We start from the raw sequence: 144,179 nt of genomic DNA, 5'->3' as shown, positions 1-144,179 counted from the left end.
CAGGCGCCCGCCTGTCGATATTCAATATGAAATATCAACGCCAGATTTATGGGGCTGCGCCTGACGGAGGTCACGCGCCTCGCGGGCCATTACTCCTCGTTTATCCGTTCACTGCAGTGTTCGGGGTTTGGCGCAATGTTTACGCTTTGTGACCCTCTGCAATGCAGCCACTTACTAGCACACACCGCAGAGTTTTATCCCCCACAGTCATGGGCATCCACAGGGGAGGGCAAAGGGGGGGATTTAAAATCCAACACCTTCCATGCAGTTGCACAGACTGGAGTTAGAATAGTAAATTATACTAATCCAACATCCAGCGCCCCCTACAGCAAGTCGTTGGTACGACTTGCGTTGTAATGGTATGCGAAGTAACAACGCGGTTGTTGTAACAACTGCGTTGTAATGGCATGGTATGTATCGTAGGCATTGTAACGTGGCCTATTCGTACTGTAGTGCTGCCTTCTGCACCACCCGCTGGTACCCCCTGCACCGCGGCATACCGTGCACACCCTCCCAGCACTAGAGCTTATCCGAAAAAAGCTCTTCAACTTCTCGCCAGGGGTCATAAGCGCTCAATATGTACAGTTCCAAACCCGGCTCTTTGACTGGCTCTCCCACCTTCCAATCAACAGCCAGAATACACATGATGGGTCCTCGGGACCCCGCCACACCCAGTGCTCTGGCCGCCGCCCCCATCCGCTGCAGGGTAGCTGGGGCGGCCTTCTCTTGACCAGGCCACAGACTACTACTGAGTCAGAGAAACCTGCCAGTCCCACTGGCCTCCCCAGGCACAGAAACCTGTTAGCCCCACCGACCTCCCAGGGCACAGAAACCTGCCAGCCCCACAGACCTCCCCAAGCACAGGAACCTGCCAGCCCCTTAGACCTCCCCCAGGCAGAGAAACCTGCCAGTCCCACAGACCTCCCAAAGCAGAGAAACCTGCCAGCCCCACAGACCTCCTCAGGCACAGAAACTAGCCAGTCCCACAGACCTCCCCGGGCACTGAAACATGCCAGTCTCACAGACCTCTCCGGGCACAGAAACCTGCCAGTCCCACAGACCTCCACATGCACAGAATCTGCCATCTCCCCAGACCTCTCCTGGCAGAGAATCTTGCCAGCCCCACAGAACTCCCAGGGTACAGAAACCTGCCAGTCCCACAGACCTCCCAAAGCACAGAAACCTGCCAGTCCCACAGACCTCCCCGGGCACAGAAACCTGCCAGTCCCACAGACCTCCCCAAGCACAGAAACCTGCCAGCCCCACAGACCTCCCCAGGCACAGAAACCTGTTAGCCCCACAGACCTCCCAGGGTACAGAAACCTGCCAGTCCCACAGACCTCCCCAGGCACAGAAACCTGCCAGTTCCACAGACCTCCCCAAGCACAGAAACCTGCCAGTCCCACAGACCTCCCCAGGCACAGAAACCTGCCAGTCCCACAGACCTCCCCAAGCACAGAAACCTGCCAGCCGCACATACCTCTCCAAGCACAGAAACCTGCCAGTCCCACAGACCTCCACAGTCACAGAAACCTGCCAGTCCCACAGACCTCCATAGGTACACAAACCTGCCAGACACACAGACCGCCCCAGGCACAGAATCCTGCCAATCCCACAGACCTCCCCCAGGCAGAGAAACCTGCCAGCCCCACAGACCTCACCGGGCACTGAAGTCTGCCAGCCCTACAGACCTCCCTAAGCACAGAAACCTGCCAGTTCCATTGACCTCCCCGGGCACAGAAACCTGCCAGCCCCACAGACATCCCCAAGCACAGAATCCTGCCAGTCCCACAGACCTCCACAGGCAGAGAAACCTGCCAGCCCCTACAAACCTCCCCAGGCACAGAACTCAGCCAGTCCCACAGACCTCCCCGGGCACAGAAACATGCCAGTCCCACAGGGCTACACAGGCACAGAATCTGCCATCCCCACAGACCTCTCCAAGAAGAGAAACCTGCCAATGCCACAGACCTCCCCAAGCACATAATCCTGCCATCCCCACAGACCTCCCCAGACTGAGAAACCTGCCAGTCCCACAGACCTCCCTGGGCACAAAAACCTGCCAGTCCCACAGACCTCACCGCCGGGGCACATGAGAAAGTTTTTCTACTTTTGTGCCGTAGCCAAAATAGAATAAGCTTACTATGGGCTAATTATTGTTGCTATGTCAGTGCAAAATGAATTTGTTCTGTTTTTTACCTGGTGTTAAAGTGGACTTATGGCGCGAAGTTGTAGGTCTGTTGTTTTTCTAATGAGATCGCTCCATAACTGAAATAAGAGGCATTTCTGGCATCTTCACAGTGGAGTAAGATAAGTCCCCGCAGACCCTTCGTTGTGGGGTGGGCCCTCAAGCTCCAGGGGGCCTCCTCTGCAAAAGTGGTAGGTGGTGGCTCTCGACGGGGCCCCCTCCATGTACTTTGCAGGGGGACCCCTCAACTTTCGTTACGCCACTGACCATTGGGAGGAGTCAGGGGTGTGGCTAGAAATAGCAAAACATACCAATTTTTTGTACGTTCAGCATTTCACTGACCAGTTACAGCTTATAACGTTATTTAATTAAAACAATGGATAAACATGTTTATTTGAGGTTTAATTCAGGAAAAAGCAAACACTCATAGGGAATACAGGTTTATGTGAAGCGTGTGAAATATAAGCAGGAACAACATGTTACCTTAATGCTTTTACTCTCATTATTCAGAAATCCATGATCATTTTTTGTCTCAAACATTGAGGTCATGAATACAGGGCTCCTCATGTACACATGTGTTAAGCAGGGCTCAGAAGAGAAAGGGACTCTTCAGGAGAATTTAGACTCACGGAAACCCCCAAAGGCTCCTTCATATTCATGTCAGCCAGCTAGCTGCTCATTCATACCATAGCAAAAAGAACAACTGGTGGACAGAATGCAGAACAATATTATACATTCACCCCAGTACAGAGATCAGGACCTAAATCCATTGTTTCTTTGCTCACCACGCCAAAACAGTTTGGACCCAACCATATGCAAAACAGTCTTGACCCTGTGCCCCATGGGAACAGTCCAGCCCGAACTGCCAGGCCAGGTCCTCCCTGGACTGGAAACAAGCATCCTAGGACCGGTTTCAGGCGTTCAGCCCTCATGAGCCAGGATAGCTTAACTCCAGTGGCATGGAAAGCACGGGACTCACCTCTGAGCATACCCGTCCCACTTGGGGTGACAAATGAAAAAAGAACAATTGATGGACAGAATGCAGAACAATGTCATACATTCACCCCAGTTCAGAGATCTGGGCTTAAATCCATCGTGTTTTGCTCACCATGCCATTCCAGTTTGGACCCAGCCATATGCAAATCAGCCTTGACCCTATGCCTCATGGGATCAGTCCAGCCCGAGCTGCCAAGCCAGGTCCTCCCTGGACTGGAAACAAGCATCCAAGACTGGTTTCGGGCTTTCAGCCCTCATCAGCCAGGATAGCTTGATTCCAGTGGCATGGACAGCACGGGACTCACGTCTGAGCATACCCCCGTCCCACTCGGGGTGACAGATGCAAAAAGAACAATTGTTGGACAGAATACAGAACAATGCCATACATTCACCCCAGTTCAGAGATCTGGGCTTAAATCCATAATTTTTTGCTCCCCATGCCATTCCAGTTTGGACCCAGCCATATGCAAATCAGTCTTGATCCTGCTCCCAATGTGAACAGTCCAGCCCGAACTGCCAGGCCATTTGTATTCAAGTGTCCTTTCATTCAGGAAGTAAACACAAAACAATACCCACTGAATTATGCACATAACATATTGCTCTTTGATATGCATGGTACATGTTCTTTGCAGCAGGCATATTACCCCTCTGCACTACCTTAGATGAGTAAAACGGTCACTAGACAAAACATGCTCCTATCTCTCTCCAGCTGGTACATTGATCACCAAAGTTATCTTGGCACCTGTATTGTTGACCGAAACCTGCTGAATATACAAAGAACTTTGCAGAAAACTCCTGCACTTGTACAAAACTGGTCCCCCCAAACTAAACTCACCCCCTACCCTTCCAGTCGCCCTGGGAATCGCCTGCTCCTGCCCTATCACTGCTCCTGTCCAGTCAGTACTCCTGCTCATGCTCCATCAACACTCCTGTTTCGTCGATTCCCCTGCCCCCTCCCTTCTCCTGGCCCGTCACTTCTCCTGGCCCGTCACTTCTCCTGCCCGTCACTTCTCCTGCCCTGTTGACTGCTCCTGCCCTGTTGACTGCTCCTGCCCTGTTCACTACTCCTGCCCTGTCCACCACTCCTGCCCTGTTCACCGCTCCTGCCCTGTTCACTGCTCCTGTTCATTCCCCGCTCCTGCACGGTCACTGCTCCTGCTCATGCATAGTCACCTCTCCTGCCCCATCACCTCTCCTGCCCCATCACCTCTCCAGCCCCATCACCTCTCCTTCCCCATCACCACTCCAGCCAATCACTTCTCCTGCCCATCACTTCTCCTGCCCATCAATTCTACTGCCCATCACTTCTCCTGCCCGGTCACCTCTCCTTCACTGGCACCTCTCCTGCCCTGTCGCCTCTCCTGCCCTGTCCCTGTTCCTGTCCCGTCACTTCTCATGTCCTGTCACTTCTCCTGCCCCGTCACTTCTGCCCCATTCACTGCTCCTGCCCCGCCACTTCTGCCCCGTTCACTGCTTCTGCCCCGTTCTCCACTCCTGCCCCGTTCACTACTCCTGCCCCGTTCCCTACTCCTACCCCGTTCCCTACTCCTGCCCCGTTCCCTACTCCTGTCCATTCACCGCTCCTGCCGGGTTACCGCTCTTGCTCATGCCTAATCACCGCTCCTGCCCCATCACTTCTCCTGCTTCGTAATTTCTCCTGCCCCGTCACCTCTCCTGCCCCGTCACCTCTCCTGCCACATCACCTCTCCTGCCCCGTCACTTCTCCAGCCCCGTCACCTCTCCTGCCCCGTCACCTCTCCTGCCCCGTCACCTCTCCTGCTCCGTCACCTCTCCTGCCCCGTCACATCACCTGCCGTCACTTCTCCTGCCCAGTCACCTCTCCTCTCCTGCCCTGTCACGTCACCTGCCCGTCATGTTTCCTGCCCGTCACGTCACCTGCCCATCACTTCTTCTGCCCGTCACTTCTTCTGCCGGTTCACGGCTCCTTCCCCGTTCACTGCTCCTTCCCCGTTCACTGCTCCTTCCCCGTTCACTGCTCCTTCCCCGTTCACTGCTCCTGCCCTGTTCACTGCTCCTGTCCTGTTTACTGCTCCTGTCCTGTTCACTGCTCCTGCCCTGTTCACTGCTCCTGCCCCATTCACTGCTCCTGCCCCGTTCACTGCTCCTGTCCCGTTTACTGCTCCTTCCCCGTTCACTGCTCCTGCCCTGTTCACTACTCCTGCCCTGTTCACTGCTCCTGTCCTGTTCACCGCTCCAGTCCTGTTCACCGCTCCTGTCCTGTTCACCGCTCCTGTCCTTTCACCGCTCCCGCCCGGTTACCGCTCTAGCTCATGCCGCTTCACCTCTCCTGCCCTGTCACCTCCCCTGCCCCATCACCTCTCCTGCCCCGTCATCTCTCCTGCACGCCACGAGGCTTAGTGGGGCTACGCCCCTACGCCCCAATGGATGCACCGGGCCTGCAAAGCAGCCAGCACTGCAGTCAGTCAGTAAGGACATTGCTGTTCTCACCTCACGCCGAGTCCCGACACAATATCAGAGTGTGTGGCTCCAGGGGGTGGGGCTGGGCTGGGCTGCTGCAGCTTGAGTGACAGTTCACACTCAGCGTCAGCAGTAGTGCGCAAACTGCGCATGTGTATTTTTGGGATTTATTCAGCCCGCACATGCACTTACTTCTTCCCCTTTAGAGAGGGACCCAAGGGGTGCTGTTTCATACAGCACCCCCAGGGCCGCAGCCCCCGGGGTTGAAAAAGGGCGAATGGCATCTGTGCCGCCCTAGCCAATCCTGGCGCTGCATGCAGCACCAGGATTGGTTGGTCCCAATGGTCCACCGCATAGCAATCCATTATTGGGTGCCACGCTTGTGTGGTACCACTGGTGGCACACTGCCGCATCCGCACTTTCTATGGCCAATCACTGTGTGACTTCATGTGAAGCCATGCAGTGATTGGCCATTTCGGGCTGCACGCTGTCTGGCTGGCTGCTCGCTCCCTAGTCTGTCTGGAGTCCTGACTCATCGGACAGTCTGCTGCCTGTGCCTGCTGCTCATCATCGGCGTTCCTTGTGGACTTCACTTGGAGTTGGACTTGTTGTCTGTAGTCACCAGTGCTTTAAATGGGCCGGTACTCACCGGTACTGAGTACCGGCACTTCTGAATTTTCAGGTCCTCAGTACCGGCACTTCTCATTATGAATGAATGAGGTAGGTTTTATCATGCGCAAACTTTGCCCAATAGGCGTCAAGGCGCCTAAATCAAATAATTCAGCTCGCAAATCAAAACCAGCATTCTCTCATTGGTAGGCTTTGGTAAAATACCACGTCTTAAGGGCCTTTTTGAACAAATCAATTGAGGGTAGGGTTTTGACCTCAATTGGAAGAGAATTACAGAGCTTGGGAGCGGCGACAGAAAAAGCTCTCACTCCCCATCTGGCTAGCCTTGTACGGGGCACTACCAGTTGAAATAGCCCTGCAGATCGAAGAGATCTGGTTGGAATATAGCGGGTAAGCAGAGACCCAAGTGCATCATCCGTGCCAGCCGCAAGAGCTCTATATGTAAGACATAGAATCTTAAAAGAGACTCTATGCTGAACAGGGAGCCAATAAAGATCTCTCCTAGCAGTCGTGGCTGAAGATGCTAAGGGAAGGGCCAGAACAAAACGCGCTGCAGCATTCTGCACGATTTGCAGTCGATGGATAAGGCCCTTGTTGGACTCCACATACATGGAGTTGCAATAGTCGAGCCTGGAGCCGACAAGGGCGACTGCAATCTGCTTGCGAGCCTGGAGGGAAAGATAGTTACGGATCCTATTTAGAATCCTTATAACACCCCAGCATGTGGCCACGGTCCTATTTACTTGGAGCGTCATAGAGAGTGAGGTGTCAAAGACCACGCCGAGATTTCTGGCTGATTGGGAGGGAGTGGGGCAGATGCCAAGAGATGAAGGCCACCACTCGCTCGACCAAACATCTTGGTCTTTCCCAAAGACCAAGACCTCCGTCTTGTCCCCGTTTAGCTTTAGGGAGTTGATGATCATCCATTCTGCCACATGCTGCATGCATGACCTAAAGCTAATGGCGGATGTATGGACAGAGGTATGAGCCAGTGACACCATAATCTGGGTGTCGTCGGCGTAGGACACCACCTCCATCCCCTGCGATCTTACTAGTCTAGCAAGGGGGGCCACATAGATGTTAAACAGGGTCGGACTGAGGGCCGACCCCTGTGGCACCCCACATTGCAATGACTTGGCAGGGGAGAGGAAATTTCCAAGCTTTACTCTCTGTTCTCTACCATGGAGAAAGGAGTTAAGAAGATTCAAAGCCGGTCCAGTGACCCCTGCCTCCCTAAGCCGAGATGTTAAAATGGCGGGAGACAGGGTATCGAACGCGGCTGTGAGATCTAATAGGACCAGTATCGTAGTTTGGCCACTATCCACTTTGCGTCGGATGTTGTCTGCTACAACAGTGAGTGCGGATTCGGTACTGTGGTACTTTCTGAATCCGTGCTGTGTGTTATCAAGATACTCACTGGTCTCAAGAAAAGTGGAGAGGTGAAAGTTGAGGTGTGCCTCCAATATTTTTGCAGGGGCCGGGAGCAGAAAGATTGGTCTGAAGTTTTTAAGAAGGCCAGGATCCAATGATGGGTTTTTTAGAAGAGGCTTCACAATAGCCTTCTTCCACACTGATGGAAAAGAACCCAGGACAATAGCCCTATTCATGACTTCCAGCATGGGCGGAAGAATGCTGTTTCTGCACTCCTTCAGTGTTTTTAGAGGTAAAGGATCCATTGGGGAGGAAGATTTAGTCCTATCAAGTAGTAGGTTCAATCCTTCCAAAGACAGTAAGGGAAATTGCATAAATAGTTGGGAAGGGCCCTCACCCAAGGTGTCTAAACTGGCTATAACAGGAGGGATATCCTTATCCAAGGAGTGGCATTGGGCTTCTAAGGTGATGTGAATGTCCGAGATTTTGCTATGAAATAAGTCAGAGATGTTATTACAAAGATCCTGAGAACTAACTACAGGATCAGGGAGTTGGAGAGAGCATAGTGAATCAGCAATTTAAAAAAGTTCCCTAGATGAAGTTAGGGAACCTGTAAGATTAGCCAAGGGAGAGCACCGGTACCCTAATAAACGGGACTGCAGGCTCCGGTTATGTCTCTCATATTGCACAGGGTAGATGCGCTCTGTAAGCGCGCCAAGGCTTTCCCTGCTGGAGATTGCAGCAGCGCCCATGTGAATGCCTGAGACCGCAGGGGTCTAAGAGGGCTTGCTTTGCTTCACGCTGTGATTAACAGGACAGGGTCTAGACAGACCCTTCCCTGTCGATCACAAACGCAGCGACTATTCATCTGAAAGTGCTTCAGCTTCACCCCCGCCCATCTCAATCAGGTGTGTAAATGGGTTAAGAAAGAGACAGTCAGTAATCCAGTTGTATTTAGGATATTGATGGCACTGACTGTACTAAAGCGAGTGGCAGCCCAACAAAATCCTCTGCCTTCGCCAAAGCTGGTTTACTTTGCATCTTTTTGTTGAGGACAGGAGGCAGTGCTTAATTTGTGCCAGTGTTTAGCACCAGCACTTATTTTCCAGGGCCGGCACTATAGCTCTCTTTTACGCGGACAGCTGTGGTGCAGATCATTTTTCAAAGAGGAATAAATGCACGCAGCAGGGCTGCTGTATTTTTCTTATACCATCTTCGAGCTGCTTTCACTTCTTTTACCCACTTCATCATAAGGCCTGCACCCTGCATGCGCCTCTCATTAGATAATTATTGGTAGGGGCTGGCTCCTAACTGCTGGGGCGAGGCAAGCTTGGAAACGCAGGCCTAGGACGATGAAGGAACGTGGCGAGCAAATAAAAATATGCGTACATTACACTAGCCTGAATGCTCAGCCTAGCGTCTCGTAATAAAATATTTCACAGAGGTCTACGACGGGGGCTCCCCAGCTGAGCCAGCAGTAGGGTGGAGCCCACGGTTCTTCGCACCCCTTAGACATTGCCTGTGTCATGAGTGCTTCGAATGGACGAATACATGTCACGGTGCCTTCTTTTTTTTCCAATTAGGAATAATGCCTTCACTTTGGATCTCTTGTTTCCCTCGCCCAGTCATGTGAAGTGGTGACCTGACCTTGCATGCATCTCTCTTCCTGGGACAGCCTCTTGGGCTCATAGTTGCCGGACCTGAGCTGGATGGGACTGCTATGATCAGGGCCGGACTGGAGAACCAAAACCGGCCCTGGCAAAGTGCTCGGCCGGCCCCCCTCCCCCCCCTCCGGGAGGAGAGGGGAGGGGGGAGAGGTGCGACCGCGCTCTGTGACAGGGCCGGTTTTCGGCCGTTTTTGTTACAGGGCCGTTTTTACAGCATAACGGCCCTGTAACAAAAAAACGGCCCCAGGGGCCCAAACCGGCCCCCAACCATGCGGCCCACCGGGGGATTGCCCGGTGCCCGCAACGGCCAGTCCGGGCCTGGCTATGATCGACTTCACTGTGAATCTGCAGGTGAATGCCTCTTTCTGCCTCTTCCTAGACTGGGCCTTGGCGAACATGCTCGGTTACTCAGAAAGGGAGAAGCCTTTCAATAACTAACTAATGTCAACTTAGCTGCGATAACAATTATGTGCGTGCTTTCTCATGATGGAGGGCTGCTTACTTTAAAATATCAAGTAAGGCCCAGAGAGCCAAAGACTAGGCCAACACTACCATCACGAATACTATTTCCAGTGCATCATTTGAGCTTGTGATTGCAGGTGGTGGCCAGCAGCAGCACTTATTTTTTGGGACCAGAAGGCACGGGAGAGAAAGGTAAAAAAAAAGGGAAGATGCAAGAAGGCAACAACTGGAAAATAGAGACAACAGGAAAAAGTAAGAGTGAAAAGTACCTGCAAAACGGAGATAAAGAGGGGGAGAGTGTCTGGTGGTAGATGAAACAAATGTTAACATCGCTGGTAATGAGGTTCTGAAATAAAACTTTGAGCCCCGGCACTTATTTTTTTACAAATTAAGTACTGAAGCTTCTCCTCTTTGTCAGCCCCTCCAACACTAATCACTGTATTTACAAGACACCAGTGACTGACCTGAGTACTGGCTCTGTGGGTGTGAAGGTAGCCCTGCTCATGGGGCAATGAATAGCAGGGAACACTGCAGGGCTCTAGGAATTAGCTACATGACAACTGGCAATGGCTTTGGTTGGGGATAAAGATGAGGTGAACATAGCAGGAAATAGGTGGCATGGATGTAAAAAAGTGAGGTGCCAGGTGAAGTTAGGATGGCCTTTTATTTTCTGATAAAAATACCAGATATTTGTTGAGTTCTGTATTCATGAATGATCTTATAAATGGAATTTATTTTAAACACACATTTCTGTATAGTCATAACTCTAGTACATTTCTTATAATTCACACACCCACACACATACACACTGACACACGCACACACTTAGGAGATGAGTACAACATGGAGGGGAGAACAGGAGACAAGTTTTTTTTTTGTGAGGTCTTATATAGCGCTCGACTTACCCTTGGGGATCTCGGCGCTTGCATTGGGAACCCGTCCTGGCCTTTCCCAGTGAGATAACCCGTACTGGGCATCCCCAAGGTGAAGGCCAGGCATCCCACTGCAGGGGGCCGTTGTGGAGATTAAGCAAGTTTAATGCCCAGAGTTGCAGAGTGTGAACCCATGATTAGAGTGGGCACCGAAGCGAGAATTATCGAGTCCGTGGACAATTGGGCTCAAGACCCTGCCGCGTCGGGAAATGAACCCTGGTCCCGGGTCTGACCTCTGCTTCAGGGTATGCCTCCTCTAACCAGTGAGCCACACTTCTCCACTACACAAGTAGGGAAAAAAGCTGTGAGGAAATTGAAGACTTGTGGCGAGAGTAAGCAAAAAGGCAGGAGGAAGAGGAGCAGAACTAGCGAGATAAGCTTAGAGGCTGAGTAAAGATGAGAGGTGAATGGAGAGGACATGCCTATGTAAAGGCATGGAACCAGGAAGAGCCTGTGGAATTGTTTTAAATGGACTAGTACTCACAGGTACTGTGTACCAGCACTACTTATTATTTTTATTCCTGTTAGTACCGGCACTTCTCTCCTGCTGAGGAGAGTACCAATACTCGTGAAAGGTAGGCTGACTGGCTATGTATTATTATATGTTGCTCTTTGCCCCGCCCCTAGCCCTGCCCACTTGCCACACCTCTAGTTCATTTTAATGAGCACTTGCACTTATTTTTTCCCATTTAAAGCACTGGTAGTCACTCACTACACTAGTCAGTGTAGAGTAGACTCTGTAGAGAGATTAGAGAGTTCAGAGATCCACCATTTCCTGTGAAAAAAATTAAAAGTAAGCCTCGCGCTCTCTCTGTGTTGTTAGCACACTGTGTGAAAATACCTGGTCTGTCAGTTTTTGGGAAGTGGCGCTGGATATGCAAAAGTGCTGGAACCATTTGGGGTGTCTACAACGTTATGCTATCCCCTTGACACTCCCGGCCTCGTCACAAACTATGAAAAAGTGTGTTTACGTTGTATTTCCCAAACCCAATGGCTTTTCTAATGATTTTCTCCCTCCATTCGTGTATGAGAGGTTACACTCTTCTACAATACACACGGCATTACACAGTAATGGGCCACATTATTTTAACACGATTGGACCAGGGGCACATGTGCTTCCAGGTTTTCTATATGATCTGAGAGCACTCGGTACATGTAATGTAGCCCGAGTGGGGCAGGAAACCTCTTTGTGCCTACAAGCAAAGCTCATTTACGCCTGTGACGCAGCACTAAATGAATGATGCGCCGCTTTGCTCGTGAAGTTTGGTGAGCTTAGCTGAAATGTGACTGCCAGATGTCTCACAGATATTCAATGATCTATGGCCAATCTTTGAGGGGAGGGGCTGTAAAGGCAGGAGAGTGATACACCCAAAGGACAGGGTCATGTTACCAGTGTCACCACTGCACGCAGGGGTACCAAATTGAATGACCTGGCTGACCACAAAATGACAGCGTTACCTAGCTTACCTAGCTGTTCACTGTGTTCCGTCATAAGTAACTTTCACTTTTGGAGAAACAGGTTAAAAAACAAGCAATCCAGATGTATGTTTAATTCTTTTTTAAGTAAATATAGCATCACACAATTTACAAGTCCCGCCCGTTTAATGACGAGCATATTTTTGTCACTAGCTTTTAGGTCGACGCCATTCCCTTTATCAGGTGGAAAGGCCCGCCCGTCTGTGGGCCCGTAAATTGCTGAAAGCCAGAAAGAAAAACATGCTTTTAAAATCAACTGGTGATTTTTGTAAATTATTTTAATAAACATTACTGGAGAAGAGTGTCAGGGTAAATGTACCTCGAGCAGTGCTTCACTAAAATGTGAGCCAACTTCCTCATTAGAAATCGATGACTATACGGAAAGGCTGCAATTGCAAAGCACGTTCTGTAGGGGGCAGTGTAAATCACCCCAGAATTTTATTTATGCAGCGCTTACTAACCCTTACGAGGCGTTGAACACCAACATGAGAACACGGGAACCTGCTGAGTGTGCCTGGGCCGCCCATTTCACGCTTTCAGTATATCCAATGACTACACAGGCCACAATCAGATGAATTGTATGTACATTAATCTAAGGCACAAAGGAACGACAACGCCATAGTTGAGCACAGACGTTACTTTTTACCGATTTCATTCAGCCTGCAAACAAGGTCGAAAAGGCACTTTGTACTTCAACTCTCACAGGAACGCACTTTGCACCCAGGGAGTACTGAACACAGTTTCGATCTCACTGGCACTTGATATGCTAAAGGCAGAGGGCGGGCGCATTGTCATTCCAAAGGGGGTAATCAGCCTAAATCGGAATGACAATGGGCTTGCCCTCAGCCTGTGTGAGCTCAGGGAGGGGCTGCTGCAGCCTTTGAAGTTCAACAGAGAAGTGCGAGCAGCCCTTGGAAGCTGAATGAAAAAGTTATCGTTTGCCGTCCCGGGACGATATTTTGAAAGAAAGAAGTAGGGGAATGGACTGAAATAATTATTAAAAGTAGGGGCACGCCGTGCCCTTCCGGTCCTGCCCACTTCTACCACTGCTCCTACCGGCCTAACTCCAAACAATGGATCTTTCTACCGAACGAGCTCCGTGGCCTTGCACCTGCAACTGAAATACGTGAGGAGCAACCTTGTGCACATCAAAAGTTACAATTCAATATTCACTGAGAACAGCACCCTTCCCAACAGGCAGCTATTTCACAAGAATAACCAATGCTAACTAAAGAAATTACAGTTAGGTCTCTACTGGCTTTTCTTCATGTCCCAGGCCTTTACGCGTTTAAATGCATTTCTAAATTATTCTACATTATAAGCAATGCACTCTATTCCATTACAAAGACAACATTACATTTCATCTTTAAACGTAAGTTCTTTTCCACATTAAAGCGTCACATCCTATCTCCTACACGTGCAATGGCACATTTATTAATCCTATAATACACACACACGTATAGTAGCATTTCTACATCATATAAAGCATTACACTCCTGTTAAGGCTCTACATTATTCTGCAACGTTATGAATACATCGTTTACACATTGCACTAATTCCCAACCTACTATTATATCTCTAAAAGCACACGTTAGTATACCCTCTAAATATGTGGGTGCTGACTACGGGAGATATGGTGCACCCCTACAGTTTTCCAAAACAACATGGCGCTCTCTCAGTTCCCCTCTTTGATGACCTGTGTCATCACACAATACACCCCCCACACGGAAAGAACCGAGTTAAACAGAGCTTGTTGCCTCTTTCCCTCTCTTAAGCAACCCCATGTTCTTGAGATTCCGATATTGACTGTCCTGCAGTCTCTCCATTCATCTTTCTTGCATTCTTAATAATCTCTCCAGTCTGCTTGATCGGTACCATTTATAAGCTTGTCCCAAACACCACAATCCAATCACATATGCCACAAGTATAATAAGGGGTTTCAACACAAAACCAAGGAAACCCTTTCCAAGGTTTGCAAACCAACTCCCGACTTTGCCAAACCCTTTGCCAATTGTTTCCCACACAGTTTCCTCAGTCAGATCCTCAATCTCGCTATGGATCGCAGTAATGTTGCTTATATATTTCTCCAGATCTTTGCTGTTGTCTGGTATATAAGCACAACATTCTTGGATCTTCAAAAGTTTCCAGACTCCTCCCTCTTTTGCTAGAAGGACATCTAAAGCAAGACGATTTTGTAAAACCATAGTCCTTATCGATAACATCTCACCTTCAACCAACACCAACGACTTCGCGGTATTCATTGACAACTCATCTACAACAGTCACCAACCTTCTGATTTTCACATCATTCAAGATCACTCCCAAAGTTGGTATCATTGCTCCAAAAATGTCTCCAAAAATGTCTCCAACCAGGGCTCCTGCACTTTCTCTTCGTTTCATTCTCACATGTTGTCCTTCTTCCAAAATTTCAAAATCTTCCGTAGGGTAGATCTAGGGAAAAATGATTGCTAGATAACACGTTCCATACCATTTCTCAGGCAGTTGCAGATATGCATTCCTCCCACAAACAAAATACACAGTCGGAATAACCTGCACCACATTTTGCAAAAAGTCCTTTGAATAATACTCCAAAGTGAAAGTATGCTCACACGTGGTATGGCCTATGTACACATTCTCATAATATGTCTGTGGGCTATGAAGGCACAACGTCCCTTTCCGCACTTCATCTAAAGCTATTGGACCATAACTTCCTTTTGACTTGTGCAGCTTTTCTCCATCGGTCCAATCTACCTTAACCTTTCCTGAATCTCGCAACTGCTTTTGTCTCTGGTACCTATCTTCCACTTGTTCTATGAATTTCTTCTCTGTGTCTGACAACAAACATATCAGATTATGGCGATGAGCATAAGACGTATCCAACTCTTGAGTCGGAATACAATACGTCCCAAGCCTGTCTTCTGATTTGTAATAATCATACTTGTTCAAATGCTTATAAGCAGGTACTTCAGGGTGTACAGCATCATAATTCGAAAAGAAATACTCAAAATGATTTAGCCATAAAAATTGCTAAGCAGCAAACTACATGAAATTCCATAAATCAATGGAAGATGATGGTATCTAATACCCTCATCTACAGCAGCAGGCAATTGCATGCACACATAACAATCTTTTGCATCCATGGCCTCAATATACTCATACAACAACTTTGCATAGGCATTAAGCTTGAAATTGCCTCTAGACAGATCTGCATGTAACCTACGACTCTCCTCTAGCAGCAAGGCTCTTTTGTCTCCTATTTTGACCTCTTTTTCGCTAGGAGTAGTAGGTGTAGGTGTTCCCTCTACCTCCACTGCCTGCTCATGTGGTACCAAATACGAAACTACAACTACCAAAATAATGAAGAGTATCACTCCTCCTATAAGTGTGCCTACAATGCACCTAGCTCTACAATTCGGATTTTCCAGCCTCCATGGTCTCAGGACAATTTCAGCTTCTCTTGTTCGGCAACAACCTCCACAGTCTCCTCTCTCCAACCTCAGTTACTTGAATCAGTTCGAACCACACCTTGGAAGCTGGAAGTCCCCTTTGAATTTCAGTTCCTTATTTACAGTTTTCAAAGACAACCCTAACCCTTCTCCGTCCTCTATGGGAAGCCCCTAAATTTCTTCTTCTTCCACTCGGACCTAGGTTGTCAAACCAGATTTATTTACAGAAAAGTCTTAGTCATCCATAATAGGATTTGTGCCAACCGCCTCTAGCACATATTCCAAAAGTTCGAGACGAAGTACAATAGATTCATGAGATGATATTTCAGGACAAAATGTAGGAAAAAGCAGTCTACTCAAAATCAGATGATGAATTCTGCTCAAAATCGGTGGATTCGGGACTGTGATGGTCAGTACACCTTCAATTTCAAGTCCTGGTACCAACAACAGTACATACAACTTTATATTAGGACTGGTACTGATCCCTGTCACTGCCCTCACCCTCCTCGATCTCAGAACTCCTGGCATCAGTCACAATGTAAGTCCACTCAGGAGTCGTGTATCTCCGACAAGGCACCCTCGTTCGTCTTGATCTCCTTAGATCTTCACAAGCTTGCCCTTCTTCACCTTCGTCCGATTCAGATTCCTCAGACACAGGAGCAAGATCTCTTTCAGAAACCAGTTTCAAGTTCAGTCGCCTTTGTCTCTCCGGCCACGGTTCCCTGTCTCTGCTGGCTCTCGCACCTTCTGCTTGCTCACCCTGCTCACGACTTTCTTCAGCTGAGTTTGACTCTGGACCACTTTCACAGCAACTTCCCCTTTCGGAGTCAATTTCGAAGTCGCTGCTGTTGTGACCCTCCTCAGTTTGATCTTGTGAGCAACCAGCTGCGTCAGACACCCTTACAGCTTGGCTTGTCCCCTCCTGTGGCCCGCCACATCAGCTGGATTTTCATTCGGGAGAGGAGCTGTTTCTTCCAAGGGTGCTGAAACTCGGCGGGTATGGGAAGCATGTATCCAGTTCGGCAGCCCCCCACACTTCACAGCAGTGTTCGTGACCAGGATGACTTGATAAGGGCCTCTCCACCGAGCATCCAAGCAGCTCTTTCGCACGTGCTTCCGAACCAACACCCAATCTCCCGGACTCAGGTTGTGACAGAGATCACTGGATGCAGGGACCACAGCAGAACGGACAACATCAGTGAGTCCCTTGCAATAATCGAGGATCTGATCATCTGTGATAATAATCTGGGCCACTGCGGGCACCACTGGGAACCTTATAACCCTTCCCATCAACACTTCATGAGAGGAAAGACCCGTTCTCCTGTCTGGGGTACTGTGCATTCTCATCAACACCAAGGGCAAAGCATCTGGCCACTTCAGAGACGTGGATGAACACACTTGTGCCATTCGAGCTTTCAGTGTCACATTGATCTGCTCCACTATTCCAGAAGCCTCTGGGCGATAACTACAATGGAGTCTCTGATCAATATTCAGTGCTGTTCAAAGCATCTTCATGAATTCGCTATAAAAATGCGTTCCTCTGTCTGATTCCAAAGAGGCTGGAATCCCAAATCGAGGGACAAGCTCCCTCAACAACAGCTTAGCTACTGTAAGTGTGTCACACCTGTGGGTCGGATATGCCTCCACCCACCTTGAGAACACACACACCACCACCAAGATGTACCTCAAGTGGTTGCACCTAGGTATCTCAATGAAGTCCAATTGCATTCTATTGAAGGCCCCCCCTGACCTCCCAATGTGACTCACGGTAACTGCAGTCCTCTTTCCGATATTCATTTGTTGACACGTAACACATCTCTGACATACAGCTTCTGCCACTGCACGGAACTGTGGGTTGTACTATGTCTGTCGGAACACTCACACCATCGCATCTCTTCCTGAATGCACTGCACCATGAATCTGTCTTGCCATCAGAATCAGCAACTCATCCGGCAACACTGCTCTTCCATCAACAGACACCAAAATGGATTGATCCACACATTCTTTTTGTGGTCTGACACCTGTTCTTGCAAACACTTGAGCTCATCCCAAGTATCTGCCTTGGCCAGCATCATGTTAAAATTGGTTCCTTCTTCTTCCCCTACAACATGGTTCTCAGTGAAGATATAACCTTGTTCGGCACAGAATCGTGCAACCTCGTCCGCATATCGGTTTCCCAGTGACACGAAATCTGTCCCTTTGCCATGAACCATGCACTTCACAACAGCAATTTCTTTGGGACGTTGCAAGGTCTCTAAAAGTAACCTCACAAACTCCCCATTGCGGATGGGCGATCCTAACGATGTCATGTAACCTCTGTGGGACCATAACTGTCCGAAGTCGTGAACCACATCAAACCCATATTGGCTGTCAGTGTAGATGATAATCCGAATCTGATCTGCTGCTATGCAAGCAGGAGTCAAAGCAATGATCCACCTGAGCAGACTATACTCCTTCCAGGCATCCAGCTTCAACTACTCCTGTAATTGTACATACAGCAAAGGCTGCTCTCAACTGACCAACACTGTCCCTTAAACTTGAACCATCAACGAAGAAAATTTCATCAGGGTCCACCAATGGTTCATCGACAATGTCAGGTCTCGGTTTGGTACAAAGTTCAGTTACATCAATGAAGTAATCACAATGAAGATTGTTTGGATAAAATGGTAAGTTTATTGTAGATAACAGCTTAGACATCCACAGTCCACAGAAGCGACTCTCTCTCAGCCCAACTCCCACATGTGGAATGTAGGCAGACAGAGGAAACATAACAAGACTAGAAAACATTCTAAATGGGAATACTAAACACCTTCCCCCCTTGAAACAAAAAAAACATAAAATAAATTAAAACTAAAATAAACATGAAAAAAAAGCAAAATCAATGAACAAAATCCCGTAATTTAACAGGAGAATGTCTGATGCGAGAACCTTTCCTTAAATTAACTACATTGCCAGAATCAACACAAACATGATTCAAACCCCTGACATCGTCACAAGAATCAACATTCATGGAACCAGAATCCGAAGTAACAAAAGATGAACCACCAGAACCAATGGAAACAGAAGTAGAAGCATCACAACCAAATGTGTCCAGCAAAGCCGCACAGTTATCCTGATCATTATAAGGTTTAGAAGAAACAACTTTGGATATCCAGTTTTACATAAAGAAATGCGTCTGAAATTCCAAATCTTACCTCCTTCAACCCGTACAGCCTTACTAAATACTTCCACCACTTTGCATGGATCAGACCATTTAGCCCACTTATTACCATAAACACCACCAAATTTAACTCGATCCAAATCTCCCACCTTAATTTTGGAACAACTGGCAGAAGACCCTCGGGAAATTCCTCTCATTTTACTCTGATACGCCACCACTTTATTTCTGACTTTTAAGAGTCAAACAAAGAATCAAATGGGATTTTACTTTTAATCCACCAGGGTAACAATTTCGAACCTGGCTTCCTACCACGCAACATCTCAAAAGGAGATAAGCCAGTAACAGAATTGGGAGAAGTGCGATACGACAACAAAGCTAATCCATTGTGCTTTGCACGCGTGGGTTCATATCCCATCCTCGTCGCCAAAAATTGTGAAGTAATCACAATGAAGATTGTTTGGATAAAAAGGTAAGTTTATGGTAGATAACAGCTTAGACATCCACAGTCCACAGAAGCGACTCTCTCTCAGCCCAACTCCCACATGTAGAATGTAGGCAGGCAGAGGAAACATAACAAGACTAGAAAACATTCTAAATGGGAATACTACAATCAAGACAATCGTGGTCCGCACAATCTTCATCAAGGGTGTTTGGCAACGGCATCAAGGTAGCAGGATTCAAAACAGAACACCTCTTAAGGGTCACATTCTCCGCAGCAAGTATAACCTGCTCGTAGCTTGTGAGCCTATTTTTCGTCAGGTGCTGTGTTTTGGTCCTGGTCATCAGCAGTTCAACAGAATGTGGAACATGTACAATCAAAGGGTGCCCCATCACAATACTCTCACACCTTCCAATGCTGACACCTGTTGCAGCAACGGATTTGAGACATCCCAGCAACGCTGAAGCTACTAGATATAAAGTAGCTGAGAAGTAAGCAACTGGTCTACAGACACCTCCATGCTTTTGTACTAGTAGTGCTAAAGCACAGCCCTCTCGTTCACAGCAGAATAGTGAAAAAGGCTTATTGTAATCAGGCATTCCCAGTGCCGGAGCACGACAAAGATCCTCTCGCAAAAGCCTTCATACATTTGTTGTCCCATGGTACCGGATCATTCACATTCTTGTGCGTCAGTCTCCTCAAAGGCTTTGCCTTCAAAGAAAAATTGGCAATCCATTGACAACAGTAGCCAACTATCCCTAGGAACATACTGACCTCTCTTTGAGTAGAAGGTACCATCATACCCATGATCGCCTCTATCCTGTCAGGTGACACCTTCCTCTTGCCTTTCTCTATTCGGTGACCAAAGTACTGCACCTTATTCAAACAGTATTGTAACTTGTTTGGTGACACCTTATATCCGTTCTCTGCCAAATGATTCAGTAAGGCAATGGTATAAATCCTGCATGCATCCTCAGTCTCTGACGCGACAAGGGGGTCGTCAATGTACTGTACGAGAACCAAATTCTGCGGCAGTACAAGACTCTCAAGATTCTTCTTCAAGATCTAATTAAAGATCAATGGACTCTCTGTGTACCCCTGAGGGATACGACAACATGTTAAGGCACGGTTTTCCAGCTTGAAAGCAACAAGAAATTGTCTCTCTTCATGCAAAGGGATTGAGAAGAAAGCCTGACACAGATCAATCACGGTAAACCACTCAGCTTGGCACGGAATCTGAAACAATATCACAGATGGATTAGGTACCACTGGACAACAGGGAACAACTATGTTGTTTACCCAGCGCAGGTCCTGCACAATTTTGAACTTCCCGCTCAGTTTCTGCAATCCCATAATAGGCGAATTACATGGACTGCCCATTACTTCTTTCAGGATCCCTTGCTTAATCATGGACTCAATCACAGGTTTTATCCCTGCAATTGTTTCTGGAGTCCGATTATACTGGGAAATTCAGCAAACAGGACTTGAGTCGCACACCACAAACTGGTGTTTGTCACAAAACGATCCTTTTTTCACAGGAATCGATTCTGTCAAAGGATTCGTCATCTTCCTATTTGCAACACCTACAACTTGGATTGCCTGTCCCGAGAGGGGTAGGTTGGGAACTACTGCAGATCTCATAGTAGAATGGGTAGCACCAGTATCATACTAACTACAAGAAGGGAACTGGTCTGTTTAATGTGATAGATATACCAACAATATAAGAGAAACTGCAGTTCACCAATCATACATAACTCTCAGGCTTGAGTGTGGTTTCCATCAGCCCACCCATTTGGCGGAACTTCGTCATCTGGAAAACCATGAGAGCTGGGTCACCGACAGCCAAAGATGGTACTTAGGCGTAGATACTGGGCCTCCTGCTCTCAAACCAGTCTCAGCCTTTTTATTTGTTCAAGGTACGTGAGGACTGATGGAGTGCAGTGCAAGTGAAAAAGAACGTGTGTGTAATAAAAATGACGAAGTTCCGCCAAATTGGTGGGCTGATGGAAACCACACTCAAGCCTGAGATTGTGCGAGTTATGTATGATTGGTGAACTGCAGTTGCTCTTATATTGTTGGTCTATCTATCACATTAAACAGACCAGTTCCCTTCCTGTAGTTAGTAAGGTATAGTTAGGGGTATGGAGTGAATCTGGTCTTTAAAAATTTGCCCCTCAGACCCTCTCCCACCCTTGTTTGTTGTTAGCACCAGTATCAACCAGAAAGGTGGTGGGGTGAACATCAACCACAAATGGTCCCCTCTGGTCTACCTCTAAGACTGCCCCAAGAGTGCAGTCTTCCTCCCCTCTCAGGCACCGTCATGCCAATGGGTCTAAGTAGCAATCATCACTTTCATCAAAAAGAGGCATCTGCTGGTATGTCCGAGTCCCTGATGGGATCCTCGGTGGCTGGGGAACCTGTACTCGCGGAGCCGAAGTCCCCCCTTTCGCAATTTTGAACTTTGACACAGTTGTTGTCACCTGTGGCACCTGTACCTGTTCTATCTCTTCCTCCTGCTCAACCTGATTTGCAGGATTCAAGGGACACTCGCGTCTCCAGTGTCCAATCTGATGACACTGGTGGCAGGTAGTAGTCTCTTTCAACGTGGCTAGATCTACTCTCGGCTTGGAATCCTCTACATTTCCCTTTATCTTGTTCTAACCATTCTGTTTCCTTCCCAGCGTAGACTGCACCTGACCTTTATCAGCCGCCTGCACCTGGACCAGCATCAGCTTGTCCTTAAACATTTTATTTTTTGAGTCCATCTCATCGCTACAATACCTAGCATACCTCAAAATGTCGTCCAGCGGCTTGTTCTGCCAACAAATCAAATGCTGCTGGATCATAAGGCAGATATCAGGTTTCAATCCCAGGACAAACTTGGAAACAAACTGTCCCATGTCCTTAGGATCCATTATATCCAACCCACGGTACTGCTAAAGACTTGCAACAGTCTTTCGGAATATTCATGCACTGTCTCCTTTGGTTCCTGAACCGTACGATCTATCTCCACCCAGTCAACATCCTGTGGGGATACCTTAGACTTTAGCCATGTGATCGCCTGTTCATATTTCCTCATGACCAAAGGCAATGGCATGTTTGTGACAACATCTCGGTTTGGTTCAGCAGTAGGCCACTCAATTGCAACCTTACATGCAACCCACAAATCTCCTGGAACCACAATGTCGAATAAGATATTCAAGTCGATCCACAACACCTTAGAAATCTTAACAAACCTCTCAACCTGCTTGTACCATTCAACTGGGTTCTTTCTCAACTTGGGAAAATCGTTCGTGAATGCTGCCAAATCTCCTTGACTCCAAGGCACATGCATGTATCCTCCACTGGCCACTTCCCGTAAAGGGTATGTCCCAACTCCTGGCAATTTCTGCTTCTGGATTGGGTGTCTCTACCACACTTCTTCTGACACTCTTTTTCTTTGACCACCGTTCTTACCATTTGTCGAGCCTGCTCCAGGCTCGTTATCCTATGATCAGCTCTTTAATGTGAGTCTTTAAGCCAATTACCCTCTTCTCTTCTAGGTCTTGATCGGTGTATTGCAACCTATGATTTCCCTGCAATATTTTTGTTCTGGACAAGTCCACATCATATTTAATTACCAATTTAGTCAGTTTCTCATGTGTCAACCTCGCTTTCCGGGTTACATCCTTCACTACAAATAGCTACTCATCTGGCTCATAGAGCTCCACTCTCTCTAAGGGTAAATTTCCCTCAACTATCTTGTTTACTTCTGCTTTGAGTCTCATTACGTCCAGCCTTTTCGCTTTCACGGCTGCTGACAGGGTACTTCTGCTAGCTACACCACTCAATTCCCTGCAAGCACTGTCCTGTTCTCGGCACCTATTTTCTTCAGGTTTTTCTCTAAAACTCATCCTGTTCTCCGCACTCCCATGGTCCCAATCCTTTCTTGGCCCCTCTCTTTGACATCCTTCGACAGTCTCCCATGTCCTTAAATCGGGCCTCAGCTCGTTAAGAGATTTTGGCCTCGGCCCCCTCAGATCCATCAATCCTCTAGACGAATCTGCAGTAGCCAGCAACGGAGTACTCGATTCCACAGGCCTTGGCATTTGGCCCAACCCACCTACTACACTGCTCCTTACATCGCTGATGCTCCCTTCCATTCCCATCTGGGATGGAGTTACATTTCTCACCGGCTCTGGATTGTACACTGACACTATAGGACCAATGAAAATCGGATCCTAAGGGCATCCAGCATTCTCTGTGGACTAATACTTCCTACGTTCTGCATCTCCCCTGCTGAGAGCTTTCACACTACTTCCACATTAGGCGGAACTTGTTGTTCTCCAACTCCTTCTATTGGGGCTGACTTCTCCCCTTCTGACTCTGGATTGTATGGAGGTGGTCTCTCTAATAACATCCTTTCTAACAAGTTATCATCCGTGTCACTGTCATCTTCTTCATCATTCCTTTTCTGGCCGTCCCCTGTCTTTACCAACAGCGGATACAACCTGTACCTCTCAATAGTCTGTACTCTCCATGTTTTCGCCAATGCATCCCACCTCGTATCCTGAAATGCTCTCACTGACTGTTTCACTGTCTCCTATCCCTGTTTCTCTCGTGTGCCACCCTAATCCAAGCATTCAATGCCTCAAACTGTGTTGGTCTAGGCAACGGATACAAAGAAGCCATATTCAACTTCAACTGATATAATACTTCCAATCTGAAAGTTCCATTTTTGGGGAAAGTCAACTCTTCATTTCCATCAGTCATTTTAGCTCAATTGTCAAGCCACAAAATAGTATGCGACCCTACATTTGTAGCCATATAATGAGCTGGAGTATCCTCGGTCGGAGCCTCTTCTCCCCCCGGGGTTCTAATCTCTTCTCTTTTTGGAACATCTCTCGCAACACTTTAAAACATTTCATGATGAAAACCAACTTCTCTTTTTTCGCAACTCTCCTCTATTTCCTGATGATAATCCACCAATCCCAGTGCGGCTTCACACCAACTGCCCTATCCCAGCACAGCACCTTCTGACGTCACTCGCCTCAGCTTCGCAGCAGTTCCCCTCCTTTACAATTCAGCTCTCACTCACGCATATGTCCCATTCACACACTGAAATGATCACTTACGACCAAGCAATCACTTCGCTGACTGTACGTCCACAGTCGTGTAATTGTCACTGAACTGGCAACTGTCTGGCCACGAAACAATCGGACAATCACCTCAACTGATAGGTTACAAACACTCAGCAACCCATGACCAGCGTCAGTTACTCACGCACTCACACACTGGTTCCCCCATCTCGGTCCAGCGGGCGATCGATGGTACCTCACGATTCCCTTAACAATGGTCGACAATTACTCTGGGTGTACGGTACACCCGACCCACTTAAGCTACTCCTTGAGCCTAAGATTTTCCCGGGGTGCGCGCGCTCACAGCCTGATCAAGTTTCATACAACAAGCATTCCAACTCCGCAAGACATCACAATACACCTCAAACACCGCAATCTAACAACATAAAACCTTATTCATACTCACTCTTCCCCCCTAATTGCCGCTGCATTTGCCGCACCGTCACTCCCCGTCGCTTTCCATGAAACGCAGTCTGAAACGCAGTCTTCTGCCGACAATCCAAAGGGCAATCATCACCTAATTTCTATGGGCCTTAGAACTCTTATCCTAATCTAGATCTCCCCTCAATCTAGAGACAACCATCCTCTGCTACCAACTGATGGAGCTGGGATTTTTATCTAGATTTCTACCTTATCAATTATCCAGAATCCCAGGTCGACTGGACCTTTTTGCCTGCTAAGAAGTGTAGAGGGGGGTTTTCCAAACTCGTGATTAAACAGCTCTATAAATCTGCAACCAAATCCAATTTAAAGAACCACTAACTATAAATTAAAGGTAAGAGTTTATTACAAAGCCAAAAATAATTGGACATACAACCACCTCAGCAAGCGGTTCAACAAGTAGACTGGCACTAATACAAACATAATCCTACGAAGGAGTCTCAGACGCCTCGAAATAAAAAGCAAAGTCAATTCTAGGAACATCAGGCATCCAATTACCCTCCCCATTTGAAGTCTAGACTGCATTTAGAAAAGAAAAGGTTAATCTGTCCCTACACAACTCTAAGGTGACATCCTTACTTAACAATTCCCTTCAGGCAAGAGTAAAGGTGTCAGCTGCGAAGACACCCTAAGAAGTGCATTCACGCTTCTCAAATGAGTAGTCTAAACTACTGACCTTGTTGTAAGATTGCCTACATCCTGCTCTAGCAACCTCCTAACAAAATCTGCTCTCCACCCTCGGGGTCTGTCCCTAATACAAAACTCCCAAAATCGTAGATACGCCCAAGGCACACCCCTCTGGTCTTCGGATTTTTCCAGCATGGCATCCTTCCATCCAGCGTCCGTTGAGGTGTCCTTGGATCCCAGGCACCTTCTCGCCAAATGTTGCAGATAGACTTTCCTCTGGCACCTTACTCATCTTCACTCCTACCGGCCTAACTTCCAAACAATGGATCTTTCTACCTAACGAGCTCCATGGCCTTGCACCTGCAACTGAAATACGTGAAGCAACATTGTGCACATCCAAAGAACAGCACCCTTCCCAACAGGCAGCTATTTCACAAGAATAACCAATGCTAACTAAAGAAATTACAGTTAGGCCTCTACTGGCTTTTCTTCATGTCCCAGGCCTTTACGCGTTTAAATGCATTTCTAAATGATTCTACATTATAAGCAATGCACTCTATTCCATTACATTACAAAGGCAACATTACATTTCATCTTTAAAGGTAAGTTCTTCTCCACATTAAAGCGTCACATCCTATCTCTTACACGTGCAACTCTTAATATGGCACATTTATTAAACCTATAATACACACGTTTAGTAGCATTTCTACATCATATAAAGCATTACACTCCTGTTAAGGCTCTACATTAATCTGCAACGTTATGAATATATTGTTCACACATTGCACTAATTCCCAACCTACTATTATATCTCTAAAAGCACGCGTTAGTAAACCCTCTAAATAAGCAGGTGCTGACTACGGGAGATATGGTGCACCCCTACAATTTTCCAAAACAACATGGCGCTCTCGCAGTTGCTTTAAGGCAGTAGTGCTTATTTTTAACGCACATTTTTAGGTCCGGCCTCGAGACAGTTCTAGCTGTCTGGTCAGTCTCATGTTTCCTACAAAGTGCATGCATATATGCATGCATAAAGGTACTTCTGGTCAGCCCTCTACATTTTTTGGTCTATTCAAGTGCCATTCACACTTTGCTTTTGCCAACCACAGCATACAGTGGGGGACATTGGGTAAGTCCACCACATCTATTGCTCTGTTCAAGTGCCACTCACATTTTGCTTCTGCCCATCACAACATACGATTCAGAAAAAGGGGGTGGTGATGGACAGAGCATCTGAATTAGGCAGAATACTCGTACCGAGTCAACAGATCAGTGCTTGATCCATCACCGTTTTTTAGCTCACTGCACCATCCCAGCTCAGAACTTGGCTACATGCAAATTAGTCTGTCCCTGGTCCAGTGCCAGAAACCGGTCCCCGGAAGCTTGTTTCGTTTCCAGTGAAAGAATTGGCTTGGTAGTTTGGTCTGCCCTGTTCCCATGATGCACTGGGCCAGGGACAGACTAATTTGCATGTAGCCAGGTTCTGAGCTGGGATGGTGCAGTGAGCTAAAAAACGGTGATGGATCAAGCCCTGATCTGTTGACTGGGTAGGAGCGTTCTTTTTAATTCAGACACTCTGTCCATCACCACCCCCTTTTTCTGAATAGTTTTGTCAACTCTAAGCGTGGAAGGGTATACTCAGATGCGAGTCCCTTGCTCACTGCACCATCAGGATTCAAACAAGCCGGGCCGAAGACGGCTGTATTGCCAGAAACCGGTCCCCAGAAGCTTGTTTCCTTTCCAGTGAAAGAATTGGCTTGGTAGTTTGGTCTGCCCTGTTCCCATGATGCACTGGGCCAGGGACAGACTAATTTGCATGTAGCCAGGTTCTGAGCTGGGATGGTGCAGTGAGCTAAAAAACGGTGATGGATCAAGCCCTGATCTGTTGACTGGGTAGGAGCGTTCTGTTTAATTCAGACACTCTGTCCATCACCACCCCCTTTTTCTGAATCGTTTTGTCCACCCTAAGCGTGGAAGGGTATACTCAGATGTGAGTCCCTTGCTCACTGCACCATCAGGATTCAAGCAAGCCGGGCCGAAGATGGCTGTAATGCCAGAAACCGGTCCCCGGAAGCTTGTTTCCTTTCCAGTGAAAGAATTGGCTTGGTAGTTTGGTCTGCCCTGTTCCCATGATGCACTGGGCCAGGGACAGACTAATTTGCATGTAGCCAGGTTCTGAGCTGGGATGGTGCAGTGAGCTAAAAAACGGTGATGGATCAAGCCCTGATCTGTTGACTGGGTAGGAGAGTTCTGTTTAATTCAGACACTCTGTCCACCACCACCCCCTTTTTCTGAATCATCACAACATACAGCATGGGATAATGGTTCAGCATACTTCAGCCATTGCCGTTCTTCACAATGACTAGCTACATTTTGCTTGTGCACATGTGCACATACTCTTATTTTTTATAAAAAAGAGTCCTTTTGTGTCAGGGCTTGTGGGCCAATCTCTGATCTCATCGCATTTGTTGTTGGCTTTTTGTTTTACAGTTTTCTGACCTAGAATGATATTCCAGAGACGCCAGGTGCTGACATGCTGCACTGGTTATGATCTCTGATGTCTGGATGCTGATACTCGATTTCCACAGGAATTTTTAGCTCTTTTTTTCTATATCCATATATAGATCCTAACACATTGAACATAATTATGTCACCTTTAGGTAACAGTGGGTTTAATTTGTTATTACTTTTAAACTTATAATGCCTAATGCATATATTTGCAAAAGCCAGACCTAGTGGTGTTGCCAATGCTTGTTTCAGTTATTGGCACATGGGCAAGTTCTTCTCAGGTGCCTATAACTTAACCCCTTCGAAGCTAATGACGAGCTGGGCTCGTCATGGCGCTTACCTGCCGTGCGCGGATGACAAGGCCAGCTCGTCATGATTTATGGGATTTATGTTTTTTTAGCGCAGGACGGGAAAACGCCTAGCAGCCATGTGGTTAAAGCATGTTATTTCCAAAGCAAATAGTAATGCCTCAAAGCACCTCCATCACAACCCCTCAACCTCTGTTTCTGCTTCAGGGGTGGGGATGAGGTCGGCTTCGTGCGACCAATGGGCGGTGTGGCTTTGACAAGTCAGGCCTGTGCTGTGATGTAGGGACTGTAACAAAGCTTTTACATAACCTTTTCAAAAACCCTCAGTGAACAAACACTACTTTTGGTCTCCTCGCAGCGCAAGCTGCATTACCTACATGTCCCTCAACCAAATCATAATCACGTCAGGCAAATCCTACTTGACAGAGACAGGCATGCTGAAGGAACTCCTCTGACTGTCAGGGGCGTGGCTTGGTCAGTAAGATTGGAGTGAGGGGTGCTCTTCAGATTTCCCAATACTCACTCTGGCATATCCTGTTAACATCAAACCAAATTAGGGAGGTGCTGATCCTATCAGAAGATAGGAGAGTGAGGCAAGATGGTGGACAAGACCTCAGGAGGAACTAGTAAAAGATGGTTTCTTGTTGCCCCCACACATCCCTGGGACGTCATGCTTCATCATTGGACGTTTTGCTCGCCGTAGGGCTGCACTACAATGCCCTATGGTTCTCCTGAAGGGTCACTTTATTTTAGCTGTATGGTGAAAAGTGCAAGTTTGAGGGCATCCTAGGCGTGTGGGGTAATACTGTGATCAATTTAAAACTGTCTAGGAGATATCAAAAGAATCTTTAACGTGAGAATCCTCCTGACAGGGTTTAAAAAACCATAACCATGGTTGGTGGTACTATGGGAGTATGATGTACCCAAGTAGCTGCAGGATTTTGGGAGTAGTGTCATGAGGTCAACATGTTTCGTGCCCTACGTTCTGACAATGATCCATAGCACTTCTTCAGGACCGAAAAAGGAGGTAGAGAACATACCCCACACCTATGCTATGATGTGTTGTGAAGGTATCTCTGTGACAGGAAAAATGCCTGGTTAAAGTTTAAAAATGGTCTTCCAAACCCTTTAGATCGATTAATCTAGTCCCATAGGTCAAGACAGAGGTTGTGTGTATGTGCTAAGTGGTCCATTTGTGTGTGATGCAAGGGACCCACTCTTCTCTGCTTGGCCAGATCGATTCCCTCATCCTAATCATAACCACAACCACATGAGGCAAATCCTACCTCAGAGACAGGAAAAAAACAGGAATGCTCATGAAACTCACACTGACGGGCAGGGGCGAGATCTAGAGATGGAGAAGAGGATTTTGTTGAGGATAACATCAGAAGGATAGCATTAGATGCTACTGCCACAAGGAAAAGAAGAAACAACCAGAGGACAAAGGCTGGGTGGCACAGGTGAATGTGTAGTCTGCGGTGTCTGACTAAGAGTTCTGTGGTGACTTGGCTCTCCCTATTAACCATTTCAAGAGAGATGTTGGTGCAGTCACTGTCCCATATCAGGCAGAATATGGGATTTTCCCTAGAAGATGCACCAGGATATTTCAAAGGCCGTTTATGAAAGTGACTAATTCTGAATTACACATATCGCAGCTTATCATGGATTCTATTTCAAATGAATGGGGGATTCAGAGAAGACCAATCTTACAAACTGTATGGGCAAACTCTATGCTTTGGAGGAACTGGAGGATAGACCATCTGACTGTGTCAGGGTGTACTCTGTGGTGCAAGCTTGGTTGGAAGATCTTTGATGGCAGGAGAAAACATTCTGGAAGACCAGGCAGAGAAAAGGGTGGAGTCTGCCTCTAGGAAGGTGTATGCGGGGGAACAACTATCCCTGCGAGAAGGGGTGTGTGGGACTTGCACTGTGCAGTCTCTTATATCTGACTTTAAAACTCAGCTCAAAGCATTTCAAGAGGCTCAAGAATGTTTGGGTTGCTGGAAGTTATAGAAAGGTAAGCAGAATGTGTGCCTGATATTTCTTTTGATTTGGACAGGAAATCTGTATTAGCCTGTTGTGCATCGGTTGCAGCTCGATCAAAACCTATACCTTAAAGAGTGCTGCACACATGCTGCCTAAAGGTCAACAGCCCTGAAAATGCTTTTCGCGGGTGGGGTCCGTATTTTAGGAGAAGACTTGGAAGACAAGCTACATTGCATCTTCAATGTGAGAGAGCCTTTTTTCCTGTCACCCATCTGGACAGGAAGTGACATTACTGGTTTGCCCACCAAAACAGTCTTTAAAAGAAGGAGCCAAAAAAGAGGGCTTCATTTCCCATCACCCATCAGCACAGGAAGTGACATCACTGGATCGCTCATCATCCACCTGCAAAGGAAGTGGCATCACTGAATTTCCCATCACCCATCTGCACAGGAAGTAACATTACTTGTTTTCCTGCTTAAACTGACTTTAAAAGAAGAAGCCAAGCAATAAGACTTCCTTTCCCATCACCCATCAGCACAGGAAATTACATCATGGCACAATGCTCTCCTCCCAGGCCCTACTTAATGGTAGCTGCAACACGTATGCTTGCAGCCGGTGCGCCTCTAGTGTTTCGAAGGCACACCAAAGGTAAGCCTGTGTGCAACCTTTGTGCCTCAACAGCGCCCATGGGCAGGAACCATGGTTCGATCCCCGCCAAGCGATACTGCACAGCACTCCATAGGTCACTAGACCCTTGATGCTGTTAACACAACTGCTCCTCCACCTCACACCATGGTAGGAGCTTTCACCTGCACCCACTGCCGGTTCTCCAATAGCCACTCAACCATGCAAATAATAACAACGCCCTCAACATCCCTTTTCAAGATACATGCGACATAAGCATGAACAACACCTACACCCCACCCTACACTACACGCCACAGGAAAACCACACGTCAACATCCACTTGCATGGTTGCTTCTCAACACACAATCAATCAACAAACACACAACCAAAAAGCAAGGAATTATTCAACATCGTCAAAGAATTTACCAACCCCTCAGCCAACTCCAACGACATCACCCCCTCTCAGGCCCTCTGCGACTCCCTAGCTTCGTTCTTCCACAACAAAATCGCAGACATCCACAACAGCTTCGACAACCGACCCGGAGACCAACCCACCCAACCTTCTGCAGGACCTTCACCCCCCTTGAACATCCTTAATGACTGGAACCCAATCTCCACTGAGGACACCATCCGGCTGATGAACTCCATCCACTCAGGATCCCCCACAGACCCCTGCCCTCACCACATCTTCAACAAAGCAGACTCAATCATAGCACCACACCTCCGAGACGTCATCAACTGCTCCCTCAACTCCGCCACCTTCCCGGAAAGCTGGAAACACGCAGAACTTAGCGCCCTTCTGAAAAAACCCACAGCTGACCCCACCGAACTCAAAAACTACCGACCCATCTCGCTCCTTCCATTCCCTGCCAAAGTCATCGAGAAAGCCGTCAACAACCAGCTCGCCGCCTTCCTCGAAACCAACAAATCCCTCGACTCCTCACAGTCCGGCTTCCGAGCCAAACACAGCACGGAGACCGCCCTCATCGCAGCAACAGACGACATTCGAACTCTACTGGACAATGGAGACACAGTCGCCCTCATCCTCCTCGACCTCTCCGCAGCCTTCGACACAGTCTGCCATAGCACCCTTCTACAGCGCCTCAGAAACGTCGGAATCCAAGGAAAAGCACTGGAATGGATCACCTCGTTCCTCACCGGAAGAACCCAGAGAGTCCGCCTCCCACCATTCAACTCAGAGGCCACTGAAGTCATCTGCGGCGTACCCCAAGGGTCCTCACTCAGTCCCACCCTCTTCAACGTATACATGAGCCCCCTCGCGGCCATCGCTCGCCAACACAACCTCAACATCATCTCCTACGCAGATGACACTCAACTGATCCTATCACTCACCAAAGACCCTAACACCGCCAAAACCAACCTACATGAAGGAATGAAAGAAGTAGCCGAGTGGATGAAGCACAGCCGTCTGAAACTGAACTCAGACAAAACAGAAGTCCTTATCTTAGGTACCTCCCCCTCTGCCTGGGACGACTCTTGGTGGCCAGAGGCCCTTGGAAAAGCACCCATCCCGACGGACCACACACGGAACCTGGGCGTCATCCTGGACTCCTCACTCTCTATGAACAGACAAGTCAACGCCGTTTCATCATCTTGCTTCAACATTCTTCGCATGCTCAAAAAAACATTTCGCTGGATCCCCACCGACACCAGAAAAACGGTCACCCATGCTCTGGTTACAAGCCGCCTGGACTACGGAAACACCCTATATGCCGGTATCACCGCAAAACTCCAGAAAAAACTCCAACACATCCAGAACGCATCAGCTAGACTCATACTAGACATCCCGCGTAAAGACCACATCTCTAGTCACCTGAAAAACCTCCACTGGCTCCCCGTCAATAAGAGGATTACTTTCCGCCTCCTAACCCATGCACACAAAGCACTCTACGAACTTGGACCCGAATGCCTCAACACACGACTTTCCTTCTACACCCCCTCCCGCCAGCTACGATCCTCCAACCAAGCCTTTGCTACCGTACCTCGCATCAATAAAACAACCATGGGAGGTAGATCCTTCTCCTACCTCGCAGCTAAAACCTGGAACTCACTCCCCACTCACCTTCGTCTCACTCAGAACCATCTAGCATTCAGAAAGCAACTTAAAACTTGGATATTCGACAATTAACTCCCCACCCTTCTTCAAGCGCCTTGAGACCCTCCGGGTATGTAGCGCGCTATATAAATCTTTTGACTTGACTTGACTTGACTTGACCTGCTGAGCAGCGATGCACCCGACATCCTCTTAATCATAAAGACCTGGCACAACTCCTCATCGGCTCCCGATATTGCCCGGGCAATCAGAGCGGGCTACAAGATAGCTCAATAGGAACGCCTTCACAAGCCATGAGGAGCACTTGCTATCAAGTACAAGGAATTCATCAAATGCTCAACATCCACAGAGAACGCAGTTCCATTCATGGAACACCTGCACTTAGAGGTGTAAATCTTTTAAAACTTTAACCTGAACAGAACCCTCATGTATCAACCGCTTGGACCTCCAGACACCTTTACCAACCTCATCACCGACTTCCTTGCTCCACTCACTGTCGATTCCAGAGCCTACATTCTCCTTTCACCTGAAAGACCAAAGTGACTCCTGCCCACAGCACTCATTCGAAAGCTTGAGCAACATCGGACTCAATCAGCTCTGCTCAGAACCAACACACACCGCAGGACACACACTCAAAACCATCTTCACCACAAGTAACAACATCAAATACAACTCCGCTCACATGGACCGGCCACTAAATCATCCAATTCCAAATCAACATACCTCAAGACAACACTCCTACCAGGTTTTGCATTCCAAGGTGCAGCTGGGGCGAAATTATAGAAACCGACTGTCTCATCGCCCTAGCACAGATCAACCTAGTGCCACAGACAAGTGCCACAGACAAGCTCGACAAAGAAATCAACAACTGGATCAAGACGTGCATGGAGTCCATCACACCCATCAAACCCAACAAGCATAGTAGATCAAGCAAGCAGGCCAGCTGGTACACAGAACACCTCAGAGACACCAAACAACACTATAGATAACTAGAAAGGAAATAGAGATCTAGCCACAACACCACCGACAAAACTATCTACAAGGCTGAACTCAGACACTATTACTAGCAAATAAAACAAATAAGGCAAATAAGCTGATTACGCTTTAGGCGTCCAGGTAGGAGCTCAGTGCCGGAGCTCCGAGGGTTTGGGATCGCCAATACTGGTGAATATCCCTAGTTAACCCTGCCATGCGACCTGCATCAACACCCAACATCATTACGGAGTTCCTATAAAAAACGAGCCCCTACTTTTGGGCTACTCACCGATATCGGGGACAGACGGAGGATGGCGCTGCTTCCGATTCGGACATGGAGACTGCGAGGCTCCCTGAAGCTGCTCATCGGCCCCGCTCGCTGCCTTCGAACCGGGGTGAGCCAGAGCTGCGCTGCTATCAAGGGACCACTCAAATGAGTGCGCCTTGGTCCCATCGCTGCAGGTTGTCGCGCCGACCCCAAATGCGATATGGCATCTGCTGGCCAATACCGCCGCGGCCTGCAAAGGGGGTGGCTGGTGCTGAGCCGGTCTGAGTGATGCTGTGGCTGCGGAGCCGACCAAGAGGGGGCTCCCCTGACCCGGACATGCCCGCCAGTGCCTGGGCTGTCTTTGCCCCTCGACGCTCGCGAGCGCCCAAACCCATCCAGGGCTCAGACTCGGTGCCGCGCACCTATTAGCGCCTCTAAACCCGACCCCATGTGTGTGCTGCCCCTCAATACACCCAGCTCTGGGGCTGCTTCATAACGCCGTGGTCCTCGACCCGCGGGCGCTGGCTACCATCCTGACCACTTCCAATCTTCTTGTCCTGGATCTAATCGATGACAGCAGCTAGCTCTCTGGTTTTCCTTTCGGATGAAGATCAGTTGGTCCAGTTTATTAACAAAATACCCTCTACTATTAGTAGCGTGCTGCCTGGCCCCAACATAGCGGCCTGTGAGCCAGCCCGGATTAGCCATTTTAAAAAAAAAAATCTTTTTATTGTATTAAAAACAAGAAAAAGGAATAGACATATCTGGTGTCATACATTCAAGCATAATAATAGGCAAATCAGTACAAAATCAGGATAAACACGATGCGATAAGGGAGTAGCTAAGACGCCTGCGTTAATAATTACAAAACAGGATTTATGACATTTCAATCTACCCCCTAGCTCAGGCATAAATTCTCAGAATCCACCCACCCATAGAATCAGGATAATAAGAAGCACATTCACCAGATATTAGAATATAGACAAGTACAGGATAATTCCCAATATTATTGAAGAGACTGAAAGAGGGCGTGGAAAAAAAGGGAAAACCATAAGAACTAATGCTAAAACAAAACAAAACAATAGACCCATCCCCCCACCCTGCACCCCTGCATATGGCTATCGCCTAACCCCCACTAGCAGTGTGCCTGTCACCCCAACTAACTAAGTTCTAAAAGGAGAAAAGAAAACGGAGGAGGAGAGTTTCATACAAGCTCCCACTCTCCCTTCCCCCCCCCCGCCAGCAACGAACAACCCCTGTGGAAACCAAAAAGTAGCCAGAAGTTATAGACAGAGCTAAACAGGGGAGACGTTAAACACCGCCCAACCTTCCGCAAACATTATGGTGACAGATACCGTGTCCTCTAAAGCCCCGAAATCAGACCCAGGCAAACAATCTCATCCTTGGCCCTTCCAATCCCTCATGTGAACTCTGTCTGACAACACCATCACAATCCCAGGAGAGTCAAAGTTCGTAAGGAGTTCAATAAATATCAGTCTGGGACAGGTCAAGAACGATGAGTCTTTGCAAACCTCAGCCACACATATGATCTCCCTCACCAACATTAAGCCCAGATGTTGTGTCCTCCGTAAATGTAGGAAAACCGCTAGGGAGGGAAAAGGTGTACTTGCCTTACGATAGTCACTAATGGAAGTCCCCAGGAGTTAAAAACCAAGTAGATCAGTCTCAATCGGCAACTATGGTGATTGCTGCGATACTGTCAAAGAACCAAGTCCGCAAGCACCTCATGGGAAATTCAGGTTGTTGTTGTTCCTGCGGTAAATCAGGGCCCGGACTCGGGCACCCAGTTTCGATGATACCAGCGATCATTTTGTGAACAATGGCTTCCAGATGTGAATGAAGTGCCCCGATGGCGGCCAATGCGGTCTTCAATGACGGTTCACATATCGGCCAACCCATCTCCGCTCTGTCGATTTCAATCATAGGCGTGTTCCCCGGAGAGCCCGGTATCTCAGTGGGAATAAGCAAGAGCGGAGAGGACGGCGTCGGAGGGTGCAACATCGGACAAACAGCCTCAGTGTGTGTCCCGCTACCGTAAGCAAGGGCCCCAACCCAGCAAACCCCGGGGGCGGCAAACCGGGGTGCCGGGACAGGGACTCCCCCCCCACAGAGCCACAGATGAAAATTGACACCACTCCTTCGATTTCAATCAGGCCAAACGACCGCCATCAGAAGCGGGCCAGGATAACCTCCTGCGAGACACTGGACCCTGTCTGAGTTCCACGGCCGATGTTGTTCAACTGTAACCCGGCTGGGCCAGTACTCGAGGCCCCGGCTCACACGCTGGGTTAGGCCGAGATCCAAAACACGACACAACTCCGTCAATCAGGGCGATAAAATTACCGGGATTGCTCCATCACACTCAGCAACGATTCATCTACTCGGAGGTCAGGTGTACGATCAGAATATATGACAGGATTATCTGGCTGAAGACGGAGGTCGGCGAAGCCGGGAGCCTATCTGCTGCCATCTTGGTTGCTAGCGTGGCTCCTCGGTGTATAAGTGCGGGCTAGCCATTTTAATGTATAATGCTACAATGTTGTTCTAATGATTCTGGAGCCTGTTAATGTTGCTGCTTGACCCTCCATATAGAAAGTGAAAGCAGACTGCTCCTAAGCACACATGAAAATAGAAATAGGACTGATCACTCTCGTTGTCCTTTCATATCCACCCTCAGGGAAAGCGAAAGAGGACTGCTCTAAATGTACCTGGGTCTAATAAAGAGGACCTTCGGATCTTTTGTAGCTGCCATCTTCAAATGTTTTTTTCCGGGTCTAATCACCCCCGCGGATATCTGATTACCCTAACCTCACGGACATGTCTCTCTGGTCCTTCACTACATTCTGCACCCTTCAGAGGTGACAACTCCCCCCTGTCATTATGGTGCAGTAGACAAGCATTGCTCGTAGGACATACCTTTTGGGGACCACGACCCACCACTTACTTCACCACTCTCAACTGACCTCCTGGACGAGAGTACTCACACTCTCCCCAACATGGCTTGCCCTGGTCTGACCCCCCACTGGCGACAATGCCTACACCGTTATCAATCCTACCAACCTCTCTAAAACCGCCACTAAATCCTTCAAATACCCCATCCTGAAAAGGCACCCTGAGACACTTGTCTCTGACCATCGATCCTGCGTGGACAAGGGCTCAATAATCAATGACCTTATCTTCTACTCCAGGAGAACGTCTGTCTGGCACAGCGCACTCTCGAACCTCCTCAACGTTCATAATGCTAGGAACATTCCTCACGGCAGAAGGCTCACGATCGTACCATCCGCAAACCTGTGTGCTGACCTCACCATTATCTTATATAAAAGCGGCATCATCCTGATCCAAGCTCCACCAAAAGACCTCAAGAAATTTACGGACCTCTTCCCTCTCCTTAAAAAACATGTACATGATGACCCCCCTACATCCTCGCTCCCCCTGCACCTTCCCCATCAAAACCGCCAAGGGAACCTGCACTCCCACCAGCCACCGACCACAGGGCTCCCAGCACAGGGCATCAGAACCCCCAACTATGCATTCAGCGCCTACCAACTGTGACGAGCCCTCACCCGACCTCCAACCTACATTCCCATCCCTCTCCTACGGATCCTGACACCCCCCTTAGCCCAACCCTCTAGACGTCCTAGCCCGTCTACCAGGCCACCAACTCAGGCCATCAGTAGCCTCCCTAAACCCGCTACCTCAAATCCTCCCTACCAACCTCCCAACCTACATTCCCATCCCTCTCCTATGGATCCTGACACCCCCCTCCTTAGCCCAACCCTCTAGACGTCCAAGCCTGTCTACTAGGCCACCAACACAAGCCATCAGTAGCCTCCCTAAACCCGCTACCTCAAATACTCCCTACCGTGGGGATACTGAAACGCATGACTCTGGTCGTCTTAGCCACTCTACTAAGCCTACTGAACTCTCCACCAGGTCCGTCCCCACACCGTTAGCCCCTGCCCACAAGAGAACCCCTCTCTTAGAGATTTGGATACTCTCCACCGCAAAGCTACTGAATTAACCTTGAGCATCCACAAGTCCTTCACAGACCTCAAAAACCTCCTGCACCTCACGGAGCTCCAGCTCTCGAATATCAGGCTCTCACAGAACTCTTCCCCCCCACTTCCTACTCCGAGCTCCCTCTCCAACCATTCCCGCTATCCCTGAAGCACCTGCGCCCTCACAGGCAGCCCTGCTACCTTGCAGAAGAAGAAGTACAGGCCCTCCTCCTAACCTACAAACGTACCCCTGCTATGACCAGCCCTCTGGAACTCGCGGAGGACGAAATTGCAGACCTCCTCGTTAGCTATAAATCCTCATGCTCCTCTGACCCTAAGACAGAACAACCTATACGCACGGTTGCAATCAATCCCTATAGATCAGCTACTCTCCGCAACAGAGGGATAGTCAACAGTAACCTAGCTCTAGTCCCCACCTCCGCCCCTAGTCACGACACGCATACCGCCCCCCCCCCCCCTCTATCCGGTCTCCTTATCAACTGCCGCTCTGCGGTAAAGCATGCTGCTGATGTCGCCAATCTCATCCCCAACCTAAAAACAGATTTAGCAATCCTGACGGAATCCTGGCTTAATGAATCCTCTTCGCCCTGCCTATCCCTTCTAGTCCCGCCCAACTATCACATCGTAAGGCTGGACAGGCAATCATAAAAAAAAGGGGGTGGCATTGCTTGCATCTACCGCTCCAACCTCCTTATCACTGAACTTCTAGCCGAACCTACGGTTTCCTGCGAATATCTTGCCCTCTCCGTCTGCAACAACATCACCCTTCAGTGCCTTCTGCACATCTTTTACCACCTCCCAGTCAAGAATGACACTTTCACAGACTACCTCATGGAAATCATCACAGCCAAGGCCTCCCATAACTCCAATGACATTTTTCTTGGCGACTTCAACTTGCACTGGGACGACCCCAAGGACCCACAGGTCAACGCCATCAGAGATTTCTTGGCTGACCAAGTCCTTACCCAAGCCTGCTCCCTCCCTACTCACTCGAAAGGTGCCATTCTAGACTGGATCATCTCTAAGGAATCTATGGTCAAACTTACCTCCATAGATCCTTGCGACTGGTCTGACCGTCACGCTATCACCTTCCGTCTGCCTGGCACTCACAAGACGTGGACACCGCAACCGGTGTTCCCCAAAAAATGGATCAGAGACACCAAGTACCTTGACCACGAGAAACAGGCTGCCCGCTGTGCATCCGACCTCCCCCCTCCCCTCATATCACCACGGTCGACAACCTCACTGAACACAATTCCACAACGATATCCAATATAATTGACGACCTTGCTCCGCTAAAGCTGAAATGAACACAGATCAAAGACAGGAACCCTTGGTTCAAAGGATCCCTTAACAATGAGAGGAGGTCCCTCCGGCAATCAGAACGGAACTGGAAAAAGCACCCTTCCGCAGACCATCTTAAGCTTCTCTGGCAACCCATAAACGCCTCTAACAAAAGTATCATCAACTCTAAAAAAGAATTCTTCAGAACAGAACTGGATAACGCTAAGAATAGACCTTGCAAATTACTCGAGTTGGTCAAACACCAATCCAACATACTAGCTAAATCTTCCAAAGAAACCCCTATATCTCCAATCCCATGCGAGCAATTCTCCTCCTTCTTTTGTGATAAAATCTCTGACCTAGGAATGGAACTCATGTCTGCTATCTATTCCCAAACCCCTCCGTTTCTTCCTCCACACTCCGCGCTGCCCTCCCATACCTCCCTCAAAAACCAAGCATTATGGTCCAACTTCAAAGGTTATGATGAACAATCGGTCTCAAAAATCCTTTCTTCTTTAAGCCCCAACAACCACTTCAACGACCCTCTCCCGTCAAACTGCCTTGCCGCTGCCTCTCAGGCTATCATCCCCTCTTGGACGACAATAATCAACTCCTCCCTCCTACAGGATCGATTCCTGACTCTCTCAAAGCCGACCAGGTTGTCCCCATTTAAAAAAAAACCTACACTAGATCCAACTTCTCCTAACAACTACAGACCTATCTCAAACATCCCTCTCCTAATGTGTACAACAACAGCTGAGCCAACACATCACCAACTTCCACCTTCTAGACGACTGGCAATCTGGTTTCAGACCTGGACACAGCACGGAAACCACTCTCCTCCACATTGTGGATGATGCCCTTCAAGCCCTTGACCAAGGTAAAACCTGCCTCTTGATCCTCTTTGACCTATCCTCAGCCTTTGACACGGTTAACCATGAAATTCTCCTGAATCGCCTCAAACTTAGGATGGGCCTGGATGGCACAGTTCTGGCGTGGTTTAGGTTCTTCCTCCAGAAACGCTCACAGAGAGTACTGATCAAGGGCAACCTATCTGCTTCCTCTCTGATCACAGTTGGAGTCCCTCAAGGATCAACCTTGTCCCCTACCCTCTTCAATCTTTACCTCGAACCGCTCTCAGAGGTGCTGAGTACTGCCAATGTCTCCTACCACATGTATGCCGACGACACACAGCTCTACATCAAAATCTCTTCTCTGGAGGACATCCGCTCCCTGAATGAGGCCCTGAAGCTGACGGTTCACTGGCTCACATAAACCAGCTTAAACTCAATGGCAAAAAAACGGAGTTCCTCTTAATCTCACCACCTAACGCCAATACAGACATTCAAGTTTGGATCAAGGCTATCACAGAGCTTAACTGCTCTCCTACCATTGTGGACTCTGCTAAATTCCTAGGAATTACCTTATACGGCAATCTGAACATGCGGGGCCATATCAACACGATGGCCAAACCTGCCAGATTTCATTTGAACTACCTAAGAAACCCGAAACCTTTCCGTTCCCCCCAGATCTAAAATCGGCAATGCAGGCTCTGGTCATCTCGATCGATAAAGATTTCACCTCGCCCATAGCCACTGTAAACAACATCTCTACCTTCCAACTATGCGACTATATATCCAAATTTCTTCCACAGCAAAATTGCAAACATCTACAGCAACTTCATACATCAACTCAACCCCAGAGAACTCATTGCTAATTTACTCACCCACAACCAAGACAGCCACTTGACCGAGTGGACACCCCTAACTTGAAATTACACAGTGGTAATCATGCAAATCATCCACCCAGGAGACCCAACACACCCAAGCCCAACCACATCTACATTCTGGGAACATCACTAAGCAGGGCCACCCTGACCCACATCATCAACACCTCCATCGCACCTGCCACTTTCTTGGATGAATGTAAACTTGCAGAAATTAAAACCCCCTCAAGAAGTACACAGCTGACATGAATCAACTCAGCAAAGTCCGAGCCATCTTCCTGTTCCCCTATCAAACCAAAGTGATTGAGAAAGCCATCAACATGCAACTCACAACCCACATCTTCTAGACAACACTAAATCAGGATTCAGAAAGAACTACAGCACTGGAACGTCAATCATCAAGGCCACCAGTGACATTCAAATCATCCTGGACTGAGGAGAAACAGTGGCACCCATCCTAATAAACCTCTCCATGGCCTTTGACACGGTCTGCCATAACTCCCTCATCAGAAGACTTCGCAAGATTGGAATACAAGGATTTACTCTCAAATGAATCTGTCCCTGCCTCAAAGGAATAATTCAAAGGTTCTGGCTGCCACTCTTCACATCAGAAACCAAGAAACTGATATGCAGACTCTGGCAGGGATTGGCCCTCGCCCCCAGCCTTTTACATTATACTGTTTGCCAACATCATCCAATCGCAATTCATCACCATCATCTCCTATGCCGATGACACACAACTTATCTCCTCCCTGACGGACAAGACAACCACCACCAGAACCAGCTTCACCAAATGCATGACCATGGTAGCAGACTGCATGCAAACCAACTGCCTTACGCTCAACTCTGACAAGATGGAAGTACTGGTCTTCTGCAGAAAGACCTCCAGATGGGACTCTACGTCGTGGCTGTTGAAGCTAGGACCAACACCCACACTCACAAACCCCACAAGAAATCTAGGGATGATTTTAGATGACAAGCTCCGAATGAGGGCTCAAGTCAATGCAGTGTGCACCTTTGGCTTTCACATTGTATGCATGCTGCGAAGGATCTTCAAATGGTTGCCTCAGAATACCAGACAAACTGTCACAGAAGCACTCATCACCATCAGACTGGATTACAGCAACACTATCTACGCCGGAATCTCCAAACAACTCCTACACAGACTCCAGATCATACAGAACACCGCATCAAGACTCAGACTCTACCTACCACGCTGCTCCTACATCACACCGCACCTAAGAAAGCATCCTGGCTCCCCATTCTCAAGTGCAGCCAATTCGAACTTCTTATGTTCACATACAAAGGCCCACACAACAAAGGACCAGAATACCTAAACAGCCGCGTACACTCACCAACCCTCAGTCACCTAACCCTGTGCCTCGATCTCACACATTCCTCGCATCGTAAAAGAAAAACGTGGAGGTTGCTCATTCTCCTACATCGCATACAAGACATGGAAAGACCTCCATGAACACATCCGAGCCCTCTTCTCACTTCTTGAGTTTCAAAAGAAGCGGAAGACATGGCTCTTTGTATAAACACTTTGGGGAACACACAACTACACACCTGTTCATGCACCTGGATACCCTCTTGGGTGATTAGTGCGCTATACAAGTCAACAATACATGGCATAACATAACATTTAGACAGCAATATAACAAGGATTCTAGTTAATCAAGACAGAGAGTCTTTTCGCCAACCCTCAAGAAGGCAGCAGGCAAGAGAATATCCATCTAGATTTCATGCAACGCTTTCTCGTGGAAGTTTCAGAAAAAAAGCAGAAGCAAGATCAAAGGCCAAAAGAACAGTATTCCTGACTATGCCAGAAGATGGGAGATAAATGACCAAGGGTTTCTGGTTGGAGGAATTATCCATATCTTCCTGGAAGAATGTACTAAATACATTTCAGACAAATTGGTAATGAGCTTCCTCCAGAACCGCTCACAGAGAGTACTGATCAAGGGCAACCTATCCGCTTCCTCTCTGATCACAGTTGGAGTCCCTCAAGGATCAACCTTGTCCCCTACCCTCTTCAATCTTTACCTCGAACCGCTCTCAGAGGTGCTGAGTACTGCCAATGTCTCCTACCACATGTATGCCGACGACACACAGCTCTACATCAAAATCTCTTCTCCGGAGGACATCCGCTCCCTGAATGAGGCCCTGAAGCTGACGGTTCACTGGCTTACATAAACCAGCTTAAACTCAATGGCAAAAAAACGGAGTTCCTCTTAATCTCACCACCTAACGCCAATACATACATTCAAGTTTGGATCAAGGCTATCACAGCGCTTAACTGCTCTCCTACCATTGTGGACGCTGCTAAATTCCTAGGAATTACCTTAGACGGCAATCTGAACATGTGGGGCCATATCAACAAGATGGCCAAACCTGCCAGATTTCATTTGAACTACCTAAGAAACCCGAAACCTTTCCGTTCCCCCCCAGATCTAAAATCGGCAATGCAGGCTCTGGTCATCTCGATCGATAAAGATTTCACCTCGCCCATAGCCACTGTAAACAACATCTCTACCTTCCAACTATGCGACTATATATCCAAATTTCTTCCACAGCAAAATTGCAAACATCTACAGCAACTTCATACATCAACTCAACCCCAGAGAACTCATTGCTAATTTACTCACCCACAACCAAGACAGCCACTTGACCGAGTGGATACCCCTAACTTGAAATTACACAGTGGTAATCATGCAAATCATCCACCCAGGAGCCCCAACACACCCAAGCCCAACCACATCTACATTCTGGGAACATCACTAATCAGGGCCACCCTGACCCACATCATCAACACCTCCATCGCACCTGCCACTTTCTTGGATGAATGTAAACTTGCAGAAATTAAAACCCCCTCAAGAAGTACACAGCTGACATGAATCAACTCAGCAAAGTCCGAGCCATCTTCCAGTTCCCCTATCAAACCAAAGTGATTGAGAAAGCCATCAACATGCAACTCACAACCCACATCTTCTAGACAACACTAAATCAGGATTCAGAAAGAACTACAGCACTGGAACGTCAATCATCAAGGCCACCAGTGACATTCAAATCATCCTGGACTGAGGAGAAACAGTGGCACCCATCCTAATAAACCTCTCCATGGCCTTTGACACGGTTTGCCATAACACCCTCATCAGAAGACTCCGCAAGATTGGAATACAAGGATTTACTCTCAAATGAATCTGTCCCTGCCTCACAGGAAGAATTCAAAGGTTCTGGCTGCCATTCTTCACATCAGAAACCAAGAAACTGATATGCAGAGTCTGGCAGGGATTGGCCCTCGCCCCCAGCCTTTTACATTACACTGTTTGCCAACATCATCCAATCGCAATTTATCACCATCATCTCCTATGCCGATGACACACAACTTATCTCCTCCCTGACGGACAAGACAACCACCACCAGAACCAGCTTCACCAAATGCATGACCATGGTAGCAGACTGCATGCAAACCAACTGCCTTACGCTCAACTCTGACAAGATGGAAGTACTGGTCTTCTGCAGAAAGACCTCCAGATGGGACTCTACGTCGTGGCCGTTGAAGCTAGGACCAACACCCACACTCACAAACCCCACAAGAAACCTAGGGATGATTTTAGATGACAAGCTCCGAATGAGGGCTCAAGTCAATGCAGTGTGCTCCTTTGGCTTTCACATTGTATGCATGCTGCGAAAGATCTTCAAATGGTTGCCTCAGAATACCAGACAAACTGTCACAGAAGCACTCATCACCATCAGACTGGATTACAGCAACACTATCTACGCCCTCTTGGGTGATTAGTGCGCTATACAAGTCAACAATACATAGCATAACATAACATTTAGACAGCAATATAACAAGGATTCTAGTTAATCAAGACAGAGAGTCTTTTCGCCAACCCTCAAGAAGGCAGCAGGCAAGAGAATATCCATCTAGATTTCATGCAACGCTTTCTCGTGGAAGTTTCAGAAAAAAATCAGAAGCAAGATCAAAGGCCAAAAGAACAGTATTCCTGACTATGCCAGAAGATGGGAGATAAATGACCAAGGGTTTCTGGTTGGAGGAATTATCCATCTCTTCCTGGCAGAATGTACTAAATACATTTGAGACAAATTGGTAATGAGCATTGTAATGAATGGATATTTAATAAAATCCTGTTCCTTCAGGGATTATGCATATACCTTAACCAAAGGATCCAGCAAAGAGAAATGCTCTGGAGATGAGGATGGAGGCACTCTTGACCAAAAAGGTGATTTTCTGGTACCCGGAATGGACAGAGAGGTTGTATACTCCATTGTGTTTCTGGTCCAAAAAATAAATGGAGGGTCTCAGGTTGTGATCACCATAAAAAAGTGAACGTACTTTTCAAGAGGATTCCTTTCAAACAAATTTGACAAAATCTGCAGGACAGCTGGTAGAAAACCGGGACTGTCCTGGCAAATCCAGGATGCCTGGTCACCCTATGTACAGGGAAGCTCAGCAAGAGATGTAACTCCTAATCCACATGGCCCTCGTCCCAGTCACCACCACAATTTGCGCATTTGGCGGGGTTTGGAATTCAGGGAGTGCTGGAGATACTCAAATTCTATAGCGCTCAGCTGAGGGTAAACAGGGTGCCTTCAGCAATCCTGTTTTTTACCTTGTGCTAGGATTTACCTTATGTGGTTATGACTGCGACAAAGATGGGTCAGGCTAGGAGTAATGTAAGAATTCGGGCTATTCATAACAATCACGTGACCCCTTGTCTCAGTGCTGCGGTGCCTTGAAAAGAGCCGCAGCATGTCCCTGCGTGTACTAAATGCCTCAGCACTATTTTGGTTGGTTTTTGCACACACAGAAGCTACATTTCTCCATGCATCACTGTGCAGTCTGGCAACAGTCTGGCCTTTGAGGCCTGGTACGAAAATGGCCACTCTGATTTACTGAGAGCGAGTATTGGTTTGCGCATGTGCATCCAAGGCCTACCAGCGCGAGTGAGCTGACTGTGCTTGGATGGGAGGTTCAAGGACGCCTTGCCCCAGAACCTAGGATGGGTGCCAAGCATGGACGATGTAACCTAGGCCACAGACTGTCCAAAACAAAGCCCCTTTATTTTTCTGTTGATTCACTGTGAAAAACATGCTGTAATTATGAGGAAGCGCTCATCTACCCCACATTTGTCCAATCAGAACTCGAATTGGTGATGTTAGTTACTTTTTAGATAGATTAAGTTAGGAAATTAGTGTATAAAAACCCCTGATTTTTCTTGGAAGGGGTCGTTCCTTTCGATTTCCACTGACGATGCTGCCGGACTGAAGATCGATTCTTGGATGTAAGATCTCTTCAATGCTTGTTTGTTTTCTTTGCAGGACTGTTAGGATACGATGAGGGTGTTAGTTAGGGATGTTAGGAGAGAGTGAATTTGGAACTATCTGTTCTTTGCTGAACTTCCCAACTGAACTTTTAAATAAATGTCTATTTCTGAGCTCTTAAATAAATGATCATTTTGAAATAACGTTAAAGATTTTTACTGAATAAAGAATTAATAAATGCCTAAATGTTAGTCATACTAAAATTTGCTTTGAATAAAAATTAGATAAATGGAGAAATAAAAGCTGGTCTTGTATTTTCCTACGCCTGATTTTCGTTCTAGCAGATCCATTGCCATAATGGTGGTGTGTCTGATTAAAAAGGGGTTTAATGAAACCATGATAAATCCTTTTAAACTATAGGTGTAAATAATAAAATAGTTAATTAAATCTAGACACCCCGCCAATGTTATGGTAGGACTCCTGGTTCTTTTGCCAAATCTCTGAAGTCGAGTTAAAATGAACAGAGTAAGTGTGCAGTGTAATTGGCCCCACTGTTGAATAAATGTGTGTTCTGAGGATTCAGGGAAATGGAAATGTTGATTCAGAATTTATTTTTGGAGTCCCGTTGCAGCAGTTAATACTTGTCAGCAGAGTAGTGGTTGCTAAGGAAATTAGCTAGGATTATGTATAAAGCACTATATAGAGTTTAAAATGTACATATTTATGAACTAACATCTGTTGAGTTCGTATTACGTTATATGTAGTTCAGAAAAGCTTCCAAGTGTTGTGTGAAGCTAGTGCCTCTGTCTGCAGGCAGAGGAAGTGTGACAAGTAAAGTCGCACATGGCATTGGTCTGTTTCAAAGAAGTAGTATCGTTGTATACTGCGGTGGTATTGTCGCATATCACTGTTTAGGGATATTAGGTGTGAAAGGATAAATGCATAGTGAGGGCAGTCTAAGAAATCTCAGTTTTCAAGTATAGGGATCATTGTGTGTCCTGACTAAAACTTATCACTGAAGATAATAGTAAGACTTAACCTGAGCTTGATAGAAGGGTAAAGGAGTGGCGTCTACTTTACTAACGATAGAGGAATTCTGTGGGGGGATAGAAGTAAGTGCTGCCCACTGGTGATACATAGTTCATGTAGATTTTGGAAGGGATTTCTGTATGGACGCGTGTAAATGAAATTGCAATATGCGTTCAAGTGAAACTCTGGGATTGTCTCTAAGGAGGTCAAAAAGGATCTCTGTGTGTGCTTTCCTGGAGAAATGAGTTTGTTATTGCCTGATAGAAGGGTAAGTCCAGTAGTGTTGCTTTATCGACGAGTCTAAAATTCTGAGGAGATAAGCGTTGTCTACTCCGGTTACAGAATACTTGTGAGACTGGAAAATTCTATCACTTTATTAGCGAAACAGGCAAATGGTATTGTTTTCTGTAAGTTACTAACTGATTTTGTTAAATATTTTGTATATACGGCTTCTTGAAAAAACCCTGTAAAGGAGGGGTCAGTTGGCGCTGCAGAAGCCGGAGCGCTGGTGACGTCAAAAGTGTTGCGCTGGGATTGGTTCACGTGACCAAGACAGAGTAGGAGCTGATAGGTTCATCACGAAAAAGCAGCAAGGTGATTGGTTAAGCACTAAAAAGACGTGTCTTGTTCTAATTGGTGCATTAGTGTAAAAAGCGCTGTGATAGGTTAGTGTACAGAACAGCAAGCAGGGAAGTGCGTGATCTTTTGTAAGACAGAGAATTATCAGAGAAAGGTCTTATTATTACGAAGAAGAGAAGAAGAAACCTTCATGGTTTAAGAAATTAAAGAATGTATTTTCAAAAGGCAAAGAAATTGTGACTAGAGAGGGAAAATTACTTCCTCCACCGAAAACGCCTGCTTCTTACATGTTATCAAAATATGGTTACCATACATGTATTTGGTTAGAGAATTGGACAAGGTATACTCAGGATGATGGTGTGTTAGCTTTTCCAGAAGAAAGATCGCTTGATTCAGCAGTTTTGAGAAATTTGAGAGACAAGATGATGAAGCTCGAGCCGACACCTAGACCGACACAATTTGAGGCTTTAGATGAATGGGAGGATGAGATGCATGAGCAAGAGAGTGAAAGGTTATGTAGACATATCAGACCGAGAGGTAGAGGTCGAAATGTATGGGGTGAAACACATGAAAGCAGAATGCGTAGATGGAGAGAAGGTACTATGTTTAATGGTATGTATCCAGTTAGGTTAGTGGATGAATAAGAGGGTCGGAAATGTACAGAAAAGAAAAAGAATATAGAAACAGTAAACCCAAGTTATGGTGATAGTGAATCAGAAGATGTTGTATTAGAAGAAATATTGAATAGGAGTCCTCCACCATATCAGCCAAGTTCTTTATGGACGACTCCGAATGCTCCGGTAATAAAGGAAAGAAATAATGAAACCCCAAGACCATATTCAAGTTTAAAAGATGTGCCAGACAGAGTGGAGGTTAGATATGTTCCAAATACACCTGTTGTAGAAGCCAGAATTACAGGTACTCCTGTACTAATGAATGATTCACACAGAAGTGTGCAAAGTAGTGAAAATCGAAGTGATGTGCAACCAAATATTTCTGATTATGAACGTTCTGCGCATGAACTAATTCAGAACCTTACTAAAAACATGGAAGCAGTAACTGTCCCTGTAACGATAGGGCGGGTAATACCAGTATTTGAAAATCAGAGAATCAAAGAACCAAGCTTGACAATCCCGTTACAACAAGGTTTGCAGAAAGTAAGAGAAAATATTTATCCTGATTTGTCAGAAATAAAGCGGACTGTTAATGTGAATCCACCTGAATTGACTTTTAACCAAAGTTCATTATACAAATACCCGATTGGTGCAGAATCTGACTCTGCAACACCAGAAAAAAAGTCTAGATAAAATAGATTTAATACAAACTCCTGTAGGACCGTCAGATAAGGAATTGAGTGACTGGATTAAAACTCTGAAATTAAAAGAAAATGAACCAAAAGTACTGGATGTAGCAAAACTAAAAGTAGATATGGAAAAATTAATTATTGGAACAATTGGTACAGATAGACTAAAAACGTATCAGGATGATGAACTTATGTTTATGTGTAAAAGCATTACATGGAAAGCTAAAACAGTGTATGATCAATTGGAGGAATTAGCAAATGAATTAGGAGTGGAATTTTCAAAATTCAAATCATTGCAGAAAACATACAGAGTGGATTTTGCAGAAAGAGACATTGAGAATATGAATACTGCAGGAAGGTTGTTGCAAATAAAAGAGCTAATTGTGCTGTTGCGAAGATGGGGAGATGAAAGTAAATGGAGATTTAAGTGGGCAAAGAAGAAAGAAGAAAATAGTGATAAATCCACTTTAGCTTTTCCAGTTAGAGAAAAAGAAGCAGTGGTAACTGAGTTCCCCATGCGAGAGATACCTGGAGGAGGATATGTACATGTTCCTTGGAGCAGACAGGATATAATGTTGTTTACTAATGATTTTCCGAGGTTGAGAGAGAAACCAGTAGAATGGTATTGACAAGTAGACAGATTTGTGAAAGTGTCAAAAGTTTTATGGACTGATCTGGATGGATTGTTTGACATAGTAGTGCCAGCAGATTTATGGACAGAATGTAAAATAGCTATAGATTGGCCAAGGGAAGAATTTGCCAGAGACAAAGTCACAGGAGCTCCGTCACCAGATGTAATGCGGAAATATGAACAAGTAATAGTATGGTTGAAAAATAAGATACCTCCAAAAGAAACTGATTGGGTAAAAATAGACAGGATCACGCAAGAGCCAAAAGAATCTGTACATTTATTTTATGAAAGATTGTTGTTAGTTTTTAAACAGTATAGTGGTTATGAAGAACTAAATGAGAAAGATGTGAGTCATTTTATATACAAAATTTGTCTATGGGTTAAGACCAGAGATTGGAGACATGGTTCGGCACAACATGATAGGTTGGCAGTCAGGTACTGTGGATGATGTTTTGAGAAAAGGGAAATATTGCAGTGAAGCGATTGATGCAAAACAGAAAAAGCTGAAAGAGAAAGCTATGTGGGCAAGTAAAAGTAGCGGAACAGCAAGTGGTGCAAATGGAAAGTAAAAATGCAGGGAATCAAGGAAACTTTAAAGGAAAACCAAGGATAGTGGGAAACATAGATGAATTAAAGAAGAAGCATCCTTGTTTTAATTGCGGCAAGTTAGGGCATTGGAAGAAAGAGTGTAAATGTCCGCCAAGAGTTAATGTAGAAAATAATTCATTGAATTTGCAGGTGCAGTTTCAGGTAAATCCACAACAGCAACAACAGCAGATAGCAAATCAGCAAAGTCAGGTGCCACAACCACCACTGCCAAACAGTGTAAACCAGCAGAGATACAGTGCAGAGACAGGATTCAGCGGAGGTGAACAGGTAAAAAGACCGCAGAGTGAATGCATGGCCTCAATATTGGTTACAAGAAGAAGGTGGCAGTGAGTCGGATGAACGTTTATGACGGTGCCTGAGAGAGGGAGAAGAGTGTGTGCTTGGAGCCACTCTTGAGGTAGATAAGTCTGGTCCATTTGTAAACGGAAAGGTGAATGATGTGGAAATAACTTTCCTAGTGGACACTGGTGCTACCCGTTCTACTGTTAGATCAGTGGAAATTCAAAATCTTCCTCTCTCGGGAGAGAGCATCGAAGTTGTAGGTGTAGCAAATAGACAGATACAAACCCCTTTGACAGAACCAGTTGAAATAGAAATTGGAAATTACAAAGATATGCATCGATTTGTGGTGTGTGATAGTAGTCCTGTTAATTTGTTAGGCAGGGATATTTTGTGCAAAATGAATTGTGCCATATATTGCTCACTAGATGGCATAGAATTGCAAACCTCAGATAAAGACAGTTTGTATAAAATGACAATGCCCATGATTGAGGCAGAGCAGAGCAAGTTATTTCCTGTTTTTGATCGAGAAAAGATTCCTGTTGAATTGAAAGAAGTAGTGAAAGAGGAAGTATGGGATTTTACTGGAAAAGATGTAAGATTGATGAAAGGTGTTGATCCTGTAAAAGTTACAGTGAAAGAAGGTGCAAGTTACACAAATATACCTCAGTATAAGATGACTGCAGAAATAATTGAGGGAATCACTCCAGTGATTGACAAAATGATTGAGCAAGGAATTCTTAGAGAAATAGAAAGCAACCCTTGTAATTCACCAATCATGGGATTGAAAAAACCTAATGGAACATTTAGAATTGTTCAGGACCTTAGAAAGGTTAATAAAATTGTTGTCCCATGTTGCCCGATTGTTCCGAATCCAGCAGTGATATATACTACCATTATAAAGAGAGAACAGAAACCTTTTGGCAAGGTAAACTCGGGAACCACAGCGCCAATCCACACACCCAATACATTGTTGTAATCCTCAGGGTGTGTAGATGGACATAGGCTGCATAAAATAAAAAAAAACGTAAATTAAAAAATTAAACTTTAAAAACAAAGTAGTCCCCTAATAGTAGCGCCGGCCGCGACGTAGCACTGGCCGCGACCTAGCGATGTCCGCAAAGTGCGTGATGAAGACGGACGGGGAGGAGCGGTGACGAGATGTGATGAATGACGGTGAAGTCCGGAGCGCGGGGAAGAGTGGCGGCTCAGGTAAGGCAAAGGCGAGGCGGGAGGCGGGAGGTGGGAGGCGGGAGGCGGTCTGGACAATGTCAGGGTGGGCGGGGTAAGGCAGAGGCAAAGGCGAGGCGGGAGGCGGTCTGGGCAATGTCGGGGTGGGCGGGGGCCGGGGCGGGAATGCACCCAAGCAAGAAATGTTGCCCCCAGCCCCCTTCTGCCCCGGGCAACGCTGCCGCAATCCAGAAATGCTGTCCCCAGCCCCCTTCTGCCCCAGGCAACGCTGGTGCGGGCTGCTAGTTTTGTATCAAATTCCTCACAATGCAGAATGGTACACAGTGATTGACCTATGCAATGCGTTCTTTACTGTCCCATTACATTCAGAAAGTCAGCCAATTTTTGCGTTCCGATTCCAGAATCGTATTCTAGCATGGTGTAGAATTCCACAAGGGTACACTGAGAGTCCATCGATTTTTAACCAGTTGCTAAAGAAATCATTAGAAAGCCTGAACATGCCTGGAGAGTCTGTATTAGTACAATACATAGATGACCTTTTGATCGCATCAAAAACAAAAGATGCATGTGTAACTGACACAGTAGCATTGTTGAATCATTTGGCAGAAGAGGGACATAAACTGTCTCCATCAAAATTGCAGTTTTGTCAGAAAGAAGTACAATATTTAGGCCATAAGATTGCAAAAGGAATCAGACATGTCACAATAGAAAGAATAAGAATGATACAAGGAATGCAGCCACCTAAAACTCAAAGACAAGCAAGAATGTTCCTGGGAATGGTAGGTTACTGTAGACAGTGGATTAGTGGATTTTCATTGATTGCAAACCCATTACAGAGATTGACAAAAGCAGATATCAGAGACCCAATCGTTTTGACTAAAACTGAAATGGAAGCATTTGAACAGCTGAAAACGAAATTATGTGAAGCACCAGCATTGGGAATGCCTGATTATGAAAAAGAGTTTGAATTGTACTGCAGTGAGCGAGAAGGATGTGCATTGTCAGTATTAATTCAGAGACATGGAAAAATGAGAAAACCAATTGCGTATTTCTCAACTGTTTTGGACCCTGTTGCAAAAGCTTTGCCAGGATGCCTGAAAGCAGTAGCAGCAACCAGTGTCAGTTTAGAGCAAAGTGAAGGAATTGTGATGGGATTTCCTGTGAGGGTATATGTACCTCATTTAGTGGACATTCTCCTCACAAGAGCAAAAACACAATACATGACCAATAGCAGAATGACCCGTTATGAAAAAGTAATTTTGGGAGCTGAAAATGTGACAATTGCCAGATGTGTGAATGTTAATCCTTCTACACTATTACCTGACACTATTGAAGCAGAAGTGAAAGGTGAGCTTGATCATAAATGTCTGGATGTTCTTGAGTATTGCACAAAACCCAGGCCAGACATTAGGGATGAACCATTACCTGAATCAGATTATGTAATGTTTGTGGATGGATCATGTTTGAGAACAGAGAGTGGCATTTTGAATGCTGCTTATGCCATTTGTACAGAAGCAGAAGTGTTGGAAGCATCTTGTTTGAAAGGAATTCATTCTGCTCAAGTAGGAGAGTTGATTGCTTTGATAGGAGCATGTGAACTGGGAAAAGAGGTGAAAGTAACCATAGTGACTGATAGTCAATATGGTTATGGAGTTGTTCATGATTATGGACAACTTTGGTCTCAAAGAGGTTATTTAACTTGTGCGGGAACACCCATTCGGAATGCTGAATTCGTGAAGACACTGATTGATGTGATTCAGCTTCCTGCAAGAATAGCTGTAGTGAAGTGTTCAGCACACAAAAAGAATGAGGATTATATTTCTAGAGGAAATAATTATGCGGATGCCATTGCAAAGTATTGTGCGAAAAATCAAATTTCAATCGATCGAGATAAACTGAAAGAACATGTTCCGAGTCCTTTGATGCTAACCACTGTAGTTGAGACATGGCAGGAAGTGAAACAGATGCAGGAGGAGGCAGAACCAGAAGAAAAGGTTATTTGGCTAAAGGAAGGATGTAGACAGAGAGAGAAGATGACATTTGGGTTTACAAAGATGAAAGACCAGTAATGCCCGATAGCATGATTTCAGATATGGCTCGAATGAACCATGGTCAGGCTCATATTGGAAGAGATGCCATGATTCGTCTTTTCAGACAAATTTGGTATAATCCCAAGTTCAGGATAATTTCTGAAAGTTTGTGCCAAAGATGTCTAATATGCCAACAATTTAATCCAAACAGAAGAACCGTTGTGAGTTTGGGAACCATAGGAAGGGAGGCTGGTCCATTTACAAGGGTTCAAATGGATTTTGTGGAATTGCCCCCATGCAACAGGCTTAGATATGTTCTTGTGATAATCTGTTTGTTCTCCCGATGGGTGGAAGGATTCCCCACAAGGAGGAATGATGGAATAACTGTTGCCAAATTGCTTTTACGAGAAATAATACAGCGTTTTGGATTCCCAGTATCAATTGAATCAGATCGCGGATCACATTTTCAAAATGAATTGAGGCAGATGATCTGTGAAGCTCTGGATATTCGCCAGAAGCTGCATTGTGCTTAGAGACCTGAGGCATCAGGGGTGGTAGAGCAGGTAAATGGAACTATTTTTTTTTTTTTTTTTTAAGACGTTTATTAATGTTCAAAGGTACAGTACATATAGCAAAGCCTACAACCCTGCGGGCCGGCTGCAAATGAACGGTGAATCGTGAGGGTGTGGGCCATCATAAAAGGGCATGTCATTGCGTCCCTTGTGTCCCCGGTGTGCTAGGACATGGATAAGATAGTCACATTTTCGTAAGTCTAGAAAGGAAAAGTCCATAAATGACGCCTTGTTTTTCTTTTTTTTCCTAGAACTGAGCCATGAAATCGGCAAACTAAACAAAACAGTTCGTATCGGTATGTCCCAATGTTCCTATCGCGACTTCCCCACTCAAAGTCCGTCCCACTTGCACGGTGTTAGTAGGAGCCACCTCTGATCGGTGTGTTGTTTGCCGATGCTGTTACAGTGCAACTGGAGGTCAGAGGTGTGTGTGCGCAAGTGTGCCTGAACTTAGAGTGGGACAGCCCCTGTGGGCCATGGTGTGTCATCAGTCGCCGGCCTTGTTAGTGGAGCATGTGGCAATCAGGTGGAGGAGCCTCGCCGTCGGTGTGGCTATCGGCGTCTACGCCTGCAGTCTCCGTCTGTAGTGCCGCCAGCGGCTCCTACCCACTTCAACACGGGGGGTCAGAGAGGCCACCGTCTGTGAGCAGGGGTCCGATACTGCAAACATGCAAACATATATGTGAAAGTGGGTGGGGGGGGGGTGGAGTGTGCTTGCGGGGGCGATGTCAGCAACTCTGTGCTTGGGGCACGCTGCTGGGCAATGGCCGCTGATGGGCGCCCGCGTGGGCGTTGGGTCGTATCCGAGGTCTACGCGCTGGCTGATTCTTGTCTGTGTCGGGGGGGGGGCGCCGCTTGCGGTGGTTCCTGCGATACAGCATTAGCCTCTGTGACCCGCCTCCGGTTGCACCCATTCTACGTGAGCCCTCTGACAGTGCCCTCCCCCTGCAAGGACCCCAGGATGCCATCCCAGAGCTGTGCTATCGGGAACTGCCGCAGGCCCGCTATTTCTTCCCGGTGGAGCGCCGTGCCTTCCGCCCTGGCCCAGTTTGTAAAGGATGTGAACCAGTGTTTTGGGGTAGGCAGTTCCCGCCGTTTCCAGTGTCGCGTAAGCAGCCGCTTGGCCGTGATGAGGCCCAAATCCCAGAATCGCGCCTGTGTTTTGTTCAGCTTGGTTCTTTTATAGAGTCCGAGAATGCACGCCTCCCACGTGTCCGGCAGGCCCGGGCCCGTGCTGTGATTCAGGAGTGAGGTCACCTCCCCCCAGTACGTGGTCAGGGTTGGGCAGTGCCAAAGCATGTGCAGGATATCTGCGCCCAGCAGGTCACATCTGGGACAAACGGCAGTGTCGATCGCGAAGTACCTGTTTATTCTATCTGGCGTTAGGTATGCCTGGTGCAATATGTACAGTTGGATGATGCGGAAGCGGGAATTGCGGGGGTTGTTTACGGGGCTAGCTAGTACCAGGTTCCACTCCTTATCCGTCCAATCCCTCCCACGGTGCGCCGCCCACTTAGCCCTAATCTGCTGTGTGGGTTTTTGCGTGTGGATGAGAAGCGCCTGCGCTAACCAATGCGTGATGTGCGAGCCTCTGCCCATTACATGTAGATATTGGACCAGGTGGTGCATCGGCGGCTCATCCTGGATGTCACCCCAGGAGTCAGTGTATGCCCGCAGTACCGACGCGTGGAGTAGGAACTGCCCGGCCGGGAGTCCCGTGGTGTCAGATAACTCCGCGAATGAGAGCAGGGCCCCGTCAACATACAGGTCACCCATGGTCTCTACTCCAGCTGTGACCCAGTGGTCCAGATTGCGCGGCGTAACCATCCCGCTCCTCCTGGGGGTGCCCAGCAGGGGGAGGGCAGGAGCATATGGTCTGGTATTTTGCGTCAGCTTCAGGCTGCAGAGAAAACATTTGCGGGCCACGGCCACATGCAAGGGCAGGGGACGGGGTCCCTTGGTCAATGGGTGAAACAGGGCGCAGGTCCGGGGATGCGTCCATTGGTAGTCCGCAGTGGCCGTATCGTCCAGATGTGCATCGCTGAGCCAGTACGTCACCCATTGGAGCTGTGCGGCCAAGTAATACAGCTCCATGTTGGGAACAGCCAATCCTCCCTCCGCGGTCGGGGAGTACAGTTTAGCCAGCGCCACTCGAGGTCGCCCCGAGTTCCAGATCAAGCCACGAAGCATTGATTCCAGATCGCGGAATATCCACGTGGGGACATACGTGGGGATATTCGCGAAGTGATATAGCAGCCTAGGGAGCGCTATCATTTTAGTAAGGGCTATGCGGCTGGGCACGTTCAGCGGAAGGGTTTTCCAAAAGGACATCTGAGCTCGCAGAGAAGAAATGGCGCGCACCAGGTTGCCCTCCAGTAAGTCCTGTGGGCCTCTATAGATGTGTAGTCCTAGGTATTTAAACGTGGTCGGGTACCAAGCGAGCCTGGCCCCTCCAAGATGCACATCGCATTCCTCCTGGTCACGGCTGAACGAGTATGCCCCGGACTTGGCCCAATTGACCCTGAGGCCCGAGACCTCTGCGAAGGTCTGGAAGACGTCCGATAGCTCGGCTGGCACCGCGGTGAGGTCCCGCACATAAAGCAGCAGGTCGTCTGCGTAGAGTGAGACTATGTGCGTTCCGTCAGCCAGTGGGATCCCCCATTCCGCTCCTCTGTCCCGTAGCAGAGCCGCTAGTGGTTCAATGGCTAAGGAGAAGAGGAGGGGCGACAGGGGGCAGCCTTGCCTGGTGCCTCTACGCACCCCAATCTTCTCCGACAGCAGCCCTCCCGTCCTCACTCGGACACTGGGTCTCTGGTAGAGCAGTCCGACCATGTCAGCGAATGCATCTCCCACCTCGAATCTGTCCAGCACGGCTCCCAGGTATGGCCATTCTACCGAGTCGAAGGCCTTCTCCAGGTCCAGGACCAGGCACCCCGATCTAGGCCAATGCGTCAGAGCCGCTTCCTGAATCCGGAAGAGGCGGCGTAGATTACGAGACGTGCTCCGCGCCGGCATGAAGCCGTTTTGATCTGCGTGTACCAGAGTTGGTGCCTCCAGGGCCAGGCGGCGGGCCAGGAGGGAGGTGAAAATTTTATAATCAGTATTTAGCATGGCCAACGGCCTATAGGACCCCATGAGTGCGCCATCTCTGCCCGGCTTCAGCAGCGAGACCAGGTTTGCCTCGTTAAGCGAGTCTGGGAGTGCTGATTCTTCCATTGCAGTATTGTACAATTTGAGCAACTCCGGAACCAGCGTGTCTGAACACGCCTTAAAAAATTCGGCGGGCAGTCCATCCGGGCCAGGTGATTTGCCGTTGGACAGTGCGAAAATGGCCTCGCGTATTTCTTCCGCGGAGAATGGCGCCCCCAGGGCGTCTTGCTGCGAGCCTATAAGGGAGGGCAGCGGGATGTCCGCCAGGTATTCTGCTATGTAGGCCGCAGTTACTCTCAGTTGCGATTTGTATAGGGCCCGATAGTGTCCCACAAACGCTTGGTGTATCCTGTTTTGGGTGTACACTAGTTCTCCCTCAGTCGTGCGGATGACGGAGACCGGCTCCGTGCGTTCCTCCTGCCTGACTAACCAGGCCAGTAGCCTACCGGGCTTGTCACCGTGCTGGTGCACTCGCGCCGAATGGGCCGCAAAGTTGACGTGCCGCAGCCGTTCCAGTAGCGTTTCGTGTTCCGCCCGGGCCGCCTGCAGCCGGTCACCTGCACCCCCCACCGCCTCCTGCTCCCCGTCAAGTAGGTCCGCTTCCACCCTGCGCAAGTCCTCCTCCAGCTTCCGCCGTATGTTCCCCTGAGTGCTCAAGCAATGTCCCCGTACCACCACCTTGAATGCGTCCCACTCTACTCTCGGGGAGGATGCTGTGTCTGAATTGTCTTCGAAGTATTGCGCTACGCTGGCCTGCAGGGAATCTCTAAAGGGGCCATCTAGCAGTAATGCAGGTTGTAATCGCCACGTGGGGATTGGTGGGCGCGGGCGTTCCCAGGCCATGTGCAGTGTATGGGGGTTGTGGTCTGAATGTGTCCTACCCAGGTATTGAGAGTCAGTGATATGGGGCAACATGTCCGCTGACACCATGTATCTGTCGAGGCGGAAATGTAATGCATGTGCTCCCGAGAAGTATGAGTACACCCTAGTGTTCGGGTTATGCGCACGCCATGCATCTTTCAGACCCCACTGCGTCGCCCACTGTGTGAGTGTCCTCGTGGCCCCCTGGGATGTCGCCTCTGGCCTCGGCGGGACCGAGCGGTCCAGCACTGGGTCTAGTACCGCGTTATAGTCGCCTCCCAGGATCCATGGGACGCCGTGCCAGGGCGCTAATTTCTCTGAGATACGCGCCAGGAAGGTGCCCTGATCCGTGTTTGGAGCGTAAATGGACGCCAGGACCACCGGTTGCCCGTCTATGCGACCCTTCACCAGGACATACCTCCCCTCCGCATCTATGTGAACGTCCGACATCACGAAGGGGGTTCCCGGCTTTACCCACAGCAGTGCCCCGCGGGCGTACGAGGAGTATTCAGTGGCATACAGTTGTCCCCTCCATCTCCGCCTCAGCGCAGTCACCTCCGCCCCACTCAGGTGTGTTTCCTGCAATAGCGCGACCTGCACGTTCTGCCTCTTCAAGTAGGAGTAGATTTGGTACCTGCGCGCGGGTGTGTGCATACCTCTAATGTTCCATGTGCATATTTTTATGGCAGACATTTCAGCGTTACACATTCCCCCCTGACCCTCCCAATAGTAGCGGCACCACCAAAGGCCCCAGCAGCGGCTCTCCCAGCTCTTCCGTTCCCACCCCCCACAGTACACTCAGCAAAGTTTGGGAAAATATAAGGACAGGGAGAAAAAACAGTAAAGAACAACAACCAACAGCGGGCTATCCCCACTAAAATACCAAAAGGGCAGTGGCGGAACGGGCCACCGTCCATACTCTCAGGAGAGAGGAACATTCTTACTTTGTTTAAGGGGCAGTGTGTGCTAAGCACAAGTTCGGCAGGATGGATATATAGTCAGTTTAGGGGAAGCAGGCCGCTTCCCTGAGCCATTCAATACAGGACGTTAGTGGCCGCCCACTGCGGTCCAATGCTCCAAGTTGCCCATCCTGTGTGCGGCCAGGCGCAGATGCGTGCTAAAAGACCACCCCCTCAGTGCCCTCCCAGCTTACCACCAGCACCATAAGGGCAGTACTCACTGTTCCAGGTGTCCACAGTTCGGTCACCTGGCAGGGGGGGGGGGGGGGGGGGGGGTGGGAGGTGTCTCCAGCAGTGGCGGGCGCCAATTGCGCATCATCGTCCAGGCGACCACTGCCAACCCTTCCCTCCTCGCGGCAAGGCCAGTGCAGACATCCCCCGTAGGATCAGTGGATCAGGTCTGAGGTTTGCGGCGTGACAATGGGCAGTTCCACCGAGATCTGTGAGTTCGGGATCCCGTATATGGCCTCGTCGTCGTCGCTAGGTACCGGCTGTTGGCCGTCCTCCTGGGCCATCTCATGGGAGGATGAGTTGCTTATTTGGGAGACCTTCTGCAATGCATCGCGTTGTTCTCGGAGCATCTGGTCCAGTGTGGGGGAGAGTCCCGCCCCCTCCTCCGCGTGCTGGGACTGTTGGGTCCTGTGCCTGCGGCGTCGTCGTGGTCCTCGCGGTCTGGTCCTCGTCTCGCCTCCGCGAGAGTGTTTCGGTGCTGTGTCCGTGCCCCCGTCCAGCCACTCGTTGGCCTCCTCAGGTGTGCTGAAGAAGTAAGTGCTGTCTCCCGCCACCACTCTCAGCTTGGCAGGGAACAGTAGGGAGTACTTGAGGCCCGCGGTGCGTAGTCTCCTCTTCACTTCCATGAAGTCGTGCCTCTGGCGCTGCACCTGGATGGTGTAGCCGGGGAAGAACATGACCGACGCGTTGTCTATGCGTACCTCGCCCAATCGCCGTGCCTCTCGCAGCACCGTGTCTCTGTCCCTATAGTTCAGTATCCTGAAGAGCAACGGCCTCGGGTTGGCGCCGGTGGTATAGGGCCTCGTTGGCACCCGATGTGCGCGCTCCACGACGAAGTGCGGTGACAACGAGCCTTCGGGCAAAAGTGTCCGCAGCCAGTCTTCCACATGTTCGGCCGGGCGGGCCCCTTCCCATTTCTCAGGAACCCCCACAAGTCTAATGTTGTTGCGCCTCGCCCTCCCTTCCGCGTCCTCAGCCCTGTCCTCCAGGAACTCCACTCTGTTCAGGAGGTCCTGCACTTGCCTGTCTGTCTGAGTGACCTTGGGCTCGATCTCCTTCACTGCGCCCTCCAGGGTCTTGGTTCTGTCGGACAATTTCCTATGGTCATCACGCAGGAGGGTCAAGTCCACTGCGACCCCATCAATTTTGGACTCCAGGGAGGTTCTAGTTTGCTGGAGGGACTGCTCCATCCGCTCCACCGCTGCCAGCACGCTGTCGAGCCTCGCGGCCAGTTGCTCGGCGGCCATATTGTGTACCTGTTTGCCCGTCTTCCCCTTCGGCGGGGCCCCTCCAGTCCCAGTGCGGGTCCGCACTCCCCCGGACATGTGCGGGTGGCGCCTGTCCTGCAGGGTCGGCCCCCGGTGCTACTCCAGTGATGGTGTCCCCTGAAGTGCTGCGCTCCTGGGTTGGGGCCCCGCGAGTGCTAGCTGGTCCCGCAGGTTAGGTCGTCGTTGTTGTCCCCTGAGGGGGGGGGTCCTCCAGCGGGTGGCCTTGTGTGGGGGCCTCGGCGCGTATGGGGGGGTCCTGTCCTCCCCGTCACCCCCGGCGGTCTGTGGCCGCGCCGGGTGTCCTCCGGAGCGCTAGCGGGTCACGGCCCTGCCACTCCGCCCCAGTTGTAGTGGGGGCTGGGGGGGCCAGCACGGTGTGCGGGTCCAAAGGGTCCAGGCGTCGTGAACGGGTCTGGTCACCAGTTCCGGCCCGGGTCACAGCCTCTCGTGTGCCTCGCTGTCCTTCAGGCAGTTATTATCCCCGTGGGGGGCCCCGCAGGCGGGCCCGGCGTGGAGCGCACCGTCGCGTGTCTCCGTCTCAGGGGGGGGGCGGTCAGTCTGCCTCCGGCAGTGGTGTTGGGGGGGGCGGTCCGCCCTTCTGCGGGTCTTGGGGTCGCAATGCCTGGGCTGTCGCTCCGCGCGGGCTCCTCTATGCTGATGGGCGCAGGAGGGACTCACCGCGTGGCTCCGATGTCTGCACAGTGTCTCGGAGAGGAGCCCCCGCTGGTCGGGGCCGCCTCGTCACCGGCGCCTCTCCGGGGTCGACCCCCACGCCTAGCCTGCCCCAGGTGTGCCCCAGGTGTGCCGTCAGGAAGACCAGGGAGTCCGCCAACTCGCAGGGCAGCAGTCGCGCGACGGCCGCGATGTGGGGGCTGGGGGCCCGCTTTCCGCTTGGTCCGGGCCCTTCGCTGGAGTCCTGCAACGAGTCGAGGCGATCGCCGGGCCACCAGAGGTCGTTCCCAGCGCGGCAGCAGCCGGCCAGGGGGCCGCAGACAGTGTGGTGTGGTCTACCAGTTGGGGCCTGTGAGCTGGGCCCAAGCCTCGGTCCCCCGTAGTTGCCCCGCCGGCCAGGTGTCAGCAGATCCCGCGGGAGGTCCGCAGGATAGGTCGGGGTCAGCCCCGTCGGAGCCCCGAATCAAAAGTCGGCCAGATTGCAGAGGAGAGCTCCGGGAAGGTCCGCCAGCAGTTTCGGGCGGCTAGGGTTAAATGTGGCGGAGAAACGGCTCAGGGAAGGGGAGCTTAGCACGGAGCTCTACCCTAGTGCGTCCTCCGCCATTGCGTGCTTAGCCACGCCCAGGTAAATGGAACTATTAAAAAACGGAATTGCAAAAATGTGTTTGGCAACAAGACTTAAGTGGCCAGATGATTTGCCACTTGTCCTGATGACATTGAGAAGCATTCCTGACAAGAAAACTGGATTAAGTCCACATGACATTTTGATGGACAGGGTAATGAGACAAGCTTATGTACCTGTTAACAAATTTCTGACGATAAATGATGATATCATATTGGACTACTGCAAAAATCTGTCTGATGTGGTAACTTCTGTGCTCCACCAGGTGGGAACTGAGTCAAATTCTAAAGAGAAAAATCCAGCTAATGATTTAGTCCCTGGAGACTGGGTTCGAGTGAAGGTACATCGCAGAAGAAATTGTTTGGTACCTCGGTGGCAGAAGCCACGACAGGTAATCTTGGTCAGTACCACTGCAGTCAAGTGTGCTGGATTGAAGAGGTGGGTACATGCCAGTCACACCATCTGTGTGCCTGCACCTGAATACCCAAACGACGGTGAAAGTACAACTGACTCTGATTCTGAAGCTGAATCAGAAGATACTCCAGATACTGAAGATCGACAGGAACATCGACATCTGGAAATATCAGAAGCCAGTTCTGCGTCTGAAGGTGAAGGTGAAAGGGAGATTGTGGAGATACCAGATTCCGAAGATCAATTTGAAGGTCGAGAATCGGTAAAAACAGACACTAGTAAAGACGCAAAAGTAGGTGAAAATAAGGTCATTGAAGAGGAGAAAGCTGAAGAGAAATCTGGAAACTCTGAAGGCAGGAACGGAAATCCTGAAACTGGGGAAGAGGAAGTAACTCATGAAAAGGATGAGACCTACCTGAGGTCCAGTTGCGTGTGACCAGCCGTGAGGGCAACGGCTTTGCAGAGCGGCACTCTCTCCCTGCAGTGTGGAGGACGGGCGCAGACATCAGCACCCTTTTTGCTCCGTGAGGGCAACGGCAAGGAAAACCACAACTCCCAGGTTCCCCGGGACCCGCGGCGCACTTCCGACGCCACCACCTGCGCCCGGAGGCGCTACAAAACACAGGAGCGGCCAGAGCTCCGTGGGGGGACCTACCTGAGGTCCAGTTGCGTGTGACCAGCTGTGAGGGCAATGCCTTTGCAGAGCGGCACTCTCTCCCTGCAGCGTGGAGGACGGGCGCAGACAGCAGCTCCCTTTTCGCGCCATGAGGGCAACGGCAAGGAAAACCACAACTCCCAGGTGCCCCGGGACCCGCGGCGCACTTCCGACGCCACCACCTGCGCCCGGAGGCGCTACAAATCACCGTAGCGTCTCCCGCCCCGCGGGACGAGCGCGGGCAGCGCTGGGCTAAGCCCGGGCAAAGGGCGGGCAGTCTGTGGCAGTCCGGGGCAGGACGAGGCTGGGCTGGGCCACGGACCTTGGCAGCTGCAGATAAGACATTTTTCCCATTTTTCTGTGAGATTGTTAGGTTTTAAGATTATGGCAACTCTATTATAATATTCGTGCAACACTTTCATTATACCAAATGATTCATGAAAGCTACGATGTTTTAAGTATTGGTTCTGTTTTGTTTTTCTTACCCAACTTTTACAATGTCTGAACTCCTTTCTGCTAAAACTGCCTCATTATCAGCTACGATGGACAACTACTTAGTCAAAGTAGTAAATAAAATTAACAATGACCGACGAGCCTCACTGGGACGGGGTAGCCCTCCAGCTTCCCCCACTAACGTCTGTACCTCTTTTGTTACCCCAGTGTTAGATAATAGCTGTAATCGAGGCGTCCAGCCTATTATTAATAATGAAACTATCAGTGAAATTCCAGTTTCGCCAGCACTAAGTCAGGTTGTGCTAGATGATGATCCCTCTGAGACTTCTCAAAGTCCTTCCCCGGTGCGCAGAGTAGTAAGGACTTGCAGGAAGCTTCCTAATAAACGAGGGGGGCAATAGGAAAATTAAAAAAGTGGATATACCGTCTAAAAATACAGTGGGAACTGAGGCCTCAGAAAGGGAAGGGATGACCACTTTGAACCCTGAGCAATTCAAGTTACTGGCTACCATTATCGAAGCCAAGATGGAAATGATTAATTAACCATTAGTAGCCAAACTAGACCAGGTTTCTAACGAAGTAACCAGATTGGGTGGCCTTCTGAAGACTCATGTTACCCAGACCGAAGCCAAGAAAGTCACTAAAACGGGCAACAATATAAGTAGTGTAAGTAAAGAAGTAACATTACCTTCTGAGGGGGGGACTAGGGTAAACCAAATGGCTATACCAGCCCAATTACCCGCAGCAAGCCAGGGAAACCAAGTGAGCCAGGGAAATCAAGTGAGTCAGGGAAAGCAAGTGAGTCAGGGAAACCAAGTGAGTCAGGGAAACCAAGCGAGCCAGGGAAACCAAGTGAGCCAGGGAAATAAAGTACTTACAGGAGGTGAGAATGTAGGGGGGTGGACGGGAGTGAGGAGGAGACGCTTTATTAATCTCCCCCCCAGATTGCGCCCCCTATGTGGTTTTTTTAACCAATGTTCCCCCGGATGATTCCCATTCAAGTCAGTCCCAACAGGAATCCCATGACTCTCTCAAGAATAAAACGGTCTCATGGTTACACAAAAACTGTGGGTTCCCAATCCCCTATACAAATGATATATTAACAACCAGAAAGGTTAACTGGATTGGTGATTCTAGGAATACCAGTTCAGGGGACTGTGTTATCATCAATTTTAAGCACCCCCAACATGTTGCTACAGTTCTGTTTAGAGCGGCTTCCTTACCGCTAGTTGAAAATGGTGTATGTGTCCGCCCGCTTGGCTTCTTCTATAGCCATTTAAGTAATGTAACCCCTATTGATACCTACCAATCGATGCCGTCCTCACCCTTTCTTAGACCCGATTTAGATATCCCATTACAAAATCGCTTTCATGCTTTAAGTAGCTTGGACAGCAATGACTGACTTAATCTGGATAATCCACTGTCCCGGTGCGAGATTATTGACCCCCAGTTATTGGAATAACTGAAATCTCTACAGTTTCCACGTTAATTAGTTCTGGGAATCAACCTGTCAATAGAATGTGAGGGTTTGCCTAATGGCAAACCAAGTGAAACAGATAGATCTATTGTATCTTTGCCATCGGACAGGGCCTGTGCATGGGGTAACGGGGTAATCGTTACTAGCTGGAACATTGCTGAACTTAAATCAAAGGGGAACGTTTTGGGCTGGTCAAACTTTATTAATAGTTACGATATTCATTGTTTCCAGGAAACTTGGTGCAGGGAAGAAGTAAACTGTGAAGGTTCTGTCTCTTACAACTTGCTGGCGCAGGGGAGTGAGCCAGGTAGAGCAAAAGGTGGTTTATTAATCTTAATTTCTATTAAACGCCCGATTATTGTAAAAAAGTATATCACTGTAGGTGCACACGCCCAGATCCTTTGGTTATTTGAGGGTCGTGATCATAACATTCTTCTGGTAAATTATTACAATAACATTTTCGATAGTTCTAGGGTAGTAGTCGTTGATGAATTGGCTAGTACTGTCGAGAATTTAATTTCAGAAGTAAATGTTTCTTTTGATTTTATATGGGTTGGTGACTTCAATACCCCACTATGTGAAATACCAACTGGGAAAATATGTGGATTTATTGACGATACTGGCATGGATGATTTACACTTTGGCCATAACCGGTATGGTGAAGCATTAAATAACTTTTTGGGATGCTATGACCTTGAAATACTGATGTTCCTAAAAGATGAAAATGGTCAAACCATCCCTACATTTAGGAATTGGTGCTCCAGTTCAGTTATCGACCATGTGATCGTCTCTTCTAATGTTACATCTTGTTGTGCCTCCCCTAGGATTGAAATATCTACCTTAAGTGATCATAATTGTATAATTTTGAGAACTACTTTATGGAGTAACCATTTTGTCAATGTGGGTACTATAGTTTCCAATTTGGAACCCCACAGACCCAACGGAGTTCGTTTAAGGTGGGTAGGCGAAAAAGCCACCGAATTAACCGGCTCAATTGTCAGGAATTGTATGGGCGAAATCTCTCTCATACTTGACAAATGTACTGACCATAAACTGGTTTTATCTGCTTTTAATGACATTAATAAATCTATTGAGGCTAGGTTCACTAAATCTATAGGGGGCCAGCGTAAAAATAAACATTCCTGGTTTGACCACTCATGTACCAGGCTATTAACTGAATTAAAACACGCCCTAGCCAAAAAGCCCAGGGACTCTGACTCTGTAATAAAATTAAGAAGAGAGTATAAGTCTGCACTAAAGCAAAGGAAGAGTGAGCTACAGCAGATGGCCTGGGATTGTCTCAACCAGGCTGCCGAGTGCTCTAATAGTACCCTGTTCTGGGCTACGGTGAACTCTCCCTTCCTTAAGGATGAAAATTTGCCGGAGTTAACATCTAATGTCCTGAGTGATGATTGGATAGCCCATTTTTCAGAGATTTTTTATTCCAATCGTCGAATTGATACAGACCTGAGAAGGTGGGAAATCCTACCTTTAGATATCACAGTCAGCGAAGTAGAACTTGGCATACGGGCAAATAAGGGGGGAAAGCCCAAGGACCCGATGGAGTGCCCATCGATGTCTATAAAGCAGTGCCGGAGTTGTGGAGTCCTCTTCTGGCCATTGTTTTTAATGCAGCAGTATGTACCGAGTCCCCGTAAACATGGGGGGAATCAATTATTATTCCGATACATAAAAAGGGAAATAGGTCTGAGGTAAAAAATGACCGCCCGATCTCTCTTCTTGACTCTTCAGTCAAGATTATGAGTCGAGTTATGCTAGCAAGGTTAGAGGAATGGGCCGAGGAAGAGGGTATCCTCGCTGATAACCAGTTTGGATTTAGAAAGGGTCGGGGCACACTCGAGCAGTTTTTAAACCTCGATCTATTGATTGGGATTTATACCGAAGCCAAACCAGGGTCACTTCATCTTTGCTTCGCCAACCTCAGTAGTGCCTTTGACATGGTTGACCATTCTATTTTATGGCCAACCCTGTTACAGTTAGGAGCAGTGGCGTAACGAAACTTGAGGGGGCCCCCCTGCAAAGTACATGGAGGGGGCCCCCCAGTCTCTGTGCCAGTCAAGAGCTCTCAGGCCTGCGAACCTCCATACTGCAGGGGAGGTGGGGTTATTGTTACGCCACTGTCACCAATACAGCCATTATAAGTAACACTGGATGGTGGAGTTAAAGGTTGGGCTTAGTCTGCCTGCAGGCTATCATAGGTGGTGGTCCATTCATTACAGGGTCCCTGCCATCAGTACCCGGGGAAGTTTGCCCAATTTTAGGTGGGTTTCCTGATGCAGACTCCTATCGTGATATACAACATCGGGCACACTCATCATTCAGTTTAGATAAAAGTGCATCCACTGCTTGGTCTCTTTCACACCTCCTTCCTCCTTCTTGCTTCCATTCCATTATTTCTGAGCATCCTATCTTATCTTCATTCACATCCCAGCCTTTTTCTTTCTATTTTCTGTCATGTTTATCTCCAACTTTTTCTCTCCCATCACATCAAATCATGCCACTATGCTTTTCCTATCTCCTGACAGGGTATCAGAGCGCTTTACATGAGCACCAGGGAGATTAAGTAATTTGCTCAGAATCACAGAATGTTGAGCGTCCCTGCCGAGACTTGGAGTAAGTTCCCCAACTCTGAGGTCGCACGCCCTAGCCGATAGGCCACATTCTCTCCCCCGTAGTTTTACACAATCTACTTTACTCTATGAGTGCTAATACAATGTTGATGCTTCAATTAAGACTAAATCAGCGAGTGTTGGTTAATACATTCTTCAACAGGAGCAAGTCAATGTGCATACTTTATAAAGCTTTGCATTTTACATACAGATGGGATTCATGGCAAGAAAGCCCTGCCAAAGACTGTGCCTCATAATTTGCCATTCCTTAGCTCACCAGCGGGACCCGCCTCCTGCATAGGAAACTGCAAAGGGGGGTTGGGTAAGTTGGAAGGGGTGTATCTGCACCCTAATGTACAGACAGCAATGGTCCCTGTTCAGCAGAAAAACATCTGCAACACATTCAACATAGTGGACCATTGTCCACTAGAGTCACCCAGCAGCAGATAGGTCACAGGGAGTCAGATGCAATTCAGTGGCTAAGTGCAGACTGTGGAAACGGCAGCCAGGAAGTCAATCCTTTTACACGCTTTACCCATGTGTGAACCTGAGCAAATGGATTCATCGCTTTATCTCCCAAATGGGACAAATAGAAAAAGGCGGTTATAATGGGACAAAATATGTGACTGTTTTTTACTTTCCCTATAATTGCAATGGGGATTCGATTTAGCTGACAAGGTAAGGCAATCCAATGTCTTTGCCTTAAAAAGTCAGTTGAGAACTTGCAGGACCCTGACTGTTAAATTAATGGAGTTGTTTTTTTCATCACGACTCCCCTACTTGGAAACACAGTGTGATCTTAGGCAGAATGATATAGTCCCATCACCACCACTCTTCAGGAGATGTAAATACTTAAAATAATAACTGTACCATTCATGGATTCTCAATGTTATGCACTGTTTCAAGTCACTGTATGTGCATTTGCAGTAGAGCAGCAAGTGTGCCATGTGCCTTAACGCAAGCAAGGAATTGCCCCCACCGTCAGGCATGGGAGTAAAACCCAGCTTTAACAGCGGTAGAGTGGACCCTCCCACTGCTGGGCCTGGTGCCACTGTACCTTCTGCACTTTGGGCAACTGCAACCAGTGCATTTACACTTCCGGACGGCTCAAGGACAGCCCCTAAGAGCACTGTGCAGATTCCTAAATTACACAGGAAGAACAGTTTTATGACTTGCCTCGTCAAATCTCTAACATCTTCAAACGGAACCCCTTAAAATGAAAATGGCAGTAAAGAGAAGCATTGCCCTGCACGGAGCAATTGCCTGGCGCTTTCCCTCATGTACGGATAGATGGTGATCCACACCTGGACAACACACCTTGATTACAAACAATGAATTGTAAGCATAGTTATAGAAACGTCGTTATTCCCCACAAAAATGAGATGGGGTTGGCAGGCACCCATCTCATCGGCTCCTGTCCACTCTTACCTCTTTGCTGCTGGCCCTGCACCCCCCACTGCCCAGAGCAGCAGCAAGAAGATGGTCCTTTGGCTTTGGTCAGACCCTGCAGCAGGCAAAGCATGATGATCGCCAGTAACACCCCTCCCCCCACCCACCTTCCCTGAATTTACAACTCCCCTGCTCCTCTGCCAACCCAGCCCTACCCACAGCTCTCTCCTGTTCATGCCATGGAGGTGCAAACATTTTCCTGCCCATTCAGCATTGTGCTGCCTCATCCCTTCTCAGACCCTCGAGCAGTGCCCCGCGTGGAATACTCTCTCTTCGAGAGCCCCCACCCTGTCAGGGGCCTGGCGCGCTCTGACTGAAGAGAAACATTGTTTCTCCTCAGCCCTGGGTCAGCGAGGGGCTCAGAGCAGGCTGCAGACTGCAGCTTCTGCTTCCGAGCCTGTCTCTGTCACAACTCTCTGCAGATAAGCTGAGGGGCCCCCTTCATGTACTGGACACTGGGGGCCCCCCCGCACTGCATGGGCTGCGGGGGTGTTTGTTACGCCCCTGGTTAGGAGCACCAAAGGGCATAATCTATTTCCTGGCCAGGCTGTATATGAAATTAACAACTTCTGTACGTTTTGCCATTAATGGGGAAGCCCCCCAAAATTCGGAGTTGGAAGAGAGATTAGACAGGGCTGTGTATTGGCCCCCTTCTTTTTATTTTATTTATTAATGGAATCAACGAGATTTTAAAAAGTGTTAAAGCAGATGCCCCCATGATAAATGGTTCCCCAGTGCCGGTGTTATTATACGCCGATGGCGCTGTTCTGCTCTCTAGAACACTGTTAGGACTACAGCGTTTGATTAATGGATTCTCCACCTTTATTAATGATAGGAAATTAATCATGAATAAAGGGAAAACATTTACCATGACCTGTGGGGCTAAAAGTCAAGCAACTAATTGTTTTTGTATTGATAAAGTTAAGGTGCGTCAGGTGGATACATTCTGTTATCTTGGTATAATCTTTTCCAATGATAGATCGTGGTCCACTGAATTTAAAAACATTCGCATTAAAATGGCAAAAAACGCACATGGTGTTTTTAGATTTGCTCATAAGGTTGGGGACCAACGTATAAATGACATGCTCAAGATCTATCAAGCCAGGTGTGTCACGATTGCACTATATGCAGCCGGAGTATGGGGGCATAGATGTGACCATAAATTGCAACAGGAGGAAAATTCCTTTTTAAAAAAGCTACTGTCGTTGCCAACTTCTGCATCTACCGAGTTAATCCATAGGGAGACAGACACCAACTTTTTGATCGACCAATTATCCCTGAGGCCACTTATGATCTGGCGGTCAATTTGGCTCCAGGAGGAAAAATCTTTTACCAGATCGATCATTGAGGGCTGTCTCCGATTGGACAAATACTCTAAAATACACTGGTTAAAATATGTGATTAGTTGTTTCTCAGAGATTTTTAATCTAAATGTCCTTGCTGATCCCAGTGCAGCGGCTCTAATTCCAAAATCCGAGCTGAAATCTAAATTTTTGGCCTTTTTAGTAAGAAAGAGAACTGTGGCTAATGGATCTTTATCAACTGTTAAATTATATAATAGCTATACCAATGCCAAAGGCTTCCCTCTTTATTTAATATGGGTGACAAGGCCATCACACGAATTTGTGCTAACTAGGCTGAGGTTCGGTGTAGCACACCATCTAGTAGCACTGTCTACCATCAGAAAGCATCCGCAAGGGCCTTGTATTTGTGATGGTGTATCTAGACAAAGCACTGTGCACTTTCTCTTGTTCTGCAAACTGTATATGAATTTTCGTACAACCTATTTAAAACCGCCATTTCTTAAATATGGCGTGCGTACAGTTATGCAGGCTTTGAGTCTTATTTTTAACTTGCAACATATCGATGTCTGTTTTTTAACTGCAACGTTTTTAATCCAATCTGTAAAAGTCAGGAAAAGGATGTGCTTTTAAATTATTGTGTCTGTTACAATATGGTAGTTTTCTTTTTCGGTAAATAATTGTAATTATTATGCAATGTATGTATCTTTGTGCTTTTATGGTCATTTTTTATGCACCGAATAAAGCTTCATGACTTGACTTGACTTGGATGAGATTCCAAGTACCAGTTATGAAAATGTTCCTAACAGAGTAACAGAAAAGAAAGCTGAATCTGATAAAGACAAAAATATTGTAAAGATCATAATCAATGACACAGTTGAAGATACTGAAAGTGAAACAGATGAAAGTTCAGATGATATTGTATTAAGAAAAAGCCCAAGGAAAAGAGCATGAAGAGTGGAGCATAACACGGTAGAGCCAAAGACTAAGAAAATCTGTAAAGGAGATAATTGGCCTAAAGAAACTGGTGGACTGAGATTCAAACTTGTGAACAAAGCAAAAGAGACAGAAGAGCAAGTGAATGAGATCACTAGCCAGAGAGAAATATTAGGAAAGAAAATAGAAGTTGTCCAAAGGCCAAAAAGAGTAAGACGACCAAATCAGAAGAACAAATCGCCTGAGTGGACTTATATAGTCTTACCACCCATTGCTGAAGTCAATAGTAGTCAAGAAAATGTGTACTCCCCAAAAGCAATTGAACAAAGTGAGTAAAAGAGATAGATGATCAAAGTATATGATATTAAGTAAAAGCCTAAAAGTCCTGTGAGACAGATATTGTAAATATAGAAGAGGTCGGAGCTGACATAAGGACAAGAAATCTTGTTAGTGAAATTAATTACGTTATAGATTAGAATAGAGCTGACATAAGGTCGAAGAAATCTTGTTAGTGAACTGTTTGGTGTGTAATTTGTAGGTGACGCTAGGTCGAAGAAACTGTGTTAGAAAAATGACTACCGGTAATCATAAAACAAGATGTTCTATTTTTAGAAAATGGTGCAGATGTTGTTCCATTTGTATGGGATTATTGATAATATTATGGATAATTTTAGCTATTGTTATTCCTTTCCAGGATAATTTAACAAAATTAAAATCAAATGTGAGTTTGAATAAGCCAAGTGAGAAAGTAGAAGTTCATGAGACTCATGTGTATAAACCAGAGTTGCATCAGGATAGGTCTATCAGTGATTTCTCACAAAACACATTTTCAAAGCTATTGCTTGAGTATATCAAAACCATGAATGTTGATGATTGCTATGTTTGTGTAAAATTGCCTGCATCAGTGTCAGAAGGTGTGACTTACCATCACCTTCCTCTTACATATGGAGTAACTTGTAGTGTGATTGCAAGTTTGTTTAATCAGGCTGGGAAATTGGAATATCATTATTCCAATGTAGATGAGATTTTTGCTAAATTAAGAATTGATCATTCTTTGAACAAAAAGAGACCTGGAAAGGTTATGGGAGAGTATTTCTTAGAAATGGAGGAATTCACTCACGAGTATGCTTTTAATCATAATTTGACATGTAAATTGAGAACTGAGGAAAATACTTTTCTAGATATGGTTGAAGAGAGAAGAATTGCTTATAAAAGAAGTGAGAAAGTAAAATATGAGAAATCAAAGTATTGGATATTTAATGATGAAAATCTGGATGATAAGAATGTGAATGTAGCTATAAACATAGATACACCAATGTTAGGGGAATTTTGTATAAGAAGAGACAATACTGTGTATGACAATTATTTTGTGGGTGCAAGTCAGTGTAAAGACACTTATAGAATTATGGGGGGTTGGGGATTTAAAGGAGGAAAAGATCCTGTTTTCCTCGGTGTTTATTTTATTTGTGGGAATAGAGCTTATTATAAGTTACCTGACAATTGGTATGGAACTTGTTATGTGGGATTGGTCTTTCCTAAAATTTTCCATGTAGATAGAGGTACTAATGGTAAACATGAGATAGGCAAAGTTCTTAGTAGAAAAAGAAGAGAGAGTGTATTAGAAAAAATAGGTGATGTTTTTGGAGCCCTGATACCAGCAGTGGGAATTTCATTTAATGCAAATAGAATCCGAAAATTGTCTACGAAAGTTGATCGATTGTCAACAGATACTGCAGGAGTTTTCCTGATGGTTGATACTGAAATGGTTGCCATGAGAGCAATGGTAATGCAAAATCGACTTGCCCTTGATATAATTTTAGCAAAAGAGGGAGGAGTCTGTGGAATATTGAAAGTACAACATTGTATATTACAAGGTATATTACAAACATTACAAATTTACATAAAGAAATTGAACCACTGGAGGTTGAAGGTTTTCTTGAGAAATTAGGTAGAAGTCTTACAGCAATTAAGCATTGGTTTCAAGAGATAGGTAGTTCAATTATAGGTAAAATATTAATTCCAATAACAATTATAGTAATAGTGATTTTTCTGATAAGACTATGTTGTATATGCAAAAGTAGAAGAGATTATAGAAAAACAATAAAGAAGACAATTCAAGAAAGAAAAGCAAGATGGGAGGAGCTTCGCACGGTTCCAAGATGGACGCGTGAGTAAAGGGCTCCCGAGACCCTCTTCGCCTCCCGCATCTATCCTGCCACAAATCCTGATTTGAACGACGGGTACTTATTGCTTATGCCCTGCTGATCCTGAGAACTTTTTTTAAAAATCAAATCGGACGCCGAGAACCGGACTTGCTGCACCCTGAAGTTTGCGGCCTACATCATAGACCATCCTCGGACTTGAGTCCCCGGGGTACCCAGGTGGCAACTCAACAACAACGGCCAGTGTGACACGCCCACAGCCCCTGTGGTACTTATGGTTTCGCTTTGTTGACGGGGTTCTACGGCCGCTCTATACGACTGTCCCGTTCCTGCGAAAGGTCCTACGCTTGCTTTGGATCTTAGCCCTTGGGGGGCCATCGAGAGCGGGATCATTTTTACCAGATCCCACCGGCTCCGTAGGAGTTCATTGCTTAATATGGCGGGCAAAGCGGATGCCAAGATGCGGAACACCAAGGGCACGCACCGTGGTGGTGTTCTCCAAACCCAGACCATAGAGCGCTACATTCGCCCAAAAGGGTCCCCAGGTGGAGCGAGCAAGGCTCTTGAGGGGACCGGAGATGGTACTCCTACAACGGAGGAGCCGACACTGAAGGACATCATGGGCGCCATCACCAGTGTTCGGACAGCTATGGGCCAGCAATATGAAACTCTTGCTGCGAAGATCGACACGGTGGCGATCGAGGTTAACCTCATTAGGGCGGACCTGAGTAAAACGAATGAGCGGGTCAAGTCCCTGGATATTAAAACTACGAGCTTGACCACTGATGTCTCGGACCTCCATGCTGAGGTTCACACTCTCCGAACCTCCAACGACCTGTTTGCCCGCCGGCTGGAGGATTTCGTGAGCCGGGCCAGGCGCAATAACATCCGCATTGTGGGGGTTCCGGAGAACTCTGCGGATGTGTCCATGGACCTTCTGGTGGAGGATCGGTCCTGAAACATCTCATGCCTAAGGGCCTCAGCAACTTTTTTACCGTGGAGCGAGCTCATAGAGTTCCCGGTGGGAAGCCCAAGCTGGGGACCGCACCAAGGCCTATCATCGCCAGAATCTTTAATTTTCGTGACCGGGACGCTATCCTGCAAGCCTCACGTACTACAGGTCCCACTAAGTTTGACAATGCCTCAATTAGTTTCTATCCAGACTTCACCCAGGCGGTGCAGAAACAATGCATGAGTTTCACCGGGGTGAAGAGACGGCTCAGAGATATGGGACTGAAGTATGCCATGCTTTTTCCGGCCCGCCTGAGGATCGCCCCGAGGTGGTCAGTGACTGGTTGGACACATTGCCATCAAACCGCACCAGCAGCGAGAGTTCGAGAGGTGCCGAGGGGGGCCTGGCTGAACAGGAGTAGTGAGTCTGCATCGGCGAGCTGATTTCCTTGGACTTATAGCAGTGGCTTTGTGATAGATTTGCTTTATAATGTGGATACCCGGGGGTGGGGGGGAATCGGGCCTCTTCTTCCTCCCCTGGGGACTTTCTCTCTCTTCTTGTAGGTTAGTTTAATGGGGCGACAGGCACACTGCAAGTTGGGGTGGCTTTTTGGTCTATCGCAGGGGTGCAGGGTGGGGCGGTGTGTTTCTCGGGGTTCTTTGGGGTGGTGGGGGGGTCTTTTCTTTTTTGTTGTGCTCGAGGCTGCGCTATGTTCTGGCTTTTATCCTGTGTGCTTGTTCCGGGGCTAGGGGGGCGGAGTGTTCAGTACAGAGATGGGGGGTGGGGAGCTTAGGGTGCTGAGTTGGAATGTTAACGGTCTTGGTGATAGGATAAAGCGGGGAATTGTTTTGCAATACTTGAAACGATGTGCCCCAGACGTGATTTTACTCCAGGAGACCACTTGGTTGGAAATACATGCCACACGCTGAACAGACGGGGCTACCGCCTGGTGGCTCACTCAGGATTTACCTCTGGGTCGAGAGGGGTGGGGGTCCTGGTAAGAATTTCCCTCCCCCTGGAGATAGATGATGTAGTGTTGGACGATAGGGGCCGTTATGCGGCTATTACGGGCCGGTGGGAAGGAAAAACGATCTCCATTTTGTCTGTGTATGTTCCCCCTGGCCTGCAGGCCACCACATTTGCTGATTTGGGTAAAGCGATCCTGGGGTTTCCCGACGGCATACTGGTAGTGGGTGGCGACTTTAATTCTGTAGTTAGTGGGGATGAAGACCGCAGCCCCCCAAGGGACCTGCCTGCGACACAGCTTTGGCTCAGGAATCTCCTGGACACGTTTGGTCTAGTCGATTGTTGGAGGCAACTGCACCCTGGACAGCTACAGTATACTTTCTATTCGGGAGCCCATGGCAGTCTCTCGAGATTGGATTATATTCTTGTACCAGCAGCACAGATGGTCTCTGTACGGGAAATCAGGTATTTGGCCAGGGGGATCTCTGACCACTCTCCGCTTTGGCTTACAGTTGACATACAGTTGGGTGCCGAGGGCCGGATCGCTCCGATCAACCCCTGGCACCTTCGTAATCCCAGGATTAGGTCGGAGGTGGTGAAGAGTATAGACTACTATTTCGCTGAGAATGAGGGATCGGTATCCTCCCCTGTTACATTGTGGGAGGCATATAAACCGGTGATTCGCGGTCAAACCCTGTCCCTCATTGCCAGCGAGAGGAAGCGTAAGAATGCTGCGGTGGTGGACCTGGAAAATGAAATCACTGACTTAGAAAGGCAGATGGAGTCCGGGGTCACCCCTGATGTGTTGCATTCTTTGGTCCTGAAACAATCTGAATACAAGGCGCTGGTCACTGATGCGGCCAAGGCGATGCACCGTGAGCAACAAGGGTGTTTGTATGATGTTGGAGATAAGGCGGGAAAGTTGATTGCCTGGTTGGACAAAAAGGATAGATTGAATCGGGTGGTGCCTGTTGTTGAAAGGATGGATGGTACACGTGTCGTGGACCCGATTGATATAGTCCAGGTCTTCGCCCAGCATTTTCAGGCGGTTTATGCGCTGGTCTCTGACAGGCCGGAAGTGGACTCGCATTTATTACTTCGTGATATCGCCTTGCCTAGCCTGTCGGATTCGGACAAGGAGCTTCTGGAGGCGGATTTTTCCACCGATGAAGTAGCGCTCGCTATCCGTTCACTTCGCAACGGGAAGGCCTCAGGCCCGAATGGCATACCAGTGGAATTGTACAAACTATGCCCCGACAAAATGGCACCGTATCTTCGTCGGATGTTCCTGTCATCGCGAGATCTCGGATCTCTCCCTCGAGATCAGAGATTGGCATCTATTGTGGTCATTCATAAAGATGGCAAGCCCCGTGATCATTGCTCATCGTATCGGCCGATTTCGCTCTTGAATGTTCAGCCCAAAATTCTCGCAAAACTTTTGGCAAAGCGGCTGATTACGGTGATTGCTGACTTGATCCATCCGGACCAGTCTGGATTTATACCCCATCGTAATACCGCGCTCAATCTTCGTCGCCTCCATGGCGTCTTGGCAAGGGCGGGGTCTCTTGGGGAGCCGGCCATCTTGGTTTCACTTGATGCCTCGATGGCCTTCGACACGGTGGAGTGGCCATATTTGTGGGCTGCCCTTGCTAAATTTGGTTTCGGCCCTAAATTCATTGGGTGGATTAAGCTTTTGTATGAGCAGCCACTGGCACAGGTGGTGGTTAATGGCAGGGCTTCGGAACCCTTCACCCTCGGACGCGGTATGAGACAGGGGTGCCCCTTGTCGCCGCTCCTCTTTGCGCTTGCCCTTGAGCCCCTGGCCGCGTGGCTCCATTGGGAACCATCGCTTAAGGGTATCCGATGGTCGCCCGACTTCGAGGACCGGATATCGCTCTATGCCGATGATATATTGCTGTATCTTACCTCTCCCCGTAAGTCATTGGGTGTCCTGTTTGATGTGTTACGCTCCTTTGGGAGGAACTCCGGTTTGGTCATTAACTGGGCCAAGTCCTGTATTTATCCACTCACGGACGAGGTGCCCCTTCTTCCCCGCATCTGCCCGATACCGGTTTCTAGAGTCGGCTTTAAATACTTGGGGATCTACATTTCACTGGATCCAAAAGCCCGCTATGAGCGGAATTTGCTGCCTCCGCTCTCCCGGCTTCGGTCGGACGTTGCGGCGTGGTGTGGCTTGCCACTTTCCCCTTTGGGAAGGGCGGCCCTGTTCAAAATGATGTCTCTCCCCCGCTTCCTGTATGCCATTCAAAATACACTTGATTTGGTACCTGCTAGCTATTTTCGGGAGATCGAGGGCTTACAGAGGAAGTTGGTGTGGGGCGGGCGATCGCGTATTGCGTTGGTAAAATTGACTTTGCTCTGGTACGACGGAGGTATCGCGTTGCCTGACATCAAGCACTACTACTGGGCCTCCCAGTTGAGTGCTGTGAACCACGCTATGTACGGCCCTGTCCCGAACCCCGCGTTTGAGATGGACAGATGGCAACTGCCCGGGGGCGACTACAATCGAGTGCTCTATTCTAGAGCCGACCGGAGGCACCTCACAGGCCCTACTGCAGTTGCGGTGAGAGTTTGGGGAAGTCCGACCGCCGCCACGGGATGGGCAGATAAACTGACCAAATCGACCCCTTTGTACGCCGCGGAAGCACTAGGTGGCCTGTGGACGTCAAAGGGTTTCGACAGATGGGATCTCATTGGCATCAGCAAAGTGGGCGACCTCTGGGCTAAGGGCAAAGTCAAGACCTTCGAGGAACTCCAGCGGGAATACAAACTGAGTGACAGGGAATATTACCGGTACCTTCAAATCAGTCATGCGCTTAACTCGGTTTTCCCGGCTGGTATTACGATCCCAGAGTCCTCTCCTCTTGAGGATAGAGTGCTTGACGGGTACGTCCCCGACAGCACCATATCTCTTATTTATAAGAAACTGATCAACGATCACTCGGACCTCCTTCTACAATTGCGGAATGCTTGGACCAGTGACAGGCTAGAATTGGACGATGAAGACTGGCAGGCGGCGATATCTTCCCCCAAAGAGGTCACGATTCCGGCACGTCTCAGGCTGGTGCAACTTAAGATATTGCATCGGGTGTATGTCACGGGCCCACAACTGGTTCATATGGGTTTCTCTGTGGATGGATTGTGCAGGCGTGGATGTGGTATGTTGGCTACATTTTTACATATCCTCTGGGAGTGTCCGGAAGTGGCGGTGTTCTGGCGCCGAGTGCATGCGGTTATGGGTGAGGTGACGGGTGTTGTGTTATTGCCTGAGGCCAGACGCTGCCTATTGAATGTTTGGGAGCCGAATAACTGTAACGTTGCTCAAACTCAATGGGTCACATTGGGTAATATGGTTGCTAAGCGAGATATAGCCCAACTGTGGGGTTCTCAGAGGCCACCATCACTCCTAGCATGGAAAGAAAACATGGATTGGTCCATGTTTAGGGAAAAAACTGTATATGTCTCCCGTGGCAGACCTAAGAAATGGGGTAGGGTCTGGGGTCAATGGAATGCGTACCGTGGAGAGATTTGCACCCCCCCCATTCACCGACATTCCAGATCCGCTTCTCCTCCCTTGACTGTGCGTTCCCGATGATTAGCTTTTGTCGACTGCACTGTATTGTTTTGCCCCTGGGCCCCCCTTCCCCTCTCCAGTATTTCTCCTCCTTTATATTGTAGCATATCTTCCACTCGTCTCCCACTGCCATAAGGGACAGCCAATCTACCGCACAGTAATGCCTCGACTTTCTTTGTGTTTTGTTTGTTGGTTTTATTTATAAAATATAAAACGTGAAACCTTTCATTAATCCTATTTATACCACATGCTTTTACAAGATCCTGAGATATCGCTGCCGGACCCCTGGGTTGTCGGCTGGAGAGCTGTGTACTCTGGTGTTGATATTGATGTGTGTAACTGACCAGCCTCCGTGGTTGTAGGTCTGTAACTGTCTCTTTCTTTACATAATAAAGGTTTAAAAAAAAAAAAAAAGAAAGAAAAGCAAGGGAAAGAGAAAAGAATGAGATAGAGATGGAAGAGGTTAGAGAAAATATTTTTAAAGAAACAAAGGAGAAGGATACTAGAGTATAGATTATACTAATATGAAGAATTCGAAACATGTTCTGCTAAATTTTTCAAAATTTTGAGAGATGTTTGGTGATAGGATCACCAGATGAGGGAATTGATGGAGCGAGGTGGTGAAAACAAAATTTTGTACACCCCTCTCGAAATCAATGTTCCATAATGTTAATATTTTACTAATAGTGTGATGTGATGAACTAATCAACTACAGTATAAAGATGCATACACAAACTTATGGGAATACTAATTTTGCTAGCATGGTGCAATAAAACTTGCTAATATATGTTGTTAATGTGATGTGGACTAATGCACAGCTTAATTATAAACAAACGCAATTTAAATGTGCTTATTGTACACGCTTTTGTGCCAGAAAGTCGTTGGATATGTAAGTTTAAAGCGCATTTATGTGGCTTATTTCCTAGGTAACAACTAATGGGGAAATATTAGAATGGTGGGAGGTAAACAGAAGGGTTTCATTACTATAATTAATATGAATTTGTGTTTGTTTCTATGATAGTTCCAAAATGTGGCCTTTAAGGCCTAGTACGAAAATGGCCACTCTGATTTACTGCGAGCGAGTATTGGTTTGCGCATGTGCATCCCACGCCTACCAGCGCGAGTGAGCTGACTGTGCTTGGATGGGAGGTTCAAGGACACCTTGCCCCAGAACCTAGGATGGGTGCCAAGCATGGACGATGTAATGCTCGGAGCCTGAGAACTTTTCCCTATGTTTCAAGTGAAGGAAGTGCCTAGGCCACAGACTGTCCTAAACAAATCCCTTTTATTTTTCTGCTGATTCACTGTGAAAAACATGTTGTAATGATGAGGAAGCGCTCATCTACCCCAAATTTGTCCAATCAGAACTCGAATTGGTGATGTTAGTTACTTTTTAGATAGATTAAGTTGAGATATCGCTGCCGGACCCCCGGGTTGTCGGCTGGAGAGCTGTGTACTCTGGTGTTGATATTGATGTGTGTAACTGACCAGCCTCTGTGGTTGTAGGTCTGTAACTGTCTCTTTCTTTACATAATAAAGGTTTAAAAAAATTTTTTTAAAAAGAAAGAAAAGCAAGGGAAAGATAAAAGAATGAGATAGAGATGGAAGAGGTTAGAGAAAATATTTTTAAAGCAACAAAGGAGAAGGATGTTTAATGCCAGCAAAAAAGACATCCTAGTGGTAGGAAAACAACCCTCCATCTGGTCATCGAGATGGTGGCCCAGCCTGTTGAGATCTCCACCTTCCCCGAGTCAGAAAGTTACAAATCTGGGAGTCGGGTTTGAATCAACCCTATCCTTCTCTGACTAGATTACAGCTCTTACAGGCCCCCGTTTCTGGATTTTAAAAATGTTGAAAAAAATCTTAGGACTCATCCGGACGATGCTAGGAAGACAGTGGTACAGGCGCTTGTAACATCCAGGGTGAACTATTGCAATGTCCTTTGTCTGGGGGCACCAAATAGGAGCATACATATGCTCCAGCGGGTGCAAAGAGAGGCTCCTCTGATACTCTTAAACATCCGTGGACTCGTCGCAACTGGTAGCGCTTTGGAGACTGTCCCTGTTGAGGAGAGGCTCTCCTTTAAAGCCCTATGCTATGTCCACAGGATACCACAGGGCAAGGGCCCGAACTATCTTCGTCCCATGATACACTCCTACCACCCCACACACAGCCTGAGATCAGCCAGTACAGGACTGGTCTGCATTCCCAAATTCAGTAGGAAACGTTTCGGAGACACCTCTTTTTGGTACGTGACAGCTAAGACATGAGCCATTAGAAGCAGCTTTTAGGAAGAATCTCAAAATTTGGTTGCTTAACAAAAATTTCGATACCTAGAATCTCTCTATCCTTTATGCTCTTCATGATCTCAGCCTCTGAATGGAATTCAGTGGGGGAACACTTCGTAATGGAGTAACCATGGCGCTTCATAAACTGCCATAACATAACATAGTCCCTGCAGAGCAGTCCTGCATTGCTCAGAGGTTCAGTACCTAAGGGACTCATCAGTGCACTTACCTCAGTTAGCCACAAGGTGGCGACATAGCTCTGCATGCTTCCCTGCCTTGACTAACCTCTCACACAGCCTACACATGATACTAGCGCCCCTAGATCAAACTTGGGATAGGGCGCCCCGCCCCACTCGGTATCACTTTAGGAGTGACCTGACATGGTATGGGGGGGGGGGGGGGTGCCAGGCACTGCGAAGAGAAGCATTATGCTGAAAACTTCTTAGTTTGTAGTGAAAAAAGACAAAGTGGCAGAAATAAGGACCACACGGATGAAAACATGCCACCAATCGAGTATCTGATTGCGTTATTACAAGGGATAACTAACCATCCCTGCACTGTTTGATTTGTTATATATTTTTAGAGCAACCAAGTATATAGTATAACTGTAAAAAATATGTTTGCTGTTCTGGGGAGGCTCAATGATTTTTTTTTTAAGGGGGGAGGGGCTAAAACATTATATGGCTAGAAGAGCACTGCGTTGTAGGATGTGCATGTAGACCTGCATTACACCCAGAGCACCCCCATGAATACTGCTAACAGTGGCTGGTGTGAACCCAAGATGCTTCGGGTGTCTTCCACTCTGCTCTCGCTCACATCTTTTTAAATCAGGCACTGTGTGCAAACTTACTGCACCAAATGTCTTACATTGCTTATATGTGAGCAATTTAAATGACTATTTTGTATCTTGAATGGGCCTAAATTGGAGCTACAGTGCAGGAAGATAACCTGATTTGCCTAAGGTGACTCCGTTTGATCAAGTGGGAAGGCGGGGTTTGAACTCTGGTCTCCAAGTTCCACTTTCGACAACAAACACTGTCCCCACTCGCGGATCATCCATAGATGCCTTAGATTTCACACAAGCGGGCAAAATGACTCCGTGAGTTAAACACTCTCTGTTGACACGTGCAGTGACTTGCCGGGTCTGGTAGGGCCAATACAGCCTTCTATCACAGCAAGGTTGGTGAATTTAGTACTGTTACGTTGGGTCATAATATTGGTTGAGTTTTCCCCACCGTACTTTTCTGTCTGATGAAGGACCACCAGGCCCACCTAGTCGCGTGTATTGCTGTGCCTTTCAGATAATACAGAATCTCCCACACAGTGGCTCAAACACGGCGAAGCAAAACACATAAAACACAACAACACCTAGAAAGGGGTTTACTTTACAGAATGCAACGACTCTCTTTTTAGAATAAGGCTTGGGGTTTTATTTGTGCAATGCTCTCTAACAGAAAGATGCTCCCAGATGTCAAATAAATAAAAGTCAAAGATATATATATATATTTATATGCATGCAATAATAACACACTTGGTAGATGCAACTGTTAAATGCATGGATAATAATATATAATACAAGCAGCAAATAATATGAGATAAAACTAAAGAAAATATACTGGACATTCTGCAAGAGATCAGAAATATATATATACACTGAACACATCAAATGATTATTTTGGATATGCACCCTGAGTCACTCACACATCACAAAGAAAACACCTCACATTACCAAAGCCACTGGAACCACGCATCACAATGGCACTAGTCAGAAACAAATCACCTCACCCGATCGTTCACTTGACATCATTGCTAACTCAAGCTGTGGGAGCCCGTTACAGCCGGGCAATGTACTCTCGATCAGGACTCAAATCCAGATTCTTGTGGCAATACGTCTATTCCACAAGTGAACTCCCAAATTGGCTGTCAATAACCCTCGGCTTTATAGACTCAAAAACACACTACAAGGTTTTAGAGTCTTTCCCTCTGCACCAAGGAAACTTACTGGAACTGGCCAGCTTCTATCCAAGCATTCCACGGCAGGAAGGAGTTCCCACATTCCTTCTACATTCTCACATGTTCCAGCCTTTATCTTGACAAAGCTTACGATAGCCTTACAAGGTACATTAAACAATCTCTCACAAAACAATCATTGAACGTGATTAACCCAAGCAACTTGCAAACACTCTGGGGGCGTGTGTGTGGGCGTACAAAAGCTTAAGCTAGGCAGAGTCAGAATTCAGGATAACATGAGGCCATGTCAAAGCCAATAGTAAGAACTTCATAATAGTTTCCAATGTACAACACAATTCACATTTGAGCACCACTGCCTATAGCATCACATACTTCATCGCTCAATGTACAACACAGTGCACATTTGTGCACCTCTGCTCATATCACTGCACTTCGAGACCAAAAAGTATATTCCCAACCTCTATCTCATGCTTTCAAATGCCCATCCCCACGTTCTGGTCTTGGCAAGCTGTTCTACTCTATGAATGCTCCCACTGCCAGATTACAAGAACGAAACAAGGCATATGCAGGCGAAACAAGGCATATGCAGGATGTTGTACATTCATGCTAGGGTAACATAACACACACCAAAGTCAATTAAAATGATGATAGTCAAAGGTAATACGTGGTGTCAGACCGCAAGAGTGCCTCTAGCACTACATCACCCCATTTCTTAATGATCTTTATGCACTGACCATCATTGTCGCCAGCTTCACACTGGCTTCTTCAGTAATATTATTTTGGTTCTCCCTTGGGTCTTCCTGGATTCATCTGCATGCACTCCTTCTGAAGGTGTGGAGGGTCTTGCATTCACTACTTTTGCCGTAAAATATGTTATCCATTTGTCTCCTGAGCCTCCACTCTGTCCCCTATCATACTAAACAGTCCTGCACCTTGAGTTTCTGTTTGTCCTTGTGTAACTTGCTGCTTGAACAAAGCACTTATTTGATTGCCCATCTATACACAATCCCTAATCTGTCTTCAGCCTTCCAGAGATGTGGCCTATAGAATTGGATGCATTCCTTCAGATGTGAACTCCAACATTTTGCACAACTCTGGAGGAAGCTTTTGCATTGGCTACAATATTCCACAGTAAGCCTTAGGGGCTGGATACAATACTGAATCAAACAAGCACAGCGCAAGTAGTGTTCAGGCAAAACCTTAAAAAAAAGAGTTCCACTCTAGGGCATTATATGCCAGACGAGGGCGTTTCCCCTTGGTGGGCCCTACAGCGGTGGCAGTCCAGGTGTGGCACGATGCCACTCGCTCCCTTAATTGGGAAAGGAAGATAACTATGGCCACGCCACTATGGAATGCTGAATGCTTGGGTAGCCTATGGAACACCAAAGGCGTCGATAAGTGGGACCTTATTGGGATCTCCTGAGTAGGTGATATGTGGGTCAAAGATGGGATCCTAGCGTCTGAGATTTTGAAGGAGCGGTACCAATTGCAAGGGAGTGAACGGTTCCGCTATATGCAGATCAGGCATGCGTTGCTAGCTAAAATTCCCCGGGAGGTGACCCCCCCTGAGGCCTCCCCGCTGGAGGATCGGATCCTTGATGGTTATCTTCTGACGAAAACGATCTCCCTGGTTTATAACAAACTGGTTAACCATATGGGGGACCGTTTAGCGGCTATTAGAGATCAATGGGCTGCTAATGGGCTGATCCTTGATGATGAGGATTGGAGGGACGCGGTGGCCTCGCCGAGAGTCATTGCTATTCAGATGAGACTCAGGCTGGTGCAATTGAAGATTCTACATCGATGTTATGTTACCGGCCCACGATTGGTGCGCATGGGTTTGGCTGCCAGTGGTGAGTGCAGAAGGGGCTGTGGTGAGGCAGGGACGTTCCTGCATGTGTTGTGGGAGTGTGCCCCTATCCGTGAGTATTGGTCCGCGATCCATGGTAAAATACCAAAGGTGTGGGGAGTTGGTTTTGAGTTGGAGGCACGGCGGTGTCTCTTGAATGTTTGGGAACCGACTGATCTTACGTCCCATGGGAGGGTGTGGGCCACGCTAGCATATGCTGTTGCCAAGCGTAACATTGCTCAACTATGGGAGCTGCTCAACCGCCTACTATTGGGAGATGGATGGAAGCTTTGGACTGGTGTATGTTTTGAGAGCGAGAGGTGTATGGGACCAGGGGGAGGCCCAGGAAGTGGGGGAAGATTTGGGGGGCTTGGAATGTTCATAGAGGGGATATCTGTGCTCCCCCCGCTGTGTTAGACGACTCACCTGTGTCGGAGGTTCCCTGAACCTATAAGTCAATATTCGTATTGCATTTTTTGCGATTGAAGGATGTGGCATCATCTATTATTATGCTCTACCGAAACCCAGTGGTTTTTTTGTTTGTTTGTTTTTTGGTTTGTGTTTGTGATTTATTTATGTGTGTTTTAATAAAAAGAATTTAAAAAAAAAAAGAGTTCCACAAAAGCGGATGTAAACAGTACTTCTGCAACAGGAAACTGTAAGAGAAGCAAACAAGGAACAACAGGAAACAGTATGCTACAGCCAATAGAAACGGAGGAAAAGTAAGTGGCAAACATAGGAACCAATGAAAAGGAAGGAAATCAAGGGGGTGGGATGTATGCTCCTTTTAAGATTTATATTAAATACAATAGATTTCACAAGCACAGCACAAGTGCTGTGCAGGTGAAACCTAAAACCACTGGCACTAGACACAATCTGTAGAAGACGTGTTCTGGACTTTAACCAATACCTCAGAGGAGGCCTCCAAGACATGACCCAGCCCTCCAAAAGAAGCCTTAAAAGTGGAAAGCAGAACTCCAGAAGAAGCTTCTGGGACTCCACGCAATGCTCCAGAATGCTCCAGAATGAATCTCCAGAACACAATACTCCAGAATTTGCCCCAAGAGGTGATCCAAAATGCCAGTCAAGGACTGGCAGCAATTCTTCAATAAAATCTTTTGGGGCTTGACTCAACACAAATCTTGTACATGAAGGATCTGTTACTATACATTGTACTAAAGATGAAGTTTCAGGCACTGCGGACAGGAAGCACTCCAAAAAGGGTCCCCAGGACTGGAGGCAGTACTCAGGAAGAAGTCTAGGCAACTAGATAAAACATTCTAGATGAAGCCTCCAGGACTAGACACAATACTCCAGAAATTGACTCATTGGTACAGAAAATTGTGAAGGACCGGATGCAATACTCCCGAAGAGGCCTACTGTAATGGATGCAGTATTCCAGATAAAGACTCCCAAAAAGGACCAATACCCAATTAGAAACTCTGGGAAAGGATAGGACATTCTAAAACTACATCCAGGATTAGATCCAATACTCATCCGACATCCAAGATTGTAGATTGTATTCTAGGAGAAGGCTACAGATGCTAAAGAAGTATCCAGGACTGGACATAATGTCAAATAAAAAGCCTCTATGACTGGGTACAGGCTCTGGGACTGCAGATTATAGTCTGGAAGATGCATTTAGTAAGGGATACAATCCTCTAGATGAACCCAGCAGGTATGGATTTAATACACCAATGAAAGCCCCTGGGACAGAACACAATATTCCAGAACACATTTGCAATAGGAATACAAGACTGTCAAGATCCCAGATGTAGCCATTGTGACTGAATACAATTCCCTGGTTATTTAAAAAATTGGACAGAATACTCAAGGTGTGGGGCACAATACCACACAAGAGACTTTACAATTGAATAATGACCCTTTCAGATACCAATACAGTCTTCCAGATGCATACTTTTGAACACGTCTTCCAGAACTGGACACAATATCCCATATCAGGCATCAGACATTGCCACAACTCCCCAGATGTGGCTGTCAAAGGTCATTGCGAACTTTGTGGGGCATCCTCTGGAATGGGATACAGTATAATAGTTCAGCACAATAGAACTCTACCCAGTTTTAGATATGTTACCGTCAGAGCTTGATGCAAACGTTTGGATGTTAGGTCCATAACTGGACCCAATCTCCCTTTTCAGGCTATTATCGAGGCTCCAGATTTGTCCTGCCAAGCTCGATGCAAACTTCTGGATGGGTCGATAATATACTCACAATTTGGTCTTAAAACCTGAACTCCACACTCCAGGTGTAGTGTCTAATATTTAACCTAATAGTCCGGACTGGGCTTTCATAAATGAACACAGCACACCCTCCCTCTTTCTGTAACTATCTTAGTTGGCCCCAAAATCTTGTTGTTGTCTTCATTGCTTTGGGTGTTTAGGGCGGGGGGAGGGGCTTATATTAACATCACTCTGGGAACCGGATTAACTCAGGGACTATCAAAGACTATATTTACTGGGATTTATGTGCAATTTGGTGAATGTCTTTAAAGTGCTTTTGAGTGTTTTCCTTCTTAAAAGTCAATATTCTTTTAAAGCTTTTCTCTAATTTTAAGTGCTTTAGGTGATCCAAATGGATGTGACGTTAGAATAATACATTGACCATTAATGGAAGTGAATGGCAGGTCTTACAAGTGGTGAGAAGAGTGGACAGACATGAAAATGGGCAGGCTACTGTGGCTTTGGTGACCCACAATAAATCTCAGTGTGATCCGTTCATATGTCTTCACTATAGGACAATGGAAGAGGGAGACAGAAAGGGGGGAAACAAAGAGAGACGAGAGAGACAAGCGAGTAGAGAAAACCAAGTATCAAAAGGGAGAGAGGGAAAGATGGGGAGGGAGTGTGGGTAATGGGGGGAGCAGGGAGAGAGAAGTGGCGGAGAGAGAATAGAAAGAAAAGGAAAGGGAGGGAAGAAAAGAGTTATGAGAGAAAGAGAAAATAATGGGTGGGTAGAGGATCAGTGAATGTGCAAAGAAATGGACTGAGAACAGAAAGAGTGAGAAAAGATATGAGAGTGAAATAGTAAATGAGAGATAAAAGAAGAGAGATTGAAATGGAGACGTGAAAGAGAGGGACACAAAAAGGGAGAGAGAAAGAAAGGGGCAAAAGGGGAGAGAGAGAAAGAGAAGGGGAGAGATAGAGTTAGGATAGAGGGTGAAAGCAGATAGAGAGAGAGGGGAGTGACTGTGAGAGAAAAGAGAAACATGAGAAAGAAAAAAAGATGACAGAAAGAAGAATAAATAAAAGTTAGACAGGGAAATAGAATTAGAGTAGAGGAGGGAATAGAGATATGGGAGAGGAGAGAGTAAGCGAGTGAGAGACAAAGATAAGAGGAAGAAAGGGGGCGAATGAAGACAAAAAGATGACACAGTGAGCCATACTCTCAAAAATGCCCAGGGGGTGCACTGAGCGACTGGGCCCCCTTTCTGCGAGCCTGGGGCAACTTGATGTTACCAAGGGGCTGCTGACACTCGTGCAGTCCCTTCTCCAATAGAGGTCGCTCCAGCACACATGCAGTGAGTGTCTGATCTCAAGGGGCATTCATTCATTTGCAGGGGGTGGCAGCATGAAAATGAGGAAACACCTTACCTCTCCCCCCGCGTGCTGGATTAGAGACATGGGTGCAGATGCAAAGAGGCGGTCAGGAGGAGCTTGCATCGATGTGGTACAGTCAGTGCGCCCCCGAGGAGAGGGGATCCTATTCTGACCAGACATATTCCTATAGTTCTGTCACTGCTTCCGCCTTCAGGGGGATCGCTGCCCCCCCGCCCCCCACACGAATGCAGGCCACATTGACACATGCACGGCCAAAGTATCTTTTTTTCAGTTTATAAAGACCATTATATTTACTGCATGGACATCAGCATTATAATATTAAAATCCAGATGTATATGCACAATAAAAGAAGTACACCCTAATGTTTCAGCCAACTTCCAGGTTCAATGCAAGGTATTAGTGCAATCACATTAAAGGTACCATACATAAAGTTAACAACACATTCAGATGGCATCACCTTACTCCTATATTATTATTTCATTTATCAGCAGAGTATGATTGCTGCCCTTTTCTTTAAAAAAAAAATCTTTTTAGTAAGCAACAGCTTCAAAGAACACACATCACAGAGTAAGTCAATGAGTATTATCCATATACAGGTTTTAGGTTTGGCACAGTGCAGAATGGACACACCCATCATGATAAAAGGGGCGCTTTTACGCCGCATAAATATGTGGGAAGCGCGCTGATATTCCCCCACCCCCCCTCTCATCAATCAACCCGGCTCTTGATCGACCCTAACCCCTGTGGTCACATCAGCCCCCCCCCCCCCCCACTCTCCCCCCACACCTTTTTCCAGTTTTGGGGACAACCTCTGGCTTTGTGCATCACTTGTTCTGCCCCCTGGCACCTGTCCAGGCCCACGACTACTGGAAAATGATACAAGCTCACCAAGTAATGTCATAACATAAGATTGTGAGTTAATGCGAATAACAACTTTATATTCTTGTGCTCTTATTCAAAAGTAGAGAGAGAAGAACGCAGCGGTGCAAATTGCACTAAAAAAGTGCAGAGACAATGCGTTGAGGAATAACAAAGATATCACTATCTCTCATTATTACGATCACACTTCAGATTAAAGTGCAAAGATGTTAGTGAACATCACACTAAAAGTGCAGTGCAATCGAGATGTAACACCTGTGGGTTCAAACAGCCGTGCAGAGTCTGCTCGTCACTAATGCTCTGCCCTAAAGAAGGCAGAAGGTTGCAGCGGCGCTGGGGGCATAACGAAAGGGGTGTCTCACCACATACCTGGGCAGTGCACCCCATCTGAAATATGGGTCAGAGAGAGTTGAGAAAGAGAGAGATTGAAAGGATATTTGAAAAGGGAGCAGAGATGAGAGAGAAGAAAAATATATGAGACAAGGGATAGGAGAAGGTAGGTTGTGTGTGTGGTTTTGTGTGTGATTGTGTGTGGTTGTGTGTGTAGTTGTGTGTGGTTGTGTGTGGTTGTGTGTGTGGTTGTGTGTGTGTGTGTGGTTGTGTGGTTGTGTGTGTGGTTGTGTGTGTGGTTGTGTGTGTGGTTGTGGTTGTGTGTATGGTTGGGTGTGGTTGTGTGTGTGTGTGGTTGGGTGTGTGTGTGTGGTTCTTTCTGTGTGTGTTTGTGTGAGGTTGTGTGTGTGTTGTGGTTGTGGTTGTGTGTGTGTGGTTGTGGTACTGTGTGTGTGGTTGTGTGGTTGAGTGTGTGTGGGTGTGTGTGTGGTTGTGTGTGTGTGTGTGTGTGTGTGTGGTTGGGTGTGTTTGTGTGTGTGGCTGTATGTGTGGTTGTGTATGTGGTTGTGTGTGTGGTTGTGTGTGGTTGTGTGATTGGGTGTGCTTGTGTGGTTGTGTGGGCTTGTGTGTGTGGTTGTGGTTGTGTGTGTGTGGTTGTGTGTGTAGTTGGGGTTGTGTGTGTGTGGTTGTGGTTGTGTGTGTAGTTGTGGGTGTGTGTGATTGTGTGGTTGTGTTTGTGCGTGGTTGTGTGTGGTTTTGTGTGTGTGTTGTTTTTGTGGTTGTGTGTGTGGTTGTGTGTGTGTTGTGTTTGTGATTGTGTGTGTGGTTGTGTGTGTGGTTGTGTGTGTGGTTGTGTGTGGTTGTGTGTTGTTGTGGTGGTTGTGTGTGTGGTTGTGGGTGTGTGTGGTTGTGTGTGTGTGTGGGTGGGTGTGGTTGTGTGTGTGTTGTGTTTGTGGTCGTGTGTGTTGTTGTGTTTATGGTTGTGGTTGTGTGTGTGTAAGGTTGTGTGTGTGTGGTTGTGGTTGTGTGTGTGGTTGTGTGTGCGTGTTTGTGTGTGTGGTTGTGTGTGTGGCTGTGTGTGTGGTTGTGTGTTTGGTTGTGTGTGGTTGTGTGTGTGGTTGGGTGGTTGTGTGTGGTTGGGTGTGTGTGTGTGTGTGGTTGTGTGTGTGTTTGTGTGTGTGGTTGTGAGTGTGGTTGTGGTTGTGTGTGGTGGTTGTGTGTGTGGTTGTGTGTGTGGTTGTGTGTGTGGTTTTGGTTGTGTGTGTGGTTGTGTGTGTGGTTGGGGTTGGTTGTGGGTGTGGTTGTGTGTGTGTGGTTGTGTGTGTGGTTGTATGTGTGGTTGTGTGTGTGGTTGTGGTTGTGTGTGTGTGAATAAGGTTGTGTGTGTGTGTGGTTGTTGTGTGTGGTTGTGGTTGTGTGTGTGACAGTAATAATAAAAGCATCTCAAAATAAAGGAACACAAACATCGAATTTGGAGAAAGAGAAAGCATGCTGTAAGTCAAACTGGCGCAGCAAAGCATTGACACAACAACAAAACAAGATCACTTAGCGAAGACTGAGTGCTGATAATCGATACACACAGCCCATCATCTTAACAGTTCGATTGCAACCAATGTCAACTCAAACCTGCCCCCTCCTTGTGAGTTGCACCCCATATTTCATGAGTTATAACTGCTGCACCACCATAGCGCTTTGAGATCTAAAGCACAACTTAGGTCTAATCGACTAACCAGTCGCCAACATACTGTGCTTTTAAAGAGAATGTGCCAAAAGTTTCCAGCTTCCTCATCATGTTCTCATGAAAGTGCCAAGGAAAGGACTCCCTGAATGGTGCAACGGACATGAAGCAGCCGCTGCAATCAGAAATAAACCTACAATGTTGTTCTAATGATTCTGGAGCCTGTTAATGTTGCTGCTTGACCCTCCATATAGAAAGTGAAAGCAGACTGCTCCTAAGCACACATGAAAATAGAAAGAGGACTGATCACTCTCTCTGTCCTTTCATATCCACTCTCAGGGAAAGCGAAAAAGGACTGCTCTAAATGTACCTGGGTCTAATGAAGAAGACCTTTGGATCTTTTGTAGCTGCCATCTTGGAATGTTTTTTTTCGGTTCTAATCACCCCCCACGGATATCTGATTACCCTAACCTCACTGACATGTCTCTCTGGTCCTTCACTGCATTCTGCACCCTTCAGAGGTGACAACTCCCCCTGTCATTATGGTGCAGGAGACAAGCATTGCTCATAGGACATACCTTTTGGGGACCACGAACCACCACTTACTTCACCACTCTCAACTGACCTCCTGGACGAGAGTACTCACACTCTCCCCAACATGGCTTGCCCTGGTCTGACCCCCACTGGCGACAAGCACACATGAAAATAGAAAGAGGACTGATCCCTCTCCCTGTCCTTTCATATCCACTCTCAGGGAAAGCGAAAGAGGACTGCTCTAAATGTACCTGGGTCTAATAAAGAAGACCTTTGGATCTTTTGTAGCTGCCATCTTGGAATGTTTTTGTTCGGTTCTAATCACCCCCACGGATATCTGATTACCCTAACCTCACTGGCATGTCTCTCTGGTCCTTCACTACATTCTGCACCCTTCAGAGGTGACAACTCCCCCTGTCATTATGGTGCAGTAGACAAGCATTGCTCATAGGACATACCTTTTGGAGACCACGACTCACCACTTACTTCACCACTCTCAACTGACCTCATGGACGAGAGTACTCACAGTCTCCCCAACATGGCTTGCCCTGGTCTGACCCCCCACTGGCGACAAAGCCTACACCGTTATCTATCCTACCAACCTCTCTAAAACCGCCACTAAATCCTTTAAACACTCCATCCTGAAAAGGCACCCTGAGACACTTGTCTCTGACCATCGATCCAGCGCGGACAAGGGCTCAATTATCAATGACCTTATCTTCTACTCCAGGAGAACGTCTGTCTGGCGCAGCGCACTCTCGAACCTCCTCAACGTTCATAATACTAGGAACATTCCTCACGGCAGAAGGCTCACGATCGCACCATCTGCGAACCTGCGTGCTGACCTCACCATTATCTTATGTAAAAGCGGCATCGTCCTGATCCAAGCTCCACCAAAAGACCTCAACAAATTTGCAGACCTCCTCCCTCTCCTTAAACAAGTATTTACAATGCAACGGTTTCGCCTTTTCAAAAGTTAGAGCTATTGGCATTGTAAATGACAAAATGTTTATTTATGTGTTGGTTTTGAAAACAGATAAATAAACGGCATTGTCATTTACATTGCCAATAGCTTAATCTCTCGCAAGTGTGAGACCTATTTTACCCTACTCGACAAGCTCAGCAGACAGCAATTACTACCACACACACACACACACACACACCCAGAGCCACAGACACCCAAAGCCACAGACACCCAGAGCTACACACACACAGCCAGCCACACACACCCAGAGCCACACACACACACACACACAGAGCCAAACACACACACACACCCAGAGCCACACACACACACACACCCAAAGCCACACACTCTCAGTTCCTTAGGTTTCCAGCAGTGCCCCTGTGGGCCTGACCCTGGGAGGTAGTTTCCAGACGCCCCCAGGTACCTGGCTGATGCATGAGTGCGGGATGCAGGACCCATGTTATCATTTAACGGTGAGGGGGCAGTAAGGACCCTCCTACACACACAGCAGTTCAGCCATAGTTGTCCTTTAGACACTTGTCACTGACGTCTGATTCCCCTCCCCTCCCAGGCAGCCTGGACCCACATGCACACACACTATGGAGGCGGTGGGCCTGCTCCACACCTACGCAGTGATTAATAGTGTAGACCCGACCCTACGCTGCCACTCACAGTGTGATGCGCCCCCCGCCAGCACCTGACAAGCTGACACACTTAGGAGGAGCCAGCTCATTGAAGCCCAGGGCTCAGTCTTCTGTCAGAGACGCGCACAGCCTGCATGCCCAGGGCCCCTGCCCCTCTGAGTCCTGAACTCTCCCTGGAGGAAGTTACGACACTTCAAAGGAACCGATGTGAAGTGCCGCTGCACTGTACCGGCGAGTGCCAGCCCACTTTAAGCAATGAGGCACACCACCTAGGACACAACAAACAGAGAGCTCTTGCAAAGGCGGGACAGGACGTGCGCAGAGGCTGCACTTCACAAACACCCCCAGCAATAAAAGAAAAGAACTGGTGACGTACACCTCGCATGAGAGCTGCGCCGGGGCCTCTCCGCGGGGGGCGAGAATCCCAAACGCACCACAAACACCACGCCAATGAGGAGGTCTTCCTCCGAGGAGTAGGACTGCTGTGTCCGGCCCTGGAGGTCACACCCCGGCTGTCTGCCCCCCGCTAATCTGCAGAGGATCACAACAGAGGTCAGGAGAGACGCTGCGTACAGCCACCGCGCCATGGAAGCTCCGGCGGTCCCTGGCACCAGCGCAGGGGGCCGCGGTGTGCCACTGTGTCCTGGGGCAAAGTGCAGAGAAAGAAATGCTACCCCAGGCTGCTCTTTCAGGTATAAAATACAACAATAATCGTGTTGGGGGCCCTGGCCATCAGAAGGAGGCAGAAGAGGCCACTTTCAGCATCGACCATATACTCAAAGGTGAGTTTATTGCCTCTGGGACACGTCACTGGATTTCTTTCTAAACTCCGTCCTCCGGATGGGCCTCCCTCGCTCCTCTAACCACCCGCAGTAGTGTCCCTTTTGTAGTGTCAGGACGCCCCCAAGGCCGGTGCTGGGAGAGGCATGCACTCTCAGGACACCGCCCCCTGGGGGCGGATAATGCGATAATCACCGTGTGCAGATTATAAGCGGGCGGGCGGCGCAGCGCCTCGTTACCCTCTCCGGTTCTCCAGGGGTTGGGGGTACTGGAAGGAGGACCCCTGAGGTGGTGACGAGGCCCCTAGAGCCCATAGGGCCCTAACACTGGCCCCTGACTGCGCCTCGGCCTCACCAGCCATGTTTTAGTTTGGATAATTATCCTGTGAGAGTTAAAAATCGTGAAAAACGAAGAACTAAATGGAACTAACCAGGTGTGTGTGGCAGCTCTCGGCGGGACAGGTGCAATAAGCATTAAAACATGAGATAACAGGGGGCGTGGCTAGCAGCCGGCGATGGCGGCAGCCTAGAGGGAGAGCTCCGTGCTTGAAGCGGCTCCCAGATAAATCCGGACATTCATCCGTTATCTAAAATTCCCTAGGAGGGAAGGCAACGAAGCCCAGGACCGGGCGGCAGCTAACCGGACTAGCGTGACCTCAATCCGAGGTCGGGAACTACGGTTCTGACAGTCCCCCGTGTGGGCCTATGCGCAGCATCCGGACCGGGGACCACAGTGAGCGGCGAGCCGGGCAGGAAGTGGCCCGTCTCGGCATTGAATTACCGGAAGTGCCCGGCTACGAAGAGCGACAGCCGGAAAGACCGGGGCACCCAGCCACCATCGCTGGAAGTCGGGAGCCCGAGATTCCTGGCAGGGGGTCCCTCTGAGGTGAGGGGTGAGCGAAGGCCGGCGCGCAGAGCCGAAACACCGAGGCGGGCAGCCGCCATCTTGGACAGCAGTGACCGGAGCGCCGGGGACGGCGACGGAGGATCCGCGCGGCTTCATAGACCGCACTGCGATTCCCCCCCTGCCGACCGAAGGCGCATTGAGCGGTAGAGAGCACATTTACCAACTAGACCTCGGGACACCCCCGCCAGGATTGGGTTCTGAGAGCTGGAAAGCGTCCTCACGGAGTACTCCTCCTGCGCCCGGTGGGATCGGCCTGGCAGTGACTCGGGCCCCCCCACCAACGTCCAGGGGCCCAAGCAATAGTCCCGACGGCCACAAACAAGGGGTGGCACACGCGGAGCCGCAGGGGGGCGGAAGGCAGCAGTCCTCAGTTGCCTACCCCACAAACCAGTCCAGGACTTGACCAGCAGCCCCACGCCACCATACAGCGAACGCCCTGTCCAGCCTGATTTCGCTACTGGACGCAGCAACCAAAGCACCTCTCGGACGTTACACCTCGCTCCGGTACCCAGCGTGAGCCCCAGGACAACCCCCGGGTGGCTGTGTGTGGAGGATAGGGAGGAACGGCGCCTACATAAAGTCCAGTCAGCCCGAGAAACGCTGAGATGGCCGGCAAGGGGCCTAAAAACGCGGCGGCGCAGACGCGCCTGGACCGGTTCGCGTACGAAAAGCCCGGCTCTCCCTCGCAGGAAGCCAAACCACAATCGAGCAAGACGGCTGAAGTGACCAGTAGCAAGAAGGCGACCATTGACGACGTCATGGGAGCCCTCACACAGGTACAAGCCACGGTGGGATCAATCTCAGCCGAGATCACACTTATAAGGGCAGACTTTCACAAGATGACGGAGAAAGTGAATAATATGGAGGTGGTAACCAAATCCTTGGTTGAAGACGTGTCGGAGCTGCAAATCAGCATGGAGCGCATCTCAAAAGAAAACAGGGAACTGCGCGACAAGCTCGATGACCAGGAAGGGCGCTCGAGACGGAACAACATACGTATCATAGGTGTGCCAGAATCGGAAGACACAAGGGCGATGGACCTCTATGTGGAGAACCTAATCAAAGAGACTCTGAAACCCAAAGGACTCTCCGCCTTCTTCACTGTGGAAAGGGCGCACCGGGTACCGGGCGGGCGCCCTAAGACTGGAGCTAATCCCAGACCGATAATAGCAAGACTCTTCAACTTCAGAGATCGGGACGCCATCCTACAGGCAGCAAGGAACTCGCCTCCCATCAAGATCCAGAACGCGACACTTGCATTCTTTCCTGATTACACGGCCGAGGTTGCACGGAGGAGGAGAACCTTCTTTGAAGTGAAAAAAGAACTGAGAGCCAGAGAAATCCCATACTCTATGCTTTTCCCAGCCAAACTTCGGGTCGTAGCCGACAACAAGACTTGGTTTTTTGATTCCCCGGAAGTGGCGCGGGACTGGCTGGAGGGATGGAGGACGGCGGGCCTCCCTCGTCGCTCCAACAGACAGAATAGACACCGTACTGCAGGCTCCCGACAGGGCTCGCAAACCAACGACGAAGACATAGAACTCCAGTCCCCGTTGGCCGAACATCAAGAGGACAGTGCAGACGGAGAACAATGAATCACTGCAATTATTTGGTTGAACCGATGGAGAAGAAAAATGACAAGGCCGCCATGGACACTGGGTGGAAGGGCCTCCGCAGCTGAGGAAGGGGGCCGCTGACCACGGAAAAACCTTCACCCCAGCGAGCAAGTACTATGTTATGGGTTGGGATCAGGCACTCTGCTGAGTTGGGGGGGCGGGCAGTTTGGAGTCCGTTGAGCAGGGGAGCAGGGAGGGGGGGAGTTGGGGGTGGGATGGGGTTTTGGTTCTTAGTTTCTACACAGGGTCATGATAGCTACGATAGGGCACACGAACACAGAATGGTAAGGTTACGATACACGGGCCTCCTGGTCCTCCACGCACGGAAATCTTCCATCCACATACCCGGCCATGGTGGGGGAGGGCACTGATATAGGGCAGGCGGCCCCGTTACGCCTCATGTCCTGGAACGTGAGGGGTCTGGGTGATAAAATTAAGCGAGGGCTGGTCCTGCAAAGTATAAAAAGATTGAACCCCGCCTTGGTCCTGCTACAAGAAACGCACCTCACCGGCACGGCCACAAAGGCCCTAGACAGGAAAGGCTACAGTATGCTAGTCCACTCTGAGCTCACGAAGGGATCCCGGGGCACCGGGATATTAATTCACCGCTCCTCCAGGTTCATAACCCAATCAACTGCAGTAGACACACAAGGGCGCTTCGCAGCGGTACATGGGCAATGGGAGGGAAAGCCGCTCAACGTGGTATCGGTATACATTCCGCCGGCACTGCACACCATAGCCTTCCCGGAACTGGGGAAATTCTTATTAGACCTTCCAGAGGGGGACCTTGTAATGGGTGGGGATTTGAATGCAGTGGCACAAGACTCCCTAGACCGACACCCAGTGCGTACACAAACACCGGGACACTCCAAACTACATGACTTCATGGAAGCGCAGGGCTTAGTAGACATATGGAGGCGACTCCACCCAGATGACCGGCAGTACACATACTACTCGGCAGTCCACGACAGCCTATCGCGGATTGACTATTTCCTGACGTTGGGAGGGGGTCTCCTTGCTTTCACTGATTCTCAGATCGGACCGCGAGGGGTCTCCGACCACTCCCCGCTGACGCTGACACTGTCCAATCAGGAACGGACCTACAGACGAGTTTACCCTATCTACCCGGGTTACCTCAGGGAACCGGGCATAGCCAAGGCTTTGAAAAGAAACACACGCTCCTACCTCACCGAGAATGTGGGATCAGTGGCTTCGCCTACAATCCTGTGGGAAGCCTACAAAACAGTACTCCGCGGACAGGCGATTTCAGTGATCACACAGCACAAACACACACAGCGTCAGGAACTGGTGGGCCTAGAGGACCAGCTAGACAAGGCAACACAGGAACACGAGGGGAATCCGACTGGGGACACCCAGCATGCGGTCCAACTAGCCCAGCAACGTCATACCGGCTTTCTGCGCCATAGAGTGAAGGAAAATATGTCAGCGACTACGAGCAGGGTGTATGACGTTGGTGATAAAGCAGGGAAGCTTCTGGCGTGGCTGGAGAAGGCGCGGGGAGGTCAGAGGGCCATACTCCAACTGAAGGACCCTAGTGGTGAGATACAAACCAGTCCGGCACGGATAGTGGAACTCCTGGCAGACCATTTCCACTCCGTGTACTCCCCTGACTATGTGGTCACACGAGAGATGGCAGAGAGTTCTCTCATAGGAGTGCCGATCCGCACTCTCTCCCCAGCCCAACGGGATGAGCTTGAATCCGACCTGACGGCGGAAGAAATACAGATGGCCATAACTGCACTACACCCGGGGAAGGCGCTAGGCCCCAATGGTGTGCCGATAGAATGGTACAAACTCATGTCCGAAACGCTATCCGCACCATTGCTCGATATGTTCCAGGAGTGTCGGGTACAGGGCCGATTGCCTCCTGACCAGCGCACGGCCACAATTGTCGCGATACCTAAGCCCGGCAAACCCCCTGAGGAATGCGGATCATACCGCCCGATCTCCCTCCTTAACGCCGAAAGTAAAATACTTGCGAAACTGTTGGCCACCAGGCTGCTGTCCCATCTAACACATCTGGTACACCCAGACCAGTCAGGCTTCATGCCACACCGGAGCACGGCGCTGAATTTGAGGCGGCTGCATGGGGTGCTGGCCCGAGCCCCGCAGCTGGAGGAACCGGCAGCGGTACTGTCACTGGATGCCAAAATGGCGTTTGACATGGTGGAGTGGCGCTATCTCTTTGCGGTCCTGGAACACATGGGTTTTGGCCCGACGTTCATATCGTGGGTCAGACTACTGTACACCGATCCCGTGGCACGGGTAACCGCGAACGGACATATTTCAAGGGAGTTTCCGCTGGCAAGGGGCACGAGACAGGGATGCCCACTCTCGCCACTACTGTTCGCCCTAGTACTAGAACCCCTGGCCACGATTATCAGAACCACCCAGCTGCTGAAAGGCATACAGTGGGGAGGTGGATGGGAGGATAGGGTATCCCTGTACGCCGACGACATGCTCGTCTACCTCATGGACCTCGTGAACAGTATCCCGGTTTTACTGGCACTGTGCGAACGCCACGGTGCGGCTTCAGGTTACAAACTTAACTGGTCCAAGTCCGTACTCTATATGGTGCAGGGTGACCTTCCAGCCTTGCCTGAGGATTGCCAACTGCTCATAGAACACATCTCCTTTAAGTACCTAGGGATACAGATTACGAGGGACCACTCAACCTTCCTTGAACTGAATCTTAAGCCCCAGCTAGACAGACTAAAGTCAGACGTGCGCCTCTGGAAAAATCTCCCCTTGACACTCCTAGGTAGAGCAGCGCTCTTCAAAATGATGGCGCTACCTCGCTTCCTCTATGTTCTAGAGAATACGCCAGCGACGGTCCCCGTATCATTCTTCCGTCAAGTGTCGGCACAACTATCCGGCCTCCTATGGGGAGACAAACCAGCCAGGGTTGCGCAGTTGAAATTAACTAGGGACTGGTATAGTGGGGGGATAGCCCTCCCCAACTTTGAACTGTACTACTGGGCCGCACACCTCAAGGTGATCAACCAGTGGGTCCACGCAGCGCAGGACGACCCCGCGTATGAGGCGGATAGACGCCAACTGGGCACATCCACCCTTCTGGCCCCACTCTACAACAAAGGTATAGCAAGGAAGCTGGAAGGACCTACCAAACACACAGTAGCCATCTGGCACAAAGCGCAAAGACGGCTGGCATGGGAGGGAGTGATTACTAAACTTACGCCACTATGGGATACCAAAGCCCTCGGTAACCTGCGCAGTTCAAAAGGGTTTGATCAATGGGACACCATTGGGATCTCTACGGTGGGCGACCTGTGGACAAGGGAAGGCGTGCTCTCCTTTGCGACCCTGAGGGAGCAATACAACCTTGAGGTGACCGAAACGTATAGATACATACAAATTAGACACGCACTCTTGTCAGTGTTGGACCCAGGTGTGACACTCCCGGAGTCGGCTCCGTTAGAGGACCGATTGCTTACGGACTACATGGAGTCAAGTGCAACCTCCCTCACTTACCGCAAACTGTTAAACAACCTGCCGGATCCCCTCGGAAAACTGAAGGAATATTGGGAGGACGAGATTGGGGACCTGGACGAGGCAGACTGGAACGCAGCCCTGGCATCTCCCAGGGAGGCAGGTATTTCCACCCGATTCAGGTTGGTCCAATTTAAGATACTGCACAGGGTCTACTACACCCGCACAACACTACAAAAAAAATACACAGAGCAGACCACCCGTATTGCCTGAGAAACTGTGGGGAGGAGGGTACACTGTTCCACACTATATGGACCTGTCCAACTATACAGAACTACTGGAGGTGTGTAACACGCACGATCAGCCAAACCCTCCAGAACCCGTTCACGCCTGCTCCCAGAATCTGCCTCCTAAATGTGTGGGGCCCAACAGACTTGTCACTACATGCGAAGAGTTGGGTGGTCATTGGCGTAATGATGGCAAAGCGTGATATTGCAAAAAACTGGGGGGCACTGGAGGCACCAACTCTGGCGCAATGGTGCAGAAATATGGATGTGCTTATGGTGACAGAGAGGGCTGTGTATCAACAGAGACATAACCCGCGCAAATGGAATAGAATTTGGACACCATGGAACACATATAGGGGGGACATTTGTGAGCCGCTTCCTGAGGAGGAGGATGGGGACAGCTCTGGGGATGAGGTGGATCTGGAGTAGTGGGGGGGAGGGAGGGATGGGACCCAGGTACGGAGCCTGTCACAAAGACTTGGGAACTGTAAGTACAGGCGAGAATGTTATTACAAGTAAATGCGTTCAGAGTGGCTAGAGGCCCATGGACACACCAATGTTGCACTGGCCTACTGTGCCGGATCGTGAACTTTGACCCTTGAAGTAGCAAGTTTTAAGTTGGGGGGGTAAAATGCAAAAGTTGCTCTATTGATCGTAGGCAGCTGAATGTTGAAGCTGCTCTGCTGAACGAATAACTGTCATTTTATACCATGTGATAGCAACGACAAAAATAAAATAAAAATAAAAAAAACATGAGATAACAAATGCGGCAACATCATCTCGAAAGGAGAGTCTTGAAACAGAAAACTGCAGAAACCGTCCCGCATGGAGTCTTCAATATAGGTCTCCTTTGTCAAATCAAGGAAAGTGAAATCGCGCAGCCCATCCCTGCAAATAACACTTTTCGAAAGGAGAGTCTTGAAACAGAAAACTGCAGAAACCGTCCCGCATGGAGGCTTCACTATAGGTCTCCTTTGTCAAATCAAGGAAAGTGAAATCGCGCAGCCCACCCCTGCAAACAACACTTTCAAAATGGCCAAAACAAACCTTAAATTTTTTTTTAAAAAACACCGCCCACCGCCGTAGTGACGATCGCAAAGGGGCGAGAGTGAAAAAAACAGCGGACCGCCCACGAATCTGCTCCGGCAATGACGTACAGATCTCTCTTCCAATGGCTAGCCTCCATTTATGGAGCTAGCCAATGGAAGAGCAGGCGGGACAAAGCTCCCATACTGTTCTAACATAAGATTTCGCCTGTCCGAACGCTGCTGCGCAGCGGACGCCAGGCGAAACGTAAAAACATGTACATGATCCCCCCTTCATCCTCGCTCCCCCTGCACCTTCCCCGTCAAAACCGCCAAGGGAACTTGCCCTCCCACCAGCCACGACCACAGGGCTCCCAACACAGGGCGTCAGAGCCCCCAACTATGCATTCAGCGCCTACCAACTGTGACGAGCCCTCACCCCGACCTTCAACCTACATTCCCATCCCTGAGGCTTCAGGGGTGGTAGAGCAGGTAAATGGAACTATTAAAAACAGAATTGCAAAAATGTGTTTGGCAACAGGACTTAAGTGGCCAGATGATTTGCCGCTTCTCCTGATGACATTGAGAAGCATTCCTGACAAGAAAACTGGATTAAGTCCATATGAGATTTTGATGGGCAGGGTAATGAGACAAGCTTATGTACCTGTTAACAAATTGCTGACGATAAATGATGATATCATATTGGACTACTGCAAAAATCTGTCTGATGTGGTAACTTCTGTGCTCCACCAGGTGGGAACTGAGTCAAATTCTAAAGAGAAAAATCCAGCTCATGATTTAGTCCCTGGAGACTGGGTTCGAGTGAAGGTACATCGCAGAAGAAATTGTTTGGTACCTCGGTGGCAGAAGCCAAGACAGGTAATCTTGGTCAGTACCACTGCAGTCAAGTGTGCTGGATTGAAGAGCTGGGTACATGCCAGTCACACCATTCGTGTGCCTGCACCTGAATACCCATACGACGGTGAAAGTACAACTGACTCTGATTCTGAAGCTGAATCAGAAGAGACTCCAGATACTGAAGATCGACAGGAACGTCGACATCTGGAAATATCAGAAGCCAGTTCTGCGTCTGAAGGTGATGGTGAAAGGGAGATTGTGGAGATACCAGATTCCGAAGATCAATTTGAAGGTTGAGAATCGGTAAAAACAGACACTAGTAAAGATGCAAAAGTAAGTGAAAATAAGGTCATTGAAGAGGAGAAAGCTGAAGAGAAATCTGGAAACTCTGAAGGCAGGAACGGAAATCCTGAAACTGGGGAAGAGGAAGTAACTCATGAAAAGGATGAGACCTACCTGAGGTCCAGTTGCGTGTGACCAGCCGTGATGGCAACGGCTTTGCAGAGCGGCACTCTCTCCCTGCAGCATGGAGGACGGGCGCAGACAGCAGCTCCCTTTTCGCGCCGTCGGGGCAAAGGCAAGGAAAACCACAACTCCCAGGTGCCCCGGGACCCTCGGTGCACTTCTGACGCCACCACCTGCGCCCGGAGGCGCTACAAATCACCGGAGCGGCCAGAGCTCCGTGGGGGGACCTACCTGAGGTCCAGTTGCGCGTGACCAGCCGTGAGGGGAACGGCTTTGCAGAGCGGCACTCTCTCCCTGCAGCGTGGAGGACGGGTGCAGACAGCAGCTCCCTTTTCGCGCCGTGAGGGCAACGGCAAGGAAAACCACAACTCCCAGGTGCCCCGGGACCCGCGGCACACTTCCGACACCACCACCTGCGCCCGGAGGCGCTACAAATCACCGGAGCGGCCAGAGCTCCATGGGGAGACCTACCTGAGGTCCTGTTGCGTGTGACCAGCCATGAGGGCAACAGCTTTGCAGAGCGGCACTCTTTCCCTGCAGCATGGAGGACGGGCACAGACAGCAGCTCCCTTTTCGCGCCGTAAGGGCAACGGCAAGGAAAAACACAACTCCCAGGTGCCCCGGGACCCGCGGCGCACTTCTGACGCCACCACCTGCGCCTGGAAGCGCTACAAATCACCGGAGCATCTCCCGCCCCGCGGGACGCGCGCGGGCAGCACCGGGCTAAGCCCGGGCAAAGGGCGGGCAGTCTGTGGCAGTCCCGGGCAGGACGAGGCTGGGCTGGGCCACGGACCTTGGCAGCTGCAGATAAGACATTTTCCCCATTTTTCTTTGAGATTGTTAGGTTTTAAAATTATGGTAACTCTATTATAATATTCGTGCAACACTTTCATTATACCAAGTGATTCATGAAAGCTAGGGTGTTTTAAGTATTGGTTCTGTTTTGTTTTTCTTACCCAACTTTTACAATGTCTAAACTCCGTTCTGCTAAAACTGCCTCATTATCAGCTACGATGGACAACTACTTAGTCAAAGTAGTAAATAAAATTAACAATGACCGACGAGCCTCACTGGGATGGGGTAGCCCTCCAGCTTCCCCCACTAACGTCTGTACCTCTTTTGTTACCCTGGTGTTAGATAATAGCTGTAATCGAGGCGTCCAGCCTATTATTAATAATGAAACTATCAGTGAAATTCCAGTTTCGCCAGCACTAAGTCAGGTTGTGCTAGATGATGATCCCTCTGAGACTTCTCAAAGTCCTTCCCTGGTGCGCAGAGTAGTAAGGACTTGTAGGAAGCTTCCTAATAAACGGGGGGGGGGGCAATAGGAAAATTAAAAAAGTCGATATACCGTCTAAAAATACAGTGGGAACTGAGGCCTCAGAAAGGGAAGGGATGACCACTTTGAACCCTGAGCAATTCAAGTTACTGGCTACCATTATCGAAGCCAAGATGGAAACGATTATTCAACCATTAGTAGCCAAACTAGACCATGTTTCTAACGAAGTAACCAGATTGGGTGGCCTTCTGAAGAACCATGTTGCCCAGACCGAAGCCAAGAAGGTCACTAAAACGGGCAACAATATAAGTAGTGTAAGTAAAGAAGTAACATAACCTTCTGAGGGGGGGACTAGGGTAAACCAAAGGGCTATACCAGCCCAATTACCTGCAGCAAGCCAGGGAAACCAAGTGAGCCAAGGAAATCAAGTGAGTCAGGGAAACCAAGTGAGTCAGGGAAACCAAGCGACCCAGGGAAACCAAGTGAGCCAGGGAAATAAAGTACTTACAGGAGGTGAGAATGTAGGGGGGTGGACAGGAGTGAGGAGGAGACACTTTATTAATCTCCCCCCAGATTGCACCCCCTATGTGGTTGTTTTAATCAATGTTCCCCCGGCTGATTCCCATTCAAGTCAGTCCCAACAGGAATCCCATGACTCTCTCAAGAATAAAACCGTCTCATGGTTACACAAAAACTGTGGGTTCCCAATCCCATTATACAAATGATATATTAACAACCAGGAGGGTTAACTGGATTGGTGATTCTAGGAAGACCAGTTCAAGGGACTGTGTTATCATCAATTTTAAGCACACCCAACATGTTGCTACAGTTCTGCTTAGAGCGGCTTCCTTACCGCTAGTTGAAAATGGTGTGTGTCCGCCCGCTTGGCTTCTTCTATAGCCATTTAAGTAATGTAACCCCTAATGATACCTACCAATCGATGCCGTCCTCACCCTTTCTTAGACCCGATTAATTATCCCAAGCTCATCCTAAGCTCAACACTATATGTAAAATCTATCTGTAACCTATATCTGTTGATGTTAAGCGCTCTGATACCCATGGGTCATGTCCGCGCTATAGAAAACTGTAAATAAATAAATAAATAAATAAATAAGTAGCTTGGACTGCAATGACTGACTTAATCTGGATAATCCACTGTCCCAGTTCGAGATTAATGACCCCCCAGTTATTGGAATAACTGAAATCCCTACAGTTTCCACGTTAATTAGTTCTGGGAATCTTAACCTGTCAATAGAATGTGAGGGTTTGCCTAATGGCAAACCAAGTGAAAGAGATAGATCTATTGTATCTTTACCATCGGACAGGGCCTGTACAGGGGGAACGGGGTAATCGTTACTAACTGGAACATTGCTGGACTTAAATCAAAGGGGAACGTTTTGGGCTGGTCAAACTTTATTAATAGTTACGATATTCATTGTTTCCAGGAAACTTGGTGCAGGGAAGAAGTAAACTATGAAGGTTTTGTCTCTTACAACTTGCTGGCGCAGGGGAGTGGGCCAGGTAGAGCAAAAGGTGGTTTATTAATCTTAATTTCTATTAAACGCCTGATTATTGTAAAAAAGTATATCACTGTAGGTGCACACGCCCAGATCCTTTGGTTATTAGAGGGTCGTGATCATAACATTCTTCTGGTAAATTATTACAATAACATTTTCGATAGTTCTAGGGTAGTAGCCGTTGATGAATTGGCTAGTACTGTCGAGAATTTAATTTCAGAAGTAAATGTTTCTTTTGATTTTATATGGGTTGGTGACTTCAATACCCCACTATGTGAAATGCCAACTGGGAAAATATGTGGATTTATAGACGATACTGGCATGGATGATTTACACTTTGGCCATAATCGGTATGGTGAAGCATGAAATAACTTCTTGGGATGCTATGACCTTGAAATACTGAGGCTCCTAAAAGATGAAAATGGCCAAACCATCCCTACATTTAGGAATTGGTGCTTCAGTTCAGTTATCGACCATGTGATTGTCTCTTCTAATGTTACATCTTGTTGTGCCTCCCCTAGGATTGAAATATCTACCTTAAGTGATCATAATTGTATAGTTTGAGAACTACTTTATGGAGTAACCATTATGTCAATGTGGGTACTATAGTTTCCAATTTGGAACCCCACAGACCCAACGGAGTTCGTTTAAGGTGGGTAGGCGAAAAAGCCACCGAATTAACCGGCTCAATTGTCACGAATTGTATGGGCGAAATCTCTCTCATACTTGACAATTGTACTGACCATAAACTGGTTTTATCTGCGTTTAATGACATTAATAAATCTATTGAGGCTAGGTTCACTAAATCTATAGGGGGCCAGCGTAAAAATAAACATTCTTGGTTTGACCACTCATGTACCAGGCTATTAACTGAATTAAAACACGCCCTAGCCAAAAAGCCCAGGGACTCCGACTCTGTAATAAAATTAAGAAGAGAGTATAAGTCTGCACTAAAGCAAAGGAAGAGTGAGCTACAGCAGATGGCGTGGGATTCTCTCAACCAGGCTGCCGAGTGCTCTAATAGTACCCTGTTCTGGGCTACTGTGAACTCTCCCTTCCTTAAGGATGACAATTTGCCAGAGTTAACATCTAATGTCCTAAGTGATGATTGGATAGCCCATTTTTGATTCTAATCGTCGAATGGATACAGATCTGAGAAGGTGGGAAATCCTAAATGTAGATATTACAGTTGGCGAGGTAGAACTTGGCATACGGGCAAGTAAGGGGGGGAAAGCCCAAGGACCCGATGGAGTGCCCATCGATGTCTATAAAGCAGTGCTGGAGTTGTGGAGTCCTCTTCTAGCCATTGTTTTTATTGCAGCAGTATGTACCGAGTCCCCGGAGGCATGGGGGAATCAATTATTATTCCGATACATAAAAAGGGAAGTAGGTCTGAGGTAAAAAATTACCGCCCAATCTCTCTTCTTGACTCTTCAGTCAAGATTATGAGTCGAGTTATGCTAGCAAGGTTAGAGGAATGGGCTGAGGAAGAGGGTATCCTCGCTGATAGCCAGTTTGGATTTAGAAAGGGTCGGGGCACACTCGAGCAGTGTTTAAACCTCGATCTATTGATCGTGATTTATACCAAAGCCAAACCAGGGTCACTTCATCTTTGCTTCGCCGACCTCAGTAGTGCCTTTGACATGGTTGACCATTCTATTTTATGGCCAACACTGTTACAGTTAGGAGCACCAAAGGGCATAATCTATTTCCTGGCCAGGCTGTATATGAAATTAACAACTTCTGTACGTTTTGGTATTAATGGGGAATGCACCCCAAAATTCGGAGTTGGAAGAGGGATTAGACAGGGCTGTGTATTGGCCCCCCTTCTTTTTATTTTATTTATTAATGGAATCGACAAGATTTTAAAAAGTGTTAAAGTAGATGCCCCCATGATAAATGGTACCCCAGTGCCGGTGTTATTATACGCCAATGACGCTGTTCTGCTCTCTAGAACATCGTTAGGACTACAGCGTTTGATTAATAGATTCTCCACCTTAATTAATGATAGGAAATTAATAATTAATAAAGAGAAAACATTTACCATGACCTGTGGGGCTAAAAGTCAAGCAACTAATTGTTTTTTTTATTGCCAGTGCCGGTGTTATTATACGCCAATGACGCTGTTCTGCTCTCTAGAACATCGTTAGGACTACAGCGTTTGATTAATAGATTCTCCACCTTTATTAATGATAGGAAATTAATAATTAATAAAGAGAAAACATTTACCATGACCTGTGGGGCTAAAAGTCAAGCAACTAATTGTTTTTTTATTGATAAAGTTAAGGTGCGTCAGGTGGATGCATTCTGTTATCTTGGTATAACCTTTTCCAATGATAGATCGTGGTCCAATGAATTTAAAAACATTTGCATTAAAATGGCAAAAAACACACATGGTGTTTTTAGATCTGCTCATAAGGTTGGGGACCGACGTATAAATGACATGCTCAAGATCTATCAAGCCAGGTGTGTCACTATTGCACTATATGCAGCCGGAGTATGGGGGCATAGATGTGACCATAAATTGCAACAGGAGGAAAATTCCTTTTTAAAAATGCTACTGTTGTTGCCAACTTCTGCATCTACCGAGTGAATCCATAGGGAGACAGACACCAACTTTTTGATCGACCAATTATCCCTGAGGCCACTTATGATCTGGCGGTCAATTTGGCTCCAGGAGGAGAAATCTTTTACCAGATCGATCATTGAGGGCTGTCTCCGATTGGACAAATACTCTAAAATACCCTGGTTAAAATATGTGATTAGTTGTTTCTCCAAGATTTTTAATCTAAATGTCCTTGCTGATCCCAGTGCAGCGGCTCTAATTCCAAAACCCGAGCTGAAACCTACATTTTTGGCCTTTTCAGTAAGATAGAGAACTGTGGTTAATGGATCTTTATCAACTGTTACATTTTATAATAGCTATACCATTGCTGAAGGCTTCCCTCTTTATTTAATATGGGTGACAAGGCCATCACACAAATGTGTGCTAACTAGGCTGAGGTTCGGTGTAGCACACCATCTAGTAGCACTGCCTACCATCAGAAAGCATCCGCAAGGGCCTTGTATGTGTGATGGTGTATCTAGACAAAGCACTGTGCACTTATTTAAAACCGCTATTTCTTAAATATGGCGTGCGTACAGTTATGCAGGCTATGAGTCTTATTTTTAACTTGCAACATGTCGATGTCTGTTTTTTAACTGCAACGTTTTTAATCCAATTTGTAAAAGTCAGGAAAAGGATGTGCTTTTAAATTATTGTGTATGTTATATTATGGTAGTTTTCTTTTTCAGTAAATAATTGTAATTATTATGCAATGTATGTATCTTTGTGCTTTTATGGTCATTTTTTAATGCACCGAATAAAGCTTCATGACTTGACTTGACTTGGATGAGATTCCAAGTACCAGTTATGAAAGTGTTCCTAACAGAGTAACGGAAAAGAAAGCTGAATCTGATGAAGACGAAGACATTGTAAAGATCATAATCAATGACACAGTTGAAGATACTGAAAGTGAAACAAATGACAGTTCAGATGAAATTGTATTAAGAAAAAGAGCATGAAGAGTGGAGCATAACACGGTAGAGCCAAAGACTAAGAAAATCTGTAAAGGAGATAATTGGCCTAAAGAAACTGGTGGACTGAGATTCAAACTTGTGAACAAAGCAAAAGAGACAGAAGAGCAAGTGAATGAGATCACTAGCCAGAGAGAAATATTAGGAAAGAAAATAGAAGTTGTCCAAAGGCCAAAAAGAGTAAGTCGACAAAATCAGAAGTACAAATTGCCTGAGTGGACTTCTATAGTCTTACCACCCATTGCTGAAGTCAATAGTAGTCAAGAAAACTTGTACTGCCCGAAAGTAATTGAAAAAAGTGAGTAAAAGAAGTCAACTTAAAGAAAAGAGATAGATGATCAAAGTACATGATATTAAGAAAAAGCCTAAAAGTCCTGTGAGACAGATATTGTAAATATAGAAGAGGTCGGAGCTGACATAAGGTCAAAGAAATCTTGTTAGTGAAATTAATTACGCTATAGATTAGAATAGAGCTGACATAAGGTCGAAGAAATCTTGTTAGTGAACTGTTTGGTGTGTAATTTGTAGGTGACGCTAGGTCGAAGAAACTGTGTTAGAAAAATGACTACCAGTAATCATAAAACAAGATGTTCTATTTTTAGAAAATGGTGCAGATGTTGTTCCATTTGTATGGGATTGTTGATAATATTGTGGATAATTTTAGCTATTGTTATTCCTTGCCAGGATAATTTAACAAAATTAAAATCAAATGTGAGTTTGAATAAGCCAAGTGAGAAAGTAGAAGTTCATGAGACTCATGTGTATAAACCAGAGTTGCATCAGGATAGGTCTATCAGTGATGTCTCACAAAACACATTTTCAAAGCTATTGCTTGAGTGTATCAAAACCATGAATGTTGATGATTGCTATGTTTGTGTAAAATTGCCTGCATCAGTGTCAGAAGGTGTGACTTACCATCACCTTCCTCTTACATATGGAGTAACTTGTAGTGTGACTGCAAGTTTGTTTTATCAGGTTGGGAAATTGGAATATCATTATTCCAATGTAGATGAGATTTTTGCTAAATTAAGAATTGATAATTCATTGAACAAAAAGAGACCTGGAAAAGTTATGGGAGAGTATTTCTTAGATATGGAGGAATTGACTCACGAGTATGCTTTTAATCATAATTTGACATGTAAATTGAGAACTGAGGAAAATACTTTTCAAGATATGGTTGAAGAGAGATGAATTGCTTATAAAAGAAGTGAGAAAGTAAAACATGAGAAATCAAAGTATTGGACATTTAATGATGAAAATCTGGATAATAAGAATGTGAATGTAGCTATAAACATAGATACACCAATGTTAGGGGAATTGTGTATAAGAAGAGACAATACTGTATATGACAATTATTTTGTGGGTGCAAGTCAGTGTAAAGACACTTATAGAATTATAGGGGGTTGGGGATTTAAAGGAGGAAAAGATCCTGTTTTCCCGGGTGTTTATTTTATTTGTGGGAATAGAGCTTATTATAAGTTACCTGACCATTGGTATAGAACTTGTTATGTGGGATTGGTCTTTCCTAAAATTTTCCATGTAGATAGAGGTACTAATGGTACACATGAGATAGGCAAAGTTCTTAGTAGAAAAAGAAGAGAGAGTGTATTAGAAATAAAAGGTGATGTTTTTGGAGCACTGATACCAGCAGTGGGAATTTCATTTAATGCAAGTAGAATCCGAAAATTGTCTACGAAAGTTGATCGATTGTCAACAGATACTGCTGGAGTTTTCCTGATGGTTGATACTGAAATGGTTGCCATGAGAGCAATGGTAATGCAAAATCGACTTGCCCTTGATATAATTTTAGCAAAAGAGGGAGGAGTCTGTGGAATATTGAAAGTACAACATTGTTGTACTTATATTCCAGATAAAAGCCAAAATCTAGAAAGGTATATTACAAACATTACAAATTTACATAAAGAAATTGAACCACTAGGGGTTGAAGGTGTTCTTGAGAAATTAGGTAGAAGTCTTACAGCAATTAAGCATTGGTTTCAAGAGATAGGTAGTTCAATTATAGGTAAAATATTAATTCCAATAACAATTATAGTAATAGTGATTTTTCTGATAAGACTATGTTGTACATGCAAAAGTAGAAGAGATTTTAGAAAAACAATAAAGAAGACAATTCAAGACAGAAAAGCAAGGGAAAGAGAAAAGAATGAGATAGAAATGGAAGAAGTTAGAGAAAATATTTTTAAAGAAACAAAGGAGAAGGATACTAGAGTATAGATTATACTAATATGAAGAATTCGAAACATGTTCTGCTAAACTTTTCAAAATTTTGAGAGATGTTTGGTGATAGGATCACCAGATGAGGGAATTGATGGAGCGAGGTGGTGAAAACAAAATTTTGGACACCCCTCTCGAAATCAATGTTCCATAATATTAATATTTTACTAATAGTGTGATGTGATGAACTAATCAACTATAGTATAAAGATGCATACACAAACATATGGGAATACTAATTTTGCTAGCATGGTTCATTAAAACTTGCTAATATGTGTTGTTAATGTGATGTGGACTAATGCACAGCTTAATCATAAACAAAGGCAATTTAAATGTGCTTATTGTACACGCTTTTGTGCCAGAAAGTTGTTGGATATGTAAGTATAAAGCGCATTTATGTGGCTTATTTGCTAGGTAACAACTAATGGGGAAATATTAGAATGGTGGGAGGTAAACAGAAGGGTTTCATTACCATAATTAATATGATTTTGTGTTTGTTTCTATAATAGTTCCAAAATGCGGCCTTTGAGGCCTAGTACGAAAATGGCCTCTCTGATTTACTGCGAGCGAGTATTGGTTTGCGCATGTGCATCCCAGGCCTACCAGCGCGAGTGAGCTGACTGTGCTTGGATGGGAGGTTCAAGGACGCCTTGCCCCAGAACCTAGGATGGGTGCCAAGCATGGACGATGTAATGCTCTGAGCCTGAGAACTTTTCCCTATGTTTCAAGTGAAGGAAGTGCCTAGGCCACAGACTGTCCTAAACAAAGCCCCTTTATTTTTCTGCTGATTCACTGTGAAAAACAGGCTGTAATGATGAGGAAGCGCTCATCTACCCCAAATTTGTCCAATAAGAACTCGAATTGGTGATGTTAGTTACTTTTTAGATAAATTAAGTTAGGAAATTAGTGTATAAAACCCCCTGATTTTGCTTAGAAGGGGGTGCTCCTTTCGATTTCCACTGGCGATGCTGCCGGACTGAAGATCGATTCTTGGATGTAAGATCTCTTTAATGCTTGTTTGTTTTCTTTGCAGGACTGTTAGGATAAGATGAGGGTGTTAGTTAGGGATGTTAGGAGAGAGTGAATTTGGAACTATCTGTTCTTTTCTAAACTTCCCAACTGAACTTTTAAATAAATGTCTATTTCTGAGCTCTTAAATAAATAATCATTTTGAAATAAAGTTAAAGATTTTTACTGAATAAAGAATTAATAAATGCCTAAATGCCAGTCATACTAAAAGTTTGCTTTGAATAAAAATTAGATAAATGGAGAAATAAAAGCTGGTCTTGTATTTTCCTACGCCTGATTTTCGTTCTAGCAGATCCATTGCCATAATGGTGGTGTGTCTGATTAAAAAGGTGTTTAATGAAACCATGATAAATCGTTTTAAACTATAGGTGTAAATAATAAAATAGTTAATTAAATCTAGACACCCCGCCAATGTTATGGTAGGACTCCTGGTTCTTTTGCCAAATCTCTGAAGTCGAGTTAAAATGAACGGAGTAAGTGTGCAGTGTAATGGGCCCCATTGTTGAATAAATGTGTGTTCTTAGGATTCAGGGAAATGGCAATGTTGATCCAGAATTTATTTTTGGAGTCCCGCTGTAGCACCTGTAATTTTAGCAGCAGGGGATGCTTGCCTGCATGCGCTGTTGTTTGCTTTAAAAGTTTTTTTCATGACCATCATTGAAAAAAGGCAATTTAAAAGCATACAGCAGTGCAGGAAAGCAGGCTCTTCCAAGGCTCCACCCTGTTGTGGTTGATCTTCTGGGGTCTGCAAAGGAGATTACATAGGTTACCTGCCCCTTGCCTCCAGCTCGTTATCCCCCATAGTTCTGAAAAAGTGGAAGCACCTCATGGGAATTCCTCTGCTCAAAAAGTCTAACCTAGATCCTTTACCGCCTGAGAATTTAAGACCTATCTCAGTACTCCCTTACTTTGCAAAGGTGGTTGAGAAGTTTGTCAATCAACAAATAATGCAGTTTGTAGAGGATTACGATCTCCTCCATGAGACACAGTCTAGTTTCAGAGCCCTCTTCAGCACGGAATCAGCACTACTTTTAGTCTCTGATTCATTATGAAAAATTGCTGATGATGGTCAAACGACATCTTGGAGAGAGTAGCCTGTGATACAGACTTCCATGGGCTGCTAATTGACAGACTGCACCATGCTGGCATAGGTGACTTGGTTCAGGGTTGGCTGGCAAGCTTTCTGGAAGACTGTACCTTTCAAACTACTCTGCAATCTTATGTCTCGTCTATTCGACATCTGAAACAGGGGGTTCCTCAAGGTTCTGCCTTGAGCCCGACCCTTTTCAACCTATACATACGTTCTATGGCAGATCTACTGAGCAAACATGGGGTGCAAACGGTGTCATATGCAGATGACACACAGATGATCCTTACCCTGGCCCAGGACAGTGGCAAAGCAGCTGAGGATTTCAAACTCTGTCTGGAGGACATGGCAAAATGGATGAAATATAGCTGCCTTAGGCTTAATGCCAGCATAACAGACATCCTAGTGGTAGGAAAACAACCATCCATCTGGTCATTGAGATGGTGGCCTAGCCTGTTGAGATCTCCACCTTCCCTGAGTCAGAAAGTTCCAAATCTGGGAGTCTGGTTTGACTCAACCCTATCCTTCTCTGACCAGATTACCCCTCTTACAGGCCCCCGTTTCGGGATTTTAAAAATGTTGAAAAAAATCTTAGGACTCATCCGGACGATGCTAGGAAGACAGTGGTACAGGTGCTTGTAACATCCAGGGTGAACTATTGCAATGTCCTTTGTCTGGGGGCACCAAAGAGGAGCATACGTATGCTCCAGCGGGTGCAAAGAGCGGCTCCTCTGATACTCTTAAACATCCGTGGACTCGTCCCAACTGGTAGCGCTTTGGAGACTCTCCCTGTTGAGGAGAGGCTCTCCTTTAAAGCCCTATGCTATGTCCACAGGATACCACAGGGCAAGGGCCCGAACTATCTTCGTCCCATGAGACACTCCTACCACCCCACACACAGCCTGAGATCAGCTATTACAGGACTGGTCTGCATTCCCAAATTCAGTAGGAAACGTTTCGGAGACACCTCTTTTTGGTACGTGGCAGCTAAGAGGTTAAAGTCTCTACCAGTTTACCTCAGACATGAGCCATTAGAAGCAGCTTTTAGGAAGCAACTCAAAACGTGATTGTTTAAGAAAACTTTCGATACCTAGAATCTCTCTATCCTTTATGCTCTTCATGATCTCAGCCTCTGAATGGAATTCAGTGGGGGAACACTCCGACCGTAATGGAGTAACCATGGCGCTTCATAAACTGCCATAACATAACATAGTCCCTGCAGAGCTGTCCTGCATTGCTCAGAGGTTCAGTACCTAAGGGACTCATCAGTGCACTTACCTCAGTTAGCCGCAAGGTGGCGACATAGCTCTGCATGCTTCCCTGCCTTGATTAACCTCTCACACAGCCTACACATGATACAAGTGCCCCTAGATCAAACTTGGGATAGGGCGCCACGCCCCACTCGGTATCACTTTAGGAGTGACCTGACATGGTATTGGGGGGAGCGGGGTGCCAGGCACTGCGAAGAGAAGCATTGTGCTGAAAACTGCTTAGTTTGTAGTGAAAAAAGACAGAGTGGGAGAAATAAGGACCACACGGATGAAAACATGCCACCAATCGAGTATCTGATTGCATTATTACAAGGGATAACTGACCATCTTTCACTGTTTGATTTGTTACATATTTTTAGAGCAACCAATTTTATAGTATAACTGTAAAAAAAATATGTTTGCCTTTCTGGGGAGGCTCGATTTTTTTTAAGGGGGGGAGGGGCTAAAGCATTATACAGCTAGAAGAGCACTGCGTGGTAGGATGCGCCTGTAGACCTGCATTGCACCCAGAGCACCCCCATGAATACTGCTAACAGTGGCTGGTGTGAACCCAAGATGCTTCGGGTGTCTTCCACTCTGCTCTCGCTCTCATCTTTTTAAATCAGGCACGGTGTGCAAACTTACTGCTCCAAACGTCTTACATTGCTTATGTGTGAGCAATTTAAATGCCTATTTTGTATCTTGAATGGGCCTAAATTGTAGCTACAGTGCTGGAAGATAACCTGATTTGCCTAAGGTGACTCCATTTGATCAAGTGGGAAGCCAGGGTTCTAACTCTGGTCTCCAAGTTCCACTTTCGACAACAAACACTGTCCCCACTCGCGGATCATCCACAGATGCCTTAGATTTCACACAAGCGGGCAAAATGACTCCGTGAGTTAAACACTCTCTGTTGACACGTGCAGTGACTTGCCGGGTCTGGCAGGGCCAATTCAGCCTTCTATCACAGCAAGGTTGGTGAATGTAGTACTGTTACAGTGAGTCATAATATTGGTAGAGTTTTCCCCACCATACTTTTCTGTCTGATGAAGGACCACCAGGCCCACCTAGTCGCGTGTATTGCTGTGCCTTTCAGATAATACGGAATCTCCCACACAGTGGCTTAAACACGGCGAAGCAAAACACATAAAACAAAACACCCTACAAAATGCAAAGACTCTCTTTTTAGAATAAGGCTTATGGTTTTATTTATGCAATGCTCTCTAACAGAAAGGTTTTCGTAGATGTCAAATAAATAACATTCAAAGAGATATCTATATACATATTTATATGCAAGCAATAATAACACACTTGGTAAATGCAACTGTTAAATGCAAGGATAATATTATGAAATACAAGCAGCAAATAATATGAGGTAAAACTCAAGACAATATACTGGACGTCCTGCAAGAGATCAGAAATATATATATACACTGAATACATCAAATGATAACTTTGGATATGCACCCTGAGTCACTCACACATCACAAAGGAAACACCTCAAATTACCACAGCCACTCGAAACACGCATCACAATGGCACTAGTCAGAAACAAATCACCTCACCTGATCGTTCACTTGACATCATTGCTAACTCAAGCTGGGGGAGCCCGTAACAGCCGGGCAATGGACTCACGATCAGGACTCAAATCCAAATTCTTGTGGCAACACGTTTATTGAACAAGTGAACTCCCAAACAGGCTGTCAGCTTCCATCCAAGCAGCTTCCTGCCAGCTTCCATCCAAGCATTCCACGGCAGGAAGAAGTTCCCACGTTCCCTCTACATTCTCACATGTTGCAGCCGTTATCTTGACGGAGCTTATGATAGCCTTACAGGGTACATTAAACAATTTCTCACAAAACAATTGTTGAACATGATTAACCCAAGCAACTTGCAAACACTCTGGGGGCCTGTGTGTGCTCGCAGAAAAGCTCAAGCTAGGCAGAGTCAGAATTCAGGACGACATGAGGCCATGTCAAAGCAATAGTAAGAACTTCATAATAGTTTTCAATGTACAACACAATGCACATTTGTGCACCACTGCCTATAGCATCACATACTTCATCTCTCAATGTACAACACAGTGCACATTTGTGCACCGCTGCTCATATCACTGCACTTCGAGACCAAAAAGTATTTTCCCAACCTCTCTCACATGCTTTCAAATGCACATCCCCCACGTTCTGTTCTTGGCAAGCTGTTCTACTCTATGACAGCTCCCACTGCAAGATTACAAGAATGAAACAAGGCATATGCAGGATGTCGTAGATTCATTGTAGAGTAACATAACGCACCAAAGTCAATTCAAATGATGATAGTCATATGTCATCACGTGGTGTCAGACCACAAGAGGGCCTCTAGCAGTACATTGCCCCATTTTTTAATGATGTTGATGCACTGACCAACATTGTCGCCAGCTTCACACTGGCTTCTTCAGTAATATTGTTATTTTGTTTGTCCCTTGGGTCTTTCTGGATTCATCTGCATGCACTCCTTCTGAAGGTGTGGAGGGTCTTGCATTCACTACTTTTGCCGTAAAATATGTTATTTGTTTGTCTCCTGAGCCTCCACTCTGTCCCCTATCATACTAAACAGTCCTGCACGTTGAGTTTGTGCTTGTCCTTGTGTGACTTGCTGCTTGAACAATGCACTTCTTTGATTGCCAATCTATACACAATCCCTAATCTGTCTTCAGCCTTCCAGAGATGTGGCCTTTAGAATTGGATGCATTCCTTCAGATGTGAACTCCAACATTTTGCACAACTCTGGAGGAAGCTTTTGCATTGGCTACAATATTCCACGGTAAGCCTTAAGGGCTGGACACACTACTGAATCAAACAAGCACAGCGCAAGTAGTGTGCAGGCAAAACCATAAAAAAAGAGGGGCATATTACCAAGCAATAGCGATAATAATCGCTATTGCTTGGTTAGAGACAAAAATTTACTGCAGCGCTGCGGCGATTGTTACCGCAAATAAACCTTGGTATTACCAAGGTTTAACGCAAATGCGGTAAAAATCGCCGCAAAGCATGAAAATCGCAGAAAAGTCCGCGATATTCATGCATTAGCGAGCTAATGCTCTTAGTCATGTTATCCACCTCCCATTGTATAACATGGCTAAGAACTGCTCAGGGCAGGTGTTAGCTTTTGGAGATATTCCCGCTTAGCGCGAATATCTCCAAAAGTTAGTAATAGGAGATAGAGATGTTAGCGACTGTTTTCAGTCGCTAACATCTTGGCACGCCCACTTTGCATCTCATTAGTGATAAATATCACTGACATGCAAAGTGGGGCCCAAGATGGTCGCTATCTCCTACTAGCTGTCGCTAACTGGTGTTAGCGGCAGCTAGGTAATAGGGAGATAATTTTATCTCCGCTTTCTTGGCTTTTAAAGCCAAAAAAGCGGAGATAAACCCCCTTGATAATATGCCCCAGAGTTTCCATAGGGCGCGCTTACTTAGCAAGGAAGTGAAGGATCTCCAGACAGAACAAGCACGGGCGCACGACTAGCCACCCAGCGCAGAGTCTACGATATTGGCGATAAGGCGAACAGAATGATCGCCTGGCTGGAAAGGCGTGACCGAGACCGCAGTTGGGTGGCGAATATAGAGCACCCGGACGGGTCGGTGAGCACCACAAGCAGGGCCGTAGCTGAGGACTTTGCACGCTGTTATGAAGAGGTCTACCGCTCCCATACGTCTCGTAAAGGCCAGGAATGTCGTGACTTCCTTGCCCCCTTGCAGCTTCCGGTCCTGGAGGAGGCAGGCAGGGATGTGCTGGAGGCCGACATCACTGTCAAGGAATTGGAAGAGGCTATGGGGGATTTACAAACGGGGAAGGCCCCGGGACCCATTGGGTTTCCGTCGGAGGCGTTCAGCTGTATGGCCAGCCGCGTTGCGCCACATCTATGCAGTATGCTCCGTGAGGCGCGGGAAGTGGGTCACCTCCCGAGGGATCTTCGTTTAGCCACAAAGCGGGGAAACCACGGGGCGCATGTGGTTCCTACAGGCCTATCTCCCCCCTCAACTACAAGACGAAGGTCCTTGGAAAGATCCTCGCTACGCGCCTGGGAGCGGTGATCCAGTCGCTGGTCCACCCGGATCAGTCGGGCTTCATGCCCCACCGAAACACGAGACTTAACCTGCGCCGGCTGTTTGGGGTTCTACAGACAGTCGCCAAGCCCGCGGGAGCTCCGGCGTCCTTGCTCTCCCTCGACGCCCATATGGCCTTCGACAGTGTCGAATGGTGTTACATCTACGCCGTCTTGGAGAGACTGGATTTCGGAGCAAACTTCTGCTCGTGGGTGAAACTGCTGTACGCGGAACCATTGGCGCGAGTCTGAGTTAACGGGGCCACGTCTCGTGAGTTCCGATTGGGAAGTGGCACGAGACAGGGATGCCCCCTGTCCCTGACCCTCTTCGCCCTGGCATTGGAGCCGCTAGCACACTGGGTGAGAACGGACCCTGGGGTGTGGGGGATATAAATGGAGGGCGGATAGGAAGAGCGTATTTCGCTCTACGCCGATGACATCCTGTTATACACCCGGAGACCTGCTGAATTGATCCGGCGCCTAATGACTATATTACGTACTTTCGGGGAATATTCTGGGTACTGGATCAACTGGAGTAAATCCCTCGGCTATGTTTTGTCGGGACCCCAACCGCCCGTGGTTGCAGGATGTGAGGGCCTGGTGTGGCAGGAGGCGTTTCGCTATTTAGGGATCTGGATTACCCCAACGGCCTCGGAGTTCTTCCGGCTTAATGTACAGCCGCTAGTTGACCGTTTGCACAGAGACGTGCAACACTGGCGCACCCTCCCGGTCTCCCTTATGGGGAGAGCGGTACTTTTCAAAATGATGGCCCTGCCACAACTGTTGTACGTGCTGCAGAGCTCCCCTTCCCGCTCCCGAACCAGGTTTTTAAAACAGTGGAAGCGGAGCAACGTTCCCTTCTGTGGAGCGGGGATGCCCGCGGATTGCCCTTAGTAAGCTTCAGCGCGGTCCCTATGAGGGAGGACTGGCGGTCCCTGACATCCGCATCTACTACTGGGCGGCTCAGCTGGCCGACATTAACGGTTGGGTCTTTGCCCCGCAAGAGGAGCCGGCGTATCGGGTGGACCGAGCAGCCATGGGCGTGGATACCTATCTGGCGGCCCTTTACTCAGGGATGCAGCGTAGTCTGCCCTTGCCCCCCCAGACCGCGGTGGTGGTCCAGATATGGTAGCGGACAGCAAAGTTACTCGGTTGGGAGAAGAAACTGACGGCCCAGATGTCCCTGTGGAGGGGCGACTTCCTGAGAGAAGTAGGTAAACTCCGTGATTTGCATCCATGGAGCCTTATCGGCATAGATCTATTGGGTGATGTCTGGAAGAGGGGGAGAGTAGTGGAATTCACGGCTTTGCAGTCTGAATTCCAGATGGAGAATGGAGAATTCCTCCACTACCAACAATTTACACATGCCCTACATGCGCATTTATCACAGGGGGACCAACTGCCTGAATACGCCCCACTCAAAGACAGGCTGCTTCTGGACCCAATGATTGATAAGGCTATCTCGCTCATCCACAAAAAACTAATCAATAACCTCCCAGACACTCTCGGACCACTACGGGTAAAATGGGAATCGGACTTGGGCTTACTAGAAGACGATGACTGGAACGAGGCCCTGCAGTGCCCCAGGGAAGTAGCGATCCGGGCACGATTCCGTTTAGTACAGCTCCGTATACTCCACAGGTCCTACACCCCGCGCACGGTGCAATTTAAAATAGGATACGCGACGTCACACTTCTGCCTGAGAGGGTGCGGATACGAGGGCACATTCTTCCACATCCTCTGGGACTGCCCCAAAATTCGTTCCTACTGGGTCAGGCTGAAGGACATAATGGAGGAGGTGGTTGGGGCGGAGGTGCCGCTTGAGGCCAGGTGGCATATCTTAGGAGTAACGGGAGAGGTAACATGGCCTAAGGGAGATAAGGTGTGGTTGGCCTTAGCGAGCATGGTGGCGAAAAGAAATATTGAACGTCTCTGGGGGAGTGACCTGCTGCCAAAGATAGAGGAATGGGAAAGGGACTTGGATTGATGCCAGAGGGCGGAGAAGGTCATATATACCAGTAGGGGGTGCCCCAGAAAGTAGGAGAAGATCTTGCAGGCCTGGAGAAGATACAGAGGAGAGTGGCTGGATGCCTCGGCGGATGAATAGTGGGGCCCAGCCCTATCGGGCATAGCCCGTGACATGCCTGTGCTCCCTCCTTCCGGGAAGGCTATGGTTTTTAGGCTTAGCTGCAATCTGCAGTTCTGCGGGAGGGGAAGGGGAGGAGGGAGGATCCAGTGGGAGGGTTAGTTAGGCGGGCAGGGGTTAGACTGAAGGCTGGGGTCGGGCTAGAGGGTACACTGAATTTGAGGTGGGTCATCCCAATGACTGTATGCGAATACTGCTTTTTCACTGCTCCAAAATGTGTATTATGATGGAACTGTTTTTCTTTCAATAAAAAGATTTCAAAAGAAAAAAAAAGAGTTCCACAAAAGTGGATGTAAACAGTACTTCAGCTACAGGAAACTGATAAGAGAAGCACACAAGGAACAACAGGAAACAGTATGCTACAGCCAATAGAAATGGAGGAAAAGTAAGTGGCAAACATAGGAACCAATGAAAAGGAAGGAAAGCAAGGGGGTGGGATGTATGCTCCTTTTAAGACTTATATTAAGTACAATACATTTCACAAGCACAGCACAAGCACTGTGCAGGTGAAACATAAAACCACTGGCACTGGACACAATCTGTAGAAGACGTGATCTGGACTTTAACCAATACCTATGGGGAGGCCTCCAACACTTGTCCCAGCACTCCAAAAGAAGCCTTTAAAGTGGAAAACAAAACTCTAATGGAAACCGTCGAGAAGGGATAATGTACTCCAGAAGAAGCTTCTGGGACTCCACTCAATGCTCCAGAATGAAACTCCAGAACTAAACACAATACTCCAGAATCTGCCTCAAGCGGTGATCCAAAATGCCAGTCAAGGACTGGCAGCAATTCTTCAGTAGTATCTTTTGGGGCTTTATACCATACACAGCCTCTGGGACTCAAAACAAATCTTGTACATGAAGGATCTGTTACTATACATTGTACTAAAGATGAAGTTTCAGGCACTGCGGACAGGAAGCACTCCAAAAAGGGTCCCCAGGACTGGAGGCAGTACTCAGGAAGAAGTCTTGGCAACTAGATACAACATTCTAGATGAAGCCTCCAGGACTAGACACGATACTCCAGAAATTGACTCATTTGTACAGAAAATTGTGTCTGGACCGGATGCAATACTCCCGAAGAGGCCTACTGTAATGGATGCAGTATTCCAGATAAAGACTCCCAAAAAGGACCAATACCCAATTAGAAACTCTGGGAAAGGATAGGACATTCTAAAACTACATCCAGGATTAGATCCAATACTCATCCGACATCCAAGATTGTAGATTGTATTCTAGGAGAAGGCTACAGATGCTAAAGAAGTATCCAGGACTGGACACGATGCCAATTAAAAAGATTCTATGACTGGGTACAGCCTCTGGGACTGCAGATTATAGTCTGGAAGATGCATTTAGTAAGGGATACAATCCTCTAGATGAACCCAGCAGGTATGGATTTAATACACCAATGGAAGCCCCTGGGACAGAACACAATATTCCAGAACACATTTGCAATGGGAATACAAGACTGTCAAGATCCCAGACGTAGCCATTGTGACTGAATACAATTCCCTGGTTATTTAAAAAAATTGGACAGAATACTCAAGGTGTGCCCATGAGAACTGGGCACAATACCACACAAGAGACTTTACAATTGAATACAATGGTTCAAATGAACCTTTCAGATACCAATACAGTCCTCCAGATGCATACTTTTGAACACGTCTTCCAGAACTGGACACAATATCCCAGATCAGGCATCAGACATTGCCACAACTCTCCAGGTGTGGCTGTCAAAGGACATTGCGAACTTTGTGGTGCATCCTCTGGAATTGGATACAGTATAATAGTTCAGGACAATAGAACTCTACCCAGTTTTAAATATGATACCGTCAGAGCTTGATATAAACTTTTGGATGTTAGGTCCATAACTGGACCCAATCTCCCTTTACAGGCTATTATCCAGGCTCCAGATGTGTCCTGCCAAGCTCGATGCAAACTTCTGGATGGGTCAATAATATACTCACAATTTGGTCTTAAAACCTGAACTCCACACTCCAGGTGTAGTGTCTAATATTTAACCTAATAGTCCGGACTGGGCTTTCAAAAATGAACACAGCACACCCTCCCTCTTTCTGTAACTATCTTAGTTGGCCCCAAAATCCTGTTGTTGTCTTCATAGCTTTGGGTGTTTAGGAGGGGGGAGGGGCTTGTATTAACATCACTCTGGGAACCGGATTAACTCAGGGACTATCAAAGACTATATTTATTGAGACTTAAGTGCAATTTGGTGAATGTCTTTAAAGTGCTTTTGGGTGTTTTCCTTCTTAAAAGTCAATATTCTTTTAAAGCTTTAATGCAGGTACATTTACTTTTCTCTAATTTTATGTGCTTTAGGTGTTATGTTATGTTATGTTATGTTATATGTTGTTTTATATAGCGCACGGCTACTCAAAAAGAGTGTCCCGGCGCTTTTATTGAGAACCTGTAGCAGAGTGAACACAACACAGTAATATAAAAACAGATCAAGTAAACAGAAAAACAGGGTAGGTAGGCTAAAGGGCAAAAAGCCAGGTTTTAAGGCCCTTCCTAAAGGTAAGCAAACTAGTGGCGCCACGCAACGCCAAGGGCAGAGTATTCCACAGCTGTGGCGCCAGCAGGCTAAAGGAGTGGCCTCCGATGCAAGCCTTTTTTACCCGCGGAACCACCGCAAGAAACAGAGAGAGGTGATCCAAATGGATGTGACGTTAGAATAATACATTGACCATTAATGGAAGTGAATGGCAGGTCTTACAAGTGGTGAGAAGTGTGGACAGCCATGAAAATGGCAGGCTACTGTGGCTTTGGTGACCCACAATAAATCTCAGTGTGATCCGTTCTTATGTCTTCACTATAGTACAATGGAAGAGGGAGACAGAAAGGGGGGAAACAAAGAGAGACAAGAGAGACAAGCGAGTAGAGAAAACCAAGAATCAAAAGGGAGAGAGGGAAAGATGGGGAGGGAGTGTGGGTAATGGGGGAGCAGAGATAGACAAGTGGCGGAGAGAGAATAGAAAGACAAGCATTGGAAATGCAATAGGTCTCGCATTAGAAAAGTTGGAGCTATTGGTTTTGTAAATGACAAATATTTTATTTATTTGTTGGTTTTTAAAATAGCTAAATTGATAGCTTTGTCATTTACAACGCCAATAGTTATAACTTTTGCGAATGTGACACCTATAGCATTTGGAATGCAACATGTTTTGTATTTACGTGACTTATATGGCAGCTCTCGTCGTTATGCTACATCTCTAGAGAGCAGGAGAGTGCAGCAGGGGAGAGAAGCACTGCAATGCAATATGTCTCGTATTAGGAAAGTTTGAGCTATTGGTATTGTAAAGGACACATTTTTTATGTATGTGCTTGTTTTTAAAATAGCGAAATAATAGCTTTGTTATTTACAATGCCAATCGTTTTATCTTTCGCAAATGTGACACCTATTGTAACACAATATGTGTTGTGAGGGTGAGTGAGGGTGAGGTGTTGAGGGTGAGGGGTTGAGGGTGAGGCGTTGAGGGTGAGTGAGGGTGAGTGAGGGTGAGGGGGTGAGGGGTTGAGGGTGAGTGAGGGTGAGGGGGTGAGGGGTTGAGGGTGAGTGAGGGTGAGGGTGAGGGGTTGAGGGTGAGTGAGGGTGAGGTGTTGAGGGTGAGTGAGGGTGAGGGTGAGGCGTTGAGGGTGAGTGAGGGTGAGTGAGAGTGAGGGTGAGTGAGGGGTTGAGGGTGAAGGGTTGAGGGTGAGTGAGGGTGAGGGTGAGGGGTTGATGGTGAGTGAGGGTGAGGGGTTGAGGGTGAGTGAGGGTGAGTGTGGGTGATGGTGAGTGAGGGTGAGGGTGAGTGAGGGTGAGTGAGGGTGAGGGTGAGTGAGGGTGAGGTGTTGAGGGTGAGTGAGGGTGAGGGTGAGTGAGTGTGAGGGGTTGAGGGTGAGTGAGGGTGAGGGTGAGGGTGAGTGAGGGTGAGGCTGAGGTGTTGAGGGTGAGTGAGGGTGAGTGAGAGTGAGGGTGAGTGAGGGGTTGAGGGTGAAGGGTTGAGGGTGTGAGGGTGAGGGTGAGGGGTTGAGGGTTAGTGAGGGTGAGGTGTTGAGGGTGAGTGAGGGTGAGGGTGAGTGAGGGTGAGGGGGAGGGGTTGAGGGTGAGTGAGGGTGAGTGAGGGGTTGAGGGTGAAGGGTTGAGGGTGAGGGTGAGGGGTTGAGGGTGAGTGAGGGTGAGGGGTTGAGGGTGAGTGAGGGTGAGTGAGGGTGAGTGTGGGTGAGGGTGAGTGAGGGTGAGGGTGAGTGAGGGTGAGTGAGGGTGAGTGAGGGTGAGGGGTTGAGGGTGAGTGAGGGTGAGGGTGAGTGAGTGTGAGGGGTTGAGGGTGAGTGAGGGTGAGGGTGAGGGTGAGGGTGAGGGTGAGGGTGAGTGAGGGTGAGGCTGAGGTGTTGAGGGTGAGTGAGGGTGAGTGAGGGTGAGTGAGGCGTTGAGGGTGAAGGGTTGAGGGTGTGAGGGTGAGGGTGAGGGGTTGAGGGTGAGTGAGGGTGAGGGGTTGAGGGTGAGTGAGGTTGAGGCGTTGAGGGTGAGTGAGGGGAGGGGGAGTGTGGGTGAGGGTGAGTGAGGGTGAGGGTGAGTGAGGGTGAGGGGTTGAGGGTGAGGGGTTGAGGGTGAGTGAGGGTGAGGCGTTGAGGGTGAGTGAGGGTGAGGTGTTGAGGGTGAGTGAGGGTGAGGGTGAGTGAGGGTGAGGGGTTGAGGGTGAGTGAGGGTGAGGGTAGGTGAGGGGTTGAGGGTGAGTGAGGGTGAGGGTGAGTGAGGGTGATGCTGAGGGGTTGAGGGTGAGTGAGGGTGAGTGAGAGTGAGGGTGAGTGAGGGGTTGAGGGTGAAGGGTTGAGGGTAAGTGAGGGTGAGGGTGAGTGAGGGTGAGGGTGAGGGGTTGAGGGTGAGTGAGGGTGAGGCGTTGAGGGTGAGTGAGGGTGAGGGTGAGTGTGGGTGAGTGAGGGTGAGGGGTTGAGGGTGAGTGAGGGTGAGTGTGGGTGAGGGTGAGTGAGGGTGAGGGTGAGTGAGGGTGAGGGTGAGTGAGGGTGAGGGGTTGAGGGTGAGTGAGGGTGAGGGTGAGTGAGTGTGAGGGGTTGAGGGTGAGTGAGGGTGAGGGTGAGTGAGGATGAGGCTGAGGTGTTGAGGGTGAGTGAGGGTGAGTGAGAGTGAGGGTGAGTGAGGGGTTGAGGGTGAAGGGTTGAGGGTGTGAGGGTGAGGGTGAGGTGTTGAGGGTGAGTGAGGGTGAGGGGTTGAGGGTATCTGAGGGTGAGGGTGAGTGACGGTGAGGCGTTGAGGGTGAGCGAGGGTGAGTGAGGGTGAGGGTGTTGTGAGGGTGTTGAGGGTGGGTGAGGGCGAGGGTGTAAGGGTGAGTGAAGGGGTGTGAGGGTGAGGGTGTGTGAGGGTGTGTGCGGTTGAGGGCATGTGAGGGTGAGGGTGTGAGTGTTGTGAGGGGTGAGGGTAAGTGAGGGGGTGATGGTGTGTGAGGGTGAGGGGATGAGGGTGTGAGGGTGAGTGAGGGTGGGTGAGGGTGTGAGGCTTATTGAGAATGTGTGTGTGAGGATGTGTGAGAGTGTGTGAGGGTGGGTGTGGGTGGGGGTGTGTGAGGGTGGGGGCATGTGAGGGTGTGTGGTTGAGGTCATGAGGGTGAGTGAGGGTGTGTGAGGGTGTGAGTGTGAGTGAGGATATGTGAGGTTGAGGGTGTGAAGGTGTGTGAGGGAGGGTGGGGGTGGGTGAGGGTGTGTGAGTGTGAGGGTGTGTGAGGGTGTGTGTGTGAGGGTTAGTGAGGGTGAGTGTGTTGTAAGGGTGGGGGGGTGAGGGTGGGTGTGAGTGAGGGTGTGTGAGGGTGAGGGTGTGTGAGGGTGTTTGTGTGTTGTGTATTTGTGTGATTGTGGTGTGTGTGCTTGTGTGTGTGTGTAGTTGTTGGTGTATCTTTGTTGTATTATATGTTTTGGAAATGTTAAATAGCAGAAGTGTGACTGTCCCATAATTATATTAACGTATTTAAGTTATTGCGTTCTAGTTTTTTTTGGAATCCCGTACTATTTTGATTGACGCCCGTGTCAGCCAATGAGATTTCAAAATCCTCTCACGTTGCGTAACAATTTACTTGCGTCTAATTGGAAATCCCCATATTGTTGAAAGCGGGTCCCGTGTAAGGAGTGTTGGCTTCGTTGTCTGTTCCGTGCATCGTTCGACAGGTAAGTTGTTTTTTGTTGTTTGTTTTGTGTGTGTATAGTGTTATGAATTATTCGATTTGTTGTTTCCTATTAGTTTTATTGGCATAGTAGTGTCTTTGTTTTGCAACAAAGGATGTTTATTTTGAATTGTCGGCTCTTTATGTATGTAATGCATTGTATCCTATTGTTCAGATTTAATTTTTAAAATGTTTGCTTTTGGTTAGTAGTTGTGTTAATAATTAGAGCAGTGTTTTTTTGTGTGTAATTGTGTAGTATGTTGTATATCTGCGTGAATATTTTATATTGTTTCAACTCTACGTTCTGTTATTTCAGTTATTATTAAATGTATGTTTGTATAGCTTTTTATTTTGATGTGTATGTAAATTTCGTGCTGTGGTTTGTGATACTTCCTCTTCGTTAATAATCAATGCAATGTCTCCGCTTTGTGTTACGATGTATTTTTAAAGCAATATTGTCTTCTTATATATGCTTTCTCCATGTTGCTATCAGAATTCTGACTTATGTCCACATTACTGTAGAGTAGGGAATTTTTTTTTTGTATATTTGATGTAATTTCGTGTGGATAAATGCTCGTGTTATATGCGTACGGCTTTTTGTGTAACTCTTGACAATTGTGTTTAATCCGTCCCATTCCCCGGGTGAATAATGCTTATTTATTCCCCCAATAAAAAGTAGGCTGTTTCACATTTGTGTTTGTACATCCTCGTCCTCGCTTCCTGCCAGATATTTTTTGTTGTTTTGTTGGTGTTATATTGTCCGAATCATTTTTGTTTTGTGACCTGAAACCTGATAAACATCCTTGCATGCTGTAGCTCACATTTGGGAAGTAGATTTTGTGTGTAACGTATCTGATGCACGACTCCGTTGACCCCCTTTGTTTTTAATTTCGTCCTAAAATTTGTTTATGTCTCAGAAAAGGGCATAAAATTGATCAATTTGTTAAATGCACAATCATTTTTTTTAATAGGGTGGAATAGGAGGCTATTTTTTGAGTCTTTACTTATATTGTGTTTTGTTTAGTTTAATTTGATTGTTTATTTGGCTGGTGGATTAGGATGGCGTATTTTTCCTTTGGATTTTGTTTTCTAGGATGTATTTCTGTTGCGTATCTTGAGGGTGTATTTGGAGGGTGAATTCGGCTGTTAGTTTATTAGGGTGGATTAGGACTCTGGATTTCTATGTTGGAGTTAGAGTGTGGATTAGGATGGTTTATTTCTATTCTTCCTTTGGATGCTGTATTTTGTGTGTGTGTGTGTGTGTGTGTGTGTGTGTGTGTGTGTGTGTGTGTGTGTGTGTGAGGGTGAGTGAGGGTGTGTGAAGCTGAGGGTGTGTGACGGTGTGTGAGGGTGTGTGAGCGTCAGTGAGTGTGTTTGCTGCATGTCTGATGCTTGTGGATGTCTGATGCTTGTGGATGTCTGTTGCTTGTGGATGTCTGTTGCTTGTGGATGTCTGTTGTTTGTGGATGTCTGTTGCTTGTGGATGTCTGTTGCTTGTGGATGTCTTGTCATATGGTTACTACGTTTCTATATATTGTGTTAAGTTAGCATGTGCTTATTAAATGTTTAAACGCCATATTTTCTTTCTGCTTCGGTTTGCACACGACACCTAATTGTTATTGTAGCTTCTAACCTAGACGAAAGATGTGAGTTATTTGAGAATAATATGTTATTGCACTGGTATCAGTCGTGCTTGGAACACTTGGTACAACTGTCTGCACACTGAGAACTGCACACTCAAGAATAACCTAACACAAGGTTGCTGTAGGCCTGATCCTCGCACCACGTTAGTCATAACACAAATAATGTTGTTGCCAATATTGGGCTCTATGCGGGTTTAAGATACAGTTACAGGGAATGAATCAACACACTTGATGCTTCGCATGCTGAGAGCTGGTAGCGGTTGATGTGATCTCCTCCTACTGAGAATTAGAGGTATGGGTCCGCCCTGCTAAGAACCCAGATGAGACCTTCTTAGATATAATATAATATGCTAATTAGGGTGCGCGAAATATAGGTGATAGAGAATTTTATAGATCTTTGCATCATAACATGCTATCACCTTTTGCTTATTATGGATTAGTGACTATGCTGCTAACTCTGATTTTTATAATATGTATGTTGATATTATATAAGATACTGCGTTTGAGAATGTTGCATTGAAAAATAAACATTTCAAACTTGCACGTGTGTTCTCTGCCTCCCAGTTTCGGTTTGTAATGATTATATAACGAAAGAGTGTTCATGTGTTCCACGATACCTGAGGTATTCTAAGTTCATGTTCTGGATTGTCTAAGTCATTGGTAAGTTATTACTGCCGATGAGACACTGTAGCTAGCTTGGTAAGGGGATTTCGGAAACAAAGGTGAGTTTTGGGTCACCCTAACTCACCGAGGTTCTAGATCTCTATGCACAGTTCTGTGGGAGAACGGAAACCCTGCGACATGGCGCCCATACGTTGGTTGGCCTTATATCATGACACTCGAGTAGTATAACATTTAAACCTTAACGCCTTCATTCCCGTTTCCGGAAAACGGTGGTGTCGGAAAAACCTACCTATTTTTGAAATAGGTCATTTTCAAGCTTGAATCTAACTATAAAAGGTTTCTTTGAATTACTACCCAGTTGTGCTACAAAGTAATCTTTGTGTTTTCACTTTCCTGTGCTGACATGGCACAAGCCGTGGACATCCCGCAGCATAGTCGCATTGCGGTGCGTGACCATTTGCGGATGTATGATGTTCCTGTGGAAGGCTTGGCTGTCGTTCTGGTGGTGAGTGCGGAACATGCTTACCCGTACGAACTATTTTATTCGTGGGTGACATTTCCGGCGGTGGACGCTAATTCTGGAGTGTTCCATTCATACACTGCTTCGGCTGTACCGGCTGCGTATGCTCCGTACAGAGCACTGGAGGTTCCTATTGATGCTTGGCAGCATGGAGTTTGGTTTGGTGGCGCCCTACCACACTCTTTGTCCGCTTCGAGGTTAGGTCCTTTGTCCACTCCGGGCACACCTTGGCCCGCTTTGGCTGGATTCACTCCTCACCCTCTACGCGCCACTTGTAACGTGGCTGATCTGCGGCGGCTTCATGAAGTCGCGGTGGCAGTGATTAGAGCGCTTGTTCATTACACTAGCCGTAATGTTCAGGACGCGGCCCCTAGTGGCGCACAGCTTCGTGCAGAACATGCTGGTCTGAAAATCAATCCGGTCATGGTGAAGTCCGTGATGGGTAAAAAGCCCCAGGAAAAGGATGATTTTCCGTTCTGGCTTGCTGAGAAATTCGACCAGCTGGAAGCTGTGTTTCCCAATACGAGTCCGGGTGATAAACACCGGATTCTTACACTGAGTTTGCTGAAAGATCTGGCTCCTGACCTTGTTGACTGTGAGACCTGGGGCAAAACTTTTGCAGCGGTCTATTCGAGGTGCTATGGCTCCCCGTCTTTGACCAATCTAGGTGGGGTCCTTAAACGTGTTCAAGACGAACACGGACCAGAGGCAGCTGTTGAATTGGGCATGCGCCTGTGTGGCTCGTTTGAAGTGGTTTGCGATCTGATCCTTGCAAATGTCAAGGGGGATGCAGTGAACTTTCAGGTGGCTAACGCATTGGCGTTGGTTCAAGAGGCCGACCGACCCCGACAGTTGGCAAAGATAATTGTGGCTGCTTACAAAATGGTTGGCCGCAATGCGAAGGGGGTTAAAGCTTTTCCTGATAAGGAGAAGAAACAGCCCCAGGGTCAGACATCGGAAACTAGTGGTCAACAAAAGTCCAAGAAGCAAAATTGGCCTAAAAAGCAGAATCAGGGTAAGCAACAACAACAACAAACACAGGTTTCTGCTCCTGCGTCTCCATTGCCTGCGCAGTCGGATCGTGTTTATGATTTGCGCGACCGCGCGATGATTAAAACGCCTGAGAGATTTCAGGCTTCTGACCAACGCTCTCCTCGTTCCTTTCAGGACTCATCGGCTCCGTCAACCGGTGGTGGAGGGGGCGGCAGGGGCCGGGGAGGCCAGCAAGGACGTGGTCAGCCCCGCCCGCGAAACGGTGGAGAGCAGCAGGAAGGCTCTACGCCTAAGAGACCTCAATTTGCCGCGAAGAAAGTCGCCGCCCTGACAGCGCATCGTAATGCCCCAGATAGTGAGAACGCGGCTTCGGAATCTGACGTGGGCTCTGACCTTGCTGGACAGCGCAGCAGAGATTACCATAGTGAGAGAGGCCCTCCGTCCACTGTTGAAGGTGACAGCGACTGATTCTTATGTTGTGATAGAAACTGCTGACACGCATGTTGCTCCCCCTGAACGTCTTTTTGAAATTGTCCTGTTAATTGAAGGTGACATGCAGCGAACTGTAAAAGGGGTATTTTGGGAAAATCTCTCGTCCACATATGACATTTTGCTTTCGGAGGCTGACTGGCCCCCACCTTTTGTTCTCGCAGCTCCGTGAGGGGAGGAGGTAATCCTGCCCAGTTTCGCGCACACTGTGCCGAGAGTGGAAGCGCTACATTTTGCAGAAGAGTGGGCTCTGGCGCTTGCGCCGGCTGTGTACCGCAATCAGTGTGGCTGGGATAAATTGTCACCGAGCCACGAGATTCCTTTACGGTCACAGCCACAGCCTCAACCTCAATATCCCATACGGCGTGAAGCCAAAGCTTCAGTCGCGGCTATCCTTGAACAATTGGACTATCAAGGTGTAATTGAAACGTGTGTGTCACCGATGAATAACCCCCTTTTTACTGTGAACAAGCCAGACGGATCATATCGTTTGGTTTTGGATTATAGGCATTTGAACTCGCATTGCCGTAACTGCGCAGTACAGAATACTCATGGCTCTGCGTTAGTGAATAGTCTTGAGCGTAAACGGTTCAAAACCACGCTTGACATTTCCAACGGTTTTTATGCCCATAGATTAGACGGTCTAAGTTCCCAATGGACCAGTTTTACATGCGGCGGTGTGCAAAAAAAGTTCCGGCGCCTCCCAATGGGCTATAAGAACAGTCCTGGCGTAATCTCCGCCCGCATTGTCTCTCTTCTGGAGAGCTTCGACCCAGTTGCTTGTTCGTATGTGGATGACATTTATCTGACAGACGACGATCTTTGGGAGCATCTGTGTCGAGTAAATAGCATAATTTGTAACTTTGCTGATATAGGTTACAAGTTTAACTTTGCAAAGTCGCACATTGCAGAGTACACGGTGTTGTTTCTAGGTTATGAGCTTAACAATGAGGGGAAGGGTTTAGCACCCCATTTCCTGGAGAAGTGCGCACAGTTGCGCTCTCCGACAACACTGAAAAAATTACAATCTCTGTTGGGTTTTTTGAATTTCGGGAGAACTTACATTCCGGAATATGCCCAGCGTATCAAGCCTTTGTATGCTTTGATACAACCATCTTTTTCCAAATCATGCTGGCTGCCTGAGCATTCGGCCATTCTGCAGTCTTTGCAGGCTGATTTGCTCGCTTCTGAATACTTACAGACTCGTGATAACCATACCAACCTGGTGATAAGAATTATCCCTGGGGCGGTGGGTTTCACGTACCTGACTTTTAATGAGGGAGATACAGTACCTATTGCTTACAAGTCACACTTGTACACTTCGGCTGAATTGCGTTTTTCCACTGTGGAGAAAGTTTTGACGGCTGTGCAGATGGCAATTCTTAAGGAACGTGCCCTGTCACAAGGAAAACGCATGTTGGTTGTTACCCCGTGTCCTGCCTTAGAGGCGGTTACGAAAGCCAGTGTACCTAATTCCAAAGCTTTGCATCCTCGGTGGATTCAATGGGCTGCATCCTTGACGTCACAAGATGTCACGTTTATTTTTGACGCCACTTTACGGTCGCAGGAGTATTTACAGTATGAATTTGTTCATCCTGCTCCTTTAGCAATGCGGCTGTTGGAGGATTTCCATTGCATCATTTACACTGATGGTTCGGCGCAGGTTGCGCATGGCTCTAAACATGCATACGTTTCCGCTTGCGCCATTGTGGTCGGTGCCATGGTGAACGATGAGTTCAAGTCCAGTGTCGTGCACACGCAGACGCTTGGAGACTGCACCGCACAATTAGCAGAGCTTCGTGCTCTGATGCTTGCATTGGAGTACACGGATCCTAGTGTGACGACTTTGATCGTAAGTGACTCTTACTACTGTGTCCAGTCTTACAATGAAAACTTGTTCTTTTGGATTCAGAATGAATTTCGTGATTCCAAAGGTAGCACAATAAAACATAAAATGATCTGGGTCCGAGTGGCGGAACTTAAAGAGAAGCTGCCACTCGTGTTTGTGATTCATACTCTCGGTCATCAGCGCGTGGGGGTCCACGCTGTTGGCAATTCGCTTGCTGATGAAGCAGCGAAGTCAGCAGTATCAAAATACTTAGTTGCAGCAGTCACGAGGTCCAAAAGCAAAATAGATGACGACATCTTGGCAGCAGTAGCTGCAACGGAGAAGGGAAGTAAATATCCTGCGGGGTTCCCTTCTAAGTACACATACCACTTAAGTCCCGATAAGGTTCCTTATGTGAAAATCCCTGATGTTGGCGAACGTCTAGTTCCCAACTCGGATCGCAGGGCTGTTTTGATTGCAGCGGCTCATGAAGGTGTGGCGTCTGCGCATGCGGGCGTCTCAGCCACTGTAACACAGCTACAACAGAGGTTCTGGTGGCGGGGACTGTATAAACAGACGCGCGAATATGTTCTTCAATGTGACATTTGGGAGCATCTGTGTCGAGTAAATAGCATAATTTGTAACTTTGCTGATATAGGTTACAAGTTTAACTTTGCAAAGTCGCACATTGCAGAGTACACGGTGTTGTTTCTAGGTTATGAGCTTAACAATGAGGGGAAGGGTTTAGCACCCCATTTCCTGGAGAAGTGCGCACAGTTGCGCTCTCCGACAACACTGAAAAAATTACAATCTCTGTTGGGTTTTTTGAATTTCGGGAGAACTTACATTCCGGAATATGCCCAGCGTATCAAGCCTTTGTATGCTTTGATACAACCATCTTTTTCCAAATCATGCTGGCTGCCTGAGCATTCGGCCATTCTGCAGTCTTTGCAGGCTGATTTGCTCGCTTCTGAATACTTACAGACTCGTGATAACCATACCAACCTGGTGATAAGAATTATCCCTGGGGCGGTGGGTTTCACGTACCTGACTTTTAATGAGGGAGATACAGTACCTATTGCTTACAAGTCACACTTGTACACTTCGGCTGAATTGCGTTTTTCCACTGTGGAGAAAGTTTTGACGGCTGTGCAGATGGCAATTCTTAAGGAACGTGCCCTGTCACAAGGAAAACGCATGTTGGTTGTTACCCCGTGTCCTGCCTTAGAGGCGGTTACGAAAGCCAGTGTACCTAATTCCAAAGCTTTGCATCCTCGGTGGATTCAATGGGCTGCATCCTTGACGTCACAAGATGTCACGTTTATTTTTGACGCCACTTTACGGTCGCAGGAGTATTTACAGTATGAATTTGTTCATCCTGCTCCTTTAGCAATGCGGCTGTTGGAGGATTTCCATTGCATCATTTACACTGATGGTTCGGCGCAGGTTGCGCATGGCTCTAAACATGCATACGTTTCCGCTTGCGCCATTGTGGTCGGTGCCATGGTGAACGATGAGTTCAAGTCCAGTGTCGTGCACACGCAGACGCTTGGAGACTGCACCGCACAATTAGCAGAGCTTCGTGCTCTGATGCTTGCATTGGAGTACACGGATCCTAGTGTGACGACTTTGATCGTAAGTGACTCTTACTACTGTGTCCAGTCTTACAATGAAAACTTGTTCTTTTGGATTCAGAATGAATTTCGTGATTCCAAAGGTAGCACAATAAAACATAAAATGATCTGGGTCCGAGTGGCGGAACTTAAAGAGAAGCTGCCACTCGTGTTTGTGATTCATACTCTCGGTCATCAGCGCGTGGGGGTCCACGCTGTTGGCAATTCGCTTGCTGATGAAGCAGCGAAGTCAGCAGTATCAAAATACTTAGTTGCAGCAGTCACGAGGTCCAAAAGCAAAATAGATGACGACATCTTGGCAGCAGTAGCTGCAACGGAGAAGGGAAGTAAATATCCTGCGGGGTTCCCTTCTAAGTACACATACCACTTAAGTCCCGATAAGGTTCCTTATGTGAAAATCCCTGATGTTGGCGAACGTCTAGTTCCCAACTCGGATCGCAGGGCTGTTTTGATTGCAGCGGCTCATGAAGGTGTGGCGTCTGCGCATGCGGGCGTCTCAGCCACTGTAACACAGCTACAACAGAGGTTCTGGTGGCGGGGACTGTATAAACAGACGCGCGAATATGTTCTTCAATGTGACATTTGCCAGCAGATTAAGCCTTCAACTGCTGCGCGTCCGCCTCAGACACAGTTGTACATCTCGAATAAACCACTTGGATGCGTTTATTTAGATCACTGCGGTCCATTTTCTTCTGATACTGCATACAAGTACATCTTAGTAGCAGTAGATTCATGCACACGCTTTGTGTGGGTATGGCCACATCGAAGCGCTGATTCACGTACTGTCATTAAGGATTTGCGAGTCTTTGTGGGAATTTTTGCCTGTGGTACCTTCCATTCGGATCAGGGTCCGGCTTTTGCCTCTAAGGCATATAGGGATGCTATGGTTTCGATGGGGGTCCAAGTCAAGTTTTCGAGTCCCTACAGACCTGAGGGTAATAATGTAGTTGAATGAATGAACCGCGACTTAAAGCAATCTTTGACAGCTCGAGTTATAGGCACTGGCAGTAACTGGTTAGCCCACCTCATAGGCGTGCAGCGTGCGCTTAATAATCTCCCTAGAAGGTCTCTGGGTGGGCGGACCCCATACGAAATGCTCTTTGGTATCAAGATGTATGTACCTGACCTTGATGGGCTGGACTATAAGGCCCAGGCCACGGCCTTTGACGTAGATGAACATTGCAATGTTTTACAGAATCTACAAAAGACCAGAGACAGTCTTGCAAAGGAACATTTGCCCTCCACATCGGATGATGCGCTGCAAATCCCGGTAGTTGGCTGGCTACCCCAAGTTGGAGAACTGGTTCGAGAGAAGATCGATAACAAGAAAGAGTTTGGTCCCTCATATCGAGCACCGGTTCGAGTTCTTGGAGTGAAGGGCACAAGAACAGTCATTTTACCACCACTTCCAGGTCGTAAGGAAAACAGATTTATTTCTATTGACAATGTCAAGACACACAGGGTGGCCGATTCTTCATAGCATGACACCGGCTGTATCCTGTCCTTCCATGGTGAGGCACTCTGTACTAGCAATAACATCTGGCGCAGAACAGGATGTGTCCCTCGAGATGCCTGCCATATCCAGTCCTTTATTAAATACTATTCCTGTTACTAACATTGATGAGCTGACCTACACTTATCCTGCTGATTTATCAATGCCTGATTTGCAGACCCGTTTGGCCAACCAGTCCAGATTCTCTTTTGACTCTGATTCGGAACCTTCAAAGAAACCCTCAAACATTGCAAGATATGCCACGTTGTTTAAAAAACATTTTTTAATTCCCCCATGGACATACATTTGGTTGATCCTATTTTCATTTTATCTTTTTATGTCAATTGGTTTTGTGTTTTATTTTTTCCGTCTGATTGATGGTCACTACGTCAAAGAAAGAACAGGAATTCGTTACCTTAATGGAACATTGGCCCCTCTTTCCTCTTCACATTCAGCACACAGACTGAAACGAAACTTAAATACAGTTAACATTACTGCTTGGCCTGTCCTTGATGGGATTGTGTGGGATGCGGTTAGGTTTCAGATACATGGGCCCACTGAAGTGATTAATGTTCCAAATGTGCTTAGAGTAAACATGGGAGATGTGATTAAACAAAATATACGTTCTGATGATTGGGATATTCAGGCCGTGGAAGCATTATTCTCGGATTTGAAGTATTATGCTGCCTTCGATGCTGAAGATCTGTACACAGATTCTATTAATTATGGTGATTTGTTCTGTTTTCAACACTATGGTAATCATTTTTTACATAAGACAAATTCCAGGAGGGTTGCTGTAAATTATACACAATGGGAACATTGCCCTGCTCCATTCGGTGGCAGTTCCAATACATTTCTGAAAAACTATACCTATTTTACAGACTTTAACCAGTCTAATCCCGAATCATTTTATTTTAAAATGACACAAAAGCCCATTTCCAAAGTTAGACTTACCGATACAAAATTGCTGTATTCGAAGTCCTTTCTATACAGGTTGGCTGTGGATGGCTACGAGTTTTGGAAAGGAACAATTGACCTTAAATCGGTTTGGGGTACCAAAGATTGGCAGGTACAAGGCAATGAGGCTTTGCACCGTGCATGTCTCATCCCGAATCACATGTTGTTTTTAAATTCGACCATTTTCCAAACAACATGCTTTGGATTGGCTACTTCTAAAAAATTAAATACACCGACCATCCCAGATTTAGATGAATATACAGGTTGGGGTAATTTTACTGTTTTCTCCATTCATGAGTTACAAACTCTATTACACAATTCATCATTTAACATTTCCAGTTTGGATTCCAAGGGTTGGCTGGTATGGCAAAAGAGTGCGGATTCTTGCCAACGCCGTTTTATGGGTTTGGCTGAAGGGTTCACAAATGTCAGGCCCGATCCACGTTTTGAAGAAGACTATACTGTCACTTATTCTGTGGGGAAGCTGTGTCAAAATTGGTTACAACATTCCACGTTAACTGCAGTTAAACTACACCTGTCTCAATTAAATGATAACGTGGATTTGAACGACTTTATAAAAGGCCCGGCTAAAGGTAGATCTAAACGATGGCTGTATGCAATTTACAATGAAATCTGGAAAGTTACTCAGGTTGAGGCTGCTAAACGCCTGAGAGCTATTGATCAAGCAAATTTAGAAAAAGTTCTTGCAGTTGTTGATAACAGTATTAACACGCTTTCTTCCCGAATTTACACGTTAAACAATATTGTGTCTTCTGTTGTTGACATTGTACATGATGAAGTGTCCGTTTTATATCATGGTCAAAATCAATTACGTTCTGTGATGCAGTTTGCTTGGACACTACAGACTCTTAAGGCTGGTCGAGTGCCGTGGAATTTTATGAATGTATCATCACTATTTGCCCCGTTTAATCTGACTGAAAAACAGCGCATGCTATCAATGAGAGATGCGACATTTTCTATGCTACACATTGAAAAATTAGAATCCTTGCCTTTTTCTGTGGCTGAAGTTACTGCTGCAACATGGCTTATCCATGGTGTTATAACCTTACCGTTTGCTTTGTATAAATTTACAAATTGTATGAAATATATAGCTATAGGGCGATATGAACCATTAGGAAGTGCTTTTCTCCATGAGACATGGTCTTTACCATACACTTATAGATGCCTAAAAGAGGGAAATGAAGTGAATTTGAATGGTGAAGAATGTACACAATCGCCTGACCGCTCACTAATATGCAGACACATTCAGTTGCATGGTTCTTGTAATCAGGACAAACCTAATTTGGCCTGTGTTTTGAAAGGGACACCAGTTCCTGCAATAGTACCCACGTTCACTTTGTTGTCCAACGGTAGTTATTTGCTTTTGAATAACGAGTTTTGTTGTGGGTTAGAGGCCGGTATCGCATATGTGGTTACCGTGTCAGAAAGGGTGGTTTGCTGCAAGAATGTGTTGTATCCGCCCACGCATGGAAATTCAGATGTTTTAATTTTGCCGAGAATACCAACCTTGAGAGCTGAGTTCAATGGTTTAGGCCGTATAAGAGCCCTATTGTCTCAAAAGCAGGTGGCCCTGAGCTCTGCCCGCGAAACTTATGTCCTTCACATAGCAAACACACGCACAGAAGTACAGGCACTTTTAAGTACTGATTTGCCGTTTCATTTCTGCGAGCTGGTTCATCAAATATTCAATGCCTCCTCCACAACGAGCCTGGCTCATTTTTTTAAAATGGTTAGCAGTGGTCTCGTGACTACATTTGAAAAAGTATTTGGTATTATCCCTGCGTTCTTTCATTCTATATTCGCTAGCCTGTTTGGCGGATTTCCTGTTTTGCTGGCTTTGGCTGCAGGCGTTCTGGTGATATTTTACTTTATAAAACATGGATGCCCATCCTGCGCAAGGAAACGCTCAGCCCCTACTGATGCAGTTTCGCAACCGGATGCTTGATTATTATGGATCACTGCCACTTGCGACTTTAAGCACGCCTTTTGGATTATCCTTCAGATTTTCCTATTTCACATGTGTCCAGCCCGTGTTTCATTGCCTGAGCTGTGATTTCGACTGGGCCATTGATTTGTGTCTCTGTTTACCGACTTCTCCTGACGTCAACTTTGATCAGCTGATGTACCCCGTAGTGGCTCACGAGCTGGTCTGTTCTGGCGAAAGGGTTATGGCTGTGGCAGCGATGCATGGACTAATGGGTCAGTGGGACATTTTCGCAGCGGCACATGACTTTCTGGCACAGAGCGTTCTCGAGAACCCACTGAGTTGTCCTCTGATGTTGCTAGAGGAACCGGTGTTGGAGGAGCACGTATGTTCTTTCCCATTGCTTAATTGGATGGCTGAACTGTTTTCGGATGATGACAGTGATTTCATGTTGGAAGCTGTGGCTACCTATTTTGTATATTCATTCAACCATGAGTGACTTTGAATACTTCCATCATTATGGCACGTGACTTTTTAGTAATTCTGAATGGTGCCTTTTTTCTTTTTTTTTTCAATACGAACATTCGAATTTTTCATATGTTCTAGGCCTATTAACTGAGAGTAGGCCTTAAGTTCGACTTTTTATATTTTGTGTGGCCACTATAGGCATTCATACATAAATTTTGTTTTTAAATTTTACATATATTTACATACATTTAGCTTGGCTCAATATCATTGAACTCTGCTTTCATGTCTTGCCACTCATAGAGTATTGGCTTATATTTTTTATTTTTAACCGTCCTCGGATCATTGGGGGGGTGTCATATGGTTACTACGTTTCTATATATTGTGTTAAGTTAGCATGTGCTTATTAAATGTTTAAACGCCATATTTTCTTTCTGCTTCGGTTTGCACACAACACCTAATTGTTATTGTAGCTTCTAACCTAGACGAAAGATGTGAGTTATTTGAGAATAATATGTTATTGCACTGGTATCAGTCGTGCTTGGAACACTTGGTACAACTGTCTGCACACTGAGAACTGCACACTCTAAGAATAACCTAACACAAGGTTGCTGTAGGCCTGATCCTCGCACCACGTTAGTCATAACACAAATAATGTTGTTGCCAATATTGGGCTCTACGCGGGTTTAAGATACAGTTACAGGGAATGAATCAACACACTTGATGCTTCGCATGCTGAGAGCTGGTAGCGGTTGATGTGATCTCCTCCTACTGAGAATTAGAGGTATGGGTCCGCCCTGCTAAGAACCCAGATGAGACCTTCTTAGATATAATATAATATGCTAATTAGGGTGCGCGAAATATAGGTGATACAGAATTTTATAGATCTTTGCATCATAACATGCTATCACCTTTTGCTTATTATGGATTAGTGACTATGCTGCTAACTCTGATTTTTATAATATGTATGTTGATATTATATAAGATACTGCGTTTGAGAATGTTGCATTGAAAAATAAACATTTCAAACTTGCACGTGTGTTCTCTGCCTCCCAGTTTCGGTTTGTAATGATTATATAACGAAAGAGTGTTCATGTGTTCCACGATACCTGAGGTATTCTAAGTTCATGTTCTGGATTGTCTAAGTCATTGGTAAGTTATTACTGCCGATGAGACACTGTAGCTAGCTTGGTAAGGGGATTTCGGAAACAAAGGTGAGTTTTGGGTCACCCTAACTCACCGAGGTTCTAGATCTCTATGCACAGTTCTGTGGGAGAACGGAAACCCTGCGACAGTCTGATGCTTGTGGATGTCTGTTACTTGTGGATGTCTGTTGCTTGTGGATGTCTGTTGCTTGTGGATGTCTGTTGCTTGTGGATGTCTGCTGCTTGTGATGCTTGTGGATGTCTGACGCTTGTGGATGCCTGCCGCTTGTGGATGCCTGATGCTTGTGGATGTCTGCTGCTTGTGATGCTTGTGGATGTCTGATGCTTGTGGATGTCTGATGCTTGTGGATGTCCGATGCTTGTGATGCTTGTGGATGTCTGATGCTTGTGGATGTCTGATGCTTGTGGATGTCTGATGCTTGTGATGCTTGTGTATGTCTGATGCTTGTGATGCTTGTGGATGTGTGATGCTTGTGGATGTCTGTTGCTTGTGGATGTCTGTTGCTTGTGTATGTCTGATGCTTGTGGATGTCTGATGCTTGTGGATGTCTGATGCTTGTGATGCTTGTGGATGTCTGATGCTTGTGGATGTCTGATGCTTGTGGATGTCTGATGCTTGTGGATGTCTGTTGCTTGTGGATGTCTGTTGCTTGTGGATGTCTGTTGCTTGTGGATGTCTGTTGCTTGTGGATGTCTGTTGCTTGTGGATGTCTGATGCTTGTGGATGTCTGATGCTTGTGGATGTCTGCTGCTTGTGATCCTTGTGGATGTCTGATGCTTGTGGATGTCTGATGCTTGTGATGCTTGTGGATGTCTGATGCTTGTGGATGTCTGTTGCTTGTGGATGTCTGCTGCTTGTGATGCTTGTGGATGTCTGATGCTTGTGATGCTTGTGGATGTCTGATGCTTGTGGATGTATGTTGCTTGTGGATGTCTGATGCTTGTGGATGTCTGATGCTTGTGGATGTCTGATGCTTGTGGATGTCTGATGCTTGTGGATGTCTGATGCTTGTGGATGTCTGCTGCTTGTGATGCTTGTGGATGTCTGATGCTTGTGGATGTCTGATGCTTGTGATGCTTGTGGATGTCTGATGCTTGTGGATGTCTGCTGCTTGTGATGCTTGTGGATGTCTGATGCTTGTGGATGTCTGTTGCTTGTGGATGCCTGTTGCTTGTGGATGTCTGCTGCTTGTGGATGTCTGCTGCTTGTGGTGCTTGTGGATGTCTGACGCTTGTGGATGCCTGACGCTTGTGGATGCCTGACGCTTGTGGATGTCTGCTGCTTGTGATGCTTGTGGATGTTTGTGTTTGTGTAGTTGTTGGTGTATCTTTGTTGTTTTATATGTTTTGGAAATGTTAAATAGCAGAAGTGTGACTGTTCCATAATTATATTAACGTATTTAAGTTATTGCGTTCTAGTTTTTTTTTGGAATCCCGTACTATTTTGATTGACGTCCGTGTCAGCCAATGAGATTTCAAAATCCTCTCACGTTGCGTAACAATTTACTCGCGTCTAATTGGAAATCCCCATATTGTTGAAAGCGGGTCCCGTGTAAGGAGTGTTGGCTTCGTTGTCTGTTCCGTGCATCGTTCGACAGGTAAGTTGTTTTTTGTTGTTTGTTTTGTGTGTGTATAGTGTTATGAATTATTTGATTTGTTGTTTCCTATTAGTTTTATTGGCATAGTAGTGTCTTTGTTTTGCAACGAAGGATGTTTATTTTGAATTGTCGGCTCTTTATGTATGTAATGCATTGTATCCTATTGTTCAGATTTAATTTTTAAAATGTTTGCTTTTGGTTAGTAGTTGTGTTAATAATTAGAGCAGTGTTTTTTTGTGTGTAATTGTGTAGTATGTTGTATATCTGCGTGAATATTTTATATTGTTTCAACTCTACGTTCTGTTATTTCAGTTATTATTAAATGTATGTTTGTATAGCTTTTTATTTTGATGTGTATGTAAATTTCGTGATGTGGTTTGTGATACTTCCTCTTCGTTAATAATCAATGCAATGTCTCCGCTTTGTGTTACGATGTATTTTTAAAGCAATATTGTCTTCTTATATATGCTTTCTCCATGTTGCTATCAGAATTCTGACTTATGTCCACATTACTGTAGAGTAGCGAATTTTTTTTTTTGTATATTTGATGTAATTTCGTGTGAATAAATGCTCGTGTTATATGCGTACGGCTTTTTGTGTAACTCTTGACAATTGTGTTTAATCCGTCCCATTCCCTGGGTGAATAATGCTTATTTATTCCCCCAATAAAAAGTAGGCTGTTTCACATTTGTGTTTGTACATCCTCGTCCTCGCTTCCTGCCAGATATTTTTTGTTGTTTTGTTGGTGTTATATTGTCCGAATCATTTTTGTTTTGTGACCTGAAGCCTGATAAACATCCTTGCATGCTGTAGCTCACATTTGGGAAGTAGATTTTGTGTGTAACGTATCTGATGCACGACTC

The 144,179-nt window shown here is 47.1% G+C and overlaps 1 pseudogene; it reads left to right on the top strand.

Annotated features, from left to right (window-relative positions):
- Window positions 1-49,134: 49,134 nt before the first annotated feature.
- Window positions 49,135-84,847, top strand: LOC147679038 (uncharacterized; annotated as a pseudogene).
- Window positions 84,848-144,179: the final 59,332 nt, after the last annotated feature.

The sequence above is a fragment of the Lissotriton vulgaris genome, chromosome 11, assembly GCF_964263255.1.
Source record: "Lissotriton vulgaris chromosome 11, aLisVul1.2, whole genome shotgun sequence".
NCBI classification, from domain to species: Eukaryota; Metazoa; Chordata; class Amphibia; order Caudata; family Salamandridae; genus Lissotriton; species Lissotriton vulgaris.
The sequence above is the reverse complement of the archived record's forward strand: the minus strand, read 5'-3'. Positions and strand labels throughout refer to the sequence as shown.